Consider the following 144179-nt stretch of genomic DNA (forward strand, 5'->3'; position numbering starts at 1 on the left):
CATGACAGAAAATATATCTATGCATTTATCAAATTATAATGGAATCTGTGATAATGTAAAAGTCACATGTCCAGGACAGGTGACTTTATTAATTACAACTTGAAAGAAATACGTGGCACTTTTCCTGAACTAAGACTCTTAGACACAGGAACGGTCATCTCTGGGTTGTGTGCTTTCTGCTGTCCATATTGAGAAATGTAGGGCTGCTCAGGCTTTCTCTCAGGCAGGCTGTCCACTTGGCATTTCTAATAACTGACTCCTGAAATTCTTGCTGGCTTTCACTTGTTGCATGACATCAATCTCCCTCTCAGCCAATTAGCACTTGAGTGAATCTTGAGGTTTACATGGACATGAGCAAACAAACTTTCCTCAGTGTCCAGTATATTTGATCCTGTGCACCCATCATTTTTTTCTTGTGAAATCCAGCAAGCCTTTATCTCATTCCTTTATCCAGATCCTACACCTTTGCTCCTATTTACCTCTGTGAAAATATCAGGTAGGAAATGAAACTTTAATGTTTATTTAATTGGACAGCTTCCTAAGTAAGGATTCTTCCAAGTTATATGGGATTAAAGTGAATGTACCAAATGACAAGGTGGTCTCAAACTGTGGTCTTGGATCTGAAATTTCCTATGTTGTGACTTTGAACTTTGCAATTACTCATATATTCACTAAATGTACGTTCACATTCTTATTGATATAATAGACTGGCTTTTGACTGTTAAATGACCTCATTCTTGCTCTCAACCAATCAGCACCTGAGAGAATCTTGAGGTTTCCATGGAGATGACTAAACAAACTTTCCACAATCTCCAGTATATCTGGCCAGGTGCACATGTGCCTTTGTTGTGAAATCCAACAAGCCTTTACCTCATCCCTTTATTCAGATCCCACACCTTTACTCCTGTTTACCTTTGTGACAATATCAGGTAGGAAATGAAACTTTAATGTTTATTTACTATGAAAGCTTCCTAAGTAAGGATGCTTCAAAATGATGTGGGATTAAGGTACCAAATGACAAGGTAGTCTCCTCCTGTGGTCTTTGATCTGAAATTTCATAGGTTGTAACTTTGAAATGAGCAGTTACTTGTGTACACACTAAATGTATCTTCACATTATTATTGATATAATAGGCTACTGGTGTCTAGGGTTCCCTTGGGTATTGAAAGTATACTTTAAGAGTATGGAAAAGAGAAGGAAACTAGACAATCCTGGGGCTGGATTGGATCAAACCAAGAAAGATCCATGAGTATAAAGGGAGAATTGAAGGGCAATACGATACTTGATAGCTGGTGCTGTTTCACACTTGTGTTGCTAACACACTATGAGCTGATTTCACTTGGCTGAGCTGGTTGTATCCGCAGCTCTGTCCTACTCAGTGAGCAGTGAGCAAGCCTCCTGGTCCTGGGGTTTAAAGTAAAAAATGGTCATTCAGGAGAGTGAAATGTGTCCCTGTTATATGCCTACGACACAAGATATGCTGTGTTTCCAGCTGTGGTCCTCCAGACAAACCCTCTAAACATAGTATTAGAGCCAGGACTGATTGTTCAGAGGTGCCACCTGAGCTCATGGTGTTTGAGGTAGGTGGGTAACCATTAGTTCATGGCTAGGATTGCCTGCTACATAATGAGTTTCTGGAAAGCATGCCTTACAAAGTCAAACTTGGCCATATTTTAGTGGGATCTCTTATTCATGTTAAAAGTCATTAGAAAAGTTGTCTATATATTATTTTCATTGATTATGAGGGAATTTCATATAATATACATTACACTACTTTTTCACTGCTCCCAGGTTCAAATTTATAGCCATGTATAACAGTAAAATTAGGTTTTTTTTCTTTAAATTACATCAATGCAAGTATATGTTTGTCATTAACTCATTGAAAAATGATTAGAGTCTCAGTGCCAATTTCCGTAAAGAAAACATTGTCCATCCTTGCCACACCCTGGGACCACCCCCAAAAGAAACCACTGGTCCTGAAGAGCTCTATATGTCACCCCCTTGATCATAGTTTTTCTTATGCATTCATTTATTATGATTTTTTTTTTCACATTGCATCTGCTGCCCCCTTCCTCTTCTCCTTCCAGTCCCACCTACCCTCTCATTCTACCCCTCTGCCTTTTTAAAATTCCCCTTAAAAGGGAGATCCTCCTCCCCATTCTAACTGACCCTAGCTTATTAGGTGTCATCAAGGCTGGCTGCATCATCTACCTCTGCATTCAGATTCTCAGTGTATTGTTCTCCTTGTGTCCTCAATTTTCTCTATTTATGATATTCTTCCTGCCTCCTCTCCTGCAGGCTTCCCAGAGCTCTAAGGGGAGGGAAAATTTCATAAGGAAATCACATTTAGATCTGTGTGTTATAAGGCATTTCTGTGCATAATATAGGACTGTGAGTCTCTGTATGCAATCCCATTTGTTGCAGAAGAAAGCATCTCCATAGATACAAGAACATTGCCCTGATCAATCACTTGTGGACAGGAAGTAACATATTTAAATAACAACAGCATGTGTTTCTTGAAATTTTCCACAGGAATCTCAGGCCCAAGAACTCCATTCACTGTCACCCAATATCATTAGTGAATGAGTGGTTTGGTCATAACAGATATCTTTAATGAAACTTTATCCCTCACTATTAGGAGGCCCACTTACAAGTGATTACATACCGTATTTGTCTTTCTGCATTTTAGTAACTTCACCAATGATGACTTTTCCTGGTTCCATCCATTTGTCTGAAAATATCATGATGTCATTTTCTTAGCTGAATAATAATCCATTTTGGAAATATTCTACATTTTCCCTAAAGGAGATTTTCACTCCTATTCTGAAGAACTATGAAGTTGCTGGAACTTTAATCATTGTATTGAATGACAAACTATCAGAATAAGGATTTTCTTTAGCCTCGAAGTCCTTCCATCTTCCTGGTGATTTGAAATGCAATGTCCATTTGAAACTAATCTTTTTACATGTGGAATCCCCAAAGAGGAAATATTTGGGGAAGGTTAGGAGGTATGTCCTTGTTAGATAATATAATTCCTGTTGGAGTTTTATTACAGGAGGTTATGTTTTGAGGTTGATATGCCAATGAAAGTGTCCAGATAGAATGGAGTCTCTGTCTCTCAGTCTCTGTCACTTTGTTTCTTTCATGGATTCATTGAATACTTTTATTTGTTTCTAATTGATTGATTTCCACCCTGAGTTTTATTATTTCCAGCTGTCTGCTCCTCTTGGGTATTTCTATTTCTTTCTATTTCTTTCTTTCTTTTTTTAGGGCTTTCAGTTGGGCCATTAAGTTGCTTAAATGAGGTGTCACAAATTTCTTCTTGAAGGCACTTAGTGCTATGTATTTTCCTCTGAGCACTACTTTCATTGTGTCCCATAAATTAGGGTATGTTGTATTTTCATTTTCATTGAATTTTAGGAAGTCCTTTGTTTCATTCTTTATTTTATTCCTTAACTCAGCTGTCATTAAGCAGCAAGTTTTTCAGTTTCCATGTGCTTATAGGTTTTTTCTAATTCCATTTTTGTTGAGTTCCGGCTTTAGTCCATGGTGGTCAATCCGAATACAGGGAATATTTCAATCTTCTTGTGTCTGTTGGGGTTTGCTTTGTAACCAACTATATATGGTCTATTTTGGAGAAGGTTCCATGAGGTGTTGAAAAGAAGGTATACTCTTTTGAGTTTGGTTAGAAAATTCTTTAGGCATCTATTACATCTACTTTATTTAGGACTCTCTAAGTGCCTTTATTTCCTTATTTGGCTCTGTCTAGATGATCTGTCCCTTGGTAAAAGTTGGGTGTTTAAGTCTCCCACTATTAAGGTGTTGTGATTGGTATGTGATTTATGTTTTAATAATGTTTCACTTATGAATGTAGGTGCTCCATTCCTGGTGGGAATGTAAACTGGTACAACCACTTTGGAAATCAATCTGGCTCTTTCGCAGACAATTAGGAATAATGCTTCCTCAAGACCAAGATATACTACTTCTAGGCATATACCCAATTTTTTTTCAAGTACACAAGGACATTTGCTCAACCATGTTTGTAGCATATTTATTTGTAATAGCTAGAACTTGGAAAAAACCTAGATGTCCATCAACAGAGGAAGGATGCAGAAATTGTGTGTTTTGTTTTTTTTTTTTTTTTTCATAATGGGATAGTACTCAGCAATCAAAAACAAGGAAATCATGACATTTGCAGGCAAATGGTAGGATCTAGAAAAGATCATTCTGAGTGAGACATTCCAGAAGGAGAAAGACACACATGGTATATACTCATTTTATAGACCTATAAGATATGGTAAACATAATGAAATCTATACCCCTAAATAAAATAAACAAGAGGACCAGGGTACAAAGATCAATTCTCACTGAGAAAGACAAATTGGATGTGCTTTGGCCATAGGAGAAAACAAGTAACAGGACAGAAGCCTACCGCTTCTGTATGAGCAAGGTTGAACCAGATGCTGTGTCCTACTCAGTGAACAGAGAGAAATCCTCCTGTTCCTGGGGTTTACCGTTAAAACCGGGCCTTCAGTAGAGAGAAACTGATCCATGTTAAATGCCTAGGACACAAGAGCAACTGTGTTTCCTGCTGTGGTTCTCCAGACAAACCCTCTAAATGTAGTGTTAGTGACAGGACTGCTTGTTCAGAGTTTCCACCTGAGCTCTTGCTATCTGAGGTAGCTAGATAACCACTAGTTCATGGTGAGGATTCTCTGCTACATAATGAGTTCCTGGAAAGCATGCCTTACAAAGAGGGCCTCTGAAAGACTTTACCTAGCAGTGTATCAAAGCAGATACTAAGACTCATAAACAAACCTTTGGCAGAGTGCAGAGAGTCATATGAAAGAAGGGGGAGTTAGTATGATGTGTAAATGATAGGTGCTCCAGAAGGACCAACTATGTCTGGGCACATGTGTCTTTTCTGAGACTGATACTCCACTAAGGACCATGTTTGGATATAACCTAAAACTTCTGCTCATCTGTAGCCCTTGGTATTTCAGTAACCAATTGATTTTCTATAGTAAAGGAAACAGCATCTATTTCAGACAGGAACTCAATGGCAGGCTCTTTGACCTCCCCACCCTTCCAAGGGAGCAGCAGTCCTGCTAGGCCACAGAGGAGGACTTTTCAGCCAGTCCTGAAGATACCTGATAAAACAGGGTCAAATGAAAGGGGATAAGGTCTTCCCCATGCAGTGGACTCTGAAAGGGGCAGTGAGGAGATGAGGGAAAGACAGTGGGGTTGGGAGGGAATAGGGGAGCAGGATATAGCTGGGATACAGAGTTAATGAAAAGCAACTAATAATAAAAATTAAAAAGATTTAAAAAAGGAGTACTGAGGAGCAAAAAATTACTTAACAGATGCTACTGTTCCACAATAGTGTTGTCAAAACTGTACGAGCAAGGTTGAACCAGATGCTGTGTCCTACTCAGTGAACAGTGAGAAATCCTCCTGTTCCTGGGGTTTACCGTTAAAACTGGGCCTTCAGTAGAGAGAAACTGATCCATGTTAAATGCCTAGGACACAAGAGCAACTGTGTTTCCTGCTGTGGTTCTCCAGACAAACCCTCTAAATGTAGTGTTAGTGACAGGACTGCTTGTTCAGAGTTTCCACCTGAGCTCTTGCTATCTGAGGTAGCTAGATAAACACTAGTTCATGGTGAGGATTCTCTGCTACATAATGAGTTCCTGGAAAGCATGCCTTACAAAGGCAACCTCTGCCCTCCTTTAGCAGAATCTTTTCTCCATGTTAAAAGTCATTGTAAAGTTGTTAACATATTATTTTTATTGCTTATGTAGGAAATTCTTATAATATACATTACACTCCTTTTCAATTGCCCCTTTTCAAATTCCTACACATGTCTTTAAAATATAGAAATTGAAGTATGTGTTGTTCATACACTCATTGGAACATGATCAGAGTCTCAGTGCCAAATCCCTTAAAGGAGAATGAGTTCATCCTTACTGCCCCCTGTAACTACCCACAAAAAGAAGGCATCAGTCCTGTAGGCTCTATTCTTCATCACAGTTTTTCTTATGTATTTATTTATTATGATTTGTTCACTTTGAATCCCTTCTGCTGACCCATCCCTCTTCTCCTTCCAGTTCCACCCACCCTCCTTCTTCTAACCCTATGCCCTTCATCTAGTTCCCTGATAGAGTAGGTACTTCTCACTGTTCTATCTGAGGCTAGCTTAACAGGTCTCACCAAGGCTGGCTGCATCAATTTCCTCTGCAGCCTGATTCTCAGGGCATTGTTCTCTTTGTGTCCTCAATTTCCTCTACTTAGGACATTCTCCCTGCTTCCTCTCATGCAGCATTTCAAAAGCTCTGAAGGGAGGGAGAATTTCATAGGGATATCCCTTTAGACCTGGGTATTTAAAGGTCACTCTGTGCATAATATCAGACTGTGGGTCTCTGTATGCCATTCCATTTGATGCAGAAGGAAGATTCTCTGTGGTTACAAGAACATGGCACTGATCTATCAGTTGAGGGCAAAGAGCAACATATTTTAAAAACAACAACCTGGGTTGCTTGAAAATTTCCATAAGATACATTGGTGTAAAAACTCAATTCACTGCCACCCAATTTCCCTAGAGGAAGACTGATTTGGTCAGAACAGATGGCCTATTGGAACTTCATCCTCCACTATTAGGAGACCTCCTAATATGTAAATACACACCATATTTGTCTTTCTCCATTTTATTTACTTTACCCATAATGATTTTTGCTGGTTACATCCATTTGCCTGAAAAGATCATGAGGTCATTTTCTTAGCTGAAGAATACTCCCTTATGGAAATATTCCACATTTTCCCCGATGGTGTTTGTCAGTCCTATTCTTTAGACCTTGGAAGTAGCTGGGATTTAATCATTGTACTGAATTTCAAACTATCTGGATAATTATGTTCTTATAGCCTTAAAAATCTCTTGATCTTCTTCCACTTCCTTTTTATTTGAATTGCAATGTTTCCTTGAAGCTCATCTATTTATATGTGGAGTCTCCATTGAGAAAATATCAAGGAAGAGTTATGATGCCATAATAATATTTTGAGGTATAATCATTATGATGCCATAATAATATTTTGAGGTATAATAACATTGTGATGTCATAATAGCACTGTAATATTATAAGAGATTTGTGATGTCATAATATCATTGTGATTGTCACAATTCCTTTTTGATGTCATAAAACAATCATGTCATAATAGCATTTGACTTCACAAGAGCATTGGGATGTCATGTTAAATTTTGATGTCATAATGGCATTATGATAGCAATTGCGATGTCATCAAAGCATTGTGATGTCATAATACCATTGTGATGTCATCCTAGCATTTTTGAAGTAATGCCCTTGTGAATTCATAATAGAATTTTGATATGAAAAGTATGTTTTGATATCATAGCAAAATTATATTGTAATACCTCTGTATTAATAGCATGGTAATACTATAATACCATTTTGAAGTCATAATACCACTGTGATGTCAGAACAGCATTGTGATATCATAACATTGTGACATCAGAAAACAATTGTGATATCATGATAACATTGATATGTCAGACCATTGTGATGTCATAATACACTTTTGAGGTCATAATGCCATTGTGATGTCAAAATTTTATTGTGATTACATACCATAATCATTTTGCAATACTATTGTTATGTCATAATAGAATTGTGATGTCATAATAAAATTTATGATATCATAATGCAATTGTGATGTCATAATATAATTGAGGTGTCATAATACCATGGTGATGTCATAACAGCCATTACACTATTGTGATGATATAAAACCATTGAGATGTCATAATAAAGTTGCGATGCCATATTATAATTGTGATGTCATAATAGAATTGTGATTTCATAGTAACATTTTGAAATCAAAATACCACTATGATGTCATAATATCATTTTGATGCCATATTGCTGCTGTGATGTCATAATAGCTTTGTGTTGTCATCATAACACTGTGATGTTGTAATACATTTGTGAAGTGTTTATGCCATTGTGATGTCATAATATCACTGTGAAGCCATGATAGCATTGTGATGTAATAATAGTATTGTGATGTTATAATATCATTGGGATATCATAATGCCATTGAGATATCATGACACGAATGTTATGTCATAAAACCTTTGTGATATCATGATACTATTGTGATGTTTTAATAGCATTTGGATGTCAAACAATTGTGATATTATCATACCATTGTGATATCATAATATCATTGTGATGTTATAAGACCATTGTGATGATGTAATAGTGTTTTTAGGTAATAATGTCATTGCAATGTCAAAATTCCATTGTGATGTCATACCATAATTATTTTGGAATAGCATTATGATGTCATAATACATTGTGATGCCATAAATGCATTGGAATGTCATGACAACTTTGTGTGTCTAATAGCATTGTGATGTCATAAAACCATTGTAAAATTAAAATCCCATTGGATGTCATATCATTGTGATGTCATAATAGCATTGTGAATTAATAATAACATTGTGATGTCATAATAATATTTTGAGGTCATAATAATGGGTTCATTGTGATGTCATAATAGCACGGTGATGTCATTATAGCATTGTTGTCATACCATTGTTGTTATAATGTTTTTTTGAAATCTATACACCTTACCCTCGTTCATTCAAATGCTGATTTTTACCCTTTACTTTCTTTTTTCAATCCAGATATTGCATTGTGATACTTAGTCTAAGAATCTTGTCTCAACTTTGTGTAAGCAGGCCAGAATAAAGCAGCTAGCCACAATATTGAGAGATGGGAGGACCCAGAGGGCAAGAAATGAGTGGGAGGACAAAGGGTTGGGGAGCAGAGCATGGAGAGCAGGGCAGGAGGAGAGATCTAACAGTGTGGAGAGAATGAACCAGACCTAAGATTTCACAAAATGCAAGTATAATGGTAAAAATCTAAATGTTAAGAAATTATGGAGGCTTGAAGTTTTAGGAGGGATTAACTATTGACCAGCATTCTATTCTAAGTTAACTAAATAAACCCATTCTCTGTGTAATGAATTGGTTATACAGCTGTTTGATTAACAGCAAGCATTAATAAAAAAATAAACTAATAGTAAATATTAATCATTTCCTAAAACATACCATTATGAAGCCGTTATACCATTGTGATATCATTAACACAATTGCAATGTCATATCATTATGAAGATATAATAGAATTGTGATTTCATAATAGCATTGTGAGGTCATAATAGCATTGAAATGTCATAATACCATTCAGGTATAATGCCAACATTGTTATGTCATGGTGATGTCATAATAACATTGGGATGTCATCATAAAATTGTGATGTCATACTCTTGTGATATCATAATACCATTGTGATATCATGATATCATTGGGATTTCATAACAGCATTGTGATGATACAATAGTATTTGGAGGTCATAATGCCACTGTGAAGTCAAAATTACATTGTGATGTGACACAAGGATGTCATAATAGAAATGTGATTTCATAATACGATTGTGATATGATAACAATACTGTGCTGTCATGATAGCATTGTTATGTCATTTTGCATTTTTCTATTATGTTATTATTGTGATGTTAAAATTCCATTGTGATATCATATCATATGAGGTCACAATAGCATTGTGATATCAAAATAGCATTGTGATGTCATAACCATGTGGTGTCATAATATCTATGTGATGTCATAATAGCATATTGATGTCATGACTCCATTGTGATGTCATCATAGCATTGTGATGCCATCATAGCATTGTGATGTCATGATACCATTGATAGGTCAAAATTCCATTTTGCTGTCATACCAGATGAATTTAAAGACCTCTTGAAAGAAATATGTGACAATATTCCTAAACTAAGAGTCTTGAACACAGGAACTGTCAACTCTGTGTTGTGTGCTACCAGCTGCCCTGACTGAGAAATGTAGTCTTGCTCAGATTTCCTCTTAAGAAAGCTGTGTACTACTCTGTTGTCAGGGAGGAACCTGATCAGAGCCTCAGTGCCAAGTCCCTTAAAAAAAACTGAGTTCATCCTTGCCACCCTGACACTACCTTGGAAAAGAAGCAGTCAGTGCTGAAGAGCTCTGTAATTCATCCCCCTGACCACAGTTTTTCTCATTTCCTTATTATGATTTGTTGACTTTATATCCTCTCTGCTGCCCCTTCCCTGTCCTTCGAGTGCCACCCAGCCTCCTTCATCTACCCTTCTTCCCTTTTCCTAGGTCCCTGATAGGAGAGAACCTCCTCATCCTTTTATCTGAACCTAGCTTATCAGGTCTCATCAAGGTTGGCAGCCATCAGCATCTTTTGCAGTCTGATTGTCAGGGCATTGTTCTCCTTGTGTAGTCAATTTCCTCTACTTATAACGCTTTTCCTGCCTCCTCTCCTGCAGGCTTGCCAGAACTCTGAGGGGAGGAAGAGTTTCACAGGGAAATCCCATTTACAGATGGGAGTTTTACGGTCTTTCTCTGCATAATATCAGACTTTGGGTTTCTGTATGCAATCCTTTTGATGCAGAAGGAAGCATCTTTGTGTATAGAAGAACATGGCAATGATCCATCAGTTGAGGTCAAAGAGCAGTGTATTTTAATAACAACTGCCTGGGTTGCATGAAAATTTCTGTAGGATGGCCTGGGCCAACAGCTCAATTCACTGAAACCCAATCCCCCTAGTGGAAGATTCGTTTTGTCACATTTACATTGCCTATTGTTATTTTATGCCCCCCTAATAAGTGAACACATACCATATTTTCATTCTGAATTTTAGTTACTTCACCCAGGATGATCATTCCTGGTTCCATCCATTTTCCTGAAAATATCATGATGTCATTTTCTTAGCTGAATAATATTCCTTCATGGAAATATTTCACATTCTCCCAAAAAGAGATTGAGATTTTCTTTAGAACTTGGAAGTTGCTGGGACTTTAATTATTGTTTTGAATGAGAAAGTATCAATATGACTGTGTTCATTTAGCCCCTAAGTCCCTCCATCTTCTTCCACTTCTTAGTGATTTGAATGGCAAGTCCACTTGAAGCTCATCTATTTACATGTGGAGTCCCCAGTGAGGAAAAGTCTGGGAAGTGTTAGGAGGTATGGGCTTGTTAGATACTATGATTCCTATTGGAGTTATATTATGGGAGGATGTGATTTCAGGTTGATATGCAAATGAAAGTGACCAGACAAAATGGAGTCTTTGTCTCTATGTTTCTGTCAATTTTATATATTTGTTTTTTTCGTTCTTGGCCTCTCTATTTCTAAATACATCACTCTAGCTTTTTCTCTCTCTTTGTCTCTATCAGTCTATCTTGCTCTGCCTGCTGCTTGTTGTTCATAATGAAAAGCTCTCAGTTCTACTCAAGGTTACAGCAAGATGAGTGCTTGCTCAAGTAACATCAGCGATGGTTTTTGTAAAAATATAATCAAGGACCCAATTTAAGTCTTTTTGTTCAAAGATTTGCCTTCGTAAGCAGCCCTTTAATACTAAGTAATTCACTGACTGAGGACATATCTGTGCATTTAACAAACAATAATGGAATACGTGATGATGTGAAAATCACAAGTCAATGACATGTGTCTTTATTAATGACCACTTGAAAGAAATATGTGGCACATCTCAGAACTAAGAGTCTTGGACACAGTAACTGACATCTCTGAGTTGTGTGCTTTCAGCAGCCTGGATTGAGCATGGAGGGCTGCTTAGCCTTTCTCTCAAGCACACTATCCATTTGGTCCTTTTAATAACTGGCTCCTGAAAATCTTACTGGCTTTCACCTGTTTCATGACATCATTCTGCTTCTAACTAATCAGTACCTGAAAAATCTTGAGGTTTCCATAAAGATGAGTAAACAAACTTTTTTCATTGCCCAATATCTCTAATCCTGTGCACACATGAATTTTTTCTTGTGAAAACCAAAAAGCTTTTATCTCATTCTTTTATCCATACCCAACACCTTTAGTCCTGTTTACCTCTGTGACAATGTCAGGTAGGAAATTAAACTTTAATGTTTATTTAATTGGACAACTTCCTAAGTAGGGAAGCTTCAAAGAGATGTGGGATTAAGGTGGATGTACTGAATGACATGGTGGTCTCCTACTGTGGTCTTGGATCTGAAATTTCCTAGGTTGTGACTTTGAACTGATCAGTCACTCAAATACTCACTAAATGTACCTTCACATTCTTATTGATATAGTAGGCTGGCAGGGTGTAGGGTTTCCTGGGGTATGGAGTCTTTAAGAGCAGGGAAAAAAGAAAGAACCAGACAATTCTTGAAACTGGTTTTTACTAAAACAAAGAAAGTTCAGTGTATTTAACAGGAGAACAAATGGCAATTAACTATCTGACAGCTGGTGCTCTTCCAAACTAGTGTTACCAACCCTTGTTGGGCAGGGTTGTATTGGCTCATCTGGCTATATTGGCAGTTGTGTCCTACCCAGTGGTCAGTGAGGAACCCTCTGGTCCTGGGGTTTAGAGTTAATACTGGGCCTTCCTTACAGAGAAATATGTCCCTGCTACATGCCTAGGACACAAGAGCTGCTGTGTATCCTTCAGCGGTGCTCCAAACAAACACTATGCATGTAGTGTTGGTGCCAGGACTGCTTATTCAGAGGTGCCACCTGAGCACATGGACTCTGAGGTAGCTGGATAACCACTAGTTCATGGTTAGGATTCTCTGCTCCATAATGATTTCCTGGAAAGCATGCCTTAAAATGTCAAACTCTGCCTTCCTTAGCGGAATCTTTTCAGCATGTTAAAAGTCATTGTAAAAGTTGTCAATGTATTATTTTTATTGAATATTTGGGAATATCACATAACATACATTACACTGCTCTTCCATTGCTCCCATGTTCAAATTCCTACCCATGTGTCAATATAAAATCTTTTTATCTTTATAATTCTTCAGTTAAAGTATGTGTTGTTCATATACTCATTATAACATGATCAGAATCTCAGTGCCACTTCCCTTAAAGAAAAATAAGTTTATCCTTGATGCAGCTTGGTACATCCCCATGAAGAAGCCATCAGTCCAGAAGAGTTCTATATTTCATCACCTTGATCACAGTTTTTCTCATGTTTTTATTTACTACAATATGTTCACTTTGTTACCCATCTTCTGACCCCTCCCTATTCAAATTCCAGTCCAACCACATTCCTTCTCCTAAGCTTAGGCCCTTTCTCTAGTTCCCTGTGAGGATAGGTCTTCCTCCCCCTTTTTATCTGACCCTAGCATATGGGTTGTCATCAAGGGTGAATTCATCATCTTTCTCTGTCCTGATTCTCTGGGCATTGTTCTCCTTGTGTCCTCAGTTCCCTCTTCTTATGACACTCTTCCTGCCTCTTTTCCTGCAGGTTCCACAGGGCTCTGAGGGGAGGAAGAATTTCATAGGGAAATCTCATTTAGAGCTGGGTGTTTTAATGTCTCTCTCTCTCCATAGTATCATACTGTGGGTCTCTGTATGCAATCCCATTTGATGCAGAAGAAAGCATTTCCATGGATAGAACAACATGGCACTAATCAAACATTTTAGGACAGGAGCAACATATTTTAATATCAACAGCCTGCATTGCTTGAAAATTTCTATAGAATGCCCAGGCCCAACAACTCAATTAACTTCCACCTAATCCACCTAGTGGAAGACTTGTTTGATCACAATAGTTATCCTATCCTTTTCCAAGGACCATGTATGGATATAACCTAGAACCTTCACTCAGATGTAGCCTGTGGTAGCTCAGTAACCAATTGGTTTCCCAAAGTGAGGGGAACAGGGACTATTTCTAACAGGAACTCAATGACTGGCTCTTTGGTCTCCCCACCCCCGAAGGGAGGAGCAGTCCTGTTAGGCCACAGAGGAGGGCTTTGAGCCAGTCCTGAAGATACCTGATAAAACAGGATCAGATGAATATGGAGGAGGTCCCCCCTATCAGTGGACTTGGAAAGGGGCACGGTGGAGATGAGGGAGGGAGGGAGGGACTGGGAGGGAATGAGGAATCGGGACACGGCTGGGATACAGAGTTAATAAAATGTAACTTATAAAAAAAATAAAAAATAAAAAAAAAGATTAAAATACAAAAAACAAACAAACAAAAAAAAACACAATAGTTATCCTAGTGGACCTTTCTCTCCCATTATTAGGAGACGTCCCAATAAGTGAATACATGCCATATTTTTCTCTCTGCGTTTTACTTACTTCACCCATCATGATCATTCCTGGTTCCATCCATTTGCCTGAAAATATCATGATGTCATTTTCTTAGCTGAATAATACTCCACTATGGAAATATTCCACATTTTCCCCAAAGGAGATTGTCAGTCCTTTTCTTTAGTCCTTAGAAATTGCTGGGTATTTACTCATTGTATGGAATGACAACTATTAAGATAATGATGTTCTTTTAGTCTAGAAGTCCCTCCATTTTCTTACCCTTCCTGGTGATTTTAACTGCAATGTCCCTTTGAAGCTCATCTTTTTACATGTGGAGTCAAGAATAGAGGAAATATCTGGAAAGGGTTAGGAGGTATGGCCTTCTTAGATAATATAATTCCTGTTGGAGTTATATTATGGGAGGATGTGCTTTCAGGTTGATATGCAAATGAAAGTGACCAGCAAATGGAGTCTCTGTCTTTCAGTCTCTGTCACTTTATATCTTTGTTTCTGTATGTCTAGGTCCTTATTTCTGAATCTGTCTCTCTAGTTCTTTCTTTGTCTGTCTCTATCTCCCTCTCTCTACCTGTCACTGTGGTTCAGTATGTAAAGCTCTCAGTTCTGGTGAAGAACTACAAAAAGATGACTGCTTGCTTAGTCATCAATATTACTTAGCAATAAAACCACAAGTAAATCAGGAAATTTGCAGGTAAATAGTGTGAACTGTTAAAGATCATCCTCATCAAGCTATCTCAGAAGCAATAAGAAACACATGGTATATAGTAACACATATAGGCATGTAATATAGGATAAACCTACTTAAATCTATACACCTAAAGAAACTCATCAAGAGAGGATTCTGGCTAAAATGCTCAATCCCCATCCAGAAAGACAAAGAGGATGAACATCAGAGAAGGAGTACACAGGGAACAAGTTAGGAGCCTGCCACAGAGTAAGACTTATGGGAAACTTTTGGGCAGAGTGCAAGGAATCTAATAAAAGAAATAGGAAATAGTAAGATCTGGAGAGGATAGGTGCTCCACAAGGAGAGCAACAGAACCAAAAAATCTGAGCACAGGTGTATTTCCTGAGACTCATACTCTAACCAAGTACCATGGTAGAGATAACTTAGAACCCCTGCACTGATGTAGCCCATGGCATTTCAGGGTCCAAGTGAGTTCCACAGTAATGGGAACAGGAACTGTCTCTAATATGAACTGATTGGCCTTCTTTTGATATCCTCACCCTGATGAGGGAGCAGCCTTACCAGTCCACAAAGGAAGACCATGCAGTAATTCCTGATGAGATTTGATAAACTAGGATTAGAGGTAAGGACAGGAAGTACTCCCCGTCAGTGGACTTGGCGAGGGGGGTACATGGAATAGGGGGAGGAAGGTGGGATGTGGAGGGAAGAAAGGAGCAGTTTATGGGGAGGTACAAAATGAATAAATTGTTATTAATAAAAATTAAAATAAAAATATAGTAAAAATATAATTACATTACAATATAATAATTATATTATAGGAGGGTGTGCTTGCAGGTTGATACACCAATAAAAGTGACCAGACTGAAGGGAGTCTCTGTAAATTTATATCTCTGTTTCTGTCTGTCTTAGTCTCAATATTTCTGAATCTGCCTACTTGCTCTTTCTCTTGCTCTGTCTTCCTTTCTCTGCCCACTGCTCCTGTTTCAGTATGAAAAGCTCTCAGTTCTGCAGAAGCACTATAAAATTTGACTGCTTGCTGTCATAACATCAGGGATGGTCCCTGTAAAAAAATAAAAGCAAGGTCCCAATTAATTGCTTTTTGTTCAGAGATTTGTCTTGGTCAGGGATCATTTTCACAGTAAGTAATTCAGTGACTGAGAACATATCTGTCAATTTATAAATTATAATGGAATCAGTGATAATGTGAAAGTTAGAGGTCAAGGAAATGTAGCTTTATTAATAACCACTTGAATGGAATATGTGACATTTTTTTCTGAACTACGAGTCTTGGACACAGGAAATCTGTGTTGTGTTCTATCAGGCGCCCATATTGAGGCTTGTAGTGCTGCTCAGCCTTTCCCTCAAGCCCTTTTAATAACTGGCTCCTGAAACTCTTACTGGCTTTCACCTTTTCCTTGAAATCATTCTCCTTCTCATCCTTTCAGCACCTTGAGAGAATTTGATGTTTCCATGTAAATGAGCAAACAAACTTTACTCAATTTCCAGTATCTCTGTTTCTGTGCACATATGACTTTTTCTTGTGAAACCCAACAAGCCTTTATCTCTTCACTTTAAACACATCCCACACCTTTACTCCTGTGTACCTCTGTGGCAAGGTCAGGTAGGAAATGAAACTTTAATGTTTATTTAATTGTACATTTTCCTAAGTAGGGAGCTTCAAAGTAATGTGGCATTAAGGGGAATGCATTGAATGACGAAGAGGTCTCCTACTGTGGTGTTTGATCTGAAATTTCCTAGGTTGCGACTTTGAACTAACCAGTTCCTCGTGTACTCATTAAATATACCTTCACATTCTTACTAATATAATAGGCAGGCAGGGTCTAATTTTCCTTGGGGTTGAGTCTTTAAGAGCAGGGAAATGAGAAGTAACCAGACAATTCCTGTGACTGGTTTGACTGAAAAAAAGTGAGAAAGTGAGAGTAAAAGGAGAACTGAGGTAAATTATATTATATGACAGCTGGTGCTCTTTCACACTTGTGTTGCCAAACCTCTGTGAGCAGGGTTGCCTTGGCTGACCTGGCTGATCTGAAGCTGTGTCCTACTCTTGGTTCACTGAGGAACCCTCCTGTTCCTGGGGATTAGAGTTAAATCTAGGCTGTCAGGACAGAAAGCAAAATTCTGTGTTATATGCCTAGGGACACAAGAGCTACTGTGTTTTCTCCTGTGTTCCTCCAGACAAATCCTCTAAACATAGTATTAGTGTCAGTAATGCCTGTTCAGAGAAGCCACCTGAGCTTATGGGGTCTGAGGTAGCTGGGTAACCACTAGTTCATGGTTAGGATTCTCTGCTCCATAATGAGTTCCTGGAAAGTATGCCATACAAAGTAAAACTCTGCCCTCCTTTAGCAGAATCTTTTTCCATATTGAAAGTCATTGTAAATTTGTCAACATATTATTTTTACTGATTAATTGGGAATTTCATATAATATACATTACACTCCTTTTCCATTACTACCAGGTTCAAATTCATAACCATGTGTTACACTAAAATCTTTTTTTCTTTAAAATAACTCTTGAAGTATGTGTTGTTCATATACACATTGGAACTATATTAGAGTCTCAGTGGCAGGTCCCTTAAAGAAAACTTAGTTCATCCTTGCTGCAGCCTGGAACCAATCTCCAAGAAGAAGCTTTTGTCTAGTCCAGTTGTAGTTCATCGGGTTCCTAAAGAGGGGTGAAAAAAATGGGATGGGACAGAGATGGGAACAATGGAGACCAAGTCTGTTTTTCTGATAAAGGCCTCATTTATTTGAAATTTATATACAACTTATATAGGGAGAAGGTAGGAAAGGTGGGAGGCAAGAGTGCTTTCATAGATTGAATATTGCATGTGCAAGATACCATAAGGATGTTTACCTAAGATATCTCAAGGATGCTCTAAGATGTGGGTGTTCTCACACAAACCTATCACCCATGACCTAGGGTCCTAGTGAAGCTGTTGATAACTTTTCTACTAATTGGCTTTGTCTCCACTAAATGGCCTTTGCTTACTATTTGGCTTTGTTATCAGTAAATAGCTTTGTCTCCACTAAATAGCTTTGGGTCCCAGCATCTCCTCCCTTCTCAAAAAATTTAAGAGGTGGGCATTAACCAGAAGGGGAAAGCAGTGACCTGATCCTCCCAAGGCATTTTGCATCTTTTTGGGTGTCTTTTGGGGAGGAGATGAAGACCCCATCAATACCTGAGGGCATCCCCAGTAGTTGTGGTTAGGGGTAATGAGAAACCAACCTCTATGCAATCAGGTTTGCTTCTCGAGAGACTCAGAAGGGGGCAATTGGGCCCTTCTGCTGCGGTACCTCATCCTACATCCTGGTGGTACCAATGCCATACCAAGCAAGCATTTATCTGAGTTTTATGCTGTTCTCATGAGAGCCAACTGCAAGCAGTCAAGACCCATGTGATGGACTGTTACTACTCTTCCTCAGGCTCAGCTAAGCCTCTGTCAGCCAAACCAAGTCTGTGATAATGAACTTGTATGGGTTTAGATGCCATATAGTCAATTTGCTATTTTACAAAGCTAGTAAGTCTTTTAATGGCCCATGGAATGAAAGCTATGAGAAGGAAACCCACATGGGTCCCATAATTGAAGGGAGGAGAGTGGTGAGCCAGGGAGAGGTTGAAAACCAATTATGAAAATAACACTTTTCTTGTTCTCTCTGTCTCTTTCTCTCTTCTAGGCCTTCCCTAACCTTAGCCATGCTGTCCCTTATATTTCCAATATAATCTGTGTAAAAGAAGCAGTCTTCCTTAAGAGCAGCAGGTGTAGAATATTTCCCCTTGCTGGAGGAAAAGCAAGTCTAGCTCTCCTCTATTTTGTAGGACAGTTTCAGACAGTGAGATGAGGGACACTTCCAATTTGGTGATGCCAATCTTCAATCTCTCAACATCTCTGTCAATTGTCTGGTAAAGGTCAGAGTAGTGCTTATTGGAGAGAATGAGAGAGGTTATGCCTGTCCCAGCACCTGCACCTCTGAAGCCAAGGAGGACAGTTAGTGTAACAGCTGTTATGGCCTCTCTTTTTGTTCCAAGTAATGCATGGACATTATTGGGGTCCCAAAACCTGGCAAAATCTTCCCCAGAATAATAATTCAGGTGGGGAATTAATTGGACAAGGACACAGAAGGTAGTAAAATTGCTTTTGTAGCGAGGCGTGTATATACAGAGAGTAAGGTCATCACTGCCAGTCCACCAGCTATTATTGCCTGGGAGGATATAATTGGGAAGGTGGCTTGATGGTGTAATGATTACATTACAAAGATGTCTGTATTTCTGAGGAATAGTATTATTGATGCATAACCCAAGGCCAGAAACCGAAGTCAGTGTCAATCTAACATCAGCTTGTTGTGATCATCTGCATTTGGAATGGTCAGAGGTGTAGAATATTTCCTCAGTGACAGCAATACCTTCATAAAAAGGAGAGGCAAAATCATAACAAAGCCAACAGGACTCAGTAAGCTTGGGATGTGTATGATTCAAGGCTAAAAAAAAATATTACTAAATATTACCAAAATATTATGGCGTTTATCAATCCCCTCTTCCATTAAGGAGAGGATAGGCTTATCAGCAAAAAAAGGAGTTGGGGAGGCAGGGACATTTTGCTTGGGCTCCGTCTGTTTGGGGAAAACCATTTTTCTTGGTTCCTGACTGTGTGGGTGAGGTGAGGACAGGATTAGGCCCAATAGCTATTGGTGGAATAGCTGATTCTTTCCTAAAGGTGATGTAAATGATAACTCTTAGACCATTCTTGGCACAACCGTAGTATAGGCGTAGGTCCCAAATGAAGCCCCAATGCCAGGGAACTGATTTTTGTTTTCCTTTAGAAGTGAAAGACAGTTTTAAGATGGGGATCTGGAACTGCTGCCAGCTTGAGTACCATCTTAGCCTGTCAAAGGTGTTTGTTAAATAAGAATGTGATTTTCAGGAGTTAATAGCAGTATTAGATGTAATAGTATCATATAGTAATCATCCCTATTAAGGTGTGCCCTGCTTCTGGTGGCAATCACAGCTGAGCTTTCACATCCCCAGGAGGCTCAGTGAAATCTCTGGCAATGCCACATCCTTTAACTCTATTATAACCTGGGCAGGCATAAAGCCCAATTGCCGGGTCACATTGTTCACAGGTGAAGAGTGACTCAGAGGGATGAAAGCACAAGCCTGGGTATCACTCAGTATCAGAAGTGATTTGGGATTGTGTGTAATATACCTCACCATATTCTCCAGAAATTTTTCAAGTATATTTAATGGACATTGTTCTTCTGGTCTGTAATCACCTCTGACTTTGCATCATTACTCTGAGAAATATCACCCAAAGTGTTCTCATCTGTAAAGAAAATAGAAGGATCTCAGGGGGCTCACCACCCTGGATTTCAGGAGTACATCATTTGTTTCTGGATGGCTCTATTTTCTTTTTTCTGTTTAGAGGAAGGGGTGTCTATTTGTTTACCAGCCTTTCTGGCAGTCATCTATCTACTCTCTCCTTGGTGTCAAACAGGCACATTGATCCTCCACCCCAGATAATGACTGGGTCTGGGCCTTTCCATTTGAAAGTGAGAAGGGTTTTCCACATAAATGTGGCATAATTTTTATTAGTTTTAGGGTGTCAAAGGCGATCAGTAGCGGACTTGCCATAGGTGCCCAAGGTTAAAAAGTAAAGAACGAACAGTGCATGAAGAAGAATATTTCTTAGGGATCCTTTCATTGGATATGACTCCCCTTTCTTTAACTTGTAAAGTGTGTTTTTAATAATTTGATGGGTATGTTTAACAATGCCTTGTCCTTGAGTATTATAAGGAATGCCAATGATGTGTTTAATATGTAATTGATGGAAAACTTCTTTAATTTTTTTTCCAGTGTAACCAGGATCATTATCCTTTTTTAAAAACTTAGGTCTGCCCATAACCAAGAAGCAATTTAAAATATGAGATATAACATTTTTTGAGGCTTCTCCTGCATGTAAACAAGCAAAAATGAATGAATCCACTGAAGGTATCTATTGTTACATGAAGATATTTAGGATTGCCAAATTCAGGTAAGTGAGTAACATACATTTACCAGAAGTCATTTGGGACTAGGCCTCTAGGATTAACTTCCAAATGTGGAGTGGGCAAGAAAGTGACACAGGCAGGGCATTGTTTGACAAATTGGTGTGCCTGCTCCCTGGTGATTTTAACAAGCAGTCAAAGTTTTCGTGTATTTAAATGATGCAGTGCATGGTTCTTTCTGGCCTTCTCAACAGGGTTTACTGAAACGGAAAAAGCCAAGCATGTAGCAGCATTGGTGCAAGCATTTCCTGGAGAAAGAGGGCCTGGAAGGTGTGAATGTACATGGAGGTGACCAAGGTAAAAGGGTTGACTTCTAGAGTTAATTAACCCCTGGAGCTTGACAAAAAGAGGAGCAGCATTTGTAGAAGGTCTAATATAGGGAACCGTTTCAAGAAGTGGAACAGAGTGGGCAATGTAGGCACTGTCAATATATAGATTAAAAGGGAAATTTCCTAGAACCTGAAAAACCTTAACTACAGCAAAATGCTCTACAAACTGTGCCAATTTAAAAGTAGATTGGATAGAGTTGGTTTGTCCATTTATGGTATAGACAGCTACTCCATTAGTGGAGTCATCTGTAAACACCAAATATGCTTCTGATAACAGTTGAAGGGAAGTAATTCTTGGAAAGATGAAAGGGTGAGTTTTACCTCCTTGCAGAGGGAAAGGACAGAGAGGCAGCACAGAGGAAAGGTGGACACCGAGTCCTGTGGCCACAGTGTCACAGAGCTGACTGTTAGCCTACCCGCACACTCTCCACAGCAGGACTAAATCAGAGAGTAGAGAGCAAGGGGAACCCCTGTGCATTCCAATTGGTCCTTCAAGGGAGTGAGTGAGCCTTATAGGGGGGAGTTTGCCCCAGACCTAGGGCCTTTCCACAGAAGCAACCAGACAAGATCCCTGCCACCCACACCGCTAGTGTGGGCATCATAGGGATTCTTGGGATAGTGACCCCAATGTTGAAGCCTGTGCCTTATAGGTCCACCAGGGTAATCCAGGCAAACAATCCCTGGATCTCAGACAGAATCTGCACATGCACACTGCATGCGCTAAAAGCACACTCGAATAGCGCTAACATCACATTCCTTACTTAGACAAAACTGAAACCACAGTGCACATGCCCAAACCAGTGAACCTCTCTCATTTTCCTGAAAAAACAGTCCAGAAAACAGAAAGAGACGATCATAGCCCGAACTACAATCTCAAGGAACAAGCTGTGAGGATTATAAATAACCAGATGGCTAGAGGCAGACATAAGCACACTCCCAACAAAAATCAGGACATAATGACCTCACCAGTAACCCCACAAAACAATGGACACTTCAATTCACTAGATATACAAGAAAACGACCTCAAAACTATGTTTCTCCAGCTATTAGAGGCCCATAAAGATGAAATGAACAAAGCCCTCAGAGAAATAGCCAAAGAAATCAAGACTAACCAGGAGGAAACAAATCGTGCTCTCAGAGAAATGACCACAAAAATGGAGGCAAACAAAGAAGAAATGCACAAAGCTCTCAAAGAAATGTCCACACAAATGAAGGCAAATAAAGAAGAAATAAACAAAGCTCTCATAGAAATACAGGCAATTATAGCCAAAGAAGTAGAGGCACAATTAGTGATACATAGAGAGGAAACAGACAAAAAAATAGAAGCTGTCATTTAAAAGCAGGACTCCACATTCAAACAGATGAACGAAATGGTGCAAGACATGAAAACAGAATTAGAATCAATAAAGAAAACACAAATAGAGAAAAACCAGGAACTGGAGAACATAGAGAAAAGATCAGGAACTACAAAGGTAAGCATCACCAACAGAATACAAGAGATAGAAGAAAGAATCTCAGGAGCCGAAGATTCACTTGCAGAAATTGACATGTCTCTCAAAGAAAAAAATAAAATCAGAAAAGTTCCAAACACAAAACATCCAAGAAATCAAGGACACCATGAAAAGACAAAACCTAAGAATAATAGGAGTAGAAGAAAAAGAAGACATCAGGCTCAAAGGTCTGGAAAATATTTTCAAGAAACTTATAGAAGAAAACTTTCCCAACTTAAAGAAGGAGATGGCCATAAACATACAAGAGGCCTACAAAACACCAAGTAGACTAGACCAGAAAAGAAATTCTTCACATGACATCATAGTCAAAACACTAAACAAAGAAAAAATTCTAAAAGCAGCAAGGGAGAAAGGCCAAGTAACTTATGAAGGTAGAGCTATCAGAATTATACCAGATTTCTCAACAGAAACTATGAAAGCCAGAAGGGCCTGGACAGAAATCATACCGTCCTTAAGGGACCACAGACTCCAACCCAGACTACTATACCCAGCAAAACTTTCAATCAACATAGACAGAGAATTCAAAATATTCCAAGACAAAACAAAATTTAAACAATATCTACATAGTAACCCAGCTCTACAGAAGTTACTAGAAGGGAAACTCCAAACCAAAGAAAACAACTACATCTAAGGAAACAGAAGAAATAGATAACTACAAAAAAAAAAAAAAAAGAATACAAGCAAAGAAACTCAGTGACACCACCAACCCCACTTCTAAAGTAAGTAACAATTGTTGGTCACTAGTTTCTATCAACATCAACATCAACGGACTCAACTCCCCAATAAAAAGACACAGACTAACAGAACAGTTGCAGAAACAGAATCCATCATTCTGTTGCATCCAAGAAACACACCTATGCAACAAAGATAAACACTACCTCAGAGTAAAGGGCTAGAAAAATGTCTTTCAAGCAAATGGTTCCATAAAACAAGTGGAAATACCCATACGAATATCTAATGAAATACTTTCAACCCAAGTTAATCAAAAAAGATAAGGAGGACCACTATATTCTCATCAAAGGAAAAATCCACCAAGAGGACATCACAATCTTGAATATCTATGCCCCAAATACAAGAGCACCTACATTCGTAAATGAAACAATATTAAAGCTTAAATCACACATTGATCCTACTACCCTAATAGTGGGATACTTTGACACTCCACTATCATCAAGGGACAGATCAACTAGACAGAAAAAAATAGGGAAATAAAAACACTTACATAGACCATAAATCAAATGGACCTAATAGATGTCTACAGGTCTTTACATCCAAATTCAAAAGAGTATACCTTCTTTTCAGCACCGCATGGAACCTTCTCCAAAATAGACCATATAGTTGGTCATAAAGCAAGCCTCAACAGATACAAAAAGATTGATATAATCCCTTGTATTCTATCTGACCATCATGGACTAAAGCTGGACTTCAACAACAACAGAAATAACAAAAAGCCGACATGCACATGGGAACTGAACAACCTGTTACTTAATGACAGCTGGGTTAAGGAAGAAATAAAGAAATTAAAGAATTCCTAGAATTCAATGAAAATGAAGGCACAACATACCCAAATTTATGGGACACATTGAAAGCAGTGCTCAGGGGAAAATTTATAGCACTAAGTGCCTGCAAGAAGAAATTTGTAACATCTTATACAAGCACCTTAATGGCCAACTGAAAACCCTAGAAAAAAAAAGAGAAGTAGATACACCCAAGAGGAGCAGACGGCTGGAAATAATCAAACAAACGGCTGAAATCAATCAATTAGAACAAATAAAACTATCCAAAGAATCAATGAACCAAACAGCTGGTTCTTTGAGAAAATCAACAAGATAGACAAACCCTTAGCCAAACTAACTAGAGAGAATCTATCCAAATCAACAAAATGAGAGATGAAAAGGGTGACATAACTACAGACACTGAGGAAATTCAAACAATCATTAGGTCATACTACAAAAGCCTATATGCCACAAAATTTGAAAACCTAAATGAAATGGACAATTTTCTTGATAGATTCCATCTTCCAACATTAAGTCAATATCAGGAAGAAAGGCTGAATAGCCCTATATCCCCCAAGGAAATTGAAGCAGACATTCACAGTCTCACCTCCAAAAAAAGCCCTGGGACAGATGGTTTCAGCGCAGAATTCTACAAGACCTTCAAAGAAGTGCTAAAACCAATTCTCCTCAAACTATTCCACAAAATAGAAACAGAAGGAACACTACCAAACTCATTCTATGAAGCAACAGTCACCCTGATACCTAAACCACACAAAGACCCAACAAAAAAACAGAGAAATTCAGACCTATCTCTCTTATGAACATTGATGCAAAAAGACTCAATAAAATACTTGCAAACCGAATCCAAGAACACATCAAAGATATCATCCTTCACGACCAAGTAGGCTTTATCTCAGGTATGCAAGGGTGGTTCAACATATGGAATTCCATCAAAGTAATCCACCGCATAAACAAACTGAAGGAGAAAAACCACATGATCGATCATCTCCTTAGATGCTGAAATGGCATTTGACAAAGTCCAACACCCATTCATGTTTAAAGTCTTGGAGAGATCAGGGATACAAGGCACATATCTAAACATAGTAAAGGCAATATACAGCAAGCCTATAGCCAACATCAAATTCAATGGAGAGAAACTTAAATCAATCCCACTGAAATCAGGAACAAGACAAGGCTGCCCACTCTCTCCATACTTCTTAGTATGGAGAGGTTAACATAGTACTTGAAGTCCTAGCCCAAGCAATAAGACAACTAAAGGAGATCAAGGGGATACAAATCGGAAAAGAAGAGGTCAAAGTTTCACTATTTGCAGATGATATGATGAGCGACCCCAAAAATTCAACCAGAGAACTCCTCCAGCTGATAAACACCTTCAGCAAAGTGGCAGGATACAAAATCAACTGAAAAAAAAATCAGAAGCCCTCCTGTATACCAAAGACAAAAGGGCTGAGAAAGAAATTAAGGAAACAACACCCTTCACAATAGCCACTAATAACATAAAGTACCTTGGGGTGACACTAACCAAGCAAGTGAAAGACCTGTTTCAGAAAAACTTCAAGTTTCTGAAGAAAGACATTGAAGAAGATCTCAGAAGATGGAAAGATCTCCCATGCTCATGGATTGGTAGGATTAACATTGTGAAAATGTCCATCTTGCCAAAAGCAATCTACAGATTCAATGTAATTCCCATCAAAATACCAACTCAATTCTTTACAGACTTTGAAAAGAAGATTCTCAACTTCATATGGAGAAAAAACACAACAAAACAAAACAAAACAGAATCTCCAAAACAATCCTATACAACAACAGATCATCTGGAGGTATCTCCATACCTGTTCTCAAGTTGTACTACAGAGCAATAGTAATAAAAACTGCATCGTATTGGCATAAAAACAGAAAGGAGGATCAATGTAACCGCATAGAAGATCCAGAAATAAACCCACACACCTATGAATACTTGATTTTTGACAAAGAAGCCAAAACCATTCCATGGAAAAAAGACAGCATCTTCAACAAATGGTGCTGGTCCAACTGGATGTCCACATGCAGAAAAATGAAAATAGATCTATATCTATCACCCTGCACAAAACTAAAGTCCAAGTGGATCAAAGTCCTCAGCATAAAACCAGATGCTCTAAATCTGTTAGAAGAAAAAGTGGGCAACAGCCTAGAACTCATTGGCACAGGAGACAACTTCCTGAACAGAACACCAACAGCACATGCTCTAAGAACAAAAATCAATAAATGGGACCTCATGAAACTGAAAAGCTTCTGTAAAGCAAAGGACATCATCATCAAAACAAAATGACTGCCTACAGATTGGGAAAGAATCTTCACTAACCCTTTATCTGACAGAGGACTAATATTCACTATACAAAGAACTCAAAAAGCTGAAAAGCAGCAAGCCAAGTAATCCAATTAAAAAATGGGGAACAGAGCTAACCAGAGAATTCTTGACAGAGGAACATTAAATGGCATAGAAACACTTAAAGAAATGCTCAATCTCATTAGCCATCAGGGAAATGCAAATCAATATGACCCTGCAATATCACCTTACACCCATCAGAATGGCCAAGATGAAAAACTCAAATGACAACCCATGCTGGAGAGGTTGTAGATAAAGGGGAACCCTCCTCCACTGCTGGTGGGAATGTAAACTGGTACAACCACTCTGGAAATCTATCTGGCACTTTCTAAGACAATTAGGAATAGTGCTTCCTTAACACTCAGCTATACCACTGCTAGGTATATACCCAAATTTTGCTCAAGTACACAAAAGGGATACTTGCTCAACCATGTTTATAGCAGCTTTATTTGTAATAGCTAGAACCTGGAAACAACCCAGATGTCCATCAATGGAGGAATGGGTATAGAAATTGTGATATTTTTACATAATGGAATACTACTCAGCAATCAAAAAGGAGGGAGTCATGAAATTTGCAGGCAAATGGTAGGATCTAGAAAAGATCATTCTGAGTGAAATATCCCAAGAGGAGAAAGACAAACAGGGTATATACTCACTTATATAAACCTATAAGATATGATAAACATAATGAAATCTATACACCTAAAAAAGCTAATCAAGAGAGCAGACACGGGGTAAGATGATCAATCCTCATTTAGAAAGACAGATGGGATGTGCATTGAACATATGACAGGAGTCTGCTGAGCGCATCTGAAAGACTCTAACTAGCAGTGTTTTCAAAGCAAAGACTCATGACCAAATCTTTGGCACATTACAGGAAATCATAAGAAAGAAGGGGAGTTAGTCTGATGGGGAAAGGATAGGAGTTCCACAAGGACCAAATATATCTGGGCACAGGGTCTTTTCTGAGACTGACATTCAACCAAGGACCATGCATGGATATAACCTAGAACCTCTGCTCAGATGTAGCCTGTGGTAGCTCAGTAATTAATTGGTTTCCCAAAGTGAGGGGAACAAGGACTATTTCTAACAGGAACTCAATGACTGGCTCTTTGGCCTCCCCACCCCCAAAGGGAGGAGCAGTCCTGTTAGGCCACAGAGGAGGGTTTTGCAGCCAGTCCTGAAGATACCTGATAAAACAGGATCAGATGAATTGGAAGGTGGTCCCCCCCAATCAGTGGACTTGGCAAGGGGTACGGTGGAGATGAGGGAGGGAGAAAGGGACTGGGAAGGAATGAGGGAGCAGAACACAGCTGGGATACAGAGCTAATAAGATGTAACTAATAAGAATAAAATAAAATTTAAAAAAAAGAAAGGGTGGGTTTTAATAAATTGAAGTAATTTGTTAGCAGGATAATGGTTATCAATTATTCCAGAAAAGGAAGAACAATGTGCCACATATTGGTAGTTTACGTGAGGTATTCTAAATGATGTTTACAATAGCACAGTATTATTTTATTAGGATCTTTGAAAAAAAAAATGATGGTTTTGTCTGCACCCCAAAAGGATGAGCTCTGCAACCAAAGTAGTCTAAGAGGTGAGAATCTTAGTGGGATAGGTGGAGAGATGAGTCTACAACAGGGGATTATGTTGCCAAAACATTCCTGTGGGTGTATGAGATGATGTAAACACAACAAAGAGATGGGGTTCCTTATAGGAAATAAATTTAACTCCCTAATTTTGGGTAGCTGTTTCCACAACCCATAGGCCATGTGTCTCTGCAGGGGTTAATGAGCGACTGGAGGAGGGGTTAGAGTCTTCCTTGAGAATATCGAAGAGAGGTTTAAGTTCCCCTGTGCTGAGTTTAAGATAAGGTCTAATCCAATTGACATCTCCTAGGATCTTTTGAAAATCATTAAATTCTTTAAATAGCTAGTTTTTAACTGGATTTTTTGTGTAGTAATTTTTGGATGATGGATCACAAATCCTAAATAAAAATATGGGTCTATTAATTGAATTTTCTTTGGTGAAATTCATAAACCATTATCTATTAATTTTTGTGAAAGCTTCTGACAGCAATAGAGAAACAGGGAGCCATCAGGTCCACCTAAAAGGATGCTCCAACTAACAAGCAGATGCTCTCACAAAAATCTATCACCCATGACCTAGGGTCCTAGTGTAGCTGTTGATAACTTTTCCAATAATTGGCTTTGTCTCCACTAAATGGAATTTGCTTACTCATTGGCTTTGAATACAGTAAATAGGTTTGTCTCAACTAAATAGTTTTGGCTCCCAGCAAGCCATCAGTCCTGAAGAGCTTTATATTTCATCACTTTGATTACAGTTTTTCTAATGTGTTTATTTCAGTTTGTTCACTTATATCCGATCTGCTATCCTCTTCCCCTTCTACCTCCAGTCCCAAGCACCCTCCTTCTTCAAACCCTATGGTCTTCCTCTAGTTCCCTGATAGGGAGGTCCTCCTCTTCCCTTTTATCTAACCCTAACTTACCAATTTTCATCAAGGCTGGCTGCATCATCTTCCTCTGCAGGGTGATTCTCAGGGCATTGTTCACCTTGTTTCCTCAATTCCCTCTACTTATGTCACTCTTCCTACCTCCTCTCCTTGAGGCTTTCCAGAGCTCCAAGGGGAGGTAGAATTTGATAAGGAAATTCCATTTAGATCCGGGTGTTTTAAGGTCTCTCTCTGCATAATACTGGACTGTTGGTCTCTGTATGCAATCCCATTTAATATAGGAGGAAGCATCTCTGTGGATCTAAGAACATGGTACTTATCTATCAGTTGAGGGCAGAGAGCAACATATTTTAATAACACTAGCCTGGGTTACTTGAAAATTGCTGAAGGATGTCCTGTCCCAACATCTCAATAAAATGTCACCCATTTGCCCTAATGGAAGACTGGTTTGGTCACATTAGATGGCCTATTATAATTTTATCAACCATTATCAGGAGATTTCCTATATAAGTTCATACATACCATATTTGTCTTTTTGCATTTTAGTTACCTTACCCAGGATGATTTTTTCCTGGTTCCATCAATTTGCCTGAAAATATCATGATGTCATTTTTTTAGGAGAATAATACTTCATTATGGATTAATCCACATTTTCCCCAAAGAAGATTGTCAGTCTTGTTCTTTAGTCCTTGGAAGTTGCTAGGACTATGATCATTGTTTTAAATGACAAATATTCAGGTTAACTATGTTCTTTTAGCCTAGAAGTCCCCCATCTTCTTCCACTTCATGGTGATTTGAAGTGCAATGTAAACTTGAAAGTCATCTATTTAAGTGTTGAATCCCCAGTGAGGAAATATCTGGGAAGGATTAAGACATATGGCCTCATTATATAATATAATTCCTACTGGAGCTATATTATAGGAGAGTGTGCTTTGAGGTTGATATGCCAATAAAAGTGATCAGCCACAATGGAGTCTCTGCCTCTCAGTCTCTGTCACTTTATATCTATGTTTCTGTTGTTTGGTCTCTATATTTCTGAATATATCTCTTTATCTCTTTCTTTCTCTGTCTCTGTCTGTCTCCCTCTCTCTACCTGTCACTTTTAGGTTCAGTATGAAAAGCTGTCAGTTTTGCTGAAGAATTACAAGATGACCACTTGCTGTCTTGACATCCTGGACGGCCTCTGTAAACATATAATCAAGGAACCAATTAAACACTTTTTGTTCAGAAAGTTGCCTACGGCAGGAATCATTTTCCCAGTAAGTAATTCCCTGACTGAGGCCATATCTGTGCATTTAAGAAATAATAATGAATATGTGATAAGGTAAAACTCACAAGTCATGGACACATGACTTTATTATTGACAACTTTAAGGAAATATGAGACAATTTTACTTAACTAAGAGTCTTTGACAAAGGAATAGTCATCTCTAGGTTGTTTGCTTTCAGCTAGCTAGATTGAGGCATGTAGGGCTGCTCAGCCTTTCTCTCAAGCACACTGTCCACTTGGCCTTTTTAATATCTGGCTCTTGAAACTCTTACTGAGTTTCACCTGTTGCTTGATGTCATTCTCCATCTCAGCCAATCAGCACCTGAGAGAATCTTTAGGTTTCTATGAAGATGAGTAAACAAACTTTCCTCATTTTCCAGTATCTCTCATCCTGTATACATGTGACTTCTTGTTGTAAAACACAACAAGCCTTTATCTCATCTCTTCATCCAGATTGCACACCTTTACTCCTATTTACCTCTGTGACAATCTCAGGTAGAAAATGAAACTTTAATATCTATTTAATTGGACAAATTCCTAAGTAGGGAAGCTTCAAAGTGATGTAGGATGAAGGGGAATGTACCCAATGATGTGCAGGTCTCCTAATGTGTACATTAGGAGAATTTCTCTGAAATTTCCTAGGTTGTGACTTTACTCATATACTCACTAATGTACCTTCCCATTCTTATTGGTAGAATAGGTTCTCAGGGTTCAGGGTTCCCTGGGTATTAATTTTTTAAGAGGAAGGAAAAGAGAAGGAAACCAGAAAATTCATGGGATTGGTTGGCTGAAAGAGAGAAAAATCCATGAGTGTAAAAGGAGAAATGAGGGACAGTAAACTTTTTGACAGCTGGTGCTGTTCCACACTAGTGTCAGCAACCCTCTATAAGCAGGGTTGCCTTGGTTAATTTGTCTAGATCAGCAGCTGTGTTGTACACAGTGGTCAGTGAGAAATCCCTCTGGTCCAGGGGTTTAAAGTTAAAACTGAATCCTCAGGACAGTGAAATGGGTCTGTATTATATACCTAGGACCCAAGAGCAGTTTTGCTTCCTGCTCTGGTTCTCCAGACAAAACCTCTGCATGTAGTGTTAGTGATAGGACTTCTTGTTCAGAGGTGCCACCTGAGCTCATGGTGTCTGAAGTAGCTGGGTAACCGCTAGTTCATGGCTAGGATACTCTGCTACATAATGAATTCCTGGAAAGCATGCCTTACAAGTCAAACTCTGCCCTCGTTAAGCAGAATGTTTTCTCCATGTTAAAAGTCATTGTAAATGTTGTCAACATATTATTTTTATTGCTTATGTGATAATTTCATGTAATACACATTACATTCCTTTTCCATTGCTCCCAGGTTCAAATTCCTACTCATGTGTCACACTTTTTTTTCCTTGAAAATAAACCAATTCAAGTACATGTTGTTCATGTATTCATTGGAACATGATCAGAGTCTCAGTGCCAAGTTCCTTAAAGAAAACTGAGTTCATCCTTGCCGTACCCTTTTACTACCCTCAAGAAGAAGCCATCAGTCTTGAAGATCTCTATACTTTGTCACAGCTTTTATTATGTATTAATTTATTATGATTTGTTCACTTTGTATCTCCTCTGCTGCCGACTCCATCTTTTTTTTTTCCAGTACCATCCAGGCTCTTCTTTCTACAGCTATGCCCTTTCTCCAGTTATTTGATAGAGGAGGTGCTGCTCCTCCTTCTAACTGACCCTAGCTTATAATGCCTCAACAAGGCTTGCTCCATCATCTTCCTTCACAGTTTGATTCTCAGGGCATTGTTTTTCTTGTGTCCTCAATTCCCTCTACTTATGACACTCTTCATGCCTCTTCTCCTACAGGCTTCCCAGAGTTATGAGGGGAGATGAAATCCTATTTAGAGCTGGGTATTTTAAGGTCTCTCTCTGCAGAATATCATACTTCAGTCTCTGCATGCAATCAAATTTGAGATAGAAGAAAGCATCGCTGTAAAAACAAGAACATAGCACTGATCTATCAGTTGAGGGCAGAGAGCAACATGTTTTAATAACAACAACCTGGATTGCTTGAAAATTTGGTAGGATGACCTGGCCCAAGAACTCAATTAATTGCCACCCAATCACTCTAGTGGAAGACGGGTTTGGTCACAATAGATGGCCTATTAGAAGTTTATCCCCCACTATTAAAAGACCTCCTAATAAGTGAATACATACCATGTTTGTCTTTCTGCATTTTAGTTACTCTACCCAGGATGATTTTTTTTCCTGGTTCCATCCATTTGCCTGAAAATATAATGATGTCATTTTCTGAATAATACTCCTTTATGGAAATATTCCACTTTTTCCTCAAAGGAGATTGTTAGTCCAGTTCTTTTGTCCTTGGAAATTGCTGAGACTTTACTCATAGTATTGAATGAGAAACTATCAATGTAACTATGTTCTTTTAGCCTAGAATTCCATCCACCTTCTTCCATTCCTGGTGATTTGAATTGCAATATCTACTTTAAGCTCCTCTATTTACATGTGCAGACCCCAGTAAAGAAATGTCTGGGAAGGATTAGGAGTTATGGCCTTATTAGATAATATAATACCTAATATTATAGGAGGGTTTGCTGTGAGGTTGATATGGCATTAAAAATGACCACACAGAATGGAGTCTCTATCTGTAACTGTCTGCCACTTTATATCTTGGTTTCTGTCAATCTCTGTCTCTCTATTTCTGGTTCTGTCTCTCTAGCTATGTCCCTTTCTCCCTATCTCTGCCTGCAGCTTTTGGTTCAGAATGAAAAGCTCTCAGTTCTGCTGAGAGACTACAACAAGAAGACTGCTTACTGATGTGACATCATGGGTAGTCTCTGTAAAAATATAAGCAAGGTCCCAACACTTTTTGTTCAAAGAGTTGCCTTTTTCCGAAACCATTTTCGCAGTACGAAATTTACGGACCGAGGACATGCCTGTGCATTTAACAAAAAATGGAAACTATGATAATGTGAAACTCACATGTCAAGGAACAAGCGACTTTATTAATGAACATTTGAAAGAAATATGTGACAATTTTCCTGAAATAAGTCTTGGACACAGGAACTGTCATTTGTGTTTCCTGTACATTCAGCTGACCAAATTGAGGCATGTAGGGCTGCTCATCCTTTCTCACAAGCATGCTGTCCACTTGGCCTCACTAATGACTGGCTCCTGAAACTCTTACCTGCTTTCAATTGTTTCTTGACATCATTCTCCGTCTCAGCCTATCAGCACCCAAGCGAAACTAGAGGTTTTCTTGGAGATGAGTAAACAAACTTTCTGCAGTGTCCAGTATCTCTGATCCTGTGCACATGTGACTTTTCTTGTGAGAGGCAACAAGCCTTAATCTTATTCCTTTATGCAGATCCCACACCTTTACTGCTTTTTACCTTTTTGATAATGTCAGGTAGGAAATGAATCTTTAATGTTTATTTAATTGGACACCTTCCTAAGTAGGGAAGCTTCAAAGTGATGTGGGATTAAGGAGAATGTACCCAAATGACAAGGTCCTGATGTGATATTGGATCTGAAATTTCCTAGGATGTGATTTTAAATGAGCAGTTACTTGTGCACTGACTAAATGTACCTTCATTTTCTTATTGATATAATAGTCTGGTAGGACCTAGGGTTCTCTGGTGCATTGAGTCTTTAAGAGCAGGGAAAAGAGAAAGAAACCATATAATTGCTCAGACTCTTTTGGCTGAAACAGAGAGTGATTGATATATAAAAGAAGAACTAAAGACCAATAAAGTATTTGACAGCTGGTGCTTTTCCACACTAGGTTGGCAACTCTGTGTGAGTATGTTTGCATTGGCTAACCTGGCTGGAATGGTAGCTGTATCCTACTCATTGTTCAGTGAGGAACCCTTATAGACCTGGGGTTTAGAGTTAAAACTGGGCCTTGAGGACAGAGAAATGGGTCTGTTATATATGACTAGGACACAAGAACAGCTGTGTTTCTTGCAATGGTCCTCCAGACAAACCCTCTAAATGTAGAGTTAGTGACAGGACTGCTTGTTTAGAGGTGCAATCTAAGCTCATGGGGTCTGAGGTAACTGGGTAACTGCTAGATCATGGCTAGGATTCTCTGCTACATAATGAGATATTGGTAAGCATGCTTTACAATGTCAAACTCTGTGCTTCTTTACCAGAAATCTTTTCAACAGGTTAAAAGTCATTGTAAATGTTGTCAACATATTAATTTTTTTTTGCCTATGTGGGAATGTCATATCATATACTACACTTCTTTTCCAAAGCTCCCATGTTCAAATTCCTAGCCATGTGTCAATTTATTTTTAAAATACATCAATTGAAGTATGTTTTGTTCATATAGTAACTGGAATATGATCAGATTCTCAGTGCCAAATCCCTTAAAGAAAACTGAGGTCATGTTTTCTGCATTGTGGCACCACCCCCAAGGAGAAGCCATCAGTCTTGAAGAGCTCTATACATCATCACCTTGATCACAGAATTTATTATGTATTTATTTGTTATAATTTGTTCAGTTTGAATCCCCACTGCTGCTCTCTCCTTCTTCACCTTCCAGTCCCATCCAGTATCCTTCTTCCACCCTTATGTCCTTTCTCTAGTTCACTAGAAGTGGAGGTCCTCCTTGCCCTCCTTTCTGACCCTAGCTTATTAGGTCTCATTAAGTCTGGCTGCATCATCTTCCTCCAAGCTGATTCACAGGGTATTTTTGTCCTTGTATCCTCAATTCCTCCTGCTTAAGACACTCTTCCCGTCCTGAAGGCTTCCTACAGCTCTGAGGGAAAGGAGAATTTCATAGGAAATCCCGTTTAGTGCTGAGTGTTTTAAGGTCTGTCTCTGCATAATTTCAGACTGTGGGTCTATCTGTGCAATCCCACTTGATGCAGACAGAGGCATCTTTGTGGACACAAGAACATAGCACTGATTGATCAGTTGAGTTTTTTTCTGGTGAAACCCAAGAGGCTTTATCTCATCTCTTTATCCAGATCCCACACCTTTACTCCTGCTATGTCTGTGACAATGTCAGGTAGGAAATAGAAATTTACTCTTTATTTTATTGGACATCTTCCTAAGTAGGTAAGCTTCAAAGTGATTGGGATTAAGGGAAATGTACTGAATGACGAGGTGGTCTCCTATTGTGGTCTTGGATCTGAAATTTCCTAGGTTGTGACTTTGAACTGAGCAGTTCTCACATACTCACTAAATGTACCTTCACAACATTTTTGATATAATAGGCAGGCAGTGTCTAGGGTTACCTTGGGTATTGAGTCTTTAAGAGCAGGGAAAATAGAAAGAAACCATACAATTCCAAGGACAGACTCTGAGAAATGGAACTTAGATGGCATACACATTTGCCAAGGCCAGGAGGCAGATTTGCAATTACCAGACTGTTTCAGAAACCAGACAATTTCTGGGACTGGTTGGCTGAAACAGAAAACAGAAGAAATGAGGGGAAATGAAATATTTGACAGTGGGTTCTGTTCCACACTCCTGTTGCCAAACCTCTATGAGCAGGGTTGTCTTGGCTGACCAGGGTGGATGGGCAACTATGTCCTACTCAGAAGTAAGTGAGGTACCCTCCTGTTCTGGCATTTACATATAAAACTGGGCCTTCAGGAGAGTGCAATGTGTCAGTGTGATATGCCTAGGAAAAAAAGAGCAGCTGTGTTTCTTCTTGTTGTCCTCCAGACAAACACTCTAAATGTAGTGTTAGTGACAGGACTGTTATTTCAGAGGTGCCAACTGAGCTCTTGAAGTCAGAGGTAGCTGGATAATCACTAGATCATAGCTAGGATTCTCGGCTAGATTGTAAAAGTGTGAACATATTATTTTTTATTAATTATGTGGTAAATTCATATAATATACATTACTCTCCTTTTCCGTTGCTCCCATGTTCAAATTCCTACCCATGTTTCATATTAAAGATTGTGTTCTTTAAAATACATCAGTTCAATTATATGTTGTTCATATACAAATTAGAAAATGATTAGAGTCTCAGTGCCAAGTCCTTTAAAGTAAACTGAGTACATCCTTGCCACACCCTGGCACCACCCCCAATAAGAAGCCCTCAGTAATAAAGAGCTTGATAATTCATCCCCTTGATCACAGGTTTTTTTATGAATTTATTTATTATGATTTGTATACCCTCTTCTGCAAACTCCCTCTTCCCCTTCCAGTCCCACCCATCCTCCGTCTTCTACCCCTAATATCTTTTCTCTATTTCACTGAAAGATGAGGGCCTATTCCCCCTTTTATGTGACACTAGCTAATCAGGTCTCATCAAGGATGACTGCATTGTCTTCTGTGTTCTGATTCCTAGGGTATTTTTATCCTTGTGTCCTCAGTTCTCTCTACTTATGACAGTCTTCCTGCATCCTCTTCTGCAGGCTTCCTAGAGCTCTGACGTCAGGGAGAATTTCATAATGAAATCCCATTTACGGCTGGGTGTTTTAAGGTCTCTCTTTCTCTCTCTCTGCATAATATTGGATTGTGGGTCTCTGTATGAAATCCCAATTGATGCAAAAGGAAGTATCTCTGTGGATCCGAGAACATGGCACTGATCTATCAATTGTGGGCAGAGAGCAACATATTTTAATAACAACAGCCTGGATTGCTTTAAAATTTCTGTAGGATGCCCTGGCACCAACTCAATTAACTTCCACCCAATCACCCTAGTTGAAGACAGGTTTGTTCAAAATAGATAGCCTATTGGAAATTTATCTACCCCTAATAGGAGACCTCAAAATAAAGAATACATAACATACTTGTCTTTCTGCATTTTAGTTGATTCATCCTGGATGGTTTTTTTTTTTTTTTTTTTTTCCTGGTTCTATCCATTTGCCTGAAAATACCTTGTTGTTTCTTATCTGAAGAAACTCTGTTATGGAAATATTCCACATTTTCCCCAAAGGAGATTGTCAGTCCTGTTCTTTAGTCCTTAGAATTTTCTGGGATAATAATCATTGTATTGAATGACAAACTATCAGGATAAATATGTTCTTTTAGCCTAGAAGTTCCTCCATCTTCTTCCACTTCCTGATGATTTGAATTGCAATGTACATGTGAAGCTCATCTGTTTACATGTTGAGTCTCTGTTGAGGAAATGTCTGGGAAGTAGTAGGAGGTATGGCCTTGTTAGATAATACAATTCCTATTGGTATTATATTATAGTAGGGTGTGTTATGAGGTTGATGTGTCAGTGAAAGTGACCAGACAGAATGAAGTTTCAATCTCTCAGTTTCTGTCACTTTATATCTTTATTTCTACCAGTGTTGGTCTTTCTATTTCTGAATGTCTCTCTTTACCTCTTTCTGTCTCTGTCTTTGTCAATCTCCCTTTCTCTTCAATGCCAATTTTGGTTTAGTAGCAAAAGATCTCATTTCTGCTGAAGGGCTACAACAAGATGAATGAATGCAGATGTGATATCCTGGATAGTCTCTCTAAAAATATACAAAGGTCCCAAAGAAATGCTTTTTGTTCAAAGAGTTGCTTTGGTAAAGGAACATTTTCCAAGTAAGTAATTCACTGAGAACATATCTGTACATTTAACAAATAATAATGGAATCTGAGATAATATGAAAGTCACACATTAAGGCCACTTGACTTTATTAATGACTACCTAAACAAAAATATGTGACACTTTTCCTGAGCTAAGAGTCTTGGACACAAGAACTGACAACTCTGGGTTGTGCTTTCAATTTTCCAGATTGAGACATGTAGGGTTGCTTAGCCTTTCTCTCAAGCAGGCTGTCCACTTGGTCCTTTTAATGAGTGGCTCCTCAAACTCTTACTGGCTTTTACCAGTTTTGTGACATCATTCTCCCTCTCAGCCAATCAGCACCTGAGAGAATCTTGAGGTTTCCATGGAAATGATTAAAACAACTTTCCTCAGTGTCCAGTATATCTGGTCCTGTGCACAGGTGACTTTTTATTTGTGAAACCCAACAAGTTTTTATCTCCTTTTATCCAGATCCCACACATTTATTCTTGTTTCTTCTGTGACAATGTCAGGTACAAAATAAAACTTGAATGTTTATTTATTTGGACAGCTTCATAAGTAGGGAAGCTAAAATGTGATGTGGGGTTAAGGAGAATGCCAAATGACAAAGTGATTCCCTACTGTGATGTTGGATCTGAAATATCCTAGGTTTTGAGTTTGAACTGTGCAGTTACTCCATTACTCACTAAATGTATCTTCACATTCTTATTGATGTAATAGGCTGGCAGGGTCTAAGGTTCCCTGAGTTATTGAATATTTAAGAGCAAGGGAAAGAGAAGGAAAACAGACAATTCCCTTGACTGGTTTGTCTGAACCAGTGAAAGACCTGAGAGTGTAAAAAGAGAACTAAGGGGCAACATATTATTTCAGAGCTGGTGCTGTTCCACACTAGTTTTGCCAAACCTCTATGAATAGGTTTGCCTTGGGTGATCTGGCTGGATCGGCAGCTGTGTCCTATGAAGTGATCAGTGAACATTCCTCCTGTTCCTGGGGTTTACAGTTAAAATTCTGCCATCAGGACAGAGAAGTGGTTCAGTGTTAAATACCTAGGACATAAAAGCAGCTGAGTTTACTGCTGTGGTTCTCCAGACAAATTCTCAAAAGGTAGTGTGAAGGCCAGGACTGCTCATTCAGAGGTGAAACCTCTCAGCTCATAGGGTCTGAGATAAGCAAGGTAAACACTAGCTCATGGCTAGGATTCTCTGCTACATAATGAGTTCCTGGAAAGAATGCCTTACAATGTCAAACTCTGCCCTCCTTTAGTGGAATATTTTCTCCATGATAAAAGTCATTGTAAAAGTTGTCAACGTATTATTTTTATAGATTTTGACAGAATATCATATATTATACATTGCAATCCTTTTCCATTGATCCAGATTCAAATTCCTACCATGGGTTACACTAAAATATTTATCTTTAAAATACATCAATTGAAGTATGTGTTATTCATCTACCCATTGGAACATGATCAGAGTCTTAGTGTCAATTTCCTTAAAAAAATGAATTCATTCTTGCTGTACCCTTGCACTACCCCCAAAGAGAAGCCATCAGGCCTGAAGAGCCTTATAAATCATTACCTTGATCATAGTTTTTCTTTTCTATTTATTATGATTTGTTCATTTTGTATCCATTTTGCTCCCCATTCCCTTTTCTCCCCAGTACCACCCACCCTCCTTCTTCTACTTTTATGACTTTTCTCTACTTCCCTGACAGGGTAGGTCCTTCTACCCTTCTAACTGACCCTAGTTTATCAGGTCTCATCAAGGTCGGTTGCATCATCTTCATCTGCAGCCTGATTCTCAGGGCATTGTTCTCCTTGTGTCCTCAATTGCCTCTACCTATGACAGTCTTCCTGCCTCCTCTCCTGCAGGCATCCCAGAGCTTTGAAAGAAGGGAGGATTTCATAGGGAAATCCCATTTAGAGCTGGGTTTTTTTAAGGTCTCCCTCTGTGCATAATATCGGTCTGTGGGTTTCATGGCACAATCTATCAGTTGAGGGTAGAGAGCAACATATTTTAATAACAGCAGCCTGGGTTGCTTAAAAATTTCCATAGGATGCCCTTGCCCAACATTTCAATTAACAGCCACCCACTGCCCCTAGTGGAACTCTGGTTTGGTGACAACAGTTGGCCTATTGGAACTTTATCCCCCATTATTAGGAGACCATCTAATAAATGAATACACACCATATTTGTCTTTCTACATTGTAATTACTTCACCTATTCCATCCATTTGCCTGAATTATCTTGATTTCATTTTCTTAAAAGAATAATACTCCATTTTGGAAATATTCCCCATTTTCCCAAAAGGAGATTGTCAGTACTTTTTCTTTAGACCTTAGTATTTGCTGGGGAGTTAATCTTTTATTTATTTATTTTTTTTTGTATGACAAACTCTGTTCTTTTAGCCTGGAAATCCCTGCATCTTCTTCCACTTCCTGGTGATTTGAACTGCTGTGTCCCCTTGAAGCTCTCTATTTACATGTAGATTCCCCAGTAAAGAAATGGCAGGCAAGGGTTAAGTGGTATGGCCTTGAGAGATAATATTATTCCTATTGGAGTTAAATTTTAGGAGGGTGTGCTTTGAGGTTGATATGCCAACAAAAGTGATCATTCACAATGGAGTCTCTGTCTCTTGGTCTCTGTCACTTTATATCTTTGTTTCTTTCATTCTTAGTCTCTCTATTTCTGAATCTATCTCTCTAGCTCTTTCTCTATATCAGTCTCCCTTTCTCTTCATTGTCACTTGTGGTTCAGTCTGACCATCTCTCAATTCTGCTGGAAGACTGAAACTGAGATGACATCATGGATGGTCTGTGTTAAAATACCAGTAATGTCCCAACAAAACACTTTTTGTTCAAAGAGTTGGCTTGGTCAGGGAGCTTTTTCACAGCAAGTAATTCACTGACTGAGGACATATCTGTGCATTTAACAAATAATAATAGAGAAGGACAAGATGGCAGAGCCAGGACTGCATCTGCATCTGAGGAGCAGGACAGCATTTTCTGAATGGTGACCAAGAGACTGAACTCTGGGCCCTAAAAGAACAGTGATCATGTTTCCCATTCGAGACGAAACCCCCACGGCATGGGAATCAGTCCGGTCCACTCTCAGGTCACCCATGCAAAACCCAGAAGAGATCCCAGGTCGAGCAGGCACTAGGTCACCAGACCTGAGCCACATGCCTGGCATGTCCTGATCACCTTCCCAGGCTGAACGGTGGGCACAAAAACAGCATAGACTGAGAGTCCCAGTCGTGAGACAAACCCAGAAGTAAGAAGGAAACTATACTGGCCATGGTTCACACAGTCTTTCTCTGAATAAGGTCTTGCAGAATGTCATGCGCAAGCAGCCATCACTGAACTAGGCTCTAGCAGCTAGCACAGAGACTTGCTGTGCACCCAGCTCTTCATCACAGATAGAGCTGTGTACCCCAGGGCAACAGAGACTGGGAGTCCCTTTTGGGGTAAACCTCACAGGGAAGGAAGGAAATGGGGAATATAATTAGGTCATCCAGTATATCCCAGGAAAAGTTCCCACAGAGAAGCACATGTGTGCCACCAGCCCAGAGCCCTGCTCTTCACCAACTATTCCTCACAGACATAACTGTGCATCCCAGGGCACCAGAGACTTGGAGTCCCTGTCAGGAGAAATTCTCACAGGGTACAAAGCAAATGAGACCGACTTAGTCAACACAGTATATCCCTGGAAAAGATCCCAGAGACCAGCCCAACACAGGGACCTGCTATGCACCAGCTAGCCTGCTGCTACCAAGAGAGCAGTACTCACCTGCCACAGATTACTGTGTGGGTACTGATGCACAGAGCCCCAACCTCAGACCTACAGGAACCCTGGATCCCCAAGATAAACCATCAGATATAGCTCCAAGAGACAAACAGTTATCCCTAACAAAATGAACAATGGAAACCCAGGTTACAGCAGCAGCTCACTAAATTTACAGCAAGAAACACAGAAGCAGGACATCTGTCTCCAGGACATGTCTGGGAGAGAGGAGAGCCCTCCCAACTAACAAGGACCAAAGTTACCACTCAGGTCTCTACCCTGAGAAGAGCAGTGGCAACTCCTGAAAAACACCGGCCATACAGTGACCATACCCAAGAAGTTGAGAAGGCTTTCTTCAGGAAATACCATATTCCTGCAAAGGCATTTCTCACCACCACAGGATTTTAGGAACCACCAGAAACTAACTCCAAACACCTAAGATAGCTCAATGGGTAGAGACCAGTGTAAATGCTCAGCCAACAAAAGACAGAGCAATATAGCATTTCCAGAAACCAGTTATCCAGGGGCAAGTAGCCCTACACACCCCAGCATAATTGAAATTCAAAAGACAACCTAACAGCAATGCTCACGAAGAGCATAATACAGGAAAAATAAAATAAAATGCATAAAGACCTAGAGGAAGATAAACCCAAACAGATTATGGCCATACATAAAGAAATAGAGGATGATAAAAACAAATTATGACCATCTGTAAAGAAATAGAAGAAGATAAAGAAAAACACATTATGACCATCCATAAAGAAATACAGGGAGTTGCAGCCAAACAATTTGTGAACTTTAAAGAGGAAATAATGAAATCACTGAAATAAAAGAAACACAGGATTGCTCAAACAAAAATCTGAAGAAATGAAGGAAAAACAGGAAAATACAGTCAGACAGGTGAAGGAAATCAACAAAACAGCTCAAGATATGAAGATAGAATTGGAGAAATTAAAGAAAACACAAATGGAGGAAATCATGAAGAGAAAGAACTTAGGGAACAAAACAAGAACTACAGAGGTTAGCATAATCAATAGACTACAAAAGACAGTAGAAAGAATCTCATTTATGGACAATATGATGGAAGAAATATATGTATCTGTCAATGAAAATGTTCAATCTAAAAAAATCCTGACACAGATCAGTCAAGAATTTCAAGACAACATAAAAAACAAAACTAAGAATAATAGGAATAGAGGAAAAAGAAGATTCCCTCCTTCAAGCCCCAGAAAATATTTTCAACAAAATCATTGAAGAAAATTTCCCTAACTTAAAGGAGAGGCCAATATGAATAAAAGAGGCCTACAGAATCACCGAATGAATTAGACCAGAAAAGAACATCCTCCCACCACAAAATAATCTAAACAGTTAGTACACAGAACAAAGAAAAAATACTAACAACTGCAAGAGAAAAAGGCCAAGTAACATATAATGGCAAACCCATCAGACTCACACCTGACTTCTCAACAGAGACTATTAAACCAGAAGGGCCTGTGTGAATACATGCAGGCCCTAAGAGAATACAGAAGTCAGCAAAGGCTACTATACCCAGCAAAGCTCTCAGTCATCATAGACTGAGAGAACAAGTTATTCAATGACAAAAACAAATTTCAACAATACCTACACACAAATCCAGTGTTACAAAAGACACTAAAGAGAAAAATACTACCCAATAAAACTAGCTACTTTCAAGAAAACATAGGAAAGAATTAACTTCACTACAGAACAAAAGCATCAAAGCACACAAACTTACTACCACAGACAACATCAAACTCAAAGGATCTAATAGCCACTGCTCATTAATGTCTCTCAACATCAATGGACTCAATTCTCCAATAAAAAGACACAGACTAACAGAATGGATGGGTAAACAAGACCCAGCAATGTGTTGCACTGAAAAAACACACCTAATTCACAAAGATAGATATTACCTGAGGGTAAAGGGCTGGAAGACAGTTTTCCAAGCAAATGGACCAAGAAGCAAGCAGGAGTAGCCATTCTAGTATCTGATAAAATAGTCTTTCAACCAAAATTATTCAAAAGATATAGGGAAGGACACTTCATACACATCAAGGGAAAATTCTACCAGGAATACATAACAATCCTGTACATCTATGGCCCAAATACAAGGGCACCCACATTTGTAAAACAAACAATGATAAAACTTAAACCATACATAGATCCCCACACATTAATAGTGGAAGATTTCAACACCCCACTCTCAACAAAAGACAGGTCAACAAAACAGAAATTAAAAAAAGAAATAATGTCTCTAACAAAGGTCATGAATCATCTCATGTATCCTTCTCCAAAATAGACTATATGGTTGGTCACAAAGTGAGCCTCAACAGATACAAGATTAAAATAATTCCTTATATCCTATCCGAGCACAGTGGAATAAAGGCTGACCTCAACAAAAACAGAAATAGCAAAATCCTACACACACATGGAAACTGGACAACTTGATACTAAATGACAACTGGGTCAGAGAAGAAATAAAGAAAGAAATTAAATTCTTCCTAGAATTCAGTGAAAATGAAGGCACAACATACCCACACTTGTGGGACAAATTGAAAGCAATGCTAAGAGAAAGTTCATAAAACTAAGTGCTTTCAAAAAGAAATTGGAGACAGATAATTCAAGCAACTTAATGGCTCACCCTAAAAACTCTAGCAAAAGAAGAAGCAGACACACCAAAAAGGAGTTGACAGCTGGAAATAATCAAACTCAGGGCAGAAATTTATAAATCTGAAACAAATAAAACAATTCAAAGAATCAAGGAAACCAAGAGCTGGTTCTTTGAGAAAATCAACAAGATAGCCAAACCCTTAGCCAAACTAACTAAAAGGCAGAGAGAAACTATCCAAATCAACACAATCAGAAACAAAAAGGGGGACATAACTCTTTTTGTTGGACATAACCCTCCAGACACTGAAGAAATCCAAACAATAATTAGGTCTTACTTCCAAAGACTATATGCCACAAAATTTGAAAATGTAAATGAAATGGACAATTTTCTTGACTGTTTCTGCATGCCAAAGCTGAATCAAAAAAAGTAAATCAATTAAATAGTCCTATCTCTCCTAAGGAAATAGAAGCTGTCATCAAAAGTCTACCATCCAAAAAAAAAAAAAAAAAAAAAAAAACCCTAGGACCAGATGGTTTCAGCACAGAGTTCTACCAGACCTTCAAAAAAGAGCTAATTCTAGTTCTCTTCAAACTATTCCAAAAAATAGAAACAGAAGGGACACTACGAAACTCATTCTATGAAGCCACAGTCACCTTGGTACCTAAACATCACAAAGACCCAACAAAGAAAGAGAATTTCAGGCCAATCTCCCGCATGAATATTGATGCAAAGATACTCAACAAAATACTTGCAAAACAAATACAAGAATACATCAAAGATTTCATCCACTATGACCAAGTACGCTTCATCCTAGGTATACAGGGGAGGTTTAATATATAGAAATCCATCAATGTGATCCACCGTATTAACAAACTGAAAAAAGAAACATGAAAATCTCATTAGATGCTGAAAAAGCATTTGACAAAATCCAACATCCATTCATGTTTAAAGTATTGGAGAGATCAGGGATACAACCCATATATCTAAACATAGTAAAGGCAATATACAGCCAGCCTGTAGCTAACATCAAAGTCAATGTAGAAAAACTTAAATAAATCCCACTGAAATCAGGGACAAGGCAATGCTGTCCACTATCTCCATATCTCTTCAACATAGTTCTGGAAGTAATTGCTAGAGCAATAACACAGTAGAAGGAGATCAAGGGGATCCAAATTGAAAAGGAAGAAGTGAAATTATCACTATTTACAGATAATATAAAAGTATACCTGAGGACCCTAAAAATTCTACCATAGAACTCCTGTAGCTGATAAACATGTTCAGCAAAGTGGCCGGTTACAAAATTATCTAAAAAAAAAAAAAAAAAATACAGAGCAATAGTAATAAAAACTGCATGGTATTGGCATAAAACAGAAAGGAGGATCAATGGAACCAAATAGAAGACCCAGAAATAAACCCACGCACCTATGAATATTCGATTTTTGACAAAGAGGCCAAAGCCATTCCATGGAAAAAAGACAGCATCTTCAACAAATGGGGCTGGACCAACTGGATGTCTACATGCAGAAAAATGAAAATAGATCCATATTTATCACCCTGTACATAACTAAAGTCTGAGTGGATCAAAGAACTCAACATAAAACCAGATACTCTAAATCTGTTAGAAGAAAAAGTGTCGAAAAGCCTAGAACTCATTGGCACAGGAGACAACTTCCTGAACAGAACACCAACAGCACATGCTCTAAGAACAAAAATCAATAAATGGGACCTCATGAAACTGAAAAGCTTCTGTAAAGCAAAGGACACCATCATCAAAACAAAATGACTGCCTACAGATTGGGAAAGAATCTTCACTAACCTTTTATGTGACAGAGGACAAATATCCAGTACATACAAAAAACTAAAAAAGTTGAAAAGCAGCAAGCCAAGTAATCCAATTAAAAAATGCGGAACAGAGGTAAACAGAGAATTCTTGACAGAGGAATATTAAATGGCAGAGAAACACTTAAAGAACTGCTCAATCTCATTAGTCATCAGGGAAATGCAAATCAAAAAGACCCTGAGATTTCACCTTACACCCATCAGAATGGCCAAGATGAAAACCTCAACACATGCTGGAGAGGTGTGGAGAAAGGGGAACTCTCCTCCACTGCTGGTGGGAATGTATAATGGTACAACCACTTTGGAAATCTATCTGGTGCTTTCTCAAACAATTAGGAATATTGGATCCTCAAGACCCAGCTATACCATTGCTAGGTATATACCCAAATTTTGTTCAAGTACACAAAAGGGATACTTGCTCAACCATGTTTATAACAGCTTTATTTGTAATAGCTAGAACCTGGAAACAACCCAGATGTCCATCAACAGAGGAATGGATACAGAAATTGTGTATTTTTACACAACAGAATAGTACTCAGCAATCAAAAACGAGGAAATCAAGAAATTTGCAGGCACATGGTGGGATCTAGAAAAGATCATTTCTACAATATTTCTGAGTGAAATATTCCAGAAGGAGAAAGACAAACACAGTATATACTTGCTTATATAGACCTATAAGATATGATAAACATAATGAAATCTACACACCTAAAAAAGCTAATCAAGAGAGCAGACATGGGGTAAGATGATCAATCCTCATTTAGAAAGACAGATGGGATGTGCATTGAACATATGACAGGAGTCTACTGAAGGCATCTGAAAGACTCTCACTAGCAGTGTTTTCAAAGCAGATACAAAGATCCATAACCAAACCTTCAGCAGAGTACAGGGAATCATATGAAAAAAGGGGAGTTAGTTTGATGGGAAAAGGATAGGAGCTCCACAAGTACCAATATATCTGGGCACAGGGTCTTTCCTGAGACTGACATTCAACCAAGGACCATGTATGGATATAACCTAGAACCTCCACTCAGATGTAGCCTGTGGTAGCTCAGTAACCGATTGGTTTCCATAGTAAGTGGAACAAGGACTATTTCTAACAGGAACTCAATGGCTGGCTCTTTGACCTCCCCACCCCCAAGGGAGGAACAGTCCTGTTAGGCCACAGAGGAGGACTTTGCAGCCAGTCCTGAAGATACCTGATAAAACAGGATCAGATTAATGGGGAGGAGGTCTCCCCCTATCAGTGGACTTGGAAAGGGGCAGGGTGTAGTTGAGGGAGGGAGGGTGCGATTGGGAGGGAATGAGGGAGTGGTATACAGCTGGGATACAGAGTTAATAAAATGTAACTGATAAGAAAAAAATAAAATTTAAAAAAAAAGAGGTGAACTGAGGGGCAATAAAGGATTTAACAGGTGTGCTGTTCTACACTAGGGTTGCCAACCCTTTATGATCAGGGTTGGCTTGGCTGACCTTGCTGGATGGGCAGCTGTATCCTACTCAGTGATCAGTTAGCAAGTTTTCTGGTAATGGGTTTTACAGTTAAAATAGTGTCATCAGGACAGAAAAATGTTTTGGTGTTATCTGCCTAGGATACAAGAGCCACTCTGTTACCTGTTGTGGTCCTCCATATGAACTGAACCCTCTAAATATAATGTTAGTGCCAGGACTGGTTTTTCAGAGGGGCCACCTGAGCACATTGGGTGTCATGTAGTTGGGTAAATACTAGTTCATGTCTAGGATTTTCTGCTACATAATGAGTTTCTAGAAAGCATGCCTTAAAAATCAAACTCTACCCTCTTTAGCGCAATCTGTTCTTCATGTTAAAAGTCATTGTAAAAGTTTGAAGATATTATTTTTATTGATTATGTAGGAATTTCATCTTACCTTTATTACACTCCTTTTTCCATAACTCCCAGGTTCAAATTCCTACCTAAATGTCAACTAATTTTTTTTCTCTAAAATACATCAATTAAATTAAGTGTTGTTACATCTACTCATTGGAAAATGATCAGAGTCTCAGTACCAAGTCCCTTTGAAGAAAAATGAAGAAGATCCCTTGAAGATCTCTATACTTCAGCATCTTGTTCACAGTTTTTGCTACGTAATTATTTATTACGAATTGTTCACTTTGTATCCCCACTGCTGCTTTCTCCCTCTTTTTTTCCAGAACCATCACCCTCCTGCTTCTATCTCTATGCCTTTTTTTCTAGTGCCCTGATAGGGGAGGTCCTCCTCCCCCTTCTATCTGACCCTAGCTTATCAGGTCTCATCAAAAATGGCTGCATCATCTTTTGTAGCCTGATTCTTAGGGGATTGTTCTCCTTGTGTACCCAATTGAATCTACTTATGACACTCTTTCTTCCTTGTCCCCTGCATACTTAGCAGAGAACTGAGGGAAGGTAGAATTTCTTAGGGAAATCCCATTTAAAGCTGGATGTTTTAAGGTCTCTCTGCATAATATCAGACTGTGGGTCTCTATATGCAAACCCATTTGATGCAGAAGAAAACATCTTTTCACAGATCTATCATTTGAGGGCAGAGAGAAACATATTTTAATAACAACAGCCTAGGTTGCTTGACAATTTCTGTAGGATATCCTGGCCTAACAAATCAATTAACTGCCATCCAATTCCCCTAGTGGAAGACTGGCTTGGACAAAATAAATGACTTATTGAAACTTAATCCTACACTATTAGAAGACTTCCTAATAAGTGAATACAAACCATATTTCTCTTTCTGTACTTTAGTTACTTCACCCAGGATGATTTTTCCTGTATCTATCCATTTGTCTGAAAAATTATGATGTCATTTTCTTAGCTGAATAATACTCCATTATGGATATATTCCACATTTGGAATGATTGTCATTCATCTTCTTTAGTCTTTGGAAGTTGCTAGGACTTTAGTCATTGTATTGAATGACAAAATTTAAGGATAACAATTTGCTTTTAGCCTAGAATTCCCTCCATCTTCTTCTACTTTCTTGTGATTTGAACTACAATGTCCCCTAGAAGCCCATCTATTTACATGTGGAGTCCCAAGAGAGGAAATACCTGGGAAGTGTTAGGAGGTTTGGCCTTGTTAGGTAATATAATTCCTTTGTTTCCCTAATTTCTTTCTCAGGCTTTTTATCTTTTGTATACAGGAGGGCTACTGATTTTTTTTGAGTTAATTTTTTATCCAGCCACTTTGCTGAAGGTGTTTGTCAGCTGTAGGAAATTCCCTGGTAGAATTTTTGAGATCACTCAGGTATACTATCATATCATCTGCAAATAGGGATAATTTGACTAATTTTTTTTTTTATTTCTATCCCCGTGATCGCCATCAATTGTCTTATTGCTCTAGGAAGGACTTCCAGATCTTTGTTGAAAAGATATGGAAAGAGTGGGCAGCCTTCCTTTGTCCCTGATTTCAGTGGGATTGCTTTATCTTTCTCTCCCTTTATTTTGATGGTTGGCATAGGCTTGTTCTATGGCCTTTATTATATTTAGGTATGTGCCTTGTATCCCTGATCTTTCCAATACTTTAAATATGAGTGAATGTTGGATTTTGAAACATGTTTTTTCAGCATCTAAAGATGGAGATTATCATGTTGTTTGTTTGTTTGTTTTTTTCATTTTTTAATATGGTGGATCATACTGATGGATACCCATGTATTGAACTACCCATGCATACCTGGGATAAAGCCTACTTGATCACAATGGATGATATCTTTTATGTGTTCTTATATTAAGTTTCAGACATAAAGCACCTTCATATGACCCTAAGCACGGAAGTCAAAGATATGTATGAAAAAAAAAATTCAAGTTTCTGAAGAAAGAATTAGAAGATCAGAAAAATGAAAGATCTCCCATGCATATAGCTTGGTAGACTTCCCATTGTAAAAATGGCCATCTTACTAAAAGCAGTCTATAGATTCAATGTAATTGCCATCAAACTACAAACAAAATTCTTTATAGAACTTGAGAGAAAAATTTTCAAATTCAAATGAAAAACAAGAAACTCAGAATTGGTAAAACAATGGTTTACAGTAAAAGATCTTCTAGAAGTATCTGCATCCCTGACCTCAATCTGTATTATAGAGCAACAGTAATAAAAACTGTATGGTAGTGGCATAGAAACGGAGTGGTGGATCAATGGAACGTAATAGAAGACCCAGAAATAAACCCACACACTAATGGAAAACTGATTTTAGAAAAAGTATTAGTATCTTCATCAAATGTTGCTGGTCTAACTGGATGTCTACAATTAGAAAAATGCAAATAGATTCATAATTATCACCCTGCACAAAAGTAAAGTCCAAGTGGATCAAAGACCACAACATAAAACCAGACACATTAAATTGGTTAGAAGGAAATTGGGGAAGAGCCTGAACTCAATGATACAAGACACAACTTTTTGAACAGAACACTAAGAGCACAGGCTCCAAGAGAAACAATGAGTAAATGGGACCTCATGAAATTGAAAAGCTTCTGTAAAGCAAAGGACAGTGTCATCAAAACAAAATGAATGCCTACAGATTGGGAAAAAAGCTTCACCAAGCCTCTATGTGACAGAAGGCTATTATCCAGTATATATAAAGAACAAAAGAAGTTGAAAAGCAACAAATCAAGTAATTCAATTAAAAAGTGGAGTACAGAGCTAAACAGAGAATTCTTGATAGAAGAATATTGAATGGAAGATAAGCACTTAAACAAATGCTCAACTTTATAAGCCATCAGGAAAATACAAATCAAAATGAAACTGAGATTTCCCATTACACTGATCAGAATGGCCAAGATCAAACACTCAAGTGACAACACATGCTGATGAGATTATGGACAAAGAAGAATACTCCTCCACTACTGGTGGGAAAAGAACCTTGTAAAATCACTCTGGAAATTGATCTGATGCTTTCTCAGACAACTAGAAATAGAGCTTCCTCAATATCCAACTATACCATTCCTACCTATATCCAAAAGAGGCTTAAGTACAAAATAAGGACATTTGCTCAGTCATGTTTATAGCAGCTTTATTTATAATAGCCAGAATCTGAGATCAACCCAGATGCCCCACAACTGAAGAATGAGTACAGAAATTGTGGTATATTTACACAATGGAACATTACTCAACAATAAAAAAAAAAGGAAATCATGAAATTTGCAAATAATGGGTGGGAACTGGAAAGGATCATCTTGAGTGAATTGTCCCAGAAGCAGAAAGACACATACAGTATATACAGACTCATATAAACATATAATATACGATAAAGCTACTAAAATCTATATACCTCAAGAAACTAATCAAGAGGGAGGATGCTTAAAAAATACTCAATCCCCATTCTGAAAGGCAAAGAGGATACACTTCAGAAGTAGAAAATTGGGAAGGAGTTAGGAGACTGCCAAAGAGAGCTTCTGAAAGGCTCTGCTCTGCAGCCTATCAAAGCAGATGCTGAGATTTATGGCCAACTGAGTTCTTCCTCGCCACACTCAGGCACACCCCCAAGAAAAAGGTTTGAGTCCTGAAGACTGCTATATTTCATCTTCTTGATCACAGTTTTTTTAAGCATATATTTGTTATGATTTGTTCCCATTTTATGTCCTCTGCTGCCCCCCATTCTTCACTTCAATTACCACCCCCTCCTTCTAATACCTCTTTGCCCTTTCTTTAGTTCACTGATAGGAGAGATACTCCTCACTTTTCTATCTGACCCTAGCTTATCAGGTCTCATCAATGCTGGCTGCATCATCTTCCTCTGAAGCCTGATTCCCAGGGTATTGTTCCCCTTGTGTGCTCAATTCCCTCTACTTATGACACTTTTCCCACTTCCTCTCCTTCATGCTTCCAAACAGCTCCACTTGAATGGAGAATTTCATAGGGAAATCCCATTTAGGTGTTTTAAGGTCTTTGCTCTGCATATTATCGGATGATGGGTATCTGTATGCAGTCTCATTTGATGCATATGGAAGCATCTCAGTAATTGTAAGAACATGGCATTGATCTATCATATGAGGGCAGAGAGCAATATATTTTAATAACTACAGCGTGGGTTGCTGGACTATTTCCATAGAATGTCCTGTCCCAACAATTCAATTAACTACCACTCAATTCCCCTAATGGAAGCCTGGTTTAGTCACAATAGATGGTCTATTGGAACTTTAAACCCCACTACTACAAGACTGCTTCATAAGTGAAAACATACCATATTTGTCTGTATGCAATTTAGTTACTTCAGGGAGGATGAATTTTCCTGGTTCCATCATTTGCCTGAAAATACCATGATTTCTTTTTTTTTTTCTTTTTTTCTTTATTAATTGCACTTTATTCACTTTGTATCCTCCCTTTGGTTCTCTCCCTCCCCCCATCCCAATCCCTCCCTTCCTCCACCTTCTGCATGCATACCCTTCCCCAAGTCCACTGATAGGGGAGGACTACTTTTCTTCCTTTTGATCCTAGTCAATTAGTTCTCATCAGGAGTGGCTGCATTGACTTCTTCTCTGGCCTGGTAATCCTGCTTCCCCCTCATGGGGAGGTAATTAAAGAGTAGGCCAATCAGTTCATGTCAGAGACAGTCCCTGTTCCTATTACAATGGAACCCACTTGGATACTGAACTGCCATGAGCTACATCTGTGCAAGGGTCTTAGGTTATGTCCATGCATAGTCCTTGGTTGGAGTATCAGTCTCAGGAAATACCCCTGTGCTCATATTTTTTGGTTCTGTTGCTCTCCTTGTGGAGTTCCTATCTTCTCCAGATCTTACTGTTTCCCACTTCTTTCATAAGATTCCCTGCACTCTGCCTAAAGGTTGCCCATAAGTCTCAGCATCTTCATTGATAGTCTGCAGGGCAGAGCTTTTCAGAGGTCCTCTGTATCAGGCTCCTGACTTGTTCCCTCTTTTCTCCTTCTTCTGATATCCAGTCTCTTTGCCTTTCTGGATAGGAATTGAGGATGTTAGCAAGAGTCCTCCCACTTGATTAGTTTCTTTAGGTGTACAGATTTTAGTAGGTTTATTCTATATTATATGTTACTTATAATGATTTGTTCACTTTGTATCCCTTCTGCTGCCCACTCCATCTTCTCCATCCAGTCCCACCCACCCTCATTCATTTACCCCTATGTCCTTTCTCTAGTTCCCTGATAGGGAAGGTCCTCCTCCTCCTTCTATCTGACCCTAGCTTATCTTACCCTAGGCTAGCTGTATCATTTTCCTCTGAGGCCTGCTTCTCTGGGCATTGTTCTCCTTGTGTCCTCAATTCCTTCTACGTATGACACTCTTCTGGCCTCCTTTGCTGTAGGCTTCTCAGAGCTCTTCAGGGAGGGAGAATTTCATAGGGAATATCCCATTTAGAGATGGGTGTTTTAAGATCTCTCTCTCTCTCTCTCTTTCTCTCTCTCTCTCTCTTCATTATATCAGACTGAGGTTCTATATATGTGGTTCCATTTGATGCAGAAAGAAGCATCTCTGTGGATGCAAGAACATGGCACTGATCTATCAGTTGAGGGCAGAGAACAACATACTTTAATAACAACAGTTTGGGTTGCTTAAAAAATTCCAAATAATGCCCTGAACCCACAACTCAATTAACTATCACCAAATCCCCCTAAGTGGAAGACTGGTTTTGGCACAATAGATAGCCTATTGGAACTTTATCCCCTACTACTAGGATGTCACCTAATAAGTGAGCACATTCCATACTTGTGTGGAATCCCCAAGGGATAAATGTCTGGGAGGGGTTAGGAGTTATGGCTATGTTAGCAAATATAATTTCTATTGGAGTTAAAATATAGGAGGGTGTGCTTTGAGGTTGTAATGGTAATGAATGTGACCAGACAGAGTGTAGTCTCTGTCTCTCAGTAAGTGTAAGGTCTTCTATTTACAAGATTATTCCACAGTGAGGAAATATATGGAAGAGATTAGATGGTATGGGCTTGTTAGATAATGTAATTATGTTACGTTATATTGGAATGTGTGCTTTGAGGTTGATATACCAATGACAGTGACCAAACTCAATGGAGTCTCTGTCTCTCTTTCTCATTTTATATCTTTGTTTCTGTCTAGGTCTGTCTATTTCTGAATCTGTTTGTCTAGCTCTTTCTCTCTCAGTCTCCCTCTCTGTCCCTGCTGTTTATGTTCAGTATGAAAAGTGCTCAGTTTGCTGAAAGACTACCATAAGATGACTGCTTGCTGATGGGACATTCTGGATGGTGTCTGTAAAATTCTAAGCAAGGTCCCAATTTAACACATTTTATTCAAAGATTTGCCTTGGTCAGAGAGCGTTTTCAGAGTAAGTAATTCACTGACTGAGGACATATATGTGCATTTAACAAATAATAATGGAATCTGTAATAGTGTGATGACTTTATTAATGACCATTTGAAAGAAATATATGATACTTTTCCCGGACTAAGAGTCTTGGACACAAGAACTGTAATCTCTGTGTTGTGTGCTTTCAGCTACCGAGATTGAGAATATAGGGCTGCTTAACCTTTCTTTCAAGCAGGCTATCCACTTGGCCCTTTAATAACTCACTCTCACTGGATTTCACCTGTTTCATGACATTTTTCTCCCTCTCAGCCATTCAGCACTTGAGAGAATCTTGAGGTATCCATGGAAATGAGTTAACAAACTTTCCTCAGTGGCATTATCTCTGATCCTGTGCGCAAGTGACTTTGTCTTGTGAAATCCAACAAGCCTTTTTCTCATCCCTTTATCCAGATCTCACAACTTTACTCCTGTTTACCTCTGTGACAATGTCAAGTAGGAAATGAAACGTTCATGTTTATTTTATTGGACAGCTTTCTACTTAGGGAAGTTTCAAAATGATATGGGATTAAGGGGATGTACCAAATGAAAAGGTGATCTCCTACTGTGGTCTTCTATCTGAAACTTCCTATGCTGTGACTTTAAACTGAGCAGTTACTTGTGTACTCACTAAATGGACCTTTACATTCTTATTGATATAATAGGCTCGCAGTGGTTTGGGTTCCCTGGGCTCTTTTTTCTTTAAGAGCAGTGAAAAGAGAAGGAAACCTGGTAATTCCTGGGACTTTTTGGCTGAAACAGAGGAAGATAGGTTAGTGTAAATGGAGAACCGAGGGGAAGTAAACTATTTGACAGCTGGTGTTGTTCCACACTAGTGATAGGAACCCACTATGAGCAGGGTTTCCTTGGCTGGTCTAACTGGAACTGAAGGTGTGTCCTAATCAGTGGTCAATGAGGAACCCTCCTTATTCTGAGGCTTACAATTAAAACTGGGCCTTCAGGACCAATACAATTAACTAGGACTAGGACTAGGACTAGGACTAAGAGCAGCTGTGTTTCCTGATGTGATCCTCCAAAAAAAACCCCTCTAAATGTAGTTTAGTGCCAGGACTGCTTGTTCAGAGGTGCCATCTAAGCTCATTGGGTCTGAGCTAGGCTGGGTAAGTACTAGTTCATAGCTAGGATTCCCTGCTACATAATGAGTTCCTGGAAAGCATGCCTCACACAGTAAAACTCTGCCCTCCTTTTGTCCAATCTTTCTCCATGTTAAAGTCATCTTAAGAGTGGTCAACCTGGGTCTGATGCTCTTTGGGTGGATGACACCTAAATGAACATCGGTACAAAGTCCCAATTTATTTCTAATATCAGAGATCAGACCTCTACTCTTGCCTGATGCATCTAAAACAAAAAGGGGGAACTGTAGAGAGCTGCGGAATGCTATGCCTTAAAGATGGAGCTGGTTTCCGCCTTCCACCTTCCCGATGGTGAGTGTTCTCTGTCACGAACAATTCCACATTTGGCTAAGGCTGAGGATCTGGCTTGCTTCCATGTATGTGGACCTATCTGCATTGCCCACGTGGCACGCCTGGGTTGGCTACCCAGAGGCTATTTAAGCTGTGGGCTGGCTTTCCCCAGGGTCCGAGGATTGTTCAAGGTTTCTGAATAAACTGCATTGAAAAAAAAAAAAGAAGAAGAAGAAACATATTTTAATAAGAACACACTGGGTTGTTTGAAATTTTCCTTAACATGGGCTTGCCAAACAATTCAGTTAACTGACACCCAATGAAAGACTTGCTTGGTCATAATAGATTTCCTATGGGAAATTTATTCCCCACTATTAGGAGAACTCCTAAGAAGTGAATACATACCATATTTGTCTTTATGCATTTTAGTTACTTCACCAAGGATGATTTTTTTCTGGTTCCATCCATTTGCCTGCAAGTATCATGACATCATTTTCTTAGCTGAATAATACTCCATTATGGGAATGTTCCACATTTTTTCCAAAGGAGATTGTCAGTCCCGTTCTTTAGATCTACTTGCCACTTGTGGTTCAGTATGAAAAGCTCTCAGTTCTGCTCAAAGGCTACAACAAGTTGACTGCTTTGGTGACTTGACATCAGGGATGGTCTCTGTAAATATATGAACAAGGTCTTAATTAAACGCTTTTTGTTCAAAGAGTTGCCTTGGTCAGTAAGCATTTTCCCAGTAAGTAATTCACTGACGGAGGACATATCTGTGCATTTAACAAATAATAATGAAATCTGTCATAATGTGAAAGTCATGTGACTTCATTAATCTGCACTTAAAAGAAATATATGATACTTTTCCTGAACTAAGAGTCTTGGACACAGGAATTTTCATCTCTGAGTTGTGTGCTTTCAGTTGCCCAGATTGAGGAATGGAGGGGTGCATAACATTTCTCTCAAGCACCTTGTCCATTTGGCCCTTTTAATAAGTGGCTCCTGAAACCATTACTACCTTTCGTTTATTTTTGCCTGACATCATTCTCCCTCTCAGCCAATCTGCACCTGAGATAATCTCAAAGTTTCCATGGAGATGAGAAAACAAACTTTCCTCAGTGTCCAGAATCTCTGATCCTGTGCACAGGTGTCTTTTCTTGTGAAACCGAATAAGCCTTTATCTCATCCCTTTATCTTGATCACACACCTTTACTCCTGTTTATCTCTGTGACAATGTCAGGTAGGAAATGAAAATTTAATCTTTAATTATTCTGCTTCCTACGTAAGGAACTTCAAATTGATGTGGGATAAAGGGGAATATATCCAATGACAACGTGGTCTTCTACTGTGGTCATGGAGCTGTTAAAGAAAACTGAGTTCATCCTTGCTGCACCCTGACACTACCCCCTAAAAGAAGACATCAGCCCTGAAAAGCTCTATACTTCATCACCTTGATCACAGTTTTTCTCATGTATTTATTTATTATGATTTGTTTACATTGTATCCCCTCTATTGTCCCCATCACTCTTCCTCTCCCAGTCCCACCCACAGACCTACTCTACACTTAGAACCTTTCTAAAGTTCTGTGATAGTGGAGGTCCTCCTTCCCCTTCTATCTGCCCTCCTTATCAGGTGTCATAATGGCCTGCTGCATCATCTTCCTCTGCAGTCTGAATCTCAGCATTTATTTCTCCTTCTGTCCTCAATTTTCACTGACTATGATACTCTTTCTGCCCTCTCCCCTGCAGGATTCCCAGAGATTTGCTGTGAGGGAGAATTTCATAGGGAAATCCCATTTAGAGCGGGGTGTTTCAAGGTTTCTTTCTGCATAATATTGGACTATGGGTCTCTGTATACAATCATATTTGATGCAGAAGGAAGCATCTTTTTGGATGCAAGAGCATGGCACTGACTATCACTTGAGGGCAGAGAGCAACGTATTTTAATAATAACAGCCTGGGTTGCTTGAAATTTTCCTTAAGATACCCTGGCCCCTGAATAAAAAACTGCCACCTAATTCCCCTAGTGGAAGACTGGTTTTGTCACAATAGATGGCCCATTGAAACTTTATACCCCAATATTAGGAGGCCTCCTAATAAGTGAATACATACTATATTTGCAATTCTGCATTTTAGTTTGTTCACCAAGGATGATTTTTCCTGGTTCCATCCATTTACCTGAAAATATCATGATGTCAATTTCTTAGCTGAATAATACTCCATTACGGAAATATTCCACATTTTCCCTGAAGGAGATTGTCTTTAGTCAATGGAAATTGCTGTTACTTTAATCATTGTATTGAATGACAAACTTTCAGGATAACTATGTTCTTTTAGCCTAGACGTACCTCCATCTTCTTTCACTTCTTGATGATGTGAATTGTAATGTCTTCTTGAAGCTCATCTATTTACATGTTGAGTCTCTGTGAGGAAATGTCTGAGAAGGGTTATGAGGATATGCTTTGAGGTTGATATACCAATGAAAGTGACCAGACAGAATGGAGTCTCTTTCTCTAGGTCTCTGTCACTTTATATCTTTGTTTCTATCAGTCTCGGTCTCTCTCTTTCTTTTTCTCTCTAGCTATTTCCCTTTTTGCCTGCTGCTTGTTTTTCAGTATGAAAAGTTCTCAGTTCTCCTGGAGGACTACAACATGATGATTGTTGCTGTTGTGACATTCTGGAGGGTCTCTGTAAAAATATAAGCAAGGTCCCTATTAAATTTTTTTTATTCAAAGATTTGCCTTAGTCAAGGAGCATTTTCCCAGGAAGTAATTAACTGGCTGAGGACATATCTGTGCATTTAACTGGTAATAATGGAATCAGTGATAATGTGAAACTCATATGTCAAGGACATGTGGCTTTATTAATAACCACTAGAAAGGAAAATGTGACACTTTTCTTGAACTAGGAGTCTTGGACATAGGAACTGTCATCTCTGGGATATGTGTTGTAAGCTGTCCAGTTTGAGGCATGTAGGGCTGCTCAGACTTTCTCTCAAGAAGGCTGTCCACTTGGACCTTTTAATAAATGGCTCCTAAAACTCTTGCTGGCTTTCACCTGTTTCATGACATCATTATCAATCTCAGCCAATCAATAAACTGAGAGATTCTTGATGTGTCCATGGAGATGAGCAAACCAACTTTCTTCAGTGTCCTGGATCTCTGATCCTGTGAACTCTTGACATTTTCTTCTGAAATCCAACAAAACTACCTCAGCTCTTTATGCAGATTCCACACCTTAACTACTGTTTACCTATGTGATAATATCAGATAAGGAATGAATATTTAATGTTTATTTAATTGGAAAACTTGGTAAGTAGGGAAGCCTCAAAGTGATATGGAATTAAGGTGACATATAAAATGACAAGGGGGTCTCATACTGTGGTTTTGGATTTGAAATTTCCTAGGTTCTGACTTTGAACTGAGTGGTTACTGCAATACCAAGTAAATGTACTTTCATGTTCTTATTGATATAATAGGCTCGTAAATGGTGGGAACTAGAAAAGGTCATCCTAATTTGATCCAGAAGCAGAAAAACACACAGTATATACTTACTAACAGACATATAATATAACAGATATATAATACCTTCACATTCTTATTGACATAATAGGCAATTAAACGGTGGGAACTAGAAACGATCACCCTGACTGAGCAATTCCAGAAGCAAGAAGACACGGTATATACTCACTAAAAGACATAATATAAGATAAACCTACTAAAATCTGTACACTTAAGAACAGGGAGGACTCTGCCTAAAATAATGCTCAATCCTGATCCTGAAAGACAAAGAGGATGAACATCAGAAGAAGGAGAAAACAGGAAAGCCTTGTTTGGAACCTTTCCCAAAGGGTGTGTGAAAGGCTCTGCCCTGCAGAATATCAAAGCAAATGCTGAGACTTATAGCCAGCTTTTGAGCAAAGTACATGGAATCAAATGAAAGAAGTGGGAAATAGTAAGATGTGGAGAGGACAGGAGCTCCACAATAATAACAACAGAACCAACAAAGAATCTGAGTATAGGGGTCTTTCCTCATATTCCAACCAAGTACCTACCATACATGGAGATAACCTAGAACCCCTGCACAGATGTAGCCCATGGCAGTTCAGTGCCCTAGAGGGTTCAAAAGTAATGGGAACAGGGACTGCCTCTGACATGAACAGATTGGCCTATTCTATGATTGCCTCACCCTGTTGGGGAGCAGCACAGAGGAAGACAATGTAGCCACTCCTGATGAGATAGATATTCTAGCATCAGAAAGAAAGAGAACTCCCATATCAGTGGACTTGGGGAAGGTCATGCATGGAGAAAGTGGACAGAAGGTGGGATTGGGAGGGGAGGAGTGGGTTTTTTTTGGGGGGATGAAAAGTGAACAATGAGTAATTAATAAACATTTTAAAACTATATAATTCCTTTTGGATTTATACTAGAGGAGGTGTGCTTTGAGGTTGATATGCCAATGAAAGTGACCAGACAGAATGGAATCTCTGTCTCTCAGTCTCTGTCAGTTTATATCTTTGTTTTTGTTGGTCTTAGTCTCTCTAATTCTGAATCTGTTTCTCTAGCTCTTTCTAGCTCTATCTTTCTCTGTACCGCCCCCCCCTCTGTGAATGCTACTTGTGATTCATTATGAAAAGCTCTCTGTTCTTTTGAAGGACTACAATAAGTTGACTGCTTGCTAACATGGCATCCTGATGGTCCCTGTAAAAACATAAGCAAGGTTCTAGTTAAACGCTTATTGTTCAGAGATTTGCCTTGGTCAGGGAGCATTTCAACAGTAAGTGATTCACTGACTGAAGACATATCATAATGGAATCAGTGATAAAGTTAAAGTTATGTGATTTTATTAATGACCACTCCAAAAACAATGTGACACTTTTCCTGAAGTAAGAGTCTTGGACACAGGAACTGTCATCTCTGGGTTGAGTGCTTTCACCTACCAAGACTGAGGCATGTAGGGCTGCTCAGCCTGTCTCTCAAGCAGGCTGTCCACTTGGCCTTTTTAATAACTGGCTCCTGAAACTCTTTCTGGCTTTCACCTTTTCCATGACATCATTCAACCTCCAGCCATTCAGCACCTGAGAAAAATCTTGAGGTTTCCATGGAGATGAGTAAACAATCATTCCTCAGTGTCCAGTATCTCTGATGATGTTTGTGGCCTACTGGAAATTTATCCCCCACTATTAGGAGACCTCACAGTAAGTAAACACATACCATATTTGTCTTTCTGCATTTTAGTTATTTCACACAGGATGATTTTTCCTGGTTCCATCCATTTGCCTGAAAATATCACGTTGTCATTTTCTTAGCTGAATAATATTCTGTTATGGAAACATTCTACATTTTCCCCAAAGGATATTGTCAGTCCTGATTGTTAGTCTTTGGAATTTGCTAGGAATTTAATCATTGTATTGAATGACAAACTTTCAGGATAACAATGTACTTCTAGCCTGGAAGACAGTACATCTTCTACTTCTGGTGACTTAAATTCCAATGTCCGCTCTAAGGCCATCTATTTACATGTAGGGCCCCCATGAGGAAATGTCTGGTTAGTGTTAAGAGGTATGGCCTTGTTAGATAATATAATTTATTTTATTTCCCTAATTTCTTTCTCAGCCCTTTTATCTTTTGTATACAGATAGGCTCCTGATATTTTTGCATTATTTTTTTATCTAGCCATTTTGTTGAAGGTGTTTATGAGCTGTAGGAATTCCCTGGTAGAATTTTTGAAGTAACTAAGTATCATAAAGTCTCCAAGCAGTGATACTTTGACTTTGTCCTTTTCTGATTTGTATCCCCTCAATCTACTTCAGTTGTCTTATTGCTTTAGCAAGGACTTCCAGACCTATGATAAAGAGATATGGAGAGAGTGGGCAGCCTTTCCTTGTTCCTGATTTCAGTGGGATTGCTTTAAGTTTCCCTCTGTTTAGTTTAATATTGACTATAGGCTTGCTATAATATTGCCTTTACTATATTTAGGTGTGTGCTTGTATCCCTGATCTCTCCAAACTTTAAAAATGAAAGGATGTTGGATTTTGTCAAATGCTTTTTCAGCATCTAAGGAGATTATTTTGTGGGGTTTTTATTATTTTTTTTAATATGGTGGATCACATTGATTGATTTCCATATATTGAACCACCCCTGCATACCTGGGATGAATCCTACTTTGTCATAGTCAATGCTATCTCTTATGTGTTCTTGTATTTGGGCAAAGACATAAAGTAACCAAGGGAGTCAAAGACTTGTATGAAAAATATTTCAAGTCTCTGAAGAAAGAATTAGAAGAAGATATCAGCAGATGGAAAGATCTCCTATGCTCATGGCTTGGCAGGCTTAACATTGTAAAAGTAGACATCTTACCAAAAGCAATCTACAGATTCATTGCCATTCCCATCAAATTACTGACACAATTCTTTACAGACCTTAAAAGAAAAATTCTCAGCTTCATATGGAACAACAAGAAACCTAGAATTGCTAAAACATCCCTTTCCAATAAAATTTTTCTAGAGGTATCTCCATCCCTGATTTCAAACTGTATTCTAGAGCCACAGTAATAAAAACTTCATGGTACTGGCATAGAAACAGAATGGTGGATAAAAAGACCCGAATGGAAGAAACAGAAATAAACCCACACAGTTCAGGACACCTGAGTTTTGACAAAGATGCCAAAACCATAAATGTAAACAAAGATAGCATCTTCAACAACTAGTGTTGTTCTAACTGGATGTCTACATGTAAAAAAAAATACAAATAAATCCATACTTATCAGCCTGTAAAGTCAAGTGGATAAAAGACCTCAACTTAAAACTAGACACATTAAATTGGTTAGAAGTAAAAGTAGGGAAGAGCCTTGAACTCATTGGCACAGGAGACAACTTCCTGAACAGAACACCAACAGCACAGGCTCTAAGAGCACCAAGCAGTGAATGGGACCTCATGAAACTGAAAAGCTTCTGTAAAGCAAAGGGAACTATCATCAAAACAAAACAAATGCCTACAGATTGGGGAAAAACAAAAAAACAAAAAACTTCACCAAACTTCTATGTGACAGCTAATATCCAGTATACATAAGAACTAAGGAAGTTGAAAAGCAACAAATCAAGTAATCAAATTAAAACACGGGGAACAGATGTAAACAGAAAATTCTCGATAGAGCAATATCAATTGGCAAAGAAACACTTAAAGAAATGCTCAACTTCATTAGCCAATAGCATTAGAAATGCAAATCATAACGACCCTGACATTTCATCTCACACCCATCAGAATGGCCAACATCAAAAACTCAACTGACAAGACATGCTGGAGAAGTTGTGGAGAAAGGGGAACCCTCCTCTACAGCTGGTGGGAATGTAAAGTTGTAAATCCACCCTTGAAATCAATCTGGATCTTTTTCAGACAACTAGGAATAGCGCTTCCTCAAGATCCAGCCATACCACTCATAGGCATATATCCAAAAGAGGCTCAAGTACAGAAAAAGGACATTTGCTCAACCATTTTTGTAGCAGCTTTATTTGCAATAGCCAGAAGCTAGAAACAACCGAGATGCACCCCAACCCCAACTGAAATATATATACAGAAATTGTGGTACATCTATACAATGATATATTAGTCAGCAATAAAAAACAAGGAAATCATGACATTTGCAGGGAAATGGTGGCAACTGAAAAAGGTCAATCTGAGTGAGCTATTCCAGAAGCAGAATGACACACATGGTGTATACTCACAGACATATAAGATAAACATAGTAAAATCTGTATACATAATGAAACTAATCAAGAGGGAGGACTGTGGCCAAAATGCTCAATCCTCATCCCTAAAGGCAAAAAGGATGGACATTAGAAGGAAGATAAAACAGGGAATAAGTTAGAAGCCTTTCCCATAGGGCCTCTGAAAGGCTCATCTTTCAAAACAGATGCTGAAACTTAAGGCCAACTCACGGGCAAAGTGCATTGAAAGAATCTAATGAATGAAGTAGGAAATAATAAGATCTGGAGAGTAAAGAAGCTCCACAAGGAGAGCAAAAGAACAAAAAATATATAGCAAAGGGGTCTTTCCTGAGACTCATATTCCAAACAAGTACCATGCATGTAGATTACATAGAACCCCTGCACAGATGTAGTCCATGGAAGTTCAGTGTCCAAGGGGTTTCTATAGTAATGGGCACAGGGACTGCCTCTGACATGAACTGATTGGCCTGCTCTTTGATCACCTCACCCTGATGGGGGATCAGCCTTACCAAGCCACAGAGAAACAAAATGCAGTCACTCCTGTTGAGATCTGAAGACTAGCATCAGAAGGAAGGAGAAGAAGATCTCCCCTATCAATTTTCTTGGGGAGCAGCATGGTGGATAAGGGAGAATGAAGGTGAGATTGAGAGGATGAGGGAGTTATTTGGGGATACAAAGTGAATAAAGTGTAATTAATTAAAAATAAATATAAAATATTATAATTCCTTTGAAGTTACCTTATGAGAGGGTGTGTCTTGAGGCCATGAAAGTGACCATAGAATGGAGTCTCTGTCTCTCTGTCATTGTCACATTTTATCGTTGTTTTTGTTGGTGTAGGTCTCTCTATTTCTGAATCTGTATCTCTAGCTCTTTCTCTGTCTCTCTCTGACACTCACTCTCTGCCTTTCCCTGTGATTCTGTGTGAAAATCTCTCATTTTTGCTGAAGCGCTATAACAAGATGAATGTTGCTGTGTGACATCCTAGATGGTCTCTGTAAAAAACATAAGCAAGATCCCAATTAAATGCTTTTTGTTCAAAGATTTGCCTTTGTCAAGAGCATTTTCACAGTAAGTAATTCACTGACTTAGGATATATCTGTGCACTTAACAAATAAAAATGGAATTTCTGACATAGTGAAACTCACAAGTCAAGGACACGTGACTTTATAAATGTCCACTTGAAATAAATATGTGACACTTTCCTGAACGAGAGACTTAGACACAGGAACTTTCATCTCTGGGTTTTGTGCTTTCAGCTGCCCAGAGGTAAGTAGGACTGCTCAGCCTTCCTCTCAAGGAGGCTGTTCACTTGGCCCTATTAACAACTGGTTCCTGAACCACTTACTGGCTTTAACATGATTCATTACATCATTCTGCCTCTCAAGGATTCAGGCCTAAGAGAATCTTGGGGTTTCCATGAAGATGAGTTAAAAAATAAATAAATCCTCACTGTCTATTTTCTCTGATCCTGTGTACATGTGACATTTTCTTGGGAAATCCAACAAGCCTTCATCTCATCCATATGTCCATTTGTGTGAGTAAAGATCCCATACCTTTACTCCTGTTTACCTGTGTGACTGTCTCAGGTAGTAAATGAATCTTTAATATTTATTTAATTGAAAAGCTTCCAAAGTAGGGAAGCTTCAAAGTGATGTGGGGTTAAGGTGAATGTACTGAATGACAACGTGGTCTCCTACTGTGGCCTTGGTTATGAAATTTCCTAGGTTGTGGTTTTGAACTGAGCAGCTACTGGCATACTCACTAAATGTAACTTCAAATTCTTATTGATATAATAGCCTGGCAGGGTCTAGGGTTCCCTGGGCTATTGAGTCTTTAAGAACAGAAAAACAAGGAAACTGGACAATTCCTGGGACTGGTGTGGCTGAAACAGAGAATGATTGGTGAATGTAAAAGAACTGTGGGGCAAGTAACTATTACACAGCTGGTTCTGTTCCACACTAGTTTTACCAATCTGCTATGAGCATGGTTGCCTTGGCTGACATGGCTAAATAGGCAACTATTTCCTACTCAGTTACCACTGAGGAACCCTCCTGGACCTGAGGTTAACTCTGGGCCTTCAGGACAGAAAAAATGGGTCCCTGTTTTATGCCTAGATCAAAATAACAGCTGTTTTTCTTCTGTGGTCTTCCATACAAACCCTCTAAATGTAGTGTTAGTGCCAGGAATGTTTGTTCAGAGGTGCCAAAGAGCTCATGGGGTCTGAGGTAAATGGGTAATCTCTACTTCATGGGTACCTGTGCTACCTGAAGTAGTGGGTAAGCATTAGCTCATGGCTAGGATCTCTGCGACATAATGAATTCCTGGAAAAAATGCCTTACAAAGTAAAACTGCACTCCTTTAGTGGAACATTTTCTGTATATTAAAAGTCCCTGTAAAAGGTGTCAACATATTATTTTTATTGATTATATGGGAGTGTTATACAACATACATTACACTCCTTTTCCAGTGCTCCCAGGTTTAAATTCCTACCAATGTGTCACACTAATTTTTTTTTCTTTAAAATAAATCAATTTTAAAATGTTTTTTTTTTTCATTTACTCATTGGAACATTATCAGAGTCTCAGTGCCAAGCCCCTTAAAGAATAATGAGTTCATCCTTGCCACACCATGACATCACCCCCAAGAAGAAACCATCAGTCCTGAAGAGCTCTATACTTCATTGCCTTGATCACAGTTTTTCTTATGTATTTATTTATTACAATTTGTTTACTTTGTATCTCCTCTGCTACTTCCCCTCTTCTGCTTCCAGCCACCATCCTTGTTTTACCCCTTATGCCCTCTCTCCAGATCCCTGATAAGGAAGGTCCTCCTCCACCTTCAGTCTGACCCTAGTAAATTAGGTATCAGCAAGGGTGGCTTCATCATCTTTATCTGCAGCCTGATTCTCAGGGTATTATTTTTCTTGTGTCCTCAATTCCCTCTACTTATGATATTCTTCCTGCCTGCTCTCCTGAATTCTTCCCAGAGCTCTGAGGGGAGGGAGAATTTCTAAGGGAAATACTATTTAGAGCAGGGTATGTTAAGGTCTCTCTCACCATTATATAAAACTGTAGGTCTCCATATGCAATTAATTCCATTTAATGCAGAAGGAAGCATGTCTTTGGATGCAAGAACTTTACAGTGATCTATCATTTGAGGGCAAAGGGGAACCTATTTTAATAACAACAGCCTGAGTTGCTTGAAAATTTCTGTAGGATGGCCTGGCCCAATCAATTAATTAACTGCTACCCAATCCACTAGTGGAAGACTACTTTTGTTACAAGAGATGGCCTATTGGAACTTTATCACTCACTATTAGGAGACTTCCAAAGAAGTGAGTACATACCATATTTGTCCTTCTGCATTTTAGTTACTTCATACAGGATGATTTCTCCTGGTTCCATCCATATGTCTAAATATAACATGATGTCATTTTCTTAGCTGAACAATATTACGTTATTGAAATATTCCACATTTTCCACAAAGGAAATTGTCAGTCCTGTTCTTTAGCCTTTGGAATTTGCTGTGATTTTAATCATTGAATTGAATTGTAGTTTGTATTGTCAAACTATCAGGATATGTATGTTCTATTAGCTAGAATTCCCTCCACCTTCTTTCCCTTCCTGGTGCTTTGAATTGCAATGTCCCCTTGAAGCTCATCTATTTACAATTTACATGTTGAGTCCCCAGTAAAGAAATGTCTGGGAGGTGTTGAGAAGTATGGCCTGGTTAGATAATATAATTCCTGTTGGATTTATAATATAGGTGCAAGTGCTTTGAGCTTGATATACCAATGAAAGTGACCAGAGGGAAAGGAGTCTCTGTCTCTCAGTCTCTGTCACTTTATATATTTGTTTATATTGGTCTTTGTCTCTCAATCTCAATATAACTCTATAACTCTTTCTTTTTCTCTTTCTCTTTCTCTCTCTGTCAACCTCTCTCTGCCTGCCGCTTGTGGTACTATATGAAATGCTATCAGTTCTCCTGAAGTACTTCAACAAGATGACTGCTTTGAGACCTGTACCTAGATGGTCTCTGTAAAAATATAAGAAAAGTCCCAATTAAACACTCTGTGTTAAAAGATTTGCCTTTTTCAGGGAGTGTTTTCCAACTAAGTAATTCAGCAACTGAGGATATATCTGTGCTTTTAACAAATAATAATGGAATTTGTGATAATTTGAAATTCACATGTCAAGGACACATGACATTATTAATGACCACTTGAAAGAAATATGTGACCCTTCTGAACTAAGAGTCTTGGACACAAGAACTGACATCTCTGGGTTGTGTGCTTTCAGCTGCCCAGATTGAGGCATGTAGGGCTTCTCAGCCTTTCTCTTAAGCAGACTGCCCTCTTGGCCCTTTTAATAACTGGCTCCTGAAACACTTACTGGCTTTAACCTGTTTCATGACATCATTCTGCCTCTCAGACAATCAGTACCTGAGAAAAATCTTAGGGTTTCCATGGAGATGAGTGAACAAACTTTCCTCAATTTCAAGTATCTCTGATCCAGTGCACAGGTGACATTTTGTTCTGAAACCCAACAAGACTTTATCTCATCCCTTTATCCAGATCCTACAACTTTATTCCTTTTACCTCTGTGACAATGTCAGGGAAGAAATGAAACTGTAATGTTTATTTAATTGGACAGCTACCTAAGTAGGAAAGCTTCAAAGGGCTATGGGATTTTAAGGGGAATGTACCAAATGACAAGGTATTCTCGTAATGTGCTCTTGAATCTGAAATCTCCCAGGTTGTGACTTTGAACTGAGCAATTACTCCTGTACTCACTCAATGTAATTTCATATACTTATTTATAAATAGGCTGGCAAGGTCTAGTGTTCCCTGTGGTATTAAGTCCTAAAGAGCAGGGAAAATAGAAGGAAACCAGACAGTTCCTCAAAATAGTTTGGCTGAAACAGAGAAAAATCTGTGTATGTAAAAGGATAACTGGGGGGCAATAAACCCTTAGACATCTGATGCTATTCTACACTAGTGTTGCCAACCCACTAGGAGCATGGTTGCCTTGGTTGACATGGCTGGATAAGCAGCTGTGTCCTACTCACTGTTCATTGACAAATCCTCCTGGTCCTGGCGTTAACAATTTAAACTGGTTATTTAGAACAGAGAAATGGGTCTGCATTATATGTCTAGGACACAAGAGCAGAATTGTTTCTTGATGTTGACCTGTGGGCAAACCATGTAAACATAGTGTTAGTGCCAGGACTGCTTGTTCAGAAGTACCACTGAGCTAATGTTGTCTGAAGTAGCTCGGTAACAACTAGTTCATGGTTAGGATTCTCTACTATATAATGAGTTCCTGGAAAGCATGCCTTACACAGTGAAATCTGCCCTCCTTTAGCGTAATCATTTCTCCATGTAAAAGTCATTGTAAAGTTGTCAATTTATCTATCATTTAAGGAGAAATAGCAACATATTTTAATCACAACAGCTTGAATTACTTCACAATTCTCATAGGATACCCTGGCCCAACCACTCAATTACTTCACACAGGATGATTTTCCCTGGTTTCATCCATTTGCCTGAAAATATCATGATGTCATTTCTTAGTTGAATAACACTTCATTATGAAAATATTCCACATTTTCCCCAAAGTAGATTTTCAGTCCTGGTTTTTAGACCTTGGAATTAATTGTCTTTAAACATTGTATTGAATGACAAACTATCAGGTTAACTATTTTCTTTTAGCCTACAAGTCCTACATCTTCTTCCACTTCCTGGTGATTTGAATTGCAATGTCCCCTGGAAGCTTATCTATTTACATGTTTAGTCCCAGTGAAGAAATGTCTGTGAAGGTTTAGGAGGTATTACCTTGTTCATTAATATAATTTCTTTGGAAGTGATAATATAGGAGGGTGTGCTTCGAAGTTGATATGCCAATGAAAGTGACCAGAAAGAATGTATTCTCTGTATCTCTGTCTCTGTCACTCTGTATCTTTGTTTTTGTTGGTCCTGTTCTCTCTATTTCTGAATCTGTCTCTCTAGCTCTTTCTCTCTCTCTTTCACTCTCTGTCTCCCTCTCTCTGTCTGCTGCTTGTGGTATAGTATAAAAAGTTCTCAGTTCTACTGAAAGACTACAACAAGATGAATGCTTGCTGACATGACATCATGGATAGACTTTGTAAAAATATAAGCAATGTCCCAATTAAACCCTTTTTGTTCAAAGAGTTGCCTTTGTCAGGGAACATTTTCCCAGTATATATTTCTATGATAGAAGACATATCTGTCTATTTAAAAAAAACTAATGGATTCTGTGATAATGTGAATGTCACACATTAAAGACATATGATTTTTCTAACGACCACTTGAAAGAAATATGTGACACTTTTCCTGAACTAAGAGTCTTGGACACTGGAACTGTTCTGAATGACATGGCGGTTTCATAATGTAGTCTTGGATCTGAAATTTCATAGGTTGTGACTTTGAACTGAGTACTCAAGTACTCACTAAATGTATCTTCACATTCTTATTGATATAATAGGTTGTCATGGTCTAGGGTTCCCTGCTGTATTGAGGCTTTAAGAGCAGCAGTAGGAATCCAGACATTTCATGCATTGGTTTGGCTGAAACAGAGAAGGATGTGTGAGTGTAAAAGGAGAAATGAGAAGCAATTAACTCTATGGCACCTGGGGCTGTCAACACTAGGGTTGTCAACCATCTATAAAAGGGTTGCCTTGCCTGACCTGTCTAGTTTGGCATCTGTTTCCTTCTCCTTGATCAGTGAGCACTCTTCCTGGTCCTTGGGTTTGCAGTTAAAACTAGGCATTCAGGATGGAGAAATATGTCCTAAGATTCAAGAACAACTGTGTTTCCTGCTGTGGTCCTCCTGACAACCCCTCTAAATGTAGTTATAGTGCCAGGACTGCTTGTTCAGAGGTGCTACCAGAGCTCATGGGTCCTGATGTAGCAGGGTAACAGCTAGTTCATGGCAAGGTTTCTGTGATACATAATGAGTTTCTGGACAGCATGCATTACACAGTGAAGCTCTGCCCTCCTTTAGCGGAATCTTTTCTCCATGTTAGGAGTCATTATAAAAGTTGTCAACATATTCTTTTATTGCTTATGTGGAATTTCAAATAATATACATTACACTTATTTTCCATTGCTCCCAGGTTCAAATTCCTACCCATGTGTCACACTAAAATATTTTTTCTTTAAAATTCATCAATTGAAGTATGTGTTGTTCATATATTCATTGAAGCATGATCAGAGTCTCATTGACAAGTCTCTTAAAGAAAACTGAGTTCATCCTTGCCACACCCTGGCAACAACCCCCCAAAAAGAAGCCATCCATCCTGAGGATCTCTGTTCTTCATCACCTTCATCACAGTTTTTCTTACGTATTTATTTATTATGATTTGTTCACTTTGTATCCCCTCTGCTGCCTACTCTCTCTTCTCATTCCAGTCCAACCTCCACCACTTCTTCTACCTCTATTACAGTTCTCTAGTTACATTATAGGTGAGGTATAATGACCCCTTCTATCTGATCCTTGCTTATCAGGTCTCAACTAGGCTCTCTCTTTTATCTTCCTCTGTGGCCTGATTCTCAAGGCATTGTTCTCCTTGTGTTCTCAGTTCCCTCTACTTATGACACACTACCTGCCTCCTCTCCTGCAGGCTTAGCAGAGAAGTGATGGAAGGTAGAATTTCATAGGGAAATCCAGTTTAGTACTGCGTGTTTTAAATTCTCTTTCTGCACAATAACGGACTGTGTGTCTCTATATGCAATCCCATTTGATGCAGAAGGAAGCATAACTGTAGATAAAAGATCATGGCACTGATCTATCAGTTGAGGACAGACAGCCGCATATTTCAATTAAATTGTATGGGTTGGTTGAATTTACTTAGGATGCTCTGGTCTAACAACTCAATTAACTGTCTCCCAACCCCCCTAGTGATACATTTGTTTGGTGACAATAGATGGCCTGTTTTAATATTTTTCTCCACTATTAGGAAACTCCTAATAAGTGACTACATACCATAATTTTCATTCTCCATTTTTAGTTACTTCACCCAGGATGATTTTTTGTGGTTCTATCCATTTGCCTGAAAATACCATGATAACATTTTCTTAGCTGAATAATACTCCATTATGGAAACATTTCACATTTTCCTCAAAGGAGATTGTCAATCTTGTTCTTTATTCTTTGAAAGTTGCTGGGACTGTAATCATTGTATTGAATCAGAAACTATAAATATAACTATATTCTTTTATCCTAAAAGTCTTCCCATCTTCTTCTACTTCTTGTTGACTTGAATTGTATGTCCCTTTGTTGCTCATCTGTTTACATGTGGAATTCCCAGTGAGGTACACTCTGGGAAACGTTAGGATGAATGGCCTTGTTAGATAATATAATTCCTATTGGAGTTATATTACAGGAGGGTATGCTTTTGAGGTTGATATGCTAACGAAAGGGACCATTTAAAATGAAGTCTCTCTCTCTCTCTCTCTCTCTCTCTCTCTCTTTTAAATCATCCTATATCCTGCAAGGAAAGAGAAGCAGTCCTCAGAAGTCTGCCATCCAAAAAAAAGCCCAGGACCAGATGGTCTCATTACAGAATTTTCATTTTTCTACCAGACATTCAAAGATGAGCTAACTCTAGTTCTCTTCAAACTACTCCACAAAATAGAAACAGAAGGAACATTACCAAACTCATTTTATGAAGCCACAATTCACAAAGACCCAACAAAGAAAGAGAATTTCAGGACAATCTCCTTAATGAACAGTGATGCAAAAATACTTAAAATACTTGCAAGCCGAATACAAGATCACATCAAAGATATCATCCACTATGCCCAAGTAGGCTTCACCCCAGGTATGCAGGGGTGGTTCAATAAACAGCAATCCATCACATTAACAAACTGAAAGAAAAAAAAACACATAATAATCTCCTTAGATGCTGAAAAAGCATTTGACAAAATCGGTCTCTCTTAATAGGTCACTTCATATCTTTGTTTCTGTTGGTCTAGGTCTCTCTATTTCTGAGTATATCTCTCTAGCACTTTCTCTTTTTGTCTCTGTCTCACTCACTCTTCCCTCCTCTTGTGGTTCAGCATGAAAAGCTCTAAGTTCTGCTGAAGGACTAAAACAAGATGACTGCTTACTGACTTGATGTTCTATATGTGCTCTATAAGAAAATATCAGCAAGGTCCCAATTATATACTTTTTTTTAAAGATTTGCTGGAGAAGGGAGTGTTTTCACAGTAAGTAACTGACAGAGGACATATCTGTTCACTTAAGAAATAATAATGGCATCAGTGAAAATGTGAAACACACATATCAAGGACACATGACATTATTAATGAACACTTGAAAGAAATATGTTTTCCTGAACTAAGAGTCTTGGACACTAGAACTGTCATCTTTTGGTTGTGTGCTTTCAGCTGCCCAGATTGAGGCGTGTAGGGCTTCTCAGCCTTTCTCAAGCAGGCTGTCCACTTGGCCCTTTTAATAGCTGACTCCTGAAATTCTTACTTGCTTTCACCTGTTTCATGACATCATTCTTCCTCTCAGGCGATCAGTACCTGAGAGAATCTTGAAGATTCCATGGAGATGAATAAACAAACTTTCCTCACTCTCAAGTATCTCTGATTCTGTGCACATGTGACTTTTTCTTGTGAAACCAACAAGCCTTTATCTCATCCCTTTATCCAGATCCCACACCTTTACTCCTGTTTACCTGTGACAATGTCAGATAGGAAATGAAACTTAAATGTTTATTTAGTTGGACAGCTTTGTAAATAAGAAAAGTTCAAAGGGGAATGTATCCAATGACAAGGTGGTCTCCAACTGTGGCCTTGGACCTGAAATTCCCTAGGTTGTGACTTTGAACTGAGCAGTTACTGGCATACTCACTAAATATACCTTCACATTCTTATTGATGTAATAGTCAGCACTGTCAAGTGTTCCCTGGTGTATTCTTTAAGTGCAGGGAAAAAAGAAGGAAGAGAGATAATTCATATGATTGGTTAGGCTGAAACAGAAAAAGTTCTGTGTGTGTAAATGGAGAACTGAAGGACAATAAACTCTTTGACAGCTTGTAGTGTTCCACACTTTTGTTGGCACACCTCTACAAGCAGGTTTGCCTTCACTGACCTGGCTGGATGTGCAGCTGTGTCCTTCTCAGTGCTCAGTGAGGAACCCTACTGGTCCTGGGGTTTACATTTAAAAATGATCCTTGAGGACAGAGAAATGGGTCCTTGTGATATGCCTAGAACAAGGATCATCTGTGTTTTTTGCTGTGGTATTCCAAACAAACCATCTAAACATAATTTTGGTGTCAGGACTGCTTCTTCAGAGGTGCCACCTGAGCCCTTGGGGTCTAAAGTAGCTAGGTAATGACTAGTTCATGGCAAGGGTTCTCTGCTTCATAATGAATTTCTGGAAAGCATACCTTAGAAAGTCAAATTCTTCATGTTAAGTGTCATTTTGTAAGTTGTTGACATATTATTTTCACTGCTTATGTGGGAATTTCATATAATATGCATTATACTACTTTTCTATTGCCCCTAGGTTCAAATTCCTACCCAGGTGTCACACTAATTTTTTTTAATTATATCAATTCAAGTGTGTGTTGTTCATATACTCACTGCAACATGATCAGAGTCTCAGTGAAAGTCCCTTAAATAAAACTGAGATCATATTTGCTGCACACTGGTACCACTCCCAAAAAGAAGCCATCAGTCCTGAAGAGCTCTATACATCATAACCTTGATCACAGTTTCTCTTATGTATTTATTTATTATGACTTGTTCACTTTGTATCCCCATTGCTATCCCCTCCCTCTTCATCTTCCAGTCCCTCACAGCCTCCTTCTTCTATCTCTATGACTTTTCTCTAGTTACCTGATAGGGGAGGTCCTCCTCCCCTTTCTATCAGGACTCACCAATGCTGGATGCATCTTCTTCCTCTGCAGCCTGATGCTCAGGGCATTGTTCTCTTTGTGTCCTCAATTCCCTCTACTTATGACACTCTTAAAGCCTCCTGTCCTGCAGGCTTTCCAGAGCTGTGAGGAGAGGGGGAATTTAAGAGGGAAATCCAATTTACAACTGTGTGTTCTAAGGTCTCTTTTTGCATAATATTAGACTGTGGATCTTTGTATGCAATCCCATTTGATGGAAAAGGAAGCATCTCTGTAGAACCAAGACATGGCACTGATCTATCAGTTGAGGGTAGAGAGCAACTTGAAATTTTCCATACAATACCCTGGCCCTTCAACTCAATTAAATTCCACCCAATTGCCCTAGTGGTAGACTGGGTTGGTTATAATCGATGGCCAATTGGAACTTTATCCCCCACTACTAGGAGAACTCCTAATACATGAATACATAATATATATGTCTTTCTGTATTTTAGTTACTTAACCCAGGATGATTTTTCCTGGTTCCATCCATTTTTCTGAAAATATCTTGATATAATTTTCATAGCAGAATAATACTCCATTATGGAAATATTCTACATTTTCTCTGAAGGAAATTGTCACTCCTGTCTTTAGTCCTTGTAAGCTGCTAGGACTTTAATCATTGTCTTGAATGACAAAATATCAGGATAACTGTGTTCTTTTAGCCTAGAAGTCCCTCCAACTTCTTCCATTCCTAGTGATTTGAATTGCAATATCTCCTCTAAGCCCATCTATTTTCATGTATAGTCCCCAATTAGGAAATGTCTGGGAATGTTTGGAGGTATGGCCTTGTTAGATAATATATTTTTCCCTAATTTCTTTCTTAGTCCTTTTGTCTTTTGTATACAGGAAGACTACTGATTTTTTTTTTTTTAGTTAATTTTATATTTAGTCCCTTTGCTGAAGTTGTTTCTCAGCTGTAGGAGTTCCCTGGAAGATATGTCCAATAATTTAAACATGAATGTATGTTGGATTTCTTTAAATGCTTTTTCAGCATCGAAGGATATTATTATATGTTCTTTTTTCATTCAATTTGTTAAATAGTAGATCACATTTTTCTTTTTTCTTATATTTTTTTTTAAATATGGTAGATCACATTTATGGATTTCCATATATTGAACCACCTCTGCATATATGGGATGAAGCCTACTTGGTAATAGTGGGTGATATCTTTGGTGCATTTTTGTAGTCGTTCAAAGACATAGAAAGTACCTTGGTGTGACCCTAACCAAGCAAGTAAAAGACTTGTATAAAAAAATATCAAGTCTCTAAAGAAAGAATTAGAAGCAGATACCAGAAGATAGAAAAATTTACCATGCTCATGGATTAGCAGGATTAACATAGTAAAAATGAAAAGCTATCTACAGATTCCATGGAATTCCCATCAAATTACCAATAATTCTTTACAGAAAAATTGAAAGAAAAATCCACAACTTCATATGGGAAAACAAGAAACCCAGAATTTCTAATACAATCCTCTACAATAGAAGATCTTCTGGAGGTATCACTACCTCTGATCTCAGGGTATAATATAGAGCAACAATAATAAAAATACATGGTACTGGTATAGAAACAGAATGGTGGATCAAAGGAACCGAACAGAAGACCCGTAAATAAACCCACACACTTATGGACAGCTGAGTTTTGACAAATATGCCAAAACCATACAGTAATAAAAAGATAACATCTTCAACAAATGGTGCTGGTCTAAGTGATATTTACATGTAGGAAAATGCCTGCTCAAAACTAAAGTCCAAGTAAATGAAAGACCTCAACATAAAATCAGACACATTAAATCAGTTAGAAGAAAAATTGGGGAACAATCTTGAACTGATTGGCACAGGAGAAAACTTCCTGAACAGAACACCAACAGCACAGGCTCTAAGAACAACAATCTATAAATGGGACCTCATGAAACTGAAAAGTTTCTATAAGGCAAAGGACACTGTCATCAAAACAAAATGAATGCTTACAGATTGGGAAAGAATCTTCACCAACCCTTTTTTGACAGAGGACTAATATCCAGTATATATAAAGAACTAAAAAGTTGAAAAGTAACAAATCAAGTAATCCAGTTAAAAAAAAGGGGGGGGGGGAAACAGATATATACAGAGAATTCTCAATAGAGGAATATGGAATGGCAGAGAAATACTTAAAGAAATGCTCAGCCTCATTAGCCATTAAGGGAATGCAAACAATAGTACCCAGAAATTCCATCTCTTTCAGAATGGCCAAGATCAAAAACTCAAGTGACAAAACATGCTAGAGAGGTTGTGGAGAAAGGGGAACCCTCCCTCCACTGCTGGTAGGAATGTAAAGTTGTTCAACCACTCTGGAAATCAATCTGGTACTTTTACAAACAACTAGTAATAATGTTTCCTCAAAATCCAGCTATACCATTATTAGGCATATATATAAATGAAGCTCATGTACACAATATGGACAAGGAAAACTTGAAATTTGCAGGTCATTGGTGTGTTCTGGAAGTGAGCTATCCCAGATAAAGAACAACTACACAGTATATACTCACACATACAGACATATAATATAGGATAAACATACTAAAATCTGTATACCTAAAATAACTAATAAACAGGGAGGACTGGCTAAAATGCTCAATTCCCAACCCGAAAGGCAAAGAGGATGGACATCAGAAGAAGGAGAAAATATGGAACAAGTTAGGAGCCTGCCACAAAGTGCCTCTGAAATGCTCTGCCCTATAGACTATCAAAGCAGATGCTGAGAATTGTGGCTAACTGTTGGGCAGAGTGCATTGAATCTTATGAAATAAGTGGGAAACAGTAAGTTCTAGAGAGGACAGGAGCTCCACAAAGAAAACAACAGAACCAAAAAGAAAAAAAAAAAGAGCACATTGGTCTTTCCTGATATTCATACTCCATCCAAGTACAATGCATGGAGATATACTAGAATCCCTGCACAGATATAGCCCATGGCAGTGTCCAAGGGGATTCCATAGTAATGGGAAGAGGAAATGCCTCTGACATGAACTGAATGGCCTGCTCTTTGATCACTTCATCCTGATGGGGGAGCATCCTTACCAGGCCACAGGAGTAGACAGTGCAGCCATTCCTGATGTGATCTGATAAACTAGGTTCAGAAGAAAGGAGAGGAAGATCTCTGCTATCTTTGGACTTGGGGAGGGGCATGAGTGGACAAGGGAGAGGGATGTTGATATTGGGAGGGGAGGAGATAGGAGTTTATGAGGTGATATAAAGTGAATAAAGTATAATTAATAAAAACTAATATAAAAATTATAAATTATAATTCTTTTTGGTATTATACTATAGAAGGGTGTAGATTAAGGTCGATATGCCAATAAAAGTGACCAGACAGAATGGAGTATCTGTCTCTTGGTCTCTGTCAATTTATATGTTTGTTTCTGTTGGTCTTGGTCTTAATATTTCTGAATCTGTTTCTCAAGCTCTTTCTCTCTCTGTCACCCTCTCTCTGCCTGCCACTTGTGGTTCAGTATGAAAAGCTCTCAGTTCTACCGAAGAACTACAACAAGATGACTGCTTGTAGACGTAACGTTTGAATGGTCTATGTAAAAATATTAGCAAGGTCATAATTACAAACATTCGATCAAAGATTTGCCTTTGTCACGGAGCATTTTCCTACTAAGTAATTCACTAACTGAGGACATATCTGAGCATTTAACAAGTAAATAAGGGAATCTGTCATAATGTGAAACTCACATGTCAAGGACAGGTGACTGTATTAAAGACCACTTGAAAGAAATATATGACACTTTTTCCTGAACTAAGAGTCTTGGATACAGGAACTTGCATCTCTGGGTTCTGTGTTTTCAGCTGCCCAGATTGAGGCATGTAGTGTTGCTCAGCCTTTCTCTCAATCATGCTGTCCACTTGGCCCTTTAATAACTTGCTCTGGAAACACTTACTGGCTTTCACTTTTTTCATCTCATCATTCTACCTCTCAGTCAATCAGCACCTGAGATTAACCTTGAGGTTTCCTTGGAGATGAATAAAGAAATTTTCCTCATTGTCTAGTGTCCCTGATCCTGTGCACATGTGACGTTTTCTTGTGAAACCAACAATCTTTATCTCATCCCTTTATACAGATCTCACACCTTTACTTCTTTTTACCTCTAAGACAATGTCAGGAAGGAAATGAAGCTTAATATTTATTTAATTCCATAGCTTCCTAAGTAGGAAAGCTTCAAAGCAATGTAGGATTAAGGGGAATGTACCTAATGAGTAGGAGTACCTAATGTGTTCTTGGATCTGAAATTTCTTAGGTTGTAACTTTGAATTGAGCAGTTGCTTGCATATTGAGTCAATGTATCTTCACATTCTTATTGATATAATAGCCTGGTAGGGTCTAGAGTTCACTGGGGTATTGAGTTTTTAAGAGCAAGGAAAAGAGAAGATAACCTGACTATCCTGTGGGCTATTAGAACAGGGTCCACCTGAAAGAGGAAATGTAAATGTGGAGAAAGAGATGTGAAGAATGGAGACAAGATAAAATCCTGATCATGTCTGAGTTTACTTATCATGCAAACAGCACTTGTAAGCAAAGGGTACAAACAATTTTTTCCACAGTAGCAACACATCTGTGCCATCTGGTAAGGAATCCAGGAATTCAATCATGATTACACTTAAGTTTGCTGTCTAGTTCCCAAACTTGCAGAGAGCTTGCTAGCAACTTCACAGGTTCAGAACACCCTTCCTCCAGAGATTGACAAAAACAGTCTCTGAGATATGGAACTTAGATAATACCCTCATCTGCCAAGGGCAGGAGGCAGAATTCCACTTACCAGACCACTTCAGTTTGTCCTTCTTTGCTTTATGAAGAACCTCTCTTAGTTTGGTGACATATACATTTTTTCTTTCCTAGTAATCAAGATCTTGGTTCATATTTTTACGAGCCTCTGTCTTAGGTTAGAAAAACACAATTTTATTCTTACTAGTAAGTCTGCATATTAATTGTTAGAGAACTTTAATGTAAATTCATGCAACTGCATTTGCATGCATTGAAGTTGTTGAAGAAGGAACTGTAACACCTAAGGAAGGCAGGCACAAGCCAACAAACCCATACCTGCCAGGCCCTCAATTTTCAGTCCCTACTTAACCACAGAGTCAAAGGATAGAAAGAGCATCCTGAGACTAGTAAATATATCCCAGGTTGTATCAGCTCATTCTAACCCAGGTTTCTTGGCAGATTCTATGTCATGGATCTTATTTCTCATTGTTAACATGTCCAATGAGAAGTTTTTGCTAGACCAAATACCAGCAAGGTGATTCTGAACCTGATTCCAATTAAATTCTGTTTGATCATACAAGAATCAGAAACCCTAAAAGGAATCATAACAAAAGCAGGTTGCTTAACAACTAATACTTTTCAGCACTAACACAATGTGTAAGATTGTAATATACACATTCACTTGAATAGGTATCATTGTTCTTAAAAGATGTTACTACAATGTTTCCAATTAGCAGTAAATAAGGAGGATTAACAGATGCCAAAAAAGAAGCATAGTTGATTAATTTAGCAAAGGTACCTTCATTCCCAGAGAGGAGGCCTATATTTTCCAACATAGACCCCAATTTCCATACACAGGTTGGCTAATTTTTATTTGAAGTCCTCCAAACTCCAGCACAAACAACATTTTCTGAAGCAAAGAAATTTTGACTGCCTTTACCAGAAGCCAAGTTCTTAATACCCTTAACAATAGACCAGTCCAGTCCATGACTCTAAATTCATGGTCATTGTCACAGTAGTAGATGTTGGATGTTTCTCAGATGCATCTTTTCCAAGGAACCATCAGTCAAGGAAAAGAACATTTATCTCCTTTCTCACAGGGTGGGTAACCCATTTGAGATGTAAGACTGTCATTCTTACCTCCCATATTAAGGGGCAATAATATCCCTCCAATGTTCCACTTTGCCTGTTTACAAAGGGAGACTTGAGCTGCCACCAACTTTAGAGTAGTAGGCATTCGAGCTATGACCTGGATAGGGGTGTCTGGTAAGCAGTCCTGATGAATTCTCTCACTGGTAAAGCTAAGAAGAGTACCTCTATTTCTGAAAATTTAAGTTTTTGTTTTAAGTGTCTGTTTTAAGTATCTGAAATTTTTAAGTCTGTTTGTGTTCCTTCAAAAGCAGGAAAACCCTGCAACCAAGTGTTGTTGACATAAACGAGGACTTCTGGATCTTTCCAGGAAACCTAATGTAGTAGAGGTAGATTATAAACTTACACCTAATAAACAGTCATCTTGATCAAAGGGGTCTTCATTGACATCATTATCATTGTCAGAAGAAAACTCCTCATTCACTTGTTGCAGCAAATATTCCAGTAGCCATAGAGCTGCATCATTTTCCTGTGGAACAACACAGACACATCCTTATCCCCATATGAGTACAGGGTTGGGTCCGTGCCATTGATTTGTTAAAGAATCCCTCCATTTTACTTTAGCAAAAAATGTCTTGATTTCTCTGTTCCAAAATCTATCTGCCGTAGATTTATCATGCTTATCCAAATTTTAAAAATTCAGAATGAAAAGAACATGATTAAGAGGATTCTTAGGTGCCCAGGGGAGTAGCTCCCACTTCTTTCTTTTTTTTTTTTTTAATAAATCTTATTTGTTTAGTGGGCATGCTCTACCATGCCATGTCCTTAAGAATTGTAAGGTATTTTAGATATACAAGAAACTTGAAACTGTTGACAAAATCTTTTAAAAGATTTGATAGTATATCCTGTTCCATTGTCAGTTTTAAATTGTTTAGGTACTCCTAGAACATTAAAATCTTGTAGACAATGAGAATACTATTCTTTGCAACTTATCCTTCTTGAGGGTTGGCAAAAATAAATGGAGAATAGGTATCTAGGGAAACATTTACATATTGTAATTATGTGAATTTAGGAATAGGAGTAATATCCAGTTGGCCAATTCTGATTTGGAACTATCAGAACTATCAAACCTAAAGGATTGACTCCCAAATGAGAAACAGGCTCAAATTAAGGAAAATTACTGCAAGTCTTGACTATAATATGTGCCTGTTACTTACTCAATCCAAATTTATATATCAAGGTTTGACTATCAAGATGATGCATATTATGGGTATCCTGTCCTCTTTTTAACTGTGAACAGTAAACTTTGGTGATTTTATCTGCCAATGCATTTACTTTAGACAGGACCCTTGGCAAGTTAGAATGAGCCTCAAATGTCCTATTAGAAAGGGAAAGGGTTTTTTTTTTGTATCAAAGTTTGAATTTGTAAAAATAAAATTACAGCAGAACTTGTCTGAATTTGACCTGCAGTCTCTAACCTAGGGAAAGTCTGAGCTATATATGCACTATCTATAAAAATGTTCAAAGACTACTTACTAAAACTTTGAAACACAGCCAATATTACAGATAACTCTGCTATTTCTGCAGATGAGTTAGACACTTAAAAAGATATTGTTTTTCTTTTGTAAGCATAGGCAGCAGCACCAGATAATGAACCATCAGTAAATACCGTTAAAGAATCACCAAGTCGGGTAACTTTTGTTTTAAATGTGAAAACTATAGGTTGTACCTGTAAAAACTGAATTAATTTTATTTTTATTTTTTGTGCCTCAACAGGTTAGATCCTGTCATAATAAGTTTACATATGTTAAAATGCCATATATATCAGATCTCTGAAAAGTCTGAGGGCCAGCATATTTGAGTTAATCTTTGTCCACACTTATCACCTATTTTAAACTTCATCCTATATAACAGAATGTTTTAATCTCAATTTTGGCATATTTTTCAAATGTATGTTTTAGATCCAAATTTTAGCTAAATCTATATCAGGAAACTTTGTTTACCAACTTTAGATTTAACCTTAAAAAACAAAACAGAACAACAACAACAATAACCTAAACAGAGAATAGGTAAAAATCAATCTTGTACTCAATTATAATCTTTAGCATGACTTTAAATCTGCTCTTTTTAAACTAAAATCAATGCAAAACTTTTAATTAAACATAGTTTATAAAAGGGCTAGCAAATCTTTATGAATCCTATCACATTGTATTAAAACTTAATAGCAAAAAATTAAAGGACAAAAGTTTTATTTAACATTAAACAGAGAACTAAACCTAGCCTGTAGTCCTCAGCAAAAGTGGACTATAATGGCTATACCAAATCTATAGGCCATAAAGAAACAGCATTAGATAATTTATTTAGCTACTGGTAGCCAGGCATATATTTTATATAATGGTTAACAATGATCTGTATATAATCCTGCATAACCCTGGCTTAACATAGAACTGTAATCCTTTATTTTTCTTATAAAAGAACATAATCAAACATTATGCATTGAAGAATCTCCAGCCTTTTTAAATGAAGAACAACATATTTTCATCGGCTTTTATATATGATATGTTGTAATAACTGCAGTTTTTGTTTAGTTGGCTTGGTTTTACCTAGTAGAATTAATAACATAAATACCAGGTTTTTTTTTAATTTTCCCCAAGAGTTGGAGAAACTATTTTAAGTTCTTTATTAGACTGCCCAAGAGTTACTATTTTAAAATACCTGATAAAATGTAGAAGTGTTTTCTAGAATTTAACTCCGATCAATCCTGAGTTTGGTCCAGGATCAAACTCAGAGGTGTTGATTTAAATTGTCTCATGTCTAAAAATATCCAACTCTACAGATAAACATAGACACACACACACAGATACATAAGGAACATAGAAATCCAAAGTTGTCATCTTGGAGTAACGAGAATATCCAAATACCAGGACTCGACCAGCCCCTACTGGACACATGTCCCACAGATTCTAGAATGTGTGAATCCCCTCATGGGTCCCCTCCACACACATAGATTCCAGAAGAAGGAGAGCCCCCACGGCTCAATGTGATCCAACATATTAAATTAAAAAAAAAAAAAACATGATAATCTCCTTAGATACTGAAAAAAAACATTTGAAAAAATCCAACAACCATTCATGTTTAAATATTGGAGAGATCAGGGATACAAGGCACATATCTAAATATAGTAAAGGGAATATATAACAAGCCTATAGCCAACATCAAAATAAAAGGAGAGAAATTTAAGTCAATTCCACTGAAATCAGGGACAAGGCAAGGCTGCCCACTCTCTCCATATCTCTTCAACATAATTCTGGAAATCCTTGCTAGAGCAGTAAGACAATTGAAGGAGATAAAGAGGATACAAATCAGAAAGGAAGAAGTCAAAGTATCATTATTTGCAGCTGTTAAGATAGTATACCTGAGTGACCCCAAAAATTCTACCAGGGAACTCCTACAGCTGATAAACCCCTTCAGCAAAATTGGCTGGATACAAAATTAACTCAAAAAACTATACAACCTATAAAAATTGTTGTTCTTCATTTAAAAAGGCTGGAGATACTTCAATGCAAAATGTTTGCTTATGCTCTTTTGTAGGAATAAAAAGGACTACAGTTCCATTTTAGTCCAGGGTTATGCAGGGTTATATACAGATCATTATTAACCATTAAATAGAATATATGCTTGGCTGTCAATACCTAAATGAATGATTTAATGATGTCTCTTCTGGCCTATAAATTTGATATGGCCAGAATAGTACTTTTGTTGTTGTTGTTGTTGTTGAGGGCTACAGGTTAAATTTACTTCTCTGTTTAATATTAAATAAAATTTTTGTCCTTTAATTTTTTGCTGTTAACTTTTAAAACAATATGATAGGATTCATAAGATTTGCTAGCCCCTTCATAAATTAGGTTTAATTCAAAGTTTTATTTTGATTTTAGCTTTAAAAGAACATATTTACAGTCATGGTAAGATTATAGTTGAGCACAAGACTGAGTTTTACAAAAATATTTTCATTTACTTTTTTTTGTTTGTTTATTTTAAGGTTAAACCATAAAATTTATGCCTTTATAGATTTACCTAAAATTTGTTTCTAAAACATACATTGAAAAAATATGCCAAAACTAAGAATGTTTTATAGGATGAAGTTTAGAGCAGATAATAAAGTTAGACAAAGAGTAACTCAAATATGGTGGCCCTCAGACTTGTCAGAGATAAATATGACATTTTAACATATGTAAGCTTTTTATGACAGAATCCAACCTGTTGAGGCACACACAAAAAAAAGAAAGAAAAAAAAAACATAATTTAGTTTTTCTAGATGCAACCCATAGTTTTTCCATTTAAAACCAAAGTTAGCCCAATTGTTGATAGTTTACCAGTACTTACTGATGATTCTTTATCTGATGTTGGTGCCCATGCTCATAGAATAAAAAAAAAAAAAATCTTTTCAAGTGTTTAACATAGCTGTGCAAATAGCAGAGTTATCTGCAGTATTGGATGTGTTTCAAAGTTATAATAATCAGACTTTGAACATTTTTACAGATAGTGCATATGTAGCTCAGTCTTTGCCTATGTTAGAGACTGCAGATCAAATTCAGACATCTCCTGCTGGAATTTTATTTTTAACAATTCAAAATTTGATACAAAAAAAACTTTCTCTTTTTCATAGGACATTTGAAGGCTCATTCTAATTTGCCAGGACTCCTGTCTAAAGTAAATGCATTGGCCAATAAAGACACAAAAGTTTATTGTTCACAGTTAAGAACAACCCTAGATGCCCATAGAATGCATCATCTTAATAGTCAAACCTTGAGACTTAAATATGGATTGATTAAGGAATAGGCCAGTAGTATAATCAAGGCTTGCAGTACTTGTCCTCAATTTCAGCCTGTTCCGTATTTGGGAGTTACTCCTAAAGAATGGTTCCAAATCAGGTTTGGAAAATGGATATTACTAACATTCCTGAATTTAAATAATTAAAATATGTACATGTTTGCCTAGATACCTATTCTGCATTAAATATTTGCAACTCCTCAACAAGGAAAAGCTATAAAAAAATGTTATTGCTCATTAACTACAGGATTTTAATGTTCTAGTAGTTCTTTTTTTAATTTTATTTTTCTTTTAAGTTACATTTTGTTAACTCTGTGTCCCAGCTGTATCCCACTCCCTCATTCCCTCCCCAACCCCATGCTCCCTCCCTATTATCCTCCCTGCCTGTTTTCCAAGTCCACTGATAGGGAAGGACCTCCTCCCCTTTCATTTGACTCTGTTTTATCAGGTATCTTCAGGGATGGCTGTAGAGTCCTCCTCTGTGGCCTAATAGGACTGCACCTCCCCTGGGGATGGCGGGGGGAAGTCAAGGAGCGTGACCTTGAGATCCTGTTAGAAATAATCCTTTTTTTCCTTACTTAGGAAAACTACTTGATTACTGAGTACCACGGGCCACATCCAAGCAGAAGTTCTAGGTTATATCCATAGATGGTCCTTGGTTGAGTGTCAGTCTCAGAAAAAGACGCTGTGCCCGGATATATTTGATCCTTGTAGAGCTCCTATCCTTTCCATATCATCCTAACTCCCCTTTTTTTATATGATTCCCTGCACTCTGCCGGAGGGTTTGGTTATGAGTCTTAGTGTCTGCTTTGAAACACTGCTAGGTAGAGTCTTTCAGATGCCTTTTACAGTAGATTCCTGTCATACCTTCAATGCACATCCCATTTGTCTTTCTAAATGAGGATTGATCATCTTTGCCCGTATCCGCTTTCTTGATTATCTTCTTTCGGTGTGTAGATTTCATTATGTTTACCATATCTTGTAGGCCTATATAAGCAAGTATATACCATGTTCGTCTTTCTCCTTCTGGGATACGTCACTCAGAATGATCTTTTCAAGATCCCACCACTTGCCTGCAAATTTCATGATTTCCTCCTTTTTGATTGCTGAGTAGTATTCCATTGTGTAATAATACCACCATTTCTGTATCCATTCCTCTGTTGATGGACATCTGGGTTGTTTCCAAGTACTGCCTATTACAAATAAAGCTGCTACAAACATGGTTGAACAAATGTCCTTGTTTTGTACCTGAGCAAATTTTGGGTATATACCTAGGAGTGGTATAGCTGGGTCTTGAGTTATTACTACTCCTAATTGTCTGAGAAACCACCAGATTGACTTCCAAAGTGGTTGCACCAGTTTACATTCCCACCAGCAGTGGAGGAGAGTTCCCCTTTCTCCACACCTCTCCAGCATGTGTTGTCACTTGAGGTTTTCATCTTGGCCATTCTGATGGGTGTAAGGTGAAATCTCTGGGTTGTTTTGATTTGCATTTCCCTAATGGCTCATGAGGTTGAGCATTTCTTTAAGTGTTTCTCTGCCATTCGATATTCCTCTACAGAGAATTCTCTGTTTAGCTCCGTTCCCCATTTTTTAATTGGATTACTTGTTTTGCTGCTTTTCAGCTTCTTTAGTTCTTTATATATACTGGATATTAGTCCTCTGTCAGATAAAGGGTTGGTGAAGATTCTTTCTCAATCGGTAGGCTGTCGTTTTGTTTTGATGACAGTGTCTTTTGCTTTACAGAAGCATTTAAGTTTCTTGAGGTCCCATTTATTGATTGTTGCTCTTAGAGCCTGTGCTGTTGGTGTTCTGTACAGGAAGTTATCTCCTGTGCCAATGAGTTCTAGGCTGTTCCCCACTTTTTCTTCTAACAGATTTAGCGTATCTGGTTTTACGTTGAGGTCCTTGATCCACTTTGACCTCCTTTAGTTGTCTTATTGCTTTAGCTAGGACTTCAAGTCCTAGATTGAAGAGATATGGAGAGAGTGGGCAACCTTGTCTTGTCCTTAATATAAATGGGATTGATTTAAGTTTCTCTACATTGAGTTTGATGTTCGCTATAGGCTTGCTGTATATTGCCTTTACTATCTTTAGGTATGTGCCTTGTATCCCTGATTTCTCCAAGACTTTAAACTTGAATGGGTGTTGGACTTTGTCAAATGCCATTTCAGCATCTAAGGAGATGATTGATCATGTGTTTTTTCTCCTTCAGTTTGTTTATGTGGTGGATTACATTGATGGATTTCTGTATGTTGAACCACCCTTGCATGCCTGGGATGAAGCCTACTTGGTCATGGTGGATGATATCTTTGATGTGTTCTTGGATTCGGTTTGCAAGTATTTTATTGAGTATTTTTGCATCAATGTTCATAAGAGAGATAGGCCTGAAGTTCTCTTTTTTTGTTGTATCTTTGTGTGGTTTAGGTATCAAGGTGACTGTGGCTTCATAGAACAAGTTTGGTAGTGTTCCTTCTGTTTCTATTTTGTGGAATAGTTTGAGGAGAATTGGTGTTAGCAGTTTTCTGAAGGTCTTGTAGAATTCTGCACTGAAGCCATCTGGCCCAGGGCTTTTTTTGGAGGGGAGACTGTTAATGACTGCTTCAAATTCCTTGGGAGATATAGGGCTATTCAGTCTTTCTACCTGATCTTGACTTAATTTTGGTAGATGGAATCTGTCAAGAAAGTTATCCATTTGATTTAGATTTTCAAATTTTGTGGCATATAGGCTTTTGTAGTATGACCTAATAATTGGATATCCTCAGTTTCTGTAGTTATGTCCCCATTTTCATTTCTAATTTTGCTGATTTGGATAGTTTCTCTCTACTTTATAGTTAGTTTGGCTAAGGGTTTTTCTATCTTGTTGATTTTCTCAAAGAACCAGCTATTTGTTTCATTGATTCTTTGGATAGTTTTATTTGTTTCTAATTGATTGATTTCAGTCCTTAGTTTGATTATTTCCAGCCATCTGCTCCTTTTGGGTGTATCTGCTTCTCTTTTTTTCTAGGTTTTTTTAGTTGGGCCATTAAGTAGTTTTTATGTGATGTTACGAAATTCTTCTTGCAGGCACTTAGTGCTATAAATTTTCCTCTGAGCACTGCTTTCAATGTGTCAATAAATTTGGGGATGTTGTGCCTTCATTTTCATTGAATTCTAGGAAGTCTTTAATTTCTTTCTTTATTTCTTCCTTAACCCAGCTGTCATTGAGCAGTAAGTTGTTCAGTTTCCATGTGTGTGTCGGATTTTTGTTGTTTCTGTTGTTGTTTATGTCCAGCTTTAGTCCATGGTGGTCAGATAGTATACAAGGGATTATTTCAATCCTTTTGTATCTGTTGAGGCTTGCTTTGTGACCAACTGTATGGTCTATTTTGGAGAAGGTTCCATGAGGTGCTGAAAAGAAGGTGTACTGTTTTGAGTTTGGGTGAAAAGATCTGTAGACATCTATTAGGTCCATTTGATTTAGTGGTTCTGTCAGTGCTTTTATTTCCCTATTTGGTGTCTCTGTAGTTGATCTGCCCCTTGGTGAGAGTGGAGTGTTGAAGTCTCCCACTATTAAGGCATTCGAATCAATGTATGATTTAAGCTTTAATAACGTTTTATTTATGAATGTTGGTGCTCTTGTATTTGGGGCATAGATATTCAAGATTATGATGTCCTCTTGGTGGATTTTTTTTATGAGAATATAGTGGTCCTCTTTATCTTTTTTGATTAACTTGGGTTGAAAGTCTATTTTATTAGATATTAGGATGCCTACTCCAGCTTGTTTTCTGGAACCATTTGCTTGAAAAACAGTTTTCCAGCCCTTTACTCTGAGGTAGTGTTTATCTTTGTTGCATAGGTGTGTTTCTTGGAAGCAACAGAATGTTGGATCCTGTTTCTTTAACCATTCTATTAGCCAGAGTCTTTTTTATTGGTTAGTTGAATCCATTGATATTGATAGATAATAGTGACCAATTCGTGTTAGTTCCTTTTGTAATGGAGTCGGTGTCTTACCCTGTTTCATTGCTTGTTTTCTTGTCATTTTTGTTGGGATATTATCTGTATGCCCTGTTTTCTTGGGTGAATTTGTTTTCATTGGATTGGAGTTTTCCTTCAGGTTAGAAAGTCCCGCTGTAACTGGAGACTGGGTTGCTAGTCCCGATGCTTTCTGGGAAGTCCTGGGGTCTCTTCACTGTGCTCTCCAAGCTTGGGAGGCCCAGTGCCTGGTGTGTCTAGGTTGTATGACATTTCTGCCTGGTTTTGGTGAGTATATAGTGTATTCTCGGTCCCTATGGGATTGGACAGGCTGTACCATCAGTGATGGCGATCCTGTGGAGCTAGTTTGGTGTCTAGCAGACTCGGGCCCTGGGAGGATGGTGCAGCCGCTGCGTGAATCTGGGACTCTGAGACACATACTGCTGGCCTTTGACTCTAAAGGGCTTGGAGCTCCCCATCAGTAGCTATAGACCCCAGGCAGTTAGGTCTGTGCTGAGAAAGACTAGCCTGCTGTGCCGAGGAGGAAGGAGGTCTGGGGGAGGGGAGTGCCTTGAGATCAAAGGATTGTTTCTCACCTTCCCCAAACAAGTCCCCGGGTGACCAGAGACCAAAGTTTTCACCTGCGATGTTCCCTGTTGTTTAGAAAGCCTCACTGTTGTTTTCCTGGTTTAGAGGTCCTTCCGTTTACCAACTCAGAAATTTAGCTTTCCATAGCTCAGAAACTGTGTGTGCTAGTCTCCATCTTGGCTTCTAGTAGTTCTTAAGCAATTTAAAACTAAATGTAACAGGATATACTAGCAAATCATTAAAAGATTTTGTCAACAGTTTCAAGTTTCTCATATAAATAAATACCTTATAATCATCAAGGACTAGACATGGTAGAACATGCCCACTAAACAGATGTATTACTACTGTGAAAAAATTTTACTTGTATCCTTTGCTTTGTAAGTATTGTTTGCACATTTAGTAAACTGAGACTTGATCAGGAATCTGTCTTGTGTCCATTCTTTGCATCTCTGTCTCCCCATTTACACTCCCTCTTTCAGGTGGACACTGTTCTACTAGCCATCAGGATGGGTCAGGTTACATTCTTTTCTCCCTGATCTTAAAGACTCAGTAACCCAGGGAACCCTAGACCCTGCCAGCCTATTATATAAATAAGAATGTTCAGGGACATTTAATGAGTAAAGGAGTAACTGCTTAGTTCAAAGTCGCAACTGAGGAAATTTCAGATCCAAGACCACGGGTAGGAGACCACCTACTCATTCGGTACATTCTTGTTAATCCCTCATTACTTTGAAGCTTCCTGATTTAGGAAGATGTCCAATTAAATAAACAGTACAGTTTCATTTCAAACCTGAGATTGTCACAAAGCTAAACAGTAGTAATGGAGTGGGATTTGGATAAAGGGTTGAGAAAAAGGCTTTTTGGGTTTCAAAAGAAAGAGTTCAGTGTGCACAAGATAAGGATACTGGACACTGAGGAAATTTGTTGACACATCCCCATAGAAACCTCAAGATTCTTTCAGGTGCTGATTACAGGAGAGGGAGAATGATATCATGAAACAGGTGAAAGCCAATAAGAGTTTCAGGAGCCAGTTATTAAAATGGCCAAGTGGACAGCCTGGTTTAGAGAAAGGCTTAGAAGCCCTAGATACCTCAGTCTGGGTAGCTGAAAGCAAAAAACAGTGATGACAGTTCCTGTGTCCAAGATTCTTAATTCAGGAAAAGTGTCACATATTTCTTTCAGGTGGTCATTAATAAAGCCATGTGTACTTGACATGTTTCACATTATCACAGATTTCATTATTATTTCTTAAATGCACAGATATGTCCTCAGTCAGTGAATTACTTACAGGGAAAATGCTCCCTGAAAAAGGCAACTCTTTGAATAAAAAGCATTTAATGGGGACCTTGCTTATATTTTTACAGAAACCAATCCATGATGTCATGTCAGCAAGCAGTCATCTTGTTGAATTCCTTCAACAGAAATGACAGGTTTCCATACTAAACCACAAGCACCAGGCCCAAACTAGGAGACAGAGAGAGACAGTTAGAGATAAGAGCTGGAGAGACAGATTCAGATTTAGAGAGACTGAGAATGACAAAAACAATATATAAACTGACATAGACCAAGAGACAGAAACTCCATTGTGTCTGGTCACTTTCACTGGCATATCAACATCAATGCACACCCTCCTATAATATAAATTCAATATGAATGATATTATTTAACAAGGCCATAACTCCTAACCCATATCAGAGATTTCCTCACTTGGCACTCAACATCTAAGAAGATGAGCTTCACATGGACATTTCAATTCAAATCACCATGATATAAAAGATGATTGAAGAACATCTAGGCTAAAAGAACATAGTTATCCTGATAGTTTGCCATTCAATACAATGATTAAAATCCCAGAAACTTCCTAGTTCTAAAGAACAACACTGACAATCTCCTTTGGGGAATATGTGGAATAGTTCTATAATGGATTATTATTTAGCTAAGAAAATGACATCTTGATGCTTTCAGGAAAATGTATGGAAACAAGAAAAATCATCCCGGGTGAAGTCACTAACATGTAGACAGACAACTATGGTATCTATTCACTTATTAGGAGGTTTCCTTATAGTGGGAGATAAAGTTCCAATTGGCCATCTACTGTGAACAAACCAGTAGGAGAACACCTTGTTATTTGGTACATTCCCCTTAATCCTACATCACTTTGAAGGTTTCCTACTTAGGAAGCTCTCCAGGTATGTAAACATTAAAGTTTCATTTCCTTTGTAATATTGTCACAGAGGTAAACAGGAATAAAGGTGTGGGATCTGGATAAAGGAAAGAATTAAAGGCTTGTTGTGTTTCACAAGAAAAACCATGTGTTCACAGTATCAGAGATACTGGACACTGAGTTTACTCATCTTCATGAAGACCTCAAGATTCTCTCAGGTGCTAATTGCCTGAGAGAGAGAATGATGTCATGAAACAGATTAAACCCAGTATGTGTTCCAGGAGCCAGTTATTAAAAGGTCCAAGTGGACAGCCTACTTGAAAGTCTGAGCATCCATACATGCCTTACTCTGGGCAGCTAAAAGCACACAATACAGAGATGACAGTACCAATGTCCAAGACTCTTACGTCAGGAAAGATGTCACATATTTCTTTCAAGTAGTCATTAATAAAGTAATGTGTCCTTGACATGTGAGTTTCTCATTATCACAGATTCCATTAATATTTGTTAAAAGCAAACATATGTCCTCAGTCAGTGAATTACTTCCATGGCAAATCTTTGAACACAATGTGTTTAATTGGGACCTTGCTTATATCTTAACATAGACCATCTAGTTACATGTCTGCAAGCACTTATCTTGCTGTAGTACTTCAGGAGAACTGAGAGCTTTTCATAAGGTAACACAAGCAGCAGGCAGATAGAAATAGACAAAGAGAAATAAAAAAAAAACATGAGAGAGACAGATTGAGATAGAGAGACTGAGACCAACATAAAAAAATATATATAAAGTGAAAAATACAGAGAGAGAGACTTCATTCTGTCTAGTCACTTTCATTGTTATGAAGCCTCAAAGCACATCCTACTATGGTATAACTCCAACAGGAATTACAGTATATAACAATGCCATACCTCCAAACACTTCCTAGATATAACTTCACTGAGGATTCAACATGTAAACAGATGAGCTTCAAGGGGACATTGCAATTCAAATCACCAAGAAGTGGAAGAAGATGGAGGAACTTCTAGGCTAAAAGAATATATTTATCCTGATAGTTTGTCATTCAATACAATAATTAAAATCCCAGCAAATTCCAAGGTCTAAGAACAGGAGTGACAATCTCCTTTGTGGAAAATGTGGTATATTTCCATAACGGAGTATTATTCAGCTAAGAAAATGAAATCATGTTATTTTCAGGCAAATGGATGGAACCAAGAAAAATCATTCTGGGTGAAGTAACAAAAATGCAGAAAGACAAATATGGTATATATTCACTTGTTAGAAGGCCTCCTAATAGTGGGGGATGAAGTTCCAATAGGCCCTCTAGTTTGAACAAAGCAGTCTTCCACTAGGGTAATTGGATGGCAGTTAATTGAGCTGTTCGTCCAGGCCAGCCTACAGAAATTTTCAAGCAACTCAGGCCGTTGTTATTAAAATATGGTGCTCTCTGCCCTCAACTGATAGTTCAGTGTGATGTTTTTACATCTAAAGAGATGCTTCCTTCTGCATCAAATGGAATTGAATACAGAGACCTGCTATCTGAAATTATGCAGAGAGAAACCTTAAAACATCCAGTTCTGACCTGCAGGAGAGGAGAGAGGAAGAGTGTCATAAGTAGAGGGAATTGAGGACACAAGGAGAACAATGGCCTGAGAATCAGGCCACAGTGCAAGATGATGCAGCCAGTCTTGGTGATCCCTGATAACCTAGGATCAGATCGGAGGAGGAGGAGGACCTTCCCTTTCAGGGAACTAGAGAGAGGTCACAGGGGTAGAAAAATTGGGGTGGCTGAGACTGGAAGGAGAAGAGAGAAGGGGCAGAAGAGGGGATAAAAAGTAAACAAATCATAATGAATACATAAGAAAAACTGTGATCAAGGCGATGAAGTATAGACATCTTGAGGACTGATGGCTTCTTGTGGGTGGTGTCAGGGTGCTGAAAAGATGAATTATGTTTTCTTTAAGTGATATGGCACTGAGATTCTACTCATGTTCCAATGAGTATATGAACAACACATACTTCAATTGATGTATTTTAAAGAAAAAATGACACATGGGTAGGAATTTGGATCTGGGACCAATGGAAAAGGATTGTAATGTATATTATATGAAATTCCCACATAATCAATAAAAATTATATGTTGAGAACTTTTATGATGACTTTTAACATGGAGAAAAGATTCTGCTAATGGAGGGTAGAGTTTGAGGTTTGAGTGTGTAAGGCAAGCTTTCCAGGTACTTATTATACAGCAGAGAATCCTAGCCATGAACTAATGGTAACCCAGCTACCTCAGGTCCCATGAACTCAGGTGGCACTTCTGAACAAGCAGTGCTGGCACTAACACCAAGCTTAGATGGTTTGTCAGGAGGACAACATTAATAAACACCTCTGCTCTTCTGGCCTGGTATATAACATGGACTCTTTTCTCTGTCCTAATTGACAAGTTTTAATTGTTAACCCCATGACCAGGAGGATTTCTCAATGACCTCAGAGTAGGACACAGCTACTGTTCCAGCCAGGTCAGCCAAAGCAACCCTACTCATAGAGGGTTGCGAAAAGTAGTGTGGAACAGCACCATATGTTAAAGAGTTCATTGCCACACAGTTCTCCTTTTAAATACAAAGGTATTTCTCTGTTTGACCCAAACTGTTCAAAGAATTGTCTGGTTTCCTTCTCTTTTCCCTTCTCCTAAAGACTCAATATTCCAGGGTACCCAAGACCCTGCCAGCCTATGATATTAATAAGAATGTGAAGATACTTTTAGTGAGTACAGCATTAACTGCTCAGTTCAAAGTCACAACCTGCAAATTTTCAGATCCAAGAGCACAGTAGGAGACCACTTTGTTATTTGGTACATTCCCCTTAATCCCACATCACTGTGAATATTCCATACATCGCTGTCCAATTAAATAAATACAAATTTTCATTTCCTACCTGACATTGTCTTGAGGTAAACAGAAGTAAACATCTTTTTATCTGGATAAAGGGATGATATAAAAGCTTGTTGTGTTTCACAAATAAAAGTCAGTTGTGTACAGGATCAGAGATACTGGATTCTGAGGAGTTTGTTTACTCACCTCAATGGAAACCTCAAGATTCTCTCAGGTACTGATTTGCTGAGAGGGAGAATGATTTCACAAAAATGGTGAAAGCCAGTAAGTGTTTCAGAAGCCAGTTATTAAAAGGGCCAAGTGAATGTTGTGCTTGAGAATTACTTACTGGATCATGCTCCCTGGCCATGGCAACTCTCAGAACAAAAAGCATTTAATTGGGACATTTGTTATATATTTTTTCTTTATTAATTCCACTTTATTCACTTTGTATCCCCCCTGTGGTTCTCTCCCTCCCCCCATCCCAATCCCTCCCTTCCTAAACCCTCTGCATGCATGCCCCTCCCCAAGTCCACTGATAGGGGAGGACTTCCTTTCCTTCCTTCTGATCCTAGACAATAAGGTCTCATCAGGAGTGGCTGCATTATTTTCTTCTATGGCCTGGTAATGCTGCTTCCCCCTCATGGGGAGGTAATTAAAGAGCAGGCCAATCAGTTCATGTCAGAGACAATTCCTGTTCCTGTTACAATGGAACCCACTTGGATACTGAACTGCCATGGGCTACATCTGTGCAGGGGTATTAGGTTATGTCCATGCATAGTCCTTGGTTGGAATATCAGTCTCAAGAAAGACCCCTGTGCTGAGATTTTTTGGTTCTGTTGCTCTCCTTGTGGAGTTCCTGTCTTCTCCAGATCTTACTGTTTCCCACTTCTTTCATAAGATTCCCTGCACTCTGCCCAAAGGTTGCCCATAAGTCTCAGAATCTACATTGATAGTCTGGAGGGCAGAGCTTTTCAGAGGTCCCCTGTGTCAGGCTCCTGACTTGTTCCCTCTTTTCTCCTTCTTCTGATGTCCAGTCTCTTTGCCTTTCTGGATAAGGATTGAGCATTTTAGCAAGAGTCCTCCCTTCAGATTAGTTTCTTTAGGTGTACAAATTTTGGTAGGTTTATCCAATATTATATGTCTATATGAGTGAGTATATACTGTTTGCATCTTTCTGCTTCTGGGATAGCTCATTCAGGATGATCTTTTCCAGATCCCACCATTTACCTGAAAATTTCATGATTTCCTTGGTTTTCATTGCTGAGTAACATTCCATTATGCAGATATACCACAATTTGTGCATCCATTCCTCCATTGAGGGGCATGTGGGCTGTTTCCAGCTTCTGGCTATTACAAATAAAGCTGCTACAAACATAGTTGGGCAAATGTCCTTATTGTATACTTGAGCCTTTTTTGGGTATATGCCTAGTAGTGGTATAGCTGGATCTTGAGGAAGCACTATTCCTAGTTGTCTGAGAAAGCACCAGATTTCTTTCTAGAGTGGTTGTACAAGTTTACATTCCCACCAGCAGTGGAGGACAGTTCCCCTTTCTCCACAACCTCTCCAGCATGTGTTGTCTCTTGAGTTTTTGATCTTAGCCATTCTTATGGGTGTAAGGTGAAATCTTAAAGTCATTTTGATTTGCATTTCCCTGATGGATTGTGACATTGAGCATTTCCTTAAGTATTTCTCTGCTATTCGATATTCCTCTGCAGATAATTCTCTGTTTAGCTCTGTACCCCCATTTTCATTGGATTACTTGATTTTTTGCTGTTTAACTTCTTTAGTTCTTTATATATATTGGATATTAGCCCTCTGTCAGATATAGGTTGCTGAAGATCCTTTCCCAATCTGTAGGCTGTCGTTTTGTTCTGAGGACAGTGTTTTTTCCTTACAGAAGCTTTTCAGTTTCATGAGGTCCCATTTATTGATTGTTGCTCTTAGAGCCTGTGCTGTTGGTGGTCTGTTCAGGAAGTTGTCTTCTGAGCCAATAAGTTCAAGGATATTCCCCAATTTTTCTTCTAAGTGGTTTAGTGTGTCTGGTTTTATGTTGAGATCTTTGATCCACTTGGACTTCAGTTTTGTGCAGGGTGATAAGTATGGATCTATTTGCATTTTTCTACATGTAGACTTCTAGTTAGACCAGCACCATTTGTTGAAGACGCTGTCTTTATTCCATTGAATGGATTTGGCATCTTTGTCAAAAATCAGGTGTCCATAAGTGTATGGATTTATGCCAGTGTCTTCTATTCGATTCCTTTGATCTACTGGTCTGTTTCTATGTTTTTAATATTGTTGCTCTATAGTACAGCTTGAGACCAGGGATGGAGATACCTCCTGAAGATCTTTTACTGTAGAGAATGGTTTTAGCAATTCTGGGTTTCTTGTAGTTCCATATGAAGGTGAGAAGTTTTCTTTCAAGGTCTGTAAAGAACTGTGTTGGTAACTTGATTGGAATTGCATTGAATCCGTAGATTGCTTTTGGTAAGATGGCCATTTTGTTATATTAATCCTGCCAAGCCATGAGCATGGGAGTTCTTTCCATCTTCTGATATCTTCTTCTAATTCTTTCTTCAGAGACTGGAAATTTTTTTCATACAATTCTTTAACTTGCTCGGTTAGGTTTACACCAAGATACTATAGGTCTTCTGTGGGTATTGTGAAGGGTGTTGTTTCCGTTTTCTTTCTCAGGCCTTTTGTCTTTTGTATACAGGAAGGCTACTGATTTTTTTTTTAGTTAATTTTGTATCCAGCCACTTTGCTGAAGGTGTTAATCAGTTGTAGGAGTTCCATAGTAGAATTTTTGGGGTCACTCAGGTATACTATCATATCATCTGCTTACAGTGATACATTCACTTCTTCCTTTACAATTTGTATCCCGGATAGGGGCGGAGCCAAGATGGCGACTAGCACACACAGTTTCTGAGCAGTGGGATACCTGATCTTCTGAGTTGGAGAATGGAAGGACCCCCAACCCAGGAAAACCACAGCGAGGCTTTCTGAACACCAGAGAACATCGCAGGAGGTGAAAACTTTGGCCTCCGGTCACCCGGAGACTTGCTTGGGGAGGGAGAGAAAAGATCCTTTGTTCTTGCTGCACTCCCTTCCCCCAGACCTCCTTCCTCCTCTGCACAGCGGCACAGCGGACTCATCTTTCTCAGCGCAGACCTAAATGCCTGGGGTATACAACCGCTGAGACGGAGCCCCAACCACTTTAGCGGCAGACAAAAGCCAGCAGTACATACCCCGGAGTCCCAGATTCGCGCAGCGGCTGCACCATCCTCCCAGGACGCGAATCTGCTAGACACCATACTAGCTCCACAGGATCGCCATCACTGACAGTACGACCCGCCCAATCCCACAGTGACAGAGAATACGCTATATACTCACCGAAACCAGGCAGAAACGTCATACAACCTGGACACACCAGGCACTGGGCCTCCCAAGCTTGGAGAGCACAACGAAGAGATCCCAGGACTTCCCAGAAAGCATTGGGACTAGCAAGCCAGTCTCCAGTTACAGCAGGACGTGGCAGCGGAGCAGTACTGAACTGGCGGGGCACCACAGCCCTCCAGTTTAAGACTAACCAGGGCCAAACCAGAGAACAGAGAGCCTGATTACCCCATCCCTGCTGAAGTGACCACCCTGAAATCTCCAGCTGCAGCAAGACCTCAGAACCTGGCAGTGACAGCAGCACAGAACTGGCTGAACACATCAAAGAAGCAGGGCCAAACCAGAGAGCAGAGAGCCCCGGATACCACGATCTCGGCCAAGAGACCTGCCTGTAAGTGAGTGCACCCTTGAGAATCTGCAGTTCCCCAGATCCTGGGTCCTTCTAAATCAGAAGCCAGGCATCAAACCCCCTCCCACCCACATACCCACTTTGGTAAACAGAGGGGCACTAGGGACATTGAAGTTCCTGCCCTGTGGGCCTGATTGAGGAGCTAAGTCAGTTAATGCCAGAAATTGCGCTGCGATCATCATAAGCACCTGCGACATATACAGTGCAGAGCCCCTCCCACACACTCAAGGGTTCAACATTAGCCATCACTCTGTCCCTCGAGAAACTCATCCACACACACTTACACACAGAGACACACACACACACACGTGCGCGCGCACACACACGCTTGCATTTGCCCCGTTTGCGCCTGCATACTTTCCTCCCACAGGTACAGCTAGTCCTCAGCACACGCTGAGAGTGCTCAGCTTCCTGAAGAACTCTCCAGACACCAGAGAGAGACAGCACCAGTCTGATCTGCAGAATCCAAAAACAAACAGGGAAGGTTTCAGATAAGCCAATGGCCAGAGGTAGGCGAAAGAACACTTCCAACATTAATCAGGACATCATGACTTCACCAGCAAACCCCAAAATCGATGGATACACCAATTCAGCAGAAGCACAGGAAAATGATTTTAAAGCCATGCTTGCCCAATTATTTGAGGCTCATAAGGAAGAAATGAAGAAGTCTTTCAAAGAGATGGCCAGTCAATTGGAGGCAAAGAAAGAAGAAATAGACAATATCCTTAAAGAAACACAGGCGAACATAGCCAAACAAATAGATACACAAGTAGAGGAAAAATTAGTGGCATATAAGAAGGAAATGAAAAAAGAAATAGAGGCCATTGTAGAGAGACAGGAATCCAAATTCAAACACATGAAAGAAATGGTGCAAGGCATGAAAACAGAATTAGAATCAATAAAGAAAACACAAAATGAGAAAACCCTTGAGCTGGAGAACTTGGAGAAAAGATCAGGAACCACAAAAGTAAGCAACACCAACAGAATACAAGAGATGGAAGAGAGAATCTCTGGAGCTGAAGACACACTTGCAGAAATGGATACTTCTCTCAAAGAAAAAGTAAAATCAGAAAAGTTCCAATCACAAAATATCCAAGAAATCAAGGATGCTATGAAAAGACAAAATCTAAGAATAATAGGAATTCATGAAAAAGAAGACTCCAGACTCCAAGGTCCAGAAAATATTTTCAAGAAAATCATAGAAGAAAATTTTCCCAACTTAAAGAAAGAGATGTCCATAAATATACAAGAGGCCTACAGAACTCCAAAGAGACTAGACCAGAAAAGAAACACATCACGTCACATCATAGTCAAAACACTAAATCTACAGAACAAAAAAAAGATATTAAAAGCAGCAAGGGAAAAAGGCCAAGTAACATATGAAGGTAGACCTATCAGAATCACGCCGGACTTCTCATCAGAAACTATGAAAGCCAGAAGGGCCTGGGCAAGTATCATGGAGACTCTAAGAGATCACAAATGTCAACCCAGACTACTATACCCTGCAAAGCTTTCAATCAACATAGATGGAGAAAACAAAATATTCCATGACAAAACTAAATTTATACAATATCTACACAGCAAACCATCCCTACAGAAGATACTAGAAGGAAAACTCCAATCCAATGAAAAGAAATTCACCCAAGAAAACAGGGCATACAGATAATGTCCCAACAAAAATGAAAAGAAAACAAGCAATGAATCAGGGTTAGATCATCGACTCCATTACAAAAGGAACTAACATGCATTGGTCACTACTATCTATCAATATCAATGGACTCAACTCACCAATAAAAAGACACAGGCTAACAGAATGGTTAAGGAAACAGGATCCAACATTCTGTTGCATCCAAGAAACACACCTATGCAACAAAGACAAACACTACCTCAGAGTAAAGGGCTGGAAAACTGTTTTTCAAGCAAACGGTTCCAGAAAACAAGCTAGAGTAGCCATCCTAATATCTAATAAAATAGACTTTCAACCCAAGTTAATCAAAAAAGATAAGGAGGGCCACTATATTCTCATCAAAGGAAAAATCCACCAAGAGGACATCACAATCTTGAATATCTATGCCCCAAATACAAGAGCACCGACATTCATAAATGAAACATTATTAAAGCTTAAATCATACATTGATCCTAATACCTTAATAGTGGGAGACTTCAACACTCCACTCTCACCAAGGGACAGATCAACGAGACAGACACCAAATAGGGAAATAAAAGCACTCACAGAATCCCTAAATCAAATGGACCTAATAGACGTCTACAGATCATTTCACCCAAACTCAAAAGAGTACACCTTCTTTTCAGCACCGCATGGAACCTTTTCCAAAATAGACCATATAGTGGGCCACAAAGCAAGCCTCAACAGATACAAAAGGATTGAAATAATCCCTTGTATACTATCTGACCACCATGGACTAAAGCTCGACCTCAACAACAACAGAAACAACAAAAAGCCGACATGCACATGGAAACTGAACAACTTACTACTCAATGACAGCTGGGTTAAGGAAGAAATAAAGAAAGAAATTAAAGACTTCCTAGAATTCAATGAAAAGGAAGGCACAACATACCCAAATTTATGGGACACACTGAAAGCAGTGCTCAGAGGAAAATTTATAGCACTAAATGCCTGCAAGAAGAAATTCGTAACATCACATACAAACAACTTAATGGCCCAACTGAAAACCCTAGAACAAAAAGAAGCAGATACACCCAAAAGGAGCAGACGGCTGGAAATAATCAAACTAAGGGCTGAAATCAATCAACTAGAAACAAATAAAACTATCCAAAGAATCAATGAAACAAAAAGCTGGTTCTTTGAGAAAATCAACAAGATAGACAAACCCTTAGCCAAACTAACTAAAAAGCAGAGAGAAACTATCCAGATCAGCAAAATCAGAAATGAAAATGGGGACATAACCACAGACATTGAGGAAATCCAAACAATTATTAGGTCATACTACAAAAGCCTATATGCCACAAAACTTGAGAATCTAAATGAAATGGATAATTTTCTTGAAAGATTCCATCTACCAAAACTAAGTCAAGATCAGGTAGAAAGACTGAATAGCCCTATATCTCCCAAGGAAATCGAAGCAGTCATTAACAGTCTCCCCTCCAAAAAAAGCAATGGACCAGATGGCTTCAGCACAGAATTCTACAAGACCTTCAAAGAAGTGCTAACTCCAATTCTCCTCAAGCTATTCCACAAAATAGAAACAGAAGGAACACTACCAAACTCATTCTATGAAGCCACAGTCACCTTAATACCTAAACCACACAAAGACCCAACAAAAAAAGAGAACTTTAGGCCTATCTCTCTTATGAACATTGACGCAAAAATACTCAATAAAATACTTGCAAACCGAATCCAAGAACACATCAAAGATATCATCCACCATGACCAAGTAGGCTTCATCCCAGGCATGCAAGGGTGGTTCAACATACGAAAATCCATCAATGTAATCCACTACATAAACAAACTGAAGGAGAAAAACCACATGATCATCTCCTTAGACGCGGAAAAAGCATTTGACAAAGTCCAACACCCATTCATGTTTAAAGTCTTGGAGAGATCAGGGATACAAGGCACATACCTAAACATAGTAAAGGCAACATATAGGAAGCCTATAGCTAACATCAAACTCAATGGAGAGAAACTTAAATCAATCCCACTGAAATCAGGGACAAGACAAGGCTCTCCATTGTCCCCATATCTCTTCAACATAGTACTAGAAGTCCTAGCCACAGCAATAAGACAACTAAAGGAGATCAAGGGGATACAAATCGGAAAGGAAGAGGTCAAAGTGTCACTATTTGCAGATGATATGATAGTATACATGAGCGACCCCAAAAATTCAACCAGAGAACTCCTTCAGCTGATAAACACCTTCAGCATAGTGGCAGGATACAAAATCAACTCAAAAAAATCAGAAGCCCTCCTATATACCAAAGACAAAAAGGCTGAGAAAGAAATCAGGGAAACAACACCCTTCACAATAGCCACTAATAACATAAAGTACCTTGGTGTGACCCTAACCAAGCAAGTGAAAGACCTGTTTGAGAAAAACTTCAAGTCTCTGAAGAAAGAAATCGAAGAAGATATCAGAAGATGGAAAGATCTCCCGTGCTCATGGATTGGTAGGATTAACATTGTGAAAATGGCCATACTGCCAAAAGCAATCTACAGATTCAATGCAATTCCCATCAAAATACCAACTCAATTCTTTGCAGACCTTGAAAAAAAGATTCTCAGCTTCATATGGAGAAACAAAAAACTCAGAATCTCCAAAACGATCCTGTACAACAACAGATCATCTGGAGGTATCTCCATTCCTGATCTCAAGCTGTAATACAGGGCAACAGTAATAAAAACTGCATGGTACTGGCATAGAAACAGAAAGGAGGATCAATGGAACCGCATAGAAGACCCAGAAATAAATCCACACACCTATGAATACTCGATATTCGACAAAGAAGCCAATGCCATTCAATGGAAAAAAGACAGCATCTTCAACATATGGTGTTGGACCAACTGGATGTCCACATGCAGAAAAATGAAAATAGATCCATATTTATCACCCTGCACAAAACTAAAGTCAAAGTGGATCAAGGACCTCAACATAAAACCAGATACCCTAAATCAATTGGAAAAAAAAGTGGGGAACAGCCTAGAACTCATTGGCACAGGAGACAACTTCCTGAACAGAACACCAACAGCACAGGCTCTAAGAGCAACAATCAATAAATGGGACCTCATGAAACTGAAAATTTTCTGTAAAGCAAAGGATACCGTCATCAAAACAAAACGACTGCCTACAGATTGGGAAAGAATCTTCACTAACCCTTTATCTGACAGAGGACTAATATCCAGTATATACAAAGAACTAAAGAAGCTGAAAAGCAGCAATCCAAGTAATCCAATTAAAAAATTGGGAACAGAGCTAAACAGAGAATTCTCGACAGAGGAATATCGAATGGCAGAAAACCACTTAAAGAAATGCTCATCCTCATTAGCCATCAGGGAAATGCAAATCAAAACGACCCTGAGATATCACCTTACACCCATCAGAATGGCCAAGATGAAAAACTCAAGTGATAACACATGCTGGAGAGGTTGTGGAGAAAGGGGAACCCTCTTCCACTGCTGGTGGGAATGTAAACTGGTACAACCACTCTGGAAAGCTATCTGGCGCTTTCTAAGACAAATAGGAATAGTGCTTCCTCCAGACCCAGCTATACCACTGCTAGGTATATACCCAAAGTTTGTTCAAGTACACAAAAAGGACACTTGCTCAACCATGTTTATAGCAGCTTTATTTGTAATAGCTAGAACCTGGAAACAACCCAGATGTCCATCAATGGAGGAATGGGTATAGAAATTGTGATATTTTTACATAATGGAATACTACTCAGCAATCAAAAAGGAGGGAGTCATGAAATTTGCAGGCAAATGGTGGGATCTAGAAAAGATCATTCTGAGTGAAATATCCCAGAAGGAGAAAGACAAACATGGGATATACTCACTTATATAGACCTATAAGATATGATAAACATAATGAAATCTATACACCTAAAAAGATAATCAATTGAGCGGACATGGGGTAAGATGATCAATCCTCATTTAGAAAGACAGATGGGATGTGCATTGAACGTATGACAGGAGTCTACTGAGCGCATCTGAAAGACTCTAACTAGCAGTGTTTTCAAAGCAAAGACTCATGACCAAACCTTTGGCAGAGTACAGGGAATCATAAGAAAGAAGGGGAGTTAGTCTGATGGGGAAAGGATAGGAGCTCCACAAGGACCAAATATATCTGGGCACAGGGTCTTTTCTGAGACTGACATTCAACAAAGGACCATGTATGGATATAACCTAGAACCTCTTCTGGGATGTAGCCCTTGGTAGCTCAGTAACCAATTGGTTTCCCAAAGTGAGGGGAACAGGGACTATTTCTAACAGGAACTCAATGACTGGCTCTTTGGTCTCCCCACCCCCAAGGGGAGGAGCAGTCCTGTTAGGCCACAGAGGAGGGCTTTGCAGCCAGTCCTGAAGATACCTGATAAAACAGGATCAGATGAATGGGGAGGAGGTCCCCCCCATCAGTGGACTTATAAAGGGGCATGGTGGAGATGAGGGAGGGAGGGAGGGACTGGGAGGGAATGAGGGATGGGAACACGGCTGAGAAACAGAGTTAATAAAATGTAACTGATAAAAAAAATAAAAAATAAATAAATAAATAAAATATTATGATGACTTCACAATCCTTTATCATACCACAGTTCTATTTCAACATGATTGTGGTATGACAACACAATGGAATTTGTACATCAAAATGATATTATCACAACAAATTGTATTATGTCTTCATAATGCTATTATGACAGCACAATGCTATTATCATAACACAACATTATTATGACATGATTGTGGTATGACATTACAATGGAATTTTGACACTCAATGCTTTTATGATGTCACCATGTTATTATGACATCACAATGCAATGATGATATCATATGGCACAATGGAATTTTCACATCACAAATGTATAACAACATCGTAATGTATTTTATCATTACAATGTTTTATGACCTCACAATTGTATTATGACATCACAGTGCTTTTATGGTATCACAAAGGTGTCATTACTTCACAATGCTATTATGGCATTCCAGGGATATTATGATATCACAGTGGTATGATATCCAAATGGTATTATTAAGCCCAATTTTATTATGAGATCACAATTATGTTATGACTTCACAATGGTATTATTACATCTTAATACTATGAGGACATCACAATTCCATGAGGACATCCCGATACTATTAATTCAACAAAATGCTATGATTAAATCACAGTGAATAAAGAATTTAGTGTGACACATGGGTATGAATTTGAATCTGGGAGCAATGGAAAAGGAGTGTAATGTATATTATATGATATTTCCACATAATCAATAAAACTAATATGTCAACAACATTTACAATGACTTTTAACATGGGGAAAAGATTCTGGTAAATGAAGGCAGAGTTTGACTTTGTAAGGCATGCTTTCTAGGAACTCATTAGGTAGCAGAGAATTCTAGCCATAAACTAGTGGTTACTTAGCTACCTCACACAACATTAGCTCAGATGGCACCTCTGAACAAGCAGTCCTGGCACTGACACTACTTTTAGAGGATTTGTCTGGAGAACAAGAACAGAAAACAGAGCTTATCTTGGGTCATCGATATATAACAGAGACCCAAATCTCTGTTCTGAAGGCACATTTTTAACTTTAAACCCTAGGATGAGGAGGGTTCCTCACTGACCACTGAGTAGGACACAGCTGCCGATCCAGCCAGGTCAGGCAAAGCAACTGTGCTTATTGAGGTTTGCCAACACTAGTATTGACTAGTTCCATCTGTCAAATCTTTATTTCCCTTATTTCTCTTTTTACACTCACTGATATTTCTCAATTTCAGCCAAAACAAACTCAGGAATTGTTAGTTTTCCTTCTCTTTTCCCTGATCTTAAAGACTCAATATCCCAGGGAATCCTAGACCTTGCCCACTTATTATATCATAAGAATGTGTAGGAACATTTAGTGAGTATATGGGTAACTGGTCAGTTCAAATTCACAGCCTAGGAAATTTCAGATCCAAGACAATCATAAGAGACCATCTTGTCATTTGGTACAGTCCTTTATTCCTACATTACTTTTAAGCTTTTCTACTTCATAATCTGTCCAATTAAATAAACACTAAAGTTTCATTTCCTACCTGACATTCTCATAAGGTAAACAGGAGTAAAGGTGTAGCTCCTGGATAAAGGGATGAAATAAAGGCTTGTTGATTTTCACAAGGAAAAATCATGTGTGCACATGGTCAGTGATACTGGATTCTGAGGAAAGTTTGTTTACTCACCTCCATGGAAACCTCAAGATTCTGTCAGGTGGTGATTGGCTGAAAGGCAGAATGAAAAAGGTGAAAGCCAATAAGAGTTTCAGGAGCCAGTTATTAAAAGGGACAAGTGGACAGCTTGCCTGATTAACAAATTCATGTGTCCTTGATGTGTGACTTTCACATTATCACAGATTCCATTATTATTTGTTAAATGCACAGATATATCCTTAATCAGTGAATTACTTCTTGGAAAATGCTCTTGTGCAAGGGAAATCTTTGAACAAAAAGCTTTTAATTGGGACCTTGCTTATATTTTTACAGAGACCATCATGATATCACTTCAGCAAGCAGTCATTGAGAGATGAAATTACTATTATTATTAAAGTTTAAGGCCTTAAATAGCTTGGTGAGGTCCACTAATTCTCTAAGGGGAAGAACCCACCTTAGTGAATTCTTTCCCCACTCACTAGAGATACAGTTGCTAGGAAACTGGCCCATCCCTCTAGGAAGGGACACAGATCATTAATGGTTTAGGGACTTTCCTATAGCCAATTAATTCAAAATGCAGCATTTTGACCAATAGATGCTGCCAGGAAGGAATCACCACTGCCTTGGACATGCTGGGAGGGACCAGAATCTTTAAATCACCCATCTATCCTGAGCATGGGGCTCTGGGCTCTCAATGCTTTGGAGTGGGCGGTGTGGGCCCAAGCTGCAGCTTGTAGTGATTTATAATAAAAAGAATCTCATGTGATTTGAAACGGACTCAGCTCCTGGTGCTGGTCTTTTGGGGTATCATGATATGGGCACAAAATAATTTGGGGGCTCTCCTGGATCCCCAAGACCTTGCACAACTCATGAGCCAGAGGATTGGAAGCCCAGGTAAGTGTATATTTTTTTTGGCCAAGTTCTATTTCTCTCTTCTGTTGTTCTATGTATTTTTGAGATCTCAAGGTAATATACAGTGAGTGACAAGGGATTGGTTGTGTCACAGTGCACTGGCTGACATCTTGGGAGACGTTCTAAATCCCAGTGGGGCAGTGCTCCCCAATAGCACTGTGAGGGACACGTGGTACCAAAACATGTTTGATAAGCCTAGCAAGTGGGTCGCTACCACAGAGACAGGAAATACTGGTAGAATCTGTTCTTTTGTCTCTGTGTTTCTGGTTGTCTAGCAGCTGCTGAGTGTAAAAAGAAAGTGCTTAAAATGAAAGTGCTGGAGGAAGTAAGTAAAGTTTTGACTTTTTGTTTAAATGTATATATGGCCATTATGTTTGTTTTTGACTAATCCTATTGGTCATGGTTAATATGATCAAAAGTAATTGGGTATGTTTAAAGGTTAAATTCATATTTGTTTAAAATGTATATATGTCCCTATGTGTTTATGAGGTCTATAAACACATCTGTTTAAATAGCAACAATAGGTTGCCATGTGGTATGTGATGTGCCTCACCACCATCTTGAAGTTGCCATGTGGGCTATAATGAGACTACCATGTTGAGATTGTCATGTACACTGTAATGTGATCTTGATATCCACATGATTTGGGTCAAAAAATAAAAGAGGGAGGAGGAACCTTAGTCGAATAATTTTCATTTCATTCTAGATTAATTAGTTATTTTATGTGGGTATTGGTTTTAAAAATTAAATTGTTTGAATTGGTAAATTCTGGATTTAAAATCTGGTTTTGACTTTTAAAATTATGGTTATGCCTTGAGACTCTCTCCTACAAAAGGGGCACTTTATTTTGATATTGTAAAAGCAGGTTTTAGAAAATGTTTAAATGTTTAAGGCTTTAAAACATTTAAAGTTTTTCAGATATTTTAGACAATGATGTTGGGTAGTCTAACAAAAATTTGAAATAATTTCTCAATTGTTTTGGGGAGAAAAAAATGGTATTTATTTTATTAGATTTTACTAAATGAAACCAAGCTATGTGGTTTGCAGTAATTGAAAAAAAAATTGCAGCTTTTACAATGTATCTTGTGGAGAGCTATTTGTTTGTTAAGTTTCTTTGTTTATTGAAAAATATGTTTCTACCCTGGCTCTCACCTTGAGACAGAGAAAAGAGGAAATTTCACCAAGTTCCTTATAACGTCTTCTAAGTACCTTAGAGTATGTTTATATAACTTTGGACCATATCTGCTAAACGGAAGTAATTTTAGAAAAAGAGTTTAGCAGTTTCAGAACTTCTTTTATATTAATACGACTGTTTTTGCTTTGCCTATAAAAAACAAATTGTGGACGCTGGGCTCCAGCAGGATCAAGACAGAATGGAAAGGATTTTGATGAGAGTTTTTATGTTTTCTAAAATGCAAGAGAGAGAGAGAGAGAGAGAGAGAGAGAGAGAGAGAGAGAGAGAGCAAGAAATATTGAAGAAAGTATTGTCTTTCTTTAAATATTAAATATTGTCTAAAGTAAGAATGTTTGGTTAAGCCAGAAGAATGAAGCTAGGAACCTGAAGATATATAGAATGTTGCAAAAGGTTAGTGTATGTATAAATAACCAGAGGGTAAATATGATTTGAGAAAGAACTGTATTTAAAAATATGCTATACTTCATTTAAAGGGCTGGTGATTCTGCATTGGAAAATATTTTCTTATGCTCTTTTAAGGGGGAAGAACACTGGCTGATAGGTTTGGTGTGGCCAGAATATTTCATATAGTTTAAAACTGTTCTGTACTGTTATGTTATGTGGTTGATTCTAGGGCTTGTTTGGTTACATTGTTAGAAATTTTGGTTATTGCAGATTGTGGATGCTCCACACTGTTTGCTATATCATCAGCAGCACCTAATGGCTATGTTTTATTTTGCCAGCCACAACCTGTGGCAACAGGTGGCTAGCAGAGGCATAGCTTGGTTATGTCTTGGTTCAAAGATAAAGGGAGTAGAACCATTATAGTTTTGGAGCAATCTTAGTTTAAGGCTGCCAGCTGTATTCAGTTTCCTGTTTAGTGCTAAGTTCAACTTTTGTCCTTTAAGTTTTTTACTGTTCAATTTTAATGCAAGATTTGCTAGTCTCTCTACAAACTGTATCTGATTAAAAGATTTGCTCTGATTTTAGTTCAGAAAGAGCAGATTTAAAGTTATGCTAACAACTCCAGTTGGTTAAGATGTTGAGCTTTACCTAGTGTCTTTGTTTACTTTTTTTAAGGTTAAGCCTAGGATGAGTAATCATAAAGTTTGTCTATGTAGATCTACGTAAAATACATAGTTCTAAAACATGCATCTTTGGAATATGCCAGAATTAGAGAGTGTAGCATTCTTTTTTTATAGGACACAGTTTAGAGCAGTTGATAAAGATAGACACAGAGTAACTCAGACATGCTGGCCCTCAAGCTTGTCAGAGCCCTGATAAATATGGCATTTTAGCATGTGTAAACTTATTGTGACAGAGAGTCCCAAAATCATGGCAGTAGCTCTCCCAATGTCTCCGAGATTTGGCTTTGCCTTTAAAATCAACAGATGATGGCAACTCTGGATTGTGATATGCTAAACACTGGGTAATATTGCCTCAACTGGCCCACTGCTGGGCCCAGCCTAAACTTTGGACACCTGGAGATCCATTGTTTCACATTGTGAGAGGCAAGTTGAGGTCAATACTTCATGTTCCTTTTTCCACAAAAGTAGTCTCTCATCTTCTGTGCCAAATGGCTGGACTGCCTCTGCTCATGATGCCATAAGGCCACAGGAGCCAGGGACAGTACCTAGGTGATGGACTAACTCTGTCATTTTAATTGGCACATAGATTGGTATATATAATTTATCCTTCTCAGGTCTCTGATCAGTTTGATGGCTATGCTAAGCTAATGGTAGCTTTGCAGCTAAAGAGCAGACAATTAAAACCACTCATCTCTTTAGTCAGTTTATTACCTAGCTAGAACTACTGGGTACTAGATCTCATATTTAAAAAGAAAAACTGGTTTGCATTGCTCACAGAATTCATGTCAATTGCCTGTGTCTTAAGATATATGGCTGAATAAAAAGATAAGGAGTTTAACATTTTAAGTTATATAAATATGAGTTATAAAGATATAAAAATAATTTAAAACATATTAAAAATAATAGATACTTTAGATTCCACCCCCCATTCTACTGTTGAACTTATTTTATAAGATTTCAGAAGTTCAGAGTTTTAGTATTGATCAATAGACTTCTGATAAGTTAATAGAGCTCTAACAGTTTTTTGTTTGTTTGTTTGTTTAGTCACCAGTTTGAGATTTTAATTTTCCTTGGTAGTTTTCTAAACATAGATTTAAAAATGCTTTTCATCATACTAAAAACATCTGTTTAATGTGTATATCTGACCCAAAAGCCATAGACTTTACTATAGTATTCTTAATATCTGCCATTCTGAGGTAGACAAGATTTAGAAATATCTTCAACATATCCTTCTCTTTGCTCTGTTAAGGAAAGTCCAAGCATCCAGGGTTTAGCAATAAATCCATGAATGTATTTTTGCCTAACTTTCCAGTGTGAACATGGAGATTTGGGCTAAAGGCAGATACTGAGTATATGAAAAATGGCCTAACTCCATTACTGGCTGATTACCAACAGCTGTGCCCACAGAAGAAGTGTTAGACTTTGAAACTGTAGACACACTCAAGTTGTTTGTAAAGGTTATAAAACAAACAGCTAACTGATATTCAGTGGGATGCAGATCTACCTGTTACTCTCAGAATGTTGTTATATTAGATTTGTTGATATGTTATTTTTCTGAGTTTTTTTAAATATATATTTTCTTTTGTGTACCAAAAAATTCATATGAGTTTCTGGAAATCAAAAAGTTATATTACCTGTATCTTGCATAGCTCAAGTGGATCCCACAGGAATTTTTCCCTTGTCTTTAGATTCCTCATTTTCCCATTTAATAGACAAATTTTAACTTCTGTCTCCAGTTTAAATTTGTCTCAGTAGATTTTCACCTGTTTGACTCTGTTCCAGGATCAGCTATGGGCTGCAAGCTGAAATCTGGATTTCCTGGAAACTGACACAATTGCTCCTGGCCTTTTTGGGTGGATCAACTAACCAGATGCTTCTGAGGACTACCCTGTTGCCCAGCCTTTGACTGGCATTTCGGCCTTCCTAGTCTCTGATGCCAATGGTCCTTTGTTAGCATGAAAGCAATTTCATAAGAGGAGACCCTCATCCCGAAATCCCACCTAGCAGGCTTAAAGGCTATGTCAAAAGGGGCTCCCTGACATTAGCTATTATCTTGGGCATCTGCTAAGCTGAAATGGCAACTAATATTGCAGCAACTGGGCTAAAGGCCTAGAGAAAACTTAGAGAGAAAGGATAATAATTCCCCTTGGCTTACTACCCCTATATCCTCCCTGAAGGGAACCCTACTCATTTTGATTTTTATCTTTTGGCCTTGTATTTTAAATTGCTTGATGGTTCTCATGAAAAAAAAATATTTGAGAGCAATACACTAATTGTACTCAGATCCCAGTGTAGAAAGGTAAATCTATGAAATACAAAGGGTCATATCTGGAAAAATCTATGAAATACAAAGGGTTATATCTGGAAAAAACAAGATTGAGTCTTCAAATGAAAGGGGGGAATGAGCAGTTATTATTAAAGATTAAGGCCTAAGCAAGCTGGGTAAGGTCTAGTAATGCTCTGAATGGAAGAACCCACCTTTCCCCACCCATTAGTTGCTAGAAACTGGCCCATCTCCCTAGAGAGAGACACCAGATCATTAATGGTTTGGGAACTTTCCAATACTCAATTAATTAAAAATTCAGCATTTTGACCAATAAATGCTTGTCAGGCAGGAATCGCCCCTGCTTTGGTCATGCTGGGAGGGACCAGAATCTTTAAATCACCCAACTATCCTCAGCAAGGAGCTTTTGGCCCTCACTACTTTGGTGTTAGGGGATGAGACCCCAACTGCAGCTTGTAATGATTTCTAATAAAAATATCCTCATGTGGTTTACAATGGACTTGGCTCTTGGTGGTGATCATTTGTGGTACCACGATTCTGGCACAACACCATCTTGTTATAGTCCATCAGCAGAACCGAGAGCTTTCAAACTGAAGCACAAGCTTAAGGCTGACAGAGGGAGACAGAGAGAGAAAGACAGAAAGAGCTAGAGAGACAGATTCAGAAATGGAGAGACCGAGACCTACAAAAAAATATATATAAAGTGACACAGACCAAGAGACAGAGACTCCAGTCTGTCTGCTTATTTTCATTGGCATATTAACCTCCAAGCACACCATCTTATAATATATTCCAATAGGAATTCTATGATCTAACAAGGCCATTACTCCCAAAACTTGCCAGACATTTGCTCAACTGGGGACTAAATAGATGAGCTTCAAGGGAAATATGAAATTAAAATCACCAGAAAGTGGAAGAACATGGAGGGGAATTCTACACTAAAAAAACATAATTATCATGATAGTTTATCATTCAATACAATGATTAAAGTCCCAACAATTTCCAAGATATAAAGAATAGGATTGCCATATTCACTTGAGAAAAATGTGGAATATTTCCATAAAGGATTATTTTTCAGTTAAGAAAACAACATCATAATATTTTTGGCATATAGATGGAACCAGGAAAAATCAACCTGGGTGTAATAAGTAAAATGCAAAAAGAGAAATATGTTATGCTTTCACTTATGAGGAGGTATCCTAACAGTGGGAGAGTAAGTTCCAATAGTCAATCTGTGGTGACAAAACCAGTCTTCCATAAGGGGTATTGTTGTCATTTAATTAAGTTGTGGGGCCTGCAAACCCTAAGAAAATTTTCAAACAACCCAGCTGTTATTAAATATCCTGCTCTCTGCCCTTAACTGATAAATCAGTGCTATGTTCTTGTATTCACAGAGATGCTTCCTTCTGCATCAAATGTGATTCCATATAAATAACCAAAGTCTGATATTATGCACTGAAAGACCTTAAAAAACCACAGGTCTAAATGGGATTTCCCTATGAAATTCTCCCTCCCCTCAGAGCTCTGGGAAGCCTGCAGGAGAGGAGGCAGGAAGAGTGTCATAAATAGAGGGAACTGAGGACACAAGGAAAACAATGCCTTGAGAATCAGACTTCAGAGGAAGATGATGCAGCCAACCTTGATGAGACCTGATAAGCTAGGATCAGATAGAAGAGGGAGGAGGACCTCCCCTATCATGGAACCAGAGAAATGGCATAGGAACAGGGTAGGAAGGAATGCAAGGAGAAGGAGCAGAGGGCAGCAGTGGGGATACAAACTGACTAAATCATAATAAATAAATACATAAGAAAAATCTGTGAACAAGGTGATGAAGCATAGAGCTCTTCGGGCCAAATGGCTTCTTCTTGGGAATGGTGCCATGATGAGGTGAGTGTGAACTCAGTTTTCTTTAAGGGACTTGGCACTGAGACTCTGATCATGATCCAATGAGTATATGAACAACACATACTTCAATTCTTGAATTTTAAAGAAAAAAAATTAGTGTGACACATGGGTAGGAATTTGAACCTAGGAGCAATGGAAAATAAGTGTAATGTATATTATTTGAAATTCCCACATAATCAATAAAAATAATATGTTGACAACTTTTACAATGACTTTTAACAGGGAGAACAGATTCTGGTAAAGGAGGGCAGATTTTAACTTTGTAAGACATGCTTTCCATGAACTCATTATGTAGCAGAATAACTTAGCCATGAACTAGTGTTTACCCACCTAGCTCAGATACCAGGACCTCAGATTGCACCTCTGAACATTCAGTCTTGGCTCCAACACTATGTTTAGAGGTTATGTCTGGAGGACCATAGCAAGAAACACTGCTGCTCTTGTATCTTAGGCATGTAACATGGACCAATTTCTCTTTCTTGAAGACCCAGTTTTAACTGTAAAACTTTAGGACCAGGAGGATTGTTCACTGACTACTGAGTAGCACACAGCTGCAGATCCAGCCAGATCAACAAAGGCAACCCAGCTCATAAAGGGTTGGCAACACGAATGTGGAACAGTACCAGCTGTAAAATAGTTAATTGCCCCACAGTTCTCAAATTACATACACACGAATCTTTTGCTGTTTCAGCCAAACATGGCCCAGGAATTGTCCTGTTTCTTTCTCATTGCCCTGTTTCTAAGGAATCAATACCACAGGGAAACCTTGACTCTGCCAGCCTATTATTCAATAAGAACATCAGGGGACATTAATGAGTATGTGAGTAACTGCTCAGTTGAAAGTCACAACCTAGGAAGTTTCAGATCCAAGACCACAGTAGGAGACCACCTTGTTATTTGATACATTCTACTTAATCCCACATCACTCTGAAGTTCTCATACTTAGGATGGTGTCCTACTAAATAAACATTATAGTTCTTTTTCCTACCTGACATTGTCTCAGTGGTAAACAGTAGTAAAGGTGTGGGGTATGGATAAAGGGATGAGATAAAGGCTTGTCGGTTTTCAGGAGAAAAAAGTCTCATGTGAACAGGATTAGAGATACAAGACACTGGCAAAGTTTATTTACTCATCTGCATGGAAACTTCAAGAACCTCTCATGTGCTGATTGGCTGAGAGAGAGAATGTTGTCATGCAACAAGTCAAAGGCAGTACGAGTTTCAAAAGCCAGACATAAAACGGGCCAAGTGGATACCCTGCCTGAGAGAAAGGCTGAGCAGCTACATACCTCAATCATGGTAGCAGAAAGTACACAACACAGAGATGTCAGTTCCTGTGTCCAAGACTCTCATTTAAGAAAAAATGTCACATATTTCTTTCAAGTGGTCATTAATACAGACACATGTCCTTTATATGTGACTATCACATTATACCAGATTCCATTATTGTTTGTTAAATGCACAGATATATCCTCAGTCAGTGAATTAATTACTGGGAAATTGCTGCATTAACAAGGCAAATCTTTGAACAAAAAGGGTTTATTGGGACCTTGCTTATATTTTCACAAAAATTATCCCTGATATCACATAAGCTGGCAGTCATCTTGTAGCCTTCAGCAGAATTTTGAGATTTTCATACTGAATCACAAGTGGCAGACAGATAAAAGGGAAACTGAGAGAGACAGAGAGAGGAAAACCTAGAGGGACAGATTCAGAAATAGCCAGACTAAGACCAACAGGATCAAAGATATAAAGTGACAGAGACTGAGAGACAGAGACTCCATTCAGTATGGTCACTATCATTTGCATATCAATATCAAAGCACACCCCCCTACAATATAACTCCAATATGAATTATATAATCTAACAAGGCCATACCTCCTAACCTTTCCCAGATATTTCATTACTAGTGATGCCACACGTAAATACATGAGCTTCAAGCAGACATTGCAATTCAAATCACTAGGAAGTAAAAGACTTTGGAGGGACTTCTAGGATAAAGGAACATTGTTATCCTGGTATTTTGTCATTCAATACATTGAATACAGTACCAACAACTTAAAGGACTAAAGAGCAGGACTGACAGTCTCCCTTGGGGAAAACATGCAATATTTCCATAAAGAAGTATTATTCACCTAAGAAAATGACATCATGGAAGAAGGAGGGCAAGATGGCAGCACCAGGATGACTCTCATTCTGACCAGGAGCACAGCAGGATCAGCACAGTGACCACCAGTCAGAACTCATGGCCATAAAAAACAAGTGATTGTGTTTTCCAGGGGATAGGATACCCCACGGTGGGTTATTCAATCAGCTTTATCTCACCTGGCTAAACCACAGAAGAGATTCCAGTTCTGCCAGGTTGCCAATCCAGAGTCACACGCCAGCGTGCTCTGATCACTGTCCCAGACTGAACTGTGGGCACCACAACATCAGAGACAGAGATTTCTAGTTGAGAAATAACCCCACAGTGGAGGAAATGATTGGGACCAAACTTAGGTCACCCAGACATCACCTGGAAAAGACTATGGTTCTGCGGGTGCCAAAGAGCCAGCCCAGAGTCAGAGGCAGGGACCCAGGTGCTAGCACAGATCCCTGCCTGCATGCCTGATTCACTGCCCCAGATAGAACTGTGGGCTCTAGGGAACCACAGACTGAGTTTCTCTGTCAAGGGCAAATCCACAGAGAGGGGAAAGGCTGATCTGATGTCAGAGCACTCTGCTGATACGACCACCACAAAAGGGTCTCAGGAAAAGTTACTCAGTTTCAGCATATGCCCTGGTACCCAATCACCCAAAGGCAGAAAGGCAGAGCCACATAATTCTGTGCCAACAGGTTCTATTTGCCATCACAGACAGAAAGGCTATCCCCAAAGCAAAGATTAAGTGTCCCTGTCAGTAGGAAACCTCACAGCAGGGGGGATCATCAGGTCCAACACTCAGGAAACCCAGCTCCAAAAGACTTTCTGGATTCAAGCAGACTCTAGGCTCTAGCCTTCTACTGCAGTCATGAGTGCTGTGCTCACCCACCATTATTGAGTACCAACAGGGCACTGGGGAACACAGCTGTATCATCAGAACTACAAAAGCCAGAGAGCCATTACAGCAGTCCTCAGATACTGTGTAAAGGATCTACCAGTTATCCCTAGCTAGACTGACAGAACTGTGGGCACAGACCTGAACATAGTAAAGGTGATATACAGCAAGCCTATAGCTAACATCAAACTCAATGGAGAGAAACTTAAATCAGGAACATGCAAGGCTGTCCATTCTCTCCATATCTCTTCAACATGGTTCTTGAAGTCCTAGCTAGAGTAATAAGACAATTGAAGGACATCAAGGGGATACAAATTGTTTTTTTTTCTTTTTTTTTATTTGTTTTTTTTTATTTTATTTTTTTTTTATCAGTTACATTTTATTAACTCTGTATCCCAGCCATGTCCCGATCCCTCATTCCCTCCCAGTCCCTCCCTCCCTCCCTCCTTCATCTCCACCGTGCCCCTTTCCAAGTCCACTGATGGGGGGGACCTCCTCCCCATTCATCTGATCCTGTTTTATCAGGTATCTTCAGGACTGGCTGCAAAGCCCTCCTCTGTGGCCTAACAGGACTGCTCCTCCCTTCGGGGGTGGGGAGACCAAAGAGCCAGTCATCGAGTTCCTGTTAGAAATAGTCCCTGTTCCCCTCACTTTGGGAAACCAATTGGTTACTGAACTACCACAGGCTACATCTGAGTGGAGGTTCTAGGTTATATCCATACATGGTCCTTGGTTGAATGTCAGTCTCAGAAAAGACCCTGTGCCCAGATATATTTGGTCCTTGTGGAGCTCCTATCCTTTCCCCATCAGACTAACTCCCCTTCTTTCTTATGATTCCCTGTACTCTGCCAAAGGTTTGGTCATGAGTCTTTGCTTTGAAAACACTGCTAGTTAGAGTCTTTCAGATGCGCTCAGTAGACTCCTGTCATACGTTCAATGCACATCCCATCTGTCTTTCTAAATGAGGATTGATCATCTTACCCCATGTCCGCTCAATTGATTATCTTTTTTAGGTGTATAGATTTCATTATGTTTATCATATCTTATAGGTCTATATAAGTGAGTATATCCCATGTTTGTCTTTCTCCTTCTGGGATATTTCACTCAGAATGATCTTTTCTAGATCCCACCATTTGCCTGCAAATTTCATGACTTCCTCCTTTTTGATTGCTGAGTAGTATTCCATTGTATAAAAATACCACAATTTCTGTACCCATTCCACCGTTGATGGACATCTGGGTTGTTTCCAGGTTCTGGCTATTACAAATAGAGCTGCTATAAACATGGTTGAGCAAGTGTCCTTTTTGTGTACTTGAACAAACTTTGGGTATATACCTAGCAGTGGTATAGCTGGGTCTGGAGGAAGCACTATTCCTATTTGTCTTTGAAAGCGCCAGATAGCTTTCCAGAGTGGTTGTACCAGTTTACATTCCCACCAGCAGTGGAAGAGGGTTCCCCTTTCTCCACAACCTCTCCAGCATGTGTTATCACTTGAGTTTTTCATCTTGGCCATTCTGATGGGTGTAAGGTGATATCTCAGGGTCGTTTTGATTTGCATTTCCCTGATGGCTAATGAGGATGAGCATTTCTTTAAGTGGTTTTCTGCCATTCGATATTCCTCTGTCGAGAATTCTCTGTTTAGCTCTGTTCCCCATTTTTTAATTGGATTACTTGGATTGCTGCTTTTCAGCTTCTTTAGTTCTTTGTATATACTGGATATTAGTCCTCTGTCAGATAAAGGGTTAGTGAAGATTCTTTCCCAATCTGTAGACAGTCGTTTTGTTTTGATGACAGTATCCTTTGCTTTATAGAAACTTTTCAGTTTCATGAGGTCCCATTTATTGATTGTTGCTCTTAGAGCCTGTGCTGTTGGTGTTCTGTTCAGGAAGTTGTCTCCTGTGCCAATGAGTTCTAGGCTGTTCCCCACTTTTTTTTTCCAATTGATTTAGGGTATCTGGTTTTATGTTGAGGTCCTTGATCCACTTTGACTTTAGTTTTGTGCAGGGTGATAAATATGGATCTATTTTCATTTTTCTGCATGTAGACATCCAGTTGGTCCAGCACCATTTGTTGAAGATGCTGTCTTTTTTTCCATTGAATGGAATTGGCTTCTTTGTCGAATATCGAGTATTCATAGGTGTGTGGATTTAGTTCTGGGTCTTCTATGCGGTTCCATTGATCCTCTTTTCTGTTTCTATGCCAGTACCATGCAGTTTTTATTACTGTTGCCCTGTAGTACAGCTTGAGATCAGGAATGGAGATACCTCCAGATGATCTGTTGTTGTACAGGATCGTTTTGGAGATTCTGAGTTTTTTGTTTCTCCATATGAAGCTGAGAATCTTTTTTTCAAGGTCTGCAAAGAATTGAGTTGGTATTTTGATGGGAATTGCATTGAATCTGTAGATTGCTTTTGGCACTATGGCCATTTTCACAATGTTAATCCTACCAATCCATGAGCACGGGAGATCTTTCCATCTTCTGATATCTTCTTCGATTTCTTTCTTCAGAGACTTGAAGTTTTTCTCAAACAGGTCTTTCACTTGCTTGGTTAGGGTCACACCAAGGTACTTTATGTTATTAGTGGCTATTGTGAAGGGTGTTGTTTCCCTGATTTCTTTCTCAGCCTTTTTGTCTTTGGTATATAGGAGGGCTTCTGATTTTTTTGAGTTGATTTTGTATCCTGCCACTTTGCTGAAGGTGTTTATCAGCTGAAGGAGTTCTCTGGTTGAATTTTTGGGGTCGCTCATGTATACTATCATATCATCTGCAAATAGTGACACTTTGACCTCTTCCTTTCCGATTTGTATCCCCTTGATCTCCTTTAGTTGTCTTATTGCTGTGGCTAGGACTTCTAGTACTATGTTGAAGAGATATGGGGACAATGGAGAGCCTTGTCTTGTCCCTGATTTCAGTGGGATTGATTTAAGTTTCTCTCCATTGAGTTTGATGTTAGCTATAGGCTTCCTATATGTTGCCTTTACTATGTTTAGGTATGTGCCTTGTATCCCTGATCTCTCCAAGACTTTAAACATGAATGGGTGTTGGACTTTGTCAAATGCTTTTTCCGCGTCTAAGGAGATGATCATGTGGTTTTTCTCCTTCAGTTTGTTTATGTAGTGGATTACATTGATGGATTTTCGTATGTTGAACCACCCTTGCATGCCTGGGATGAAGCCTACTTGGTCATGGTGGATGATATCTTTGATGTGTTCTTGGATTCGGTTTGCAAGTATTTTATTGAGTATTTTTGCGTCAATGTTCATAAGAGAGATAGGCCTAAAGTTCTCTTTTTTTGTTGGGTCTTTGTGTGGTTTAGGTATTAAGGTGACTGTGGCTTCATAGAATGAGTTTGGTAGTGTTCCTTCTGTTTCTATTTTGTGGAATAGCTTGAGGAGAATTGGAGTTAGCACTTCTTTGAAGGTCTTGTAGAATTCTGTGCTGAAGCCATCTGGTCCATTGCTTTTTTTGGAGGGGAGACTGTTAATGACTGCTTCGATTTCCTTGGGAGATATAGGGCTATTCAGTCTTTCTACCTGATCTTGACTTAGTTTTGGTAGATGGAATCTTTCAAGAAAATTATCCATTTCATTTAGATTCTCAAATTTTGTGGCATATAGGCTTTTGTAGTATGACCTAATAATTGTTTGGATTTCCTCAATGTCTGTGGTTATGTCCCCATTTTCATTTCTGATTTTGCTGATCTGGATAGTTTCTCTCTGCTTTTTAGTTAGTTTGGCTAAGGGTTTGTCTATCTTGTTGATTTTCTCAAAGAACCAGCTTTTTGTTTCATTGATTCTTTGGATAGTTTTATTTGTTTCTAGTTGATTGATTTCAGCCCTTAGTTTGATTATTTCCAGCCGTCTGCTCCTTTTGGGTGTATCTGCTTCTTTTTGTTCTAGGGTTTTCAGTTGGGCCATTAAGTTGTTTGTATGTGATGTTACGAATTTCTTCTTGCAGGCATTTAGTGCTATAAATTTTCCTCTGAGCACTGCTTTCAGTGTGTCCCATAAATTTGGGTATGTTGTGCCTTCCTTTTCATTGAATTCTAGGAAGTCTTTAATTTCTTTCTTTATTTCTTCCTTAACCCAGCTGTCATTGAGTAGTAAGTTGTTCAGTTTCCATGTGCATGTCGGCTTTTTGTTGTTTCTGTTGTTGTTGAGGTCGAGCTTTAGTCCATGGTGGTCAGATAGTATACAAGGGATTATTTCAATCCTTTTGTATCTGTTGAGGCTTGCTTTGTGGCCCACTATATGGTCTATTTTGGAAAAGGTTCCATGCGGTGCTGAAAAGAAGGTGTACTCTTTTGAGTTTGGGTGAAATGATCTGTAGACGTCTATTAGGTCCATTTGATTTAGGGATTCTGTGAGTGCTTTTATTTCCCTATTTGGTGTCTGTCTCGTTGATCTGTCCCTTGGTGAGAGTGGAGTGTTGAAGTCTCCCACTATTAAGGTATTAGGATCAATGTTTGATTTAAGCTTTAATAATGTTTCATTTATGAATGTCGGTGCTCTTGTATTTGGGGCATAGATATTCAAGATTGTGATGTCCTCTTGGTGGATTTTTCCTTTGATGAGAATATAGTGGCCCTCCTTATCTTTTTTGATTAACTTGGGTTGAAAGTCTATTTTATTAGATATTAGGATGGCTACTCTAGCTTGTTTTCTGGAACCGTTTGCTTGAAAAACAGTTTTCCAGCCCTTTACTCTGAGGTAGTGTTTGTCTTTGTTGCATAGGTGTGTTTCTTGGATGCAACAGAATGTTGGATCCTGTTTCCTTAACCATTCTGTTAGCCTGTGTCTTTTTATTGGTGAGTTGAGTCCATTGATATTGATAGATAGTAGTGACCAATGCATGTTAGTTCCTTTTGTAATGGAGTCGATGATCTAACCCTGATTCATTGCTTGTTTTCTTTTCATTTTTGTTGGGACATTATCTGTATGCCCTGTTTTCTTGGGTGAATTTCTTTTCATTGGATTGGAGTTTTCCTTCTAGTATCTTCTGTAGGGATGGTTTGCTGTGTAGATATTGTATAAATTTAGTTTTGTCATGGAATATTTTGTTTTCTCCATCTATGTTGATTGAAAGCTTTGCAGGGTATAGTAGTCTGGGTTGACATTTGTGATCTCTTAGAGTCTCCATGATACTTGCCCAGGCCCTTCTGGCTTTCATAGTTTCTGATGAGAAGTCCGGCGTGATTCTGATAGGTCTACCTTCATATGTTACTTGGCCTTTTTCCCTTGCTGCTTTTAATATCTTTTTTTTGTTCTGTAGATTTAGTGTTTTGACTATGATGTGACGTGATGTGTTTCTTTTCTGGTCTAGTCTCTTTGGAGTTCTGTAGGCCTCTTGTATATTTATGGACATCTCTTTCTTTAAGTTGGGAAAATTTTCTTCTATGATTTTCTTGAAAATATTTTCTGGACCTTGGAGTCTGGAGTCTTCTTTTTCATGAATTCCTATTATTCTTAGATTTTGTCTTTTCATAGCATCCTTGATTTCTTGGATATTTTGTGATTGGAACTTTTCTGATTTTACTTTTTCTTTGAGAGAAGTATCCATTTCTGCAAGTGTGTCTTCAGCTCCAGAGATTCTCTCTTCCATCTCTTGTATTCTGTTGGTGTTGCTTACTTTTGTGGTTCCTGATCTTTTCTCCAAGTTCTCCAGCTCAAGGGTTTTCTCATTTTGTGTTTTCTTTATTGATTCTAATTCTGTTTTCATGCCTTGCACCATTTCTTTCATGTGTTTGAATTTGGATTCCTGTCTCTCTACGATGGCCTCTATTTCTTTTTTCATTTCCTTCTTATATGCCACTAATTTTTCCTCTACTTGTGTATCTATTTGTTTGGCTATGTTCGCCTGTGTTTCTTTAAGGATATTGTCTATTTCTTCTTTCTTTGCCTCCAATTGACTGGCCATCTCTTTGAAAGACTTCTTCATTTCTTCCTTATGAGCCTCAAATAATTGGGCAAGCATGGCTTTAAAATCATTTTCCTGTGCTTCTGCTGAATTGGTGTATCCATCGATTTTGGGGTTTGCTGGTGAAGTCATGATGTCCTGATTAATGTTGGAAGTGTTCTTTCGCCTACCTCTGGCCATTGGCTTATCTGAAACCTTCCCTGTTTGTTTTTGGATTCTGCAGATCAGACTGGTGCTGTCTCTCTCTGGTGTCTGGAGAGTTCTTCAGGAAGCTGAGCACTCTCAGCGTGTGCTGAGGACTAGCTGTACCTGTGGGAGGAAAGTATGCAGGCGCAAACGGGGCAAATGCAAGCGTGTGTGTGCGCGCGCACGTGTGTGTGTGTGTGTCTCTGTGTGTAAGTGTGTGTGGATGAGTTTCTCGAGGGACAGAGTGATGGCTAATGTTGAACCCTTGAGTGTGTGGGAGGGGCTCTGCACTGTATATGTCGCAGGTGCTTATGATGATCGCAGCGCAATTTCTGGCATTAACTGACTTAGCTCCTCAATCAGGCCCACAGGGCAGGAACTTCAATGTCCCTAGTGCCCCTCTGTTTACCAAAGTGGGTATGTGGGTGGGAGGGGGTTTGATGCCTGGCTTCTGATTTAGAAGGACCCAGGATCTGGGGAACTGCAGATTCTCAAGGGTGCACTCACTTACAGGCAGGTCTCTTGGCCGAGATCGTGGTATCCGGGGCTCTCTGCTCTCTGGTTTGGCCCTGCTTCTTTGATGTGTTCAGCCAGTTCTGTGCTGCTGTCACTGCCAGGTTCTGAGGTCTTGCTGCAGCTGGAGATTTCAGGGTGGTCACTTCAGCAGGGATGGGGTAATCAGGCTCTCTGTTCTCTGGTTTGGCCCTGGTTAGTCTTAAACTGGAGGGCTGTGGTGCCCCGCCAGTTCAGTACTGCTCCGCTGCCACGTCCTGCTGTAACTGGAGACTGGCTTGCTAGTCCCAATGCTTTCTGGGAAGTCCTGGGATCTCTTCGTTGTGCTCTCCAAGCTTGGGAGGCCCAGTGCCTGGTGTGTCCAGGTTGTATGACGTTTCTGCCTGGTTTCGGTGAGTATATAGCGTATTCTCTGTCACTGTGGGATTGGGCGGGTCGTACTGTCAGTGATGGCGATCCTGTGGAGCTAGTATGGTGTCTAGCAGATTCGCGCCCTGGGAGGATGGTGCAGCCGCTGCGCGAATCTGGGACTCCGGGGTATGTACTGCTGGCTTTTGTCTGCCGCTAAAGTGGTTGGGGCTCCGTCTCAGCGGTTGTATACCCCAGGCATTTAGGTCTGCGCTGAGAAAGATGAGTCCGCTGTGCCGCTGTGCAGAGGAGGAAGGAGGTCTGGGGGAAGGGAGTGCAGCAAGAACAAAGGATCTTTTCTCTCCCTCCCCAAGCAAGTCTCCGGGTGACCGGAGGCCAAAGTTTTCACCTCCTGCGATGTTCTCTGGTGTTCAGAAAGCCTCGCTGTGGTTTTCCTGGGTTGGGGGTCCTTCCATTCTCCAACTCAGAAGATCAGGTATCCCACTGCTCAGAAACTGTGTGTGCTAGTCGCCATCTTGGCTCCGCCCCTATCCGGGATACAAATTGTAAAGGAAGAAGTGAATGTATCACTGTAAGCAGATGATATGATAGTATACCTGAGTGACCCCAAAAATTCTACTATGGAACTCCTACAACTGATTAACACCTTCAGCAAAGTGGCTGGATACAAAATTAACTAAAAAAAAAATCAGTAGCCTTCCTGTATACAAAAGACAAAAGGCCTGAGAAAGAAAACGGAAACAACACCCTTCACAATACCCACAGAAGACCTATAGTATCTTGGTGTAAACCTAACCGAGCAAGTTAAAGAATTGTATGAAAAAAATTTCCAGTCTCTGAAGAAAGAATTAGAAGAAGATATCAGAAGATGGAAAGAACTCCCATGCTCATGGCTTGGCAGGATTAATATAACAAAATGGCCATCTTACCAAAAGCAATCTACGGATTCAATGCAATTCCAATCAAGTTACCAACACAGTTCTTTACAGACCTTGAAAGAAAACTTCTCACCTTCATATGGAACTACAAGAAACCCAGAATTGCTAAAACCATTCTCTACAGTAAAAGATCTTCAGGAGGTATCTCCATCCCTGGTCTCAAGCTGTACTATAGAGCAACAATATTAAAAACATAGAAACAGACCAGTAGATCAAAGGAATCGAATAGAAGACACTGGCATAAATCCATACACTTATGGACACCTGATTTTTGACAAAGATGCCAAATCCATTCAATGGAATAAAGACAGCGTCTTCAACAAATGGTGCTGGTCTAACTAGAAGTCTACATGTAGAAAAATGCAAATAGATCCATACTTATCACCCTGCACAAAACTGAAGTCCAAGTGGATCAAAGATCTCAACATAAAACCAGACACACTAAACCACTTAGAAGAAAAATTGGGGAATATCCTTGAACTTATTGGCTCAGAAGACAACTTCCTGAACAGACCACCAACAGCACAGGCTCTAAGAGCAACAATCAATAAATGGGACCTCATGAAACTGAAAAGCTTCTGTAAGGAAAAAACACTGTCCTCAGAACAAAACGACAGCCTACAGATTGGGAAAGGATCTTCAGCAACCTATATCTGACAGAGGGCTAATATCCAATATATATAAAGAACTAAAGAAGTTAAACAGCAAAAAATCAAGTAATCCAATGAAAATGGGGTACAGAGCTAAACAGAGAATTATCTGCAGAGGAATATCGAATAGCAGAGAAATACTTAAGGAAATGCTCAATGTCACAATCCATCAGGGAAATGCAAATCAAAATGACTTTAAGATTTCACCTTACACCCATAAGAATGGCTAAGATCAAAAACTCAAGAGACAACACATGCTGGAGAGGTTGTGGAGAAAGGGGAACTGTCCTCCACTGCTGGTGGGAATGTAAACTTGTACAACCACTCTAGAAAGAAATCTGGTGCTTTCTCAGACAACTAGGAATAGTGCTTCCTCAAGATCCAGCTATACCACTACTAGGCATATACCCAAAAAAGGCTCAAGTATACAATAAGGACATTTGCCCAACTATGTTTGTAGCAGCTTTATTTGTAATAGCCAGAAGCTGGAAACAGCCCACATGCCCCTCAATGGAGGAATGGATGCACAAATTGTGGTATATCTGCATAATGGAATGTTACTCAGCAATGAAAACCAAGGAAATCATGAAATTTTCAGGTAAATGGTGGGATCTGGAAAAGATCATCCTGAATGAGCTATCCCAGAAGCAGAAAGATGCAAACAGTATATACTCACTCATATAGACATATAATATTGGATAAACCTACCAAAATTTGTACACCTAAAGAAACTAATCTGAAGGGAGGACTCTTGCTAAAATGCTCAATCCTTATCCAGAAAGGCAAAGAGACTGGACATCAGAAGAAGGAGAAAAGAGGGAACAAGTCAGGAGCCTGACACAGGGGACCTCTGAAAAGCTCTGCCCTCCAGACTATCAATGTAGATTCTGAGACTTATGGGCAACCTTTGGGCAGAGTGCAGGGAATCTTATGAAAGAAGTGGGAAACAGTAAGATCTGGAGAAGACAGGAACTCCACAAGGAGAGCAACAGAACCAAAAAATCTCAGCACAGGGGTCTTTCTTGAGACTGATATTCCAACCAAGGACTATGCATGGACATAACCTAATACCCCTGCACAGATGTAGCCCATGGCAGTTCAGTATCCAAGTGGGTTCCATTGTAACAGGAACAGGAATTGTCTCTGACATGAACTGATTGGCCTGCTCTTTAATTACCTCCCCATGAGGGGGAAGCAGCATTACCAGGCCATAGAAGAAAATAATGCAGCCACTCCTGATGAGACCTTATTGTCTAGGATCAGAAGGAAGGAAAGGAAGTCCTCCCCTATCAGTGGACTTGGGGAGGGGCATGCATGCAGAGGGTTTAGGAAGGGAGGGATTGGGATGGGGGGAGGGAGAGAACCACAGGGGGGATACAAAGTGAATAAAGTGGAATTAATAAAGAAAAAATATATAACAAATGTCCCAATTAAATGCTTTTTGTTCTGAGAGTTGCCATGGCCAGGGAGCATGATCCAGTAAGTAATTCTCAAGCACAACATTCACTTGGCCCTTTTAATAACTGGCTTCTGAAACACTTACTGGCTTTCACCATTTTTGTGAAATCATTCTCCCTCTCAGCAAATCAGTACCTGAGAGAATCTTGAGGTTTCCATTGAGGTGAGTAAACAAACTCCTCAGAATCCAGTATCTCTGATCCTGTACACAACTGACTTTTATTTGTGAAACACAACAAGCTTTTATATCATCCCTTTATCCAGATAAAAAGATGTTTACTTCTGTTTACCTCAAGACAATGTCAGGTAGGAAATGAAAATTTGTATTTATTTAATTGGACAGCGATGTATGGAATATTCACAGTGATGTGGGATTAAGGGGAATGTACCAAATAACAAAGTGGTCTCCTACTGTGCTCTTGGATCTGAAAATTTGCAGGTTGTGACTTTGAACTGAGCAGTTAATGCTGTACTCACTAAAAGTATCTTCACATTCTTATTAATATCATAGGCTGGCAGGGTCTTGGGTACCCTGGAATATTGAGTCTTTAGGAGAAGGGAAAAGAGAAGGAAACCAGACAATTCTTTGAACAGTTTGGGTCAAACAGAGAAATACCTTTGTATTTAAAAGGAGAACTGTGTGGCAATGAACTCTTTAACATATGGTGCTGTTCCACACTACTTTTCGCAACCCTCTATGAGTAGGGTTGCTTTGGCTGACCTGGCTGGAACAGTAGCTGTGTCCTACTCTGAGGTCATTGAGAAATCCTCCTGGTCATGGGGTTAACAATTAAAACTTGTCAATTAGGACAGAGAAAAGAGTCCATGTTATATACCAGGCCAGAAGAGCAGAGGTGTTTATTAATGTTGTCCTCCTGACAAACCATCTAAGCTTGGTGTTAGTGCCAGCACTGCTTGTTCAGAAGTGCCACCTGAGTTCATGGGACCTGAGGTAGCTGGGTTACCATTAGTTCATGGCTAGGATTCTCTGCTGTATAATAAGTACCTGGAAAGCTTGCCTTACACACTCAAACCTCAAACTCTACCCTCCATTAGCAGAATCTTTTCTCCATGTTAAAAGTCATCATAAAAGTTCTCAACATATAATTTTTATTGATTATGTGGGAATTTCATATAATATACATTACAATCCTTTTCCATTGGTCCCAGATCCAAATTCCTACCCATGTGTCATTTTTTCTTTAAAATACATCAATTGAAGTATGTGTTGTTCATATACTCATTGGAACATGAGTAGAATCTCAGTGCCATATCACTTAAAGAAAACATAATTCATCTTTTCAGCACCCTGACACCACCCACAAGAAGCCATCAGTCCTCAAGATGTCTATACTTCATCGCCTTGATCACAGTTTTTCTTATGTATTCATTATGATTTGTTTACTTTTTATCCCCTCTTCTGCCCCTTCTCTCTTCTCCTTCCAGTCTCAGCCACCCCAATTTTTCTACCCCTGTGACCTCTCTCTAGTTCCCTGAAAGGGAAGGTCCTCCTCCTCCTCCGATCTGATCCTAGGTTATCAGGGATCACCAAGACTGGCTGCATCATCTTGCACTGTGGCCTGATTCTCAGGCCATTGTTCTCCTTGTGTCCTCAATTCCCTCTACTTATGACACTCTTCCTCTCTCCTCTCCTGCAGGTCAGAACTGGATGTTTTAAGGTTTCTCTCTGCATAATTTCAGATAGCAGGTCTCTGTATTCAATTCCATTTGATGCAGAAGGAAGCATCTCTTTAGATGTAAAAACATCACACTGAACTATCAGTTGAGGGCAGAGAGCACCATATTTTAATAACAACGGCCTGAGTTGCTTGAAAATTTCTGTAGGCTGGCCTGGACGAACAGCTCAATTAACTGCCATCCAATTACCCTAGTGGAAGACTGCTTTGTTCAAACTAGAGGGCCTATTGGAACTTCATCCCCCACTATTAGGAGGCCTTCTAACAAGTGAATATATACCATATTTGTCTTTCTGCATTTTTGTTACTTCACCCAGAATGATTTTTCTTGGTTCCATCCATTTGCCTGAAAATAACATGATTTCATTTTCTTAGCTGAATAATACTCCGTTATGGAAATATACCACATTTTCCACAAAGGAGATTGTCACTCCTGTTCTTAGACCTTGGAATTTGCTGGGATTTTAATTATTGTATTGAATGACAAACTATCAGGATAAATATATTCTTTTAGCCTAGAAGTTCCTCCATCTTCTTCCACTTCTTGGTGATTTGAATTGCAATGTCCCCTTGAAGCTCATCTGTTTACATGTTGAATCCTCAGTGAAGTTATATCTAGGAAGTGTTTGGAGGTATGGCATTGTTATATACTGTAATTCCTGTTGGAGTTATACCATAGTAGGATGTGCTTTGAGGCTTCATAACAATGAAAGTGACTAGACAGAATGAAGTCTCTCTCTCTGTATTTTTCACTTTATATATATTTTTTTATGTTGGTCTCAGTCTCTCTATCTCAATCTGTCTCTCTCATGTTTTTTTTTTATTTCTCTTTGTCTATTTCTATCTGCCTGCTGCTTGTGTTACCTTATGAAAAGCTCTCAGTTCTCCTGAAGTACTACAGCAAGATAAGTGCTTGCAGACATGTAACTAGATGGTCTATGTTAAGATATAAGCAAGGTCCCAATTAAACACATTGTGTTCAAAGATTTGCCATGGAAGTAATTCACTGACTGAGGACATATGTTTGCTTTTAACAAATATTAATGGAATCTGTGATAATGAGAAACTCACATGTCAAGGACACATTACTTTATTAATGACTACTTGAAAGAAATATGTGACATCTTTCCTGACGTAAGAGTCTTGGACATTGGTACTGTCATCTCTGTATTGTGTGCTTTTAGCTGCCCAGAGTAAGGCATGTATGGATGCTCAGACTTTCAAGTAGGCTGTCCACTTGGACCTTTTAATAACTGGCTCCTGGAACACATACTGGGTTTAATCTGTTTCATGACATCATTCTCTCTCTCAGGCAATTAGCACCTGAGAGAATCTTGAGGTCTTCATGAAGATGAGTAAACTCAGTGTCCAGTATCTCTGATACTGTGAACACATGGTTTTTCTTGTGAAACACAACAAGCCTTTAATTCTTTCCTTTATCCAGATCCCACACCTTTATTCCTGTTTACCTCTGTGACAATATTACAAAGGAAATGAAACTTTAATGTTTACATACCTGGAGAGCTTCCTAAGTAGGAAACCTTCAAAGTGATGTAGGATTAAGGGGAATGTACCAAATAACAAGGTGTTCTCCTACTGGTTTGTTCACAGTAGATGGCCAATTGGAACTTTATCTCCCACTATAAGGAAACCTCCTAATAAGTGAATAGATACCATAGTTGTCTGTCTACATGTTAGTGACTTCACCCGGGATGATTTTTCTTGTTTCCATACATTTTCCTGAAAGCATCAAGATGTCATTTTCTTAGCTAAATAATAATCCATTATAGAACTATTCCACATATTCCCCAAAGGAGATTGTCAGTGTTGTTCTTTAGAACTAGGAAGTTTCTGGGATTTTAATCATTGTATTGAATGGCAAACTATCAGGATAACTATGTTCTTTTAGCCTAGATGTTCTTCAATCATCTTTTATATCATGGTGATTTGAATTGAAATGTCCATGTGAAGCTCATCTTCTTAGATGTTGAGTGCCAAGTGAGGAAATCTCTGATATGGGTTAGGAGTTATGGCCTTGTTAAATAATATCATTCATATTGAATTTATATTATAGGAGGGTGTGCATTGATGTTGATATGCCAGTGAAAGTGACCAGACACAATGGAGTTTCTGTCTCTTGGTCTATGTCAGTTTATATATTGTTTTTGTCATTCTCAGTCTCTCTAAATCTGAATCTGTCTCTCCAGCTCTTATCTCTAACTGTCTCTCTCTGTCTCCTAGTTTGGGCCTGGTGCTTGTGGTTTAGTATGGAAACCTGTCATTTCTGTTGAAGGAATTCAACAAGATGACTGCTTGCTGACATGACATCATGGATTGGTTTCTGTAAAAATATAAGCAAGGTCCCCATTAAATGCTTTTTATTCAAAGAGTTGCCTTTTTCAGGGAGCATTTTCCCTGTAAGTAATTCACTGACTGAGGACATATCTGTGCATTTAAGAAATAATAATGAAATCTGTGATAATGTGAAACATGTCAAGTACACATGGCTTTATTAATGACCACCTGAAAGAAATATGTGACACTTTTCCTGAATTAAGAATCTTGGACACAGGAACTGTCATCACTGTTTTTTGCTTTCAGCTACCCAGACTGAGGTATCTAGGGCTTCTAAGCCTTTCTCTAAACCAGGCTGTCCACTTGGCCATTTTAATAACTGGCTCCTGAAACTCTTATTGGCTTTCACCTGTTTCATGATATCATTCTCCCTCTCCTGTAATCAGCACCTGAAAGAATCTTGAGGTTTCTATGGGGATGTGTCAACAAATTTCCTCAGTGTCCAGTATCCTTATCTTGTGCACACTGAACTCTTTCTTTTGAAACCCAAAAAGCCTTTTTCTCAACCCTTTATCCAAATCCCACTCCATTACTACTGTTTAGCTTTGTGACAATCTCAGGTTTGAAATGAAACTGTACTGTTTATTTAATTGGACATCTTCCTAAATCAGGAAGCTTCAAAGTAATGAGGGATTAACAAGAATGTACCGAATGAGTAGGTGGTCTCCTACCCGTGGTCTTGGATCTGAAATTTCCTCAGTTGCGACTTTGAACTAAGCAGTTACTCCTTTACTCATTAAATGTCCCTGAACATTCTTATTTATATAATAGGCTGGCAGGGTCTAGGGTTCCCTGGGTTACTGAGTCTTTAAGATCAGGGAGAAAAGAATGTAACCTGACCCATCCTGATGGCTAGTAGAACAGTGTCCACCTGAAAGAGGGAGTGTAAATGGGGAGACAGAGATGCAAAGAATGGACACAAGACAGATTCCTGATCAAGTCTCAGTTTACTAAATGTGCAAACAATACTTACAAAGCAAAGGATACAAGTAAAATTTTTTCACAGTAGTAATACATCTGTTTAGTGGGCATGTTCTACCATGTCTAGTCCTTGATGATTATAAGGTATTTATTTATATGAGAAACTTGAAACTGTTGACAAAATCTTTTAATGATTTGCTAGTATATCCTGTTACATTTAGTTTTAAATTGCTTAAGAACTACTAGAAGCCAAGATGGAGACTAGCACACACAGTTTCTGAGCTATGGAAAGCTAAATTTCTGAGTTGGTAAACGGAAGGACCTCTAAACCAGGAAAACAACAGTGAGGCTTTCTAAACAACAGGGAACATCGCAGGTGAAAACTTTGGTCTCTGGTCACCCGGGGACTTGTTTGGGGAAGGTGAGAAACAATCCTTTGATCTCAAGGCACTCCCCTCCCCCAGACCTCCTTCCTCCTCGGCACAGCAGGCTAGTCTTTCTCAGCACAGACCTAACTGCCTGGGGTCTATAGCTACTGATGGGGAGCTCCAAGCCCTTTAGAGTCAAAGGCCAGCAGTATGTGTCTCAGAGTCCCAGATTCACGCAGCGGCTGCACCATCCTCCCAGGGCCCGAGTCTGCTAGACACCAAACTAGCTCCACAGGATCGCCATCACTGATGGTACAGCCTGTCCAATCCCATAGGGACCGAGAATACACTATATACTCACCAAAACCAGGCAGAAATGTCATACAACCTAGACACACCAGGCACTGGGCCTCCCAAGCTTGGAGAGCACAGTGAAGAGACCCCAGGACTTCCCAGAAAGCATCGGGACTAGCAACCCAGTCTCCAGTTACAGCGGGACTTTCTAACCTGAAGGAAAACTCCAATCCAATGAAAACAAATTCACCCAAGAAAACAGGGCATACAGATAATATCCCAACAAAAATGACAAGAAAACAAGCAATGAAACAGGGTAAGACACCGACTCCATTACAAAAGGAACTAACACGAATTGGTCACTATTATCTATCAATATCAATGGATTCAACTAACCAATAAAAAAGACTCTGGCTAATAGAATGGTTAAAGAAACAGGATCCAACATTCTGTTGCTTCCAAGAAACACACCTATGCAACAAAGATAAACACTACCTCAGAGTAAAGGGCTGGAAAACTGTTTTTCAAGCAAATGGTTCCAGAAAACAAGCTGGAGTAGGCATCCTAATATCTAATAAAATAGACTTTCAACCCAAGTTAATCAAAAAAGATAAAGAGGACCACTATATTCTCATAAAAAAAATCCACCAAGAGGACATCATAATCTTGAATATCTATGCCCCAAATACAAGAGCACCAACATTCATAAATAAAACGTTATTAAAGCTTAAATCATACATTGATTCGAATGCCTTAATAGTGGGAGACTTCAACACTCCACTCTCACCAAGGGGCAGATCAACTACAGAGACACCAAATAGGGAAATAAAAGCACTGACAGAACCACTAAATCAAATGGACCTAATAGATGTCTACAGATCTTTTCACCCAAACTCAAAACAGTACACCTTCTTTTCAGCACCTCATGGAACCTTCTCCAAAATAGACCATACAGTTGGTCACAAAGCAAGCCTCAACAGATACAAAAGGATTGAAATAATCCCTTGTATACTATCTGACCACCATGGACTAAAGCTGGACATAAACAACAACAGAAACAACAAAAATCCGACACACACATGGAAACTGAACAACTTACTGCTCAATGACAGCTGGGTTAAGGAAGAAATAAAGAAAGAAATTAAAGACTTCCTAGAATTCAATGAAAATGAAGGCACAACATCCCCAAATTTATTGACACATTGAAAGCAGTGCTCAGAGGAAAATTTATAGCACTAAGTGCCTGCAAGAAGAATTTCGTAACATCACATAAAAACTACTTAATGGCCCAACTAAAAAAACCTAGAAAAAAAGAGAAGCAGATACACCCAAAAGGAGCAGATGGCTGGAAATAATCAAACTAAGGACTGAAATCAATCAATTAGAAACAAATAAAACTATCCAAAGAATCAATGAAACAAATAGCTGGTTCTTTGAGAAAATCAACAAGATAGAAAAACCCTTAGCCAAACTAACTATAAAGTAGAGAGAAACTATCCAAATCAGCAAAATTAGAAATGAAAATGGGGACATAACTACAGAAACTGAGGATATCCAATTATTAGGTCATACTACAAAAGCCTATATGCCACAAAATTTGAAAATCTAAATCAAATGGATAACTTTCTTGACAGATTCCATCTACCAAAATTAAGTCAAGATCAGGTAGAAAGACTGAATAGCCCTATATCTCCCAAGGAATTTGAAGCAGTCATTAACAGTCTCCCCTCCAAAAAAAGCCCTGGGCCAGATGGCTTCAGTGCAGAATTCTACAAGACCTTCAGAAAACTGCTAACACCAATTCTCCTCAAACTATTCCACAAAATAGAAACAGAAGGAACACTACCAAACTTGTTCTATGAAGCCACAGTCACCTTGATACCTAAACCACACAAAGATACAACAAAAAAAGAGAACTTCAGGCCTATCTCTCTTATGAACATTGATGCAAAAATACTCAATAAAATACTTGCAAACCGAATCCAAGAACACATCAAAGATATCATCCACCATGACCAAGTAGGCTTCATCCCAGGCATGCAAGGGTGGTTCAACATACAGAAATCCATCAATGTAATCCACCACATAAACAAACTGAAGGAGAAAAAACACATGATCAATCATCTCCTTAGATGCTGAAATGGCATTTGACAAAGTCCAACACCCATTCAAGTTTAAAGTCTTGGAGAAATCAGGGATACAAGGCACATACCTAAAGATAGTAAAGGCAATATACAGCAAGCCTATAGCGAACATCAAACTCAATGTAGAGAAACTTAAATCAATCCCATTTATATTAAGGACAAGACAAGGTTGCCCACTCTCTCCATATCTCTTCAATCTAGGACTTGAAGTCCTAGCTAAAGCAATAAGACAACTAAAGGAGGTCAAAGTGGATCAAGGACCTCAACGTAAAACCAGATACGCTAAATCTGTTAGAAGAAAAAGTGGGGAACAGCCTAGAACTCATTGGCACAGGAGATAACTTCCTGTACAGAACACCAACAGCACAGGCTCTAAGAGCAACAATCAATAAATGGGACCTCAAGAAACTTAAATGCTTCTGTAAAGCAAAAGACACTGTCATCAAAACAAAACGACAGCCTACCGATTGAGAAAGAATCTTCACCAACCCTTTATCTGACAGAGGACTAATATCCAGTATATATAAAGAACTAAAGAAGCTGAAAAGCAGCAAAACAAGTAATCCAATTAAAAAATGGGGAACGGAGCTAAACAGAGAATTCTCTGTAGAGGAATATCGAATGGCAGAGAAACACTTAAAGAAATGCTCAACCTCATGAGCCATTAGGGAAATGCAAATCAAAACAACCCAGAGATTTCACCTTACACCCATCAGAATGGCCAAGATGAAAACCTCAAGTGACAACACATGCTGGAGAGGTGTGGAGAAAGGGGAACTCTCCTCCACTGCTGGTGGGAATGTAAACTGGTGCAACCACTTTGGAAGTCAATCTGGTGGTTTCTCAGACAATTAGGAGTAGTAATAACTCAAGACCCAGCTATACCACTCCTAGGTATATACCCAAAATTTGCTCAGGTACAAAACAAGGACATTTGTTCAACCATGTTTGTAGCAGCTTTATTTGTAATAGGCAGTACTTGGAAACAACCCAGATGTCCATCAACAGAGGAATGGATACAGAAATGGTGGTATTATTACACAATGGAATACTACTCAGCAATCAAAAAGGAGGAAATCATGAAATTTGCAGGCAAGTGGTGGGATCTTGAAAAGATCATTCTGAGTGACGTATCCCAGAAGGAGAAAGACGAACATGGTATATACTTGCTTATATAGGCCTACAAGATATGGTAAACATAATGAAATCTACACACCGAAAGAAGATAATCAAGAAAGCGGATACGGGCAAAGATGATCAATCCTCATTTAGAAAGACAAATGGGATGTGCATTGAAGGTATGACAGGAATCTACTGTAAAAGGCATCTGAAAGACTCTACCTAGCAGTGTTTCAAAGCAGACACTAAGACTCATAACCAAACCCTCCGGCAGAGTGCAGGGAATCATATAAAAAAAGGGGAGTTAGGATGATATGGAAAGGATAGGAGCTCTACAAGGATCAAATATATCCGGGCACAGCGTCTTTTTCTGAGACTGACACTCAACCAAGGACCATCTATGGATATAACCTAGAACTTCTGCTTGGATGTGGCCCGTGGTACTCAGTAATCAAGTAGTTTTCCTAAGTAAGGAAAAAAAGGATTATTTCTAACAGGATCTCAAGGTCACGCTCCTTGACTTCCCCCCGCCATCCCCAGGGGAGGTGCAGTCCTATTAGGCCACAGAGGAGGACTCTACAGCCATCCCTGAAGATACCTGATAAAACAGAGTCAAATGAAAGGGGAGGAGGTCCTTCCCTATCAGTGGACTTGGAAAACAGGCAGGGAGGATAATAGGGAGGGAGCATGGGGTTGGGGAGGGAATGAGGGAGTGGGATACAGCTGGGACACAGAGTTAACAAAATGTAACTTAAAAGAAAAATAAAATTAAAAAAAGAACTACTAGAACATTAAAATCCTGTAGTTAATGAGCAATAACATTTTTTTATAGCTTTTCCTTGTTGAGGAGTTGCAAATATTTAATGCAGAATAGGTATCTAGGCAAACATGTACATATTTTAATTATTTAAATTCAGGAATGTTAGTAATATCCATTTTCCAAACCTGATTTGGAACCATTCTTTAGGAGTAACTCCCAAATACGGAACAGGCTGAAATTGAGGACAAGTACTGCAAGCCTTGATTATACTACTGGCCTATTCCTTAATCAATCCATATTTAAGTCTCAAGGTTTGACTATTAAGATGATGCATTCTATGGGCATCTAGGGTTGTTCTTAACTGTGAACAATAAACTTTTGTGTCTTTATTGGCCAATGCATTTACTTTAGACAGGAGTCCTGGCAAATTAGAATGAGCCTTCAAATGTCCTATGAAAAAGAGAAAGTTTTTTTTGTATCAAATTTTGAATTGTTAAAAATAAAATTCCAGCAGGAGATGTCTGAATTTGATCTGCAGTCTCTAACATAGGCAAAGACTGAGCTACATATGCACTATCTGTAAAAATGTTCAAAGTCTGATTATTATAACTTTGAAACACATCCAATACTGCAGATAACTCTGCTATTTGCACAGCTATGTTAAACACTTGAAAAGATTTTTTTTTTTTTTATTCTATGAGCATGGGCACCAACATCAGATAAAGAATCATCAGTAAGTACTGGTAAACTATCAACAATTGGGCTAACTTTGGTTTTAAATGGAAAAACTATGGGTTGCATCTAGAAAAACTAAATTATGTTTTTTTTTTCTTTCTTTTTTTTGTGTGTGCCTCAACAGGTTGGATTCTGTCATAAAAAGCTTACATATGTTAAAATGTCATATTTATCTCTGACAAGTCTGAGGGCCACCATATTTGAGTTACTCTTTGTCTAACTTTATTATCTGCTCTAAACTTCATCCTATAAAACATTCTTAGTTTTGGCATATTTTTTCAATGTATGTTTTAGAAACAAATTTTAGGTAAATCTATAAAGGCATAAATTTTATGGTTTAACCTTAAAATAAACAAACAAAAAAAAGTAAATGAAAATATTTTTGTAAAACTCAGTCTTGTGCTCAACTATAATCTTACCATGACTGTAAATATGTTCTTTTAAAGCTAAAATCAAAATAAAACTTTGAATTAAACCTAATTTATGAAGGGGCTAGCAAATCTTATGAATCCTATCATATTGTTTTAAAAGTTAACAGCAAAAAATTAAAGGACAAAAATTTTATTTAATATTAAACAGAGAAGTAAATTTAACCTGTAGCCCTCAACAACAACAACAACAACAAAAGTACTATTCTGGCCATATCAAATTTATAGGCCAGAAGAGACATCATTAAATCATTCATTTAGGTATTGACAGCCAAGCATATATTCTATTTAATGGTTAATAATGATCTGTATATAACCCTGCATAACCCTGGACTAAAATGGAACTGTAGTCCTTTTTATTCCTACAAAAGAGCATAAGCAAACATTTTGCATTGAAGTATCTCCAGCCTTTTTAAATGAAGAACAACAATTTTTATAGGTTGTATAGTTTTTTGAGTTAATTTTGTATCCAGCCAATTTTGCTGAAGGGGTTTATCAGCTGTAGGAGTTCCCTGGTAGAATTTTTGGGGTCACTCAGGTATACTATCTTAACAGCTGCAAATAATGATACTTTGACTTCTTCCTTTCTGATTTGTATCCTCTTTATCTCCTTCAATTGTCTTACTGCTCTAGCAAGGATTTCCAGAATTATGTTGAAGAGATATGGAGAGAGTGGGCAGCCTTGCCTTGTCCCTGATTTCAGTGGAATTGACTTAAATTTCTCTCCTTTTATTTTGATGTTGGCTATAGGCTTGTTATATATTCCCTTTACTATATTTAGATATGTGCCTTGTATCCCTGATCTCTCCAATATTTAAACATGAATGGTTGTTGGATTTTTTCAAATGTTTTTTTTCAGTATCTAAGGAGATTATCATGTTTTTTTTTTTTTTAATTTAATATGTTGGATCACATTGAGCCGTGGGGGCTCTCCTTCTTCTGGAATCTATGTGTGTGGAGGGGACCCATGAGGGGATTCACACATTCTAGAATCTGTGGGACATGTGTCCAGTAGGGGCTGGTCGAGTCCTGGTATTTGGATATTCTCGTTACTCCAAGATGACAACTTTGGATTTCTATGTTCCTTATGTATCTGTGTGTGTGTGTCTATGTTTATCTGTAGAGTTGGATATTTTTAGACATGAGACAATTTAAATCAACACCTCTGAGTTTGATCCTGGACCAAACTCAGGATTGATCGGAGTTAAATTCTAGAAAACACTTCTACATTTTATCAGGTATTTTAAAATAGTAACTCTTGGGCAGTCTAATAAAGAACTTAAAATAGTTTCTCCAACTCTTGGGGAAAATTAAAAAAAAACCTGGTATTTATGTTATTAATTCTACTAGGTAAAACCAAGCCAACTAAACAAAAACTGCAGTTATTACAACATATCATATATAAAAGCCGATGAAAATATGTTGTTCTTCATTTAAAAAGGCTGGAGATTCTTCAATGCATAATGTTTGATTATGTTCTTTTATAAGAAAAATAAAGGATTACAGTTCTATGTTAAGCCAGGGTTATGCAGGATTATATACAGATCATTGTTAACCATTATATAAAATATATGCCTGGCTACCAGTAGCTAAATAAATTATCTAATGCTGTTTCTTTATGGCCTATAGATTTGGTATAGCCATTATAGTCCACTTTTGCTGAGGACTACAGGCTAGGTTTAGTTCTCTGTTTAATGTTAAATAAAACTTTTGTCCTTTAATTTTTTGCTATTAAGTTTTAATACAATGTGATAGGATTCATAAAGATTTGCTAGCCCTTTTATAAACTATGTTTAATTAAAAGTTTTGCATTGATTTTAGTTTAAAAAGAGCAGATTTAAAGTCATGCTAAAGATTATAATTGAGTACAAGATTGATTTTTACCTATTCTCTGTTTAGGTTATTGTTGTTGTTGTTCTGTTTTGTTTTTTAAGGTTAAATCTAAAGTTGGTAAACAAAGTTTCCTGATATAGATTTAGCTAAAATTTGGATCTAAAACATACATTTGAAAAATATGCCAAAATTGAGATTAAAACATTCTGTTATATAGGATGAAGTTTAAAATAGGTGATAAGTGTGGACAAAGATTAACTCAAATATGCTGGCCCTCAGACTTTTCAGAGATCTGATATATATGGCATTTTAACATATGTAAACTTATTATGACAGGATCTAACCTGTTGAGGCACAAAAAATAAAAATAAAATTAATTCAGTTTTTACAGGTACAACCTATAGTTTTCACATTTAAAACAAAAGTTACCCGACTTGGTGATTCTTTAACGGTATTTACTGATGGTTCATTATCTGGTGCTGCTGCCTATGCTTACAAAAGAAAAACAATATCTTTTTAAGTGTCTAACTCATCTGCAGAAATAGCAGAGTTATCTGTAATATTGGCTGTGTTTCAAAGTTTTAGTAAGTAGTCTTTGAACATTTTTATAGATAGTGCATATATAGCTCAGACTTTCCCTAGGTTAGAGACTGCAGGTCAAATTCAGACAAGTTCTGCTGTAATTTTATTTTTACAAATTCAAACTTTGATACAAAAAAAAAACCCTTTCCCTTTCTAATAGGACATTTGAGGCTCATTCTAACTTGCCAAGGGTCCTGTCTAAAGTAAATGCATTGGCAGATAAAATCACCAAAGTTTACTGTTCACAGTTAAAAAGAGGACAGGATACCCATAATATGCATCATCTTGATAGTCAAACCTTGATATATAAATTTGGATTGAGTAAGTAACAGGCACATATTATAGTCAAGACTTGCAGTAATTTTCCTTAATTTGAGCCTGTTTCTCATTTGGGAGTCAATCCTTTAGGTTTGATAGTTCTGATAGTTCCAAATCAGAATTGGCCAACTGGATATTACTCCTATTCCTAAATTCACATAATTACAATATGTAAATGTTTCCCTAGATACCTATTCTCCATTTATTTTTGCCAACCCTCAAGAAGGATAAGTTGCAAAGAATAGTATTCTCATTGTCTACAAGATTTTAATGTTCTAGGAGTACCTAAACAATTTAAAACTGACAATGGAACAGGATATACTATCAAATCTTTTAAAAGATTTTGTCAACAGTTTCAAGTTTCTTGTATATCTAAAATACCTTACAATTCTTAAGGACATGGCATGGTAGAGCATGCCCACTAAACAAATAAGATTTATTAAAAAAAAAAAAAAGAAAGAAGTGGGAGCTACTCCCCTGGGCACCTAAGAATCCTCTTAATCATGTTCTTTTCATTCTGAATTTTTAAAATTTGGATAAGCATGATAAATCTACGGCAGATAGATTTTGGAACAGAGAAATCAAGACATTTTTTGCTAAAGTAAAATGGAGGGATTCTTTAACAAATCAATGGCACGGACCCAACCCTGTACTCATATGGGGATAAGGATGTGTCTGTGTTGTTCCACAGGAAAATGATGCAGCTCTATGGCTACTGGAATATTTGCTGCAACAAGTGAATGAGGAGTTTTCTTCTGACAATGATAATGATGTCAATGAAGACCCCTTTGATCAAGATGACTGTTTATTAGGTGTAAGTTTATAATCTACCTCTACTACATTAGGTTTCCTGGAAAGATCCAGAAGTCCTCGTTTATGTCAACAACACTTGGTTGCAGGGTTTTCCTGCTTTTGAAGGAACACAAACAGACTTAAAAATTTCAGATACTTAAAACAGACACTTAAAACAAAAACTTAAATTTTCAGAAATAGAGGTACTCTTCTTAGCTTTACCAGTGAGAGAATTCATCAGGACTGCTTACCAGACACCCCTATCCAGGTCATAGCTCGAATGCCTACTACTCTAAAGTTGGTGGCAGCTCAAGTCTCCCTTTGTAAACAGGCAAAGTGGAACATTGGAGGGATATTATTGCCCCTTAATATGGGAGGTAAGAATGACAGTCTTACATCTCAAATGGGTTACCCACCCTGTGAGAAAGGAGATAAATGTTCTTTTCCTTGACTGATGGTTCCTTGGAAAAGATGCATCTGAGAAACATCCAACATCTACTACTGTGACAATGACCATGAATTTAGAGTCATGGACTGGACTGGTCTATTGTTAAGGGTATTAAGAACTTGGCTTCTGGTAAAGGCAGTCAAAATTTCTTTGCTTCAGAAAATGTTGTTTGTGCTGGAGTTTGGAGGACTTCAAATAAAAATTAGCCAACCTGTGTATGGAAATTGGGGTCTATGTTGGAAAATATAGGCCTCCTCTCTGGGAATGAAGGTACCTTTGCTAAATTAATCAACTATGCTTCTTTTTTGGCATCTGTTAATCCTCCTTATTTACTGCTAATTGGAAACATTGTAGTAACATCTTTTAAGAACAATGATACCTATTCAAGTGAATGTGTATATTACAATCTTACACATTGTGTTAGTGCTGAAAAGTATTAGTTGTTAAGCAACCTGCTTTTGTTATGATTCCTTTTAGGGTTTCTGATTCTTGTATGATCAAACAGAATTTAATTGGAATCAGGTTCAGAATCACCTTGCTGGTATTTGGTCTAGCAAAAACTTCTCATTGGACATGTTAACAATGAGAAATAAGATCCATGACATAGAATCTGCCAAGAAACCTGGGTTAGAATGAGCTGATACAACCTGGGATATATTTACTAGTCTCAGGATGCTCTTTCTATCCTTTGACTCTGTGGTTAAGTAGGGACTGAAAATTGAGGGCCTGGCAGGTATGGGTTTGTTGGCTTGTGCCTGCCTTCCTTAGGTGTTACAGTTCCTTCTTCAACAACTTCAATGCATGCAAATGCAGTTGCATGAATTTACATTAAAGTTCTCTAACAATTAATATGCAGACTTACTAGTAAGAATAAAATTGTGTTTTTCTAACCTAAGACAGAGGCTCGTAAAAATATGAACCAAGATCTTGATTACTAGGAAAGAAAAAATGTATATGTCACCAAACTAAGAGAGGTTCTTCATAAAGCAAAGAAGGACAAACTGAAGTGGTCTGGTAAGTGGAATTCTGCCTCCTGCCCTTGGCAGATGAGGGTATTATCTAAGTTCCATATCTCAGAGACTGTTTTTGTCAATCTCTGGAGGAAGGGTGTTCTGAACCTGTGAAGTTGCTAGCAAGCTCTCTGCAAGTTTGGGAACTAGACAGCAAACTTAAGTGTAATCATGATTGAATTCCTGGATTCCTTACCAGATGGCACAGATGTGTTGCTACTGTGGAAAAAATTGTTTGTACCCTTTGCTTACAAGTGCTGTTTGCATGATAAGTAAACTCAGACATGATCAGGATTTTATCTTGTCTCCATTCTTCACATCTCTTTCTCCACATTTACATTTCCTCTTTCAGGTGGACCCTGTTCTAATAGCCCACAGGATAGTCAGGTTATCTTCTCTTTTCCTTGCTCTTAAAAACTCAATACCCCAGTGAACTCTAGACCCTACCAGGCTATTATATCAATAAGAATGTGAAGATACATTGACTCAATATGCAAGCAACTGCTCAATTCAAAGTTACAACCTAAGAAATTTCAGATCCAAGAACACATTAGGTACTCCTACTCATTAGGTACATTCCCCTTAATCCTACATTGCTTTGAAGCTTTCCTACTTAGGAAGCTATGGAATTAAATAAATATTAAGCTTCATTTCCTTCCTGACATTGTCTTAGAGGTAAAAAGAAGTAAAGGTGTGAGATCTGTATAAAGGGATGAGATAAAGATTGTTGGTTTCACAAGAAAACGTCACATGTGCACAGGATCAGGGACACTAGACAATGAGGAAAATTTCTTTATTCATCTCCAAGGAAACCTCAAGGTTAATCTCAGGTGCTGATTGACTGAGAGGTAGAATGATGAGATGAAAAAAGTGAAAGCCAGTAAGTGTTTCCAGAGCAAGTTATTAAAGGGCCAAGTGGACAGCATGATTGAGAGAAAGGCTGAGCAACACTACATGCCTCAATCTGGGCAGCTGAAAACACAGAACCCAGAGATGCAAGTTCCTGTATCCAAGACTCTTAGTTCAGGAAAAAGTGTCATATATTTCTTTCAAGTGGTCTTTAATACAGTCACCTGTCCTTGACATGTGAGTTTCACATTATGACAGATTCCCTTATTTACTTGTTAAATGCTCAGATATGTCCTCAGTTAGTGAATTACTTAGTAGGAAAATGCTCCGTGACAAAGGCAAATCTTTGATCGAATGTTTGTAATTATGACCTTGCTAATATTTTTACATAGACCATTCAAACGTTACGTCTACAAGCAGTCATCTTGTTGTAGTTCTTCGGTAGAACTGAGAGCTTTTCATACTGAACCACAAGTGGCAGGCAGAGAGAGGGTGACAGAGAGAGAAAGAGCTTGAGAAACAGATTCAGAAATATTAAGACCAAGACCAACAGAAACAAACATATAAATTGACAGAGACCAAGAGACAGATACTCCATTCTGTCTGGTCACTTTTATTGGCATATCGACCTTAATCTACACCCTTCTATAGTATAATACCAAAAAGAATTATAATTTATAATTTTTATAT

This window comes from Meriones unguiculatus (assembly GCF_030254825.1).
Source record: "Meriones unguiculatus strain TT.TT164.6M chromosome Y unlocalized genomic scaffold, Bangor_MerUng_6.1 ChrY_unordered_Scaffold_32, whole genome shotgun sequence".
Lineage (NCBI taxonomy): Eukaryota > Metazoa > Chordata > Mammalia > Rodentia > Muridae > Meriones > Meriones unguiculatus.